Raw genomic sequence first — 127,504 nt, 5'->3', positions numbered from 1 at the left:
ATTGTATATTTTTTTAAGAAGAAAAAAGCCTTACTTGACTCCTTGTAATACTGGACTCAACCCCAGGCTCCCTGAATGTCTGTCAGTGTGTACACCCGGCTGAGGTAGGGTTTTCCGAAGAGTTGTAACCTGGGAGAGTTTTAAAGTCTCTGCTGGTAATGCACTTTTTCTTTAATTTTTATTAAAGTATTTTAGAAATACTAATTAATTTTAATGAACAGATACCCCCAAATTGAAATGATTGGATTTAAATTGTTTTGTTCTTGCTGGGTTATTTATTTTCCTTTCAGCATTAACTGTCATCTCAGGACATGTGTACAGAGGTTGGCTACTTCCTGATTGTGTGGTGAATGCCAGTGCTGACTGGCAGTCACCTGTGAGGAAGACTTGACCAGGGGAATCGGAAGCCTGCTTTTGTTTGGGTTAAAGAAAAGAAAATCTATCAGTAATCAATTTTTTTGTCTTTTCTCAATTTACTCACAAACAAACATGACATGTATGTATTTTGATTTACTTTCTTACCATCAAAGCTGCTTCTTTGCCAACATTCCTTGAAAATACAAGGTTTCGAGAAGATAACTCACTTGAATATTGTGGTTTACAGGTCGATCTCTGTATTTTAATGTTTGAAATACTGTTTTAGGAAGGTGATTTCTAGCCTCATGTATAACCAGGGTTTGGAGGATAGAGAACTGTATTTTTAGAACTCATTCTATATAACATATCTGTTTTGAAATAACTAAATGCAAAATGACATTAGGAAATGTGCTGTATGTGTTTTGTTTTGTTTTAAAATCATGTTTCAGAATCACTAGTTGGGTGGGAAATAAATTTCAGGTATTTTTAGCAGAAAAAAAAAACAAAACTGTAATGCTATTTCTTTTACCTGTGTGAAGTCCAGAGAGTGAGTATCCTCTCACTGTCTCCCTGAGGGCTGACAGTCGGATATGGCCCTTGACAACAAGTCCTGTGTCAGGTACAATCTTGCGGGTGCCGCTTGCTCCTTCAGTACTGTGGAGCCACTTGGTCCCTGGAGCAGGCTCCTGGTTGGTAGAAGAACAGCCAAGCATATCCCTGAAGGCAGGATGCAGCTAATCATGAGTACAGCTGAGGAGGCCGAGGGAACAGGAGAATCTGGCATGGACAGACCGTTCAGAAGGCCCTAGATAAAAGTGGACACATGATGTAAACAGGAGTGCTTCTCACACCCAGCAAGCTCTCCTGGGGCGCTTGTCAGTGCTGGAGTGCTTATATAGCAGCACAAAGAAATCAGGGAGGGGAGAAGCATGCCGTAGGAGGCCAGAGAGGCTCCTCAGAAATTGCTTCCATAGCGAGGTGCCAATGCAGTGGGCCGTGTGCACCAGAAAATGTGTGTTGCTTTGTATACCCTCTACACCATTTTAAAAGAACCTTGAGTTCTGTTCCTCTGAATTCCTAGGAGCACCACGAATTGAACACATCTGTGTAGTCTAGATTTGAGAGAGATTTAGTTCTTCCTGTGGGCCCTCTTTTGAGAAGTGTATTCACTCACTAAGACTCAGGTTCCAACCTAAATGGCACCACACAGATGTATGTAAGTAGCATTTTATAAGGAATTATGTGTCTATAGGCCTACTTGCATAAGGGTTTTCTCCATACCCTATTTCAAAATCCATACTTTGCCCTTCCTCTTAAGCCCCCATCAACAGTGACTCCAGGGCCTGGTGCTGCTGACTCATGACTCTTATGCACAGTGAGATTGGTCCATAGTCCATTCTTTTTTTTGCACTTGGTTTATATTCATGTGATATGGGTAAAATTCATGTAATTGAGAGGAAAGTCTCAAGTGGGCTCTGATTGCAAACACTTGTAATCTCAACACTTGGGAAATGGAGACAGGAAGATCAGAACCTCAAAGTCAGCCTCTCCTACATAGCAAGTTCCAGGTCAGCCTGGCTACTTGAGACTGTCTCAAAACAACAAAACCAAAAACCAAGTAAAATATTTCAAAATAGCTACCCACAAGACCCCAATTTAGTGTCAATCTGTTTTTTTTTGTTTTGTTTTTGTTTTTTTTATCTTATTTTAGTGAAACAACTTGAAATCTGGTTGCACCCTCTTTGCTGTCTAAAAATGAGAGCTATGTAATTCACGGGAAGCTGGATACCTGCACTGCACACCCTGGCAGTGTGACGGTCAGTCGGTCGGTCGGTCGGCCACTGCTGCCTGACTGTCTTCCCACTGCACACCCTGGCAGTGTGACGGTCGGTCGGTCGGTCGGCCACTGCTGCCTCTGCCTGTCTTCCCAGACACCCTCACGGTTAGGCGAACATGTGTTCCACTTCACACCCTACCTGCACAGACACTGTGGTCATTTTTGGTATGGACTAAATGGTATAGATTGGTTAGTGTGTCAGGGGCAATAGGCAGTAATCAAAACATCGTGCTGTTTGATCTTTTCTATGTGTGATGCTTACGGCATGAAGACTTTTGTATTGAATCAAGATTTGTATATTTGACAAGTTCTAAAATGCCATAGTGATTGTTCTTCAGCCGCCACTAAGAAAATTCAAAGTTAAGTTTTTAATTTACAGAAAAGTTCTCTTTTTATCTTCAGAATTGCCTCATGGTCTATTTATACATTGGATGATATTTATTTAATCCAGTTTTGTATTAGAAATGGATAGTTATGCCAAAAGCCATTGTGCTGGCTTTTAAAACAATAAAAATAGTTTTTGTATTATTTTAAAACTCCCGTGTGTTTACTTGTGGCCTGGAGTGAGTGGTGACCATGTGCCCAGTGTGTTCTAGGGGCACGGGGCTGACCAGATTTTCTTCTGGGGCACACTCTGTTCCCCTGTCATGTAAGCAGTGTTTCAAAGTGACTTGGGTGAATGAAAGTGACAGACCCGCCTGTTCACATGAGCTGCGCTATGCAGGACTGGCCCAGCATGTTGATGACTAGCCTTTTAGTGTACTGGCTATTTATTGTCACTTTTCCAGGCTGCATAGAGCCGATAGTTCTTACTCCTGCTTCAGTAACAAGTCAAGAGTGCTGATTTGGGGCCCACTGGACCTCTGCTTTGGGTCAGGCAGCAGCTGAGGGGGCAGATGCAGGATGGGGAGGAGGGATGATGGGAAGCGGCTCTGTACCTATGTGCTATCTCTTGGAAGGTTTTGCCCTGGGGTGCTGTAGGCTTAGGACAGATCTGCTGCTGTGGAGTGCAGCTGTTTCAGGTGCCTTCCCGTGTGTAAGGTTACCCCAAGGCCGCTTGAGACCTCTGTGGAGGGGCATGGAAGGTTCACCTAGGGGCTCACATATGTCTTGCCCAGCCTTGCCGAGTTTCTGCCCTTGGTAAAAGACCTTGAGGTTCGCAAGGCCTCCACAGCTGCTACCAGTTCAGGGAGGAACACACTACTTGCCCTGGCTCTGGGCCACCTTCTGCAGGCTGGGTGGGTTGGGCCCTAGAAGGTAGAGGCAGGGAAAGGCTGTTTTCCTGACTGTGGTGATAGCCCTGGGGATCAAGTAGGGCTCCATGGCCAGGTTTCTCTGTGGGCAGTTTCCTGGCTCACTCTTGCCCTCTGGGAATTGTGGTAGTGGTGTTGATGCTCAAACTGTCCCTTGTCTCAGTCCTAGGGGGTCTCTTGGCTTTCTTGGGCTGGGAAGTAGAGCTGTAGCTGCTGTAAGGATATTGTCTGAATGTAGGCAGGTACTCCAGGGCTTGGGGATACCTCTGGCTCAACCCACAATGAATTTTTCCACACGTGTATCAAGTATCAAGTGTCCCCTAGGAAAGGCTTCAGAATGCAGTGCTTGGCAAGGTCCTTCTGTCAGACACATTGCCCCGTGTCCTTCTGGACTGATGAAGAGAGCTTTCTGCTTATCCTTATAGTCTTTGGATCCTTGGCACCAAAGCTCTACGGAGGGGTGACAGATCTTACACTTCACTCTAGTCCCAGGTACACAATGGCCAGCCATTTCTATATAGCCTTTGTTTCTGAAACTGCTTCAGAAACAGTAGGACAGAGATTCTCCACCCAGAGATCTTGTCCGTGAGCAGCTTCACATCCTTGGATTCCATCAGCCATAGAAGAAACTGAGTTTTAAACGTGGCATCTGCATTGGTCATCTGCAGGCTTTTCTCACCTGTTCCCTAAGCGCTGCGGTGGTGTGGCAGCTGTGCATGTGGCAACCACACACTCAGGTGTGTGGTGTAACAAGTAACCCAGAGGTGAGTTTGGATGCACCAGAGGGCTTGTGATTGTTACATGCAAATATATTGTTCTCTGTAACTGGAATGTTCTCAGATTTGGGTATGTAAGGTGAGTATTTAGGGCTTCAGACAAAGTTCCCAGTTTCCTCCTATCCCGACCGGTGGGTCTGCCTTAGGAAGGTGTCCTCTCTCCCACACTTGCTTACTCTCCTTGGTGTGGCCTGAGCTCATTCCTGCTTTGTTTCACTCAGCTGGCCACAGCTGGCCACAGCTGGCCACAGCTGGCTGCCTTTAGTGATTCGGAGAAATCAAATAAGCCAGATTTCGCCCACAGGAGCTCTTTCTGATAGCTTTTCATTCCGTGAGTACCTTTCTCTCTGGTACAATCCTGTTCCTTCCCAGCCCTGGGCTCAGCCGTTGCTCCTAGAAGATGGGTATTTAGCAATAAGGGCTGACTGGTAGGTATGATCACTATTGTCTAGAAGGCTAGCAGAGATGGGGGAAATTGGTGTGTTTGTGTGTATGTGTGTGCATGCACTTACACATCCGCCTTCCTCTCTGTTTACATCCCCCATTTACCATTTAAATGTAACTATGCTCCGTCCAGGCACCCCTAATTCTAGCCAGCACTACAGAGCTTCCTTATCCTTCTCTCTCCATATCTCCTTCCCTCTGCCACAAAGCAGTATCTGACCAACCTACCACCTACAGTCCCTCTAACTGTCCCCAGTCACCAGCCTGAGTCACCACCCTGGTCCAAGCCCTCCTCCTATGATCATATCTGTCCATCATGGCTCTCTAGAAAAGGCAGGAAAGGATTACCCTTTTAATAACCACATTCACCATTGGATCTTCAGGGACCTACTGCTTTTTACATGGCACACACACCTTTGGTGAGTTATAATTGAAAGTGTCTCCAAGGAGACTGAAAGGTCCATGTCCAACCCTGGTGGAAGGAGCATTGTCCAGTAGGGCGACAGACATCTGTGAGGAAAGAGCTTGTTAGAAAACAAGTGGTAACAGTGTCCGCTATGCGCCTTCCCTCGTCAGCATCTGGCATCAGAAGGCAGAAGGGACCAGCGCTGAGCAAACCTGATGGGAGCTACGTGGAGCTGTGACAGTATTCTGCAGACACTTTAGGTCCTGAACTGTGTTCCAGGAGTTTGTATGATAGTTCACTGTAGGCGGAGTTACTAGTCTCAGTGTGGTTATTTGGGAGCAGCTGCCTGGACACAGAGAAACCGTCTACAGTTTGAAATGGCGGAGAGTCCAGTGGAGAAGAAATAGGAGAGGAGGGTCCCTCCCGGCCTCACTGAGACCTAACGGCACACAAAGCCCTCTGACTTGGCATCTGACCTCTCTTAGGTTCTAAAAGCTGTACTGTGCTTGCGTTGGAGTAAACTGTATAACTGACAAGCCAGGTATCCTCGGCTGCACGTACTGTTTGGTCAATCCTACCTTAATATCACTTTGTTTAGAATTCTAGGAACTGTTTAATGTCTACAATAGAGAACTCCTGATAGCAAGACAAGGCATTGATACTACAGAGTCGGAGTTTAATTATTGTACCTAACCAAGTGTGGAGTTGAGGAGAGTAGGAAATACTTGCATAAAAAAACAAAACAGCGCCCCCTCCCAAACCAAGCACCCATTATGACTGTACTACATTGTCCTTATTCATTCCTTAAAGCAGTAGCTCCTATTGTAACTGTATGCATGAGACAGATAAGGGGCCTGGACTAGGCAGGTGTCAGAACCATTCAAATAATTATTAGGGTCAGTAATGCGTTCTTAAATTTTTTAGATTCAATGTAGTGTGTGTGTATGTGTGTGTGTGTGTGTGTGTGTGTGTGTGTGTGTGTGTGTGTAAGCACACTGTGTGGAAGAGTGCAACTTTCAAGAGGCTACTTTACTCTTCCAGCATGGGGTCTCAGGGATCAAATTAGGTGGTCAGACTTGGCAACAATCACCTTTACCTGCTAAGCCATCTCCCCAGCCCAGTGATGAACTCCTATTGTAAGCATTTCTTCTGATGTTCATTTTCCTATAAGTAAGTAAAGACACTGGGGGATGAGGTAACTTGAATACCTAATTAGTAGCTGTTGGACTCTTCTTTCCTGCCCTTGTACCTTCAAATAATGGGACTGTCAGTTAAATGGCCAACTAGACTATCTTTCTGCTAGCGCCCATCATACAGCACCTTCTGTGGCCACCTGGAGAAAACTACATGCTGCCCGCAGCTAATGGCCTCAACTCCTCAGCTGTGCTGTGTGAAGCAGTTTATACCAGACTTTTGGCTATGACAAGCCCGGATGAACTCTAGATGATGAGAAACTCAGCTCTACCTGTGCTGGAGGAGGAGGACTGCCCTTGGTGGTCTAGCAGAGGAATAGCTTGATTAATACTGTGATTTGTCAAAACAAACCTCAATAGCTGTGATTGGTGCTAAGCTGAACAGCAGTACTAGCTGGTGTTAAGGGCTATGGAATCCTGACTTCCTACACCCACACAAGAGCTGTAACCTTTTCAAGACTAAGGGTCCAGATGCCAGAGGCCTGCAACACTAGAGAGCAGACCAGGTGCTTGCTGGTCTCCTTACCTGTAGCTGCCTGCTGTTACTAAGTGAGGTGGACAAGGCCGAAGCACTGGGCTACGCCTTAAGCAAACAATGAACTGTGACATGCGCCACAAGCATTCTGGCCAGAGGAAACCTGACCCATAAGCTCCAAACTGGAAAATGATGATGTGCAGCCCAGGGCCAGCCATGAAACACCACAGCAGCCAGAAGCAAAAGCCCACCAGCAGCCCCACATATATACCTCAGCCTTTTGTTTAATAAATGAGCTTGCTTGCAACCTCCCGGAGTCTGTGTTGTTGCCTCTGCGTCTCTCACCCACTGCCCCCGGGTATCGGGGCCAGCGAGACCCCAGCTGCAGCGCCAGCAACAACTAAGGACGGGCTTTTTAAGAGCTTCTCTGGCTCACAATTTCTGTTTTTTTTTAATTTATTTATATTTATTTGTGTGTGTGTGTGTGTGTGTGTGTGTGTGTGTGTGTGTGTATACATGCATGAATGTGTGCCACTTTGTGTGGAGGTCAGAGGACAGCTTGCAGGAGTCAGTTCTCTGCTCCCACCGTGTGGGTCCCAGGATTTGAACTCAGATCCTCAGGCTAGGCAGCAAGCACTTTGACCACTGATCTGTCTTGCTAGCCTGTAATTTCCACATGGAAAGAACAAAAGGACGCCGTCCCACTGACTGGCAAGGTTTAGAGACAGAGCTACAAAGGATGTTCTTAGGATGAGGGGAGCGGCCCTGTCCAGAAGGTCTGGGCATCTTTACCCGAGGAGATTTCAAGACATTGCTCTCCACTGTACACTACAGAGAGGGGCCTGGCCAGAAGTTCAGTTCCTTGGCCTTGGGCTTCCGGTTCCCAGAGCTGTGAGGAGGTAACCTCCATTGGTCTCAGTCCCTCCATCTGCACTTCATTTTAGCGTTTCCAGAAGACTGACTCATGCCTAAAATGTGTGTGCTACTTAGTGCTCTCTCTCTCTCTCTCTCTCTCTCTCTGTCTCTCTCTGTCTCTGTCTCTCTCTGTCTGTCTCTCTCTCCCTCTCCCCCACTCTGTCTGTCTGTCTCTCCCCTCTCTGTCTCTTTCTGTCTGTCTCTGTCTCTCTCTCTCTCTCTGTCTCTCTCTCTGTCTCTCTCTCTCTCTCTCTCGGTAAGTCGCTAAGAGGCAGCTTTTTATTCACTGTATTAGTCTGCCTCAGTTGACCTCCGGTTCTGTCTCTTCATAGTCTCCCAATTCCAGTGCATTGCACTTGGCCCATTGTCCGTGCAGTGCAGGGGTCAGTCACAGTGTCCCCTCGGCTGACCTCCAGCCCTGCTGACCTCCATCCTCTGCCTTGAGCCATTTCCTCTGGGCTGGAGCCTCCAAGCTCAGGGCTCTGCAGCCCACTCCTGAGGGTGTGGTATGCTGCCCCCAAGGCACAGGAAGCTCTACCCTCTTGGTCTGCACTGGGTGGACGGTGGCTGTGCACCGACGGGATGCAGTACTGCGTGCAGGTGCACTGTGTTCTACAAGTTCAACTCCATGGCCCCCGTGACTCCGACCACTGTCTTCAGAACCAGCAGTGATGTGCAAAGGAGCTTCTGTGTCTGTGACATGGGTTCCATTGACCCCTCTTGTGGAGCTCAGCCTGGCAATAACTTACCTGTAACAGGGGAAGTGTGAGAACGCAATCCATGGTGTGAGTTCTGCTTTGCTGTGTTTTATTTTAAAATACTGACTTCAATGCGGCACTGCTCTGGTAAACGTGCCATGGTGTGCTTTTGGGTCAACACTTAATGTGTTGCCTGCACATGTGACATTAACACGGTCTTGCCAGCTTAAGCAGCACGGTTTTATTTGTTTGAGAATTTCAAACAATGTATTTTGATCGTGTTCACCCCTCCCTCCATCTCCACACCCCCTTCCGGAAATCTACCCATCCAACTTTGTGTCTTCTTTAACTCAGTCCAATGTGTGCTTTTCGCATATTCTTGGATGTGTGGCCTTTCACTGGAGCACAGCCAACAAACACTCTTAAAGAGAACCAACTCTCCCTTTCCTAGCAGCAATCCTAGACCAGGGATGGAACTTCCTGCCCACTTCCTTTCTCCATGCTGGGAGTTTGTCTGGCTGGCTTGAGTTGACGCAGGTCTTAGGTTTAGACCCATATATTAATGCATCTCTCAAACCTCATCAGAGAAGCTTCCATTTGCAGTAGATAGTGTCTTAATGTGGATTCTCTTGTTATGATAAAACACTATGACAAAAATCAACTTGGGGAAGAAACCTTAGAACTTGTAAGTCCCTCACTGAGGGAAGTCAGGGCAGGAACCTGGAGGCAGGAACTGGAATAGAAGCCAAGGAGAAGTGCTGCTTATTGGCTTGCTCCCCATGGCTTGCTCAGCTTGTCTTATACTGTCAAGGACCATCTGCCCACAGTACAATGGGCTCTCCCCTATCAATCATTAATCAAGAAAGTATCCTACAGACTTGCTTCCAAGTCTGTCTTAGGGAGATATTTGCTCAAGATTCTCCTTTGCCAGATGTGTCTAGGTGTGTGCCAAGTTGACAAAACCCAACCAGCACAGGGTGATTAATACCAAGGCCCACAACTGGCCAAGGTGCAGATTAAGAGGTTGCAGAATGCTCAGCTGTAAATGGGAGATCAGTATCACATCCTTTCCTCCTGAAGTTCAAGGATCCTTGCAGGGGAGGTGGTGGAGAGACTTGAAGAGCCAGAGGTGGCGGGTGAACACAGCAGGGCAGTTGCACCCATGAATCACAGTGGTTGTGGCAGCAACACAATTGTAAATAGTGTAAACATCTTCATGTTTCCAATTCCCTTATTTGGGAATATTTTGTTGTGTCAATGGACAAGGAGGTGAGTAGACATCAGCCTTTTATTTTCTTCTGCTTTTTAAGATTTAAAAATTTTTTTGTGTTGTGTGATATTTTGTTTGTGTTTTGACAAATAAAGCTTGCTTAGAGTCAGAGGGCAGAGCTAGCCACTGGTTAGCCATAGAGGTTTGGAGGACTGTAGAGAGAGGGACAGGAAGTGGTAAGGTGGGGCTGAGGCAGGATCTCAACCCTTTCTGTTGGAGGATCCGGAGAGGTAAGAAGTCTCTAGTAGCTGCTTCTCTGATCTTTCAGGTTATTACCCCCAATATCTGACTCCTGGTTTTTATTGATAAGACTAATTAGGTTCACACTTCAATGTGTATGAGCACTTGCCTGCATGTATGTATGTGTGTGCTTTTTGTATGTGTCTGTTGCCTGTGGAGGACAGAGAGGGTATCAGATTCCCTGACACTGAAGTCACAGACTGTGGTGAACCTCCACGTGGTTGCTAGAAACCAAAGCTAGATCCCCGCAAGAGCAGCAAGTGCTCTTAACCACTGACCAACTTCCAGCCTCTGATGTTCAGGTTTTTGAACAGCATCTCATTCTAGTTTAGAACTCACTATGTAACCTTGGCTGGCCTCAAACTCATTCAATCCTCCTACCTCCACCTTCCAAGTGCCAGGATTATAGACATGAGCCCCTATGCCCAACCTAGACATTTCAAGTCAGCGGACTCTGGTTTTCAGAGCCCAGTGGCCTGAACTCTGAGTGGTACATTCATCATCTCCAAGTTCCCCATACTTGAGTTCTTAGGCTGGACCAACATGTCTCAGAGAAATAGACTGTAATGCTAAGAGCAAGCTTTCCCTCCTACAGCTCACAAATGTGATAGTATTCCATAGCCTGCCTTGGAAAGCTCAGAAATGAGTCAGTAGCTCTCTCAAAAGCATCATGAAATGGGATTTGGGGTAATCCTTCAAAAAAAGAATTCTTGTAACCCAAAGCAACTGCAAGGAAAAAAAACCCACAAAAAAGAAACAAGGGGAGGGAGAGAGAGAAGAGAGGAGGATGGGAGAGATGAATCACTTATTGCTATATCTATCAGGGATAATGAGCATGCCTTGCTCTTCTGCGAGGTGTTTCCTAGGACAACGGCTTTGGAAATGGTCCTCAGAGTGACTGAAAATCCTTTTCCTTGTGTGCCATGGATTACTGTTCCATGTCACCTCTACTCCATCCACTTGGCTTATTAATGCATGGCCTCCTCAACATGGCCCTTGAGGTGTTCCCCTAAGGTCAGTGTGAGGCAACTCTATGCTCCTGACCGAAGGACAATACTATGTCCTGTGATGAGGTTGAGCTCTACAAGGGCTTGTTCCTACAAGCCAGAATGTAAAATGAGACATCTATGCAAAGATCATTGCAAGTTTATTATTTTATTTCAATATTCAAGAACAGTGGGGGCTTCTGTCCAGCCATTCTGCAGTGTGTGCTGTCTGGATGAAGCCATGAGCAAAGACGTTCAGTCACATCGGAGGGTGAGTGCTCCTGTGGGAACGATCTGGAGGGTTTACTTCTGGAATTTTCTTCCCTGCTTTTCTCTTACCCTCACACTATTGAGGCTATGTATTAATTGATGTTATCTTAAACCCACACTATATTCAGAATTAGAACAGATTAACAAGATGCATGTTGGTTGACATCAACCATCACCTTCCTTCCAAGGATGACGGGGCCAGTGTGGGGCTCTTTGGAAGGTCTATAAAAGACATGCTAAATCAAAAGACATTAGTCAGTAGGTTAGAGGGATGGAGAGGTGTCCATGGACATTAGAAGAGTGGGATTCTGAGCTCCTCATCCCTGAAGGGTCGCCCAGGCCAGCCCTGGATCCAGGGTAGCGACTCAGTGACAGGCACACTCCTAAATCAGCTATGAGTGAGTCGTTTCTAGGAGGTAGGGGAAAGTTATTTTTTCACTGAGGTTAGTGTATACCAATGGGCACTGCCATGGCGGGCTGCCACTGGCCATCCCAATGTGAGTGGTGGCCAGAGGGACACCGCGAGGCCACCAGAGAACTCCTGCATTCCCACTTTGAGATGCGCCATATCCTTGGACTCTCCCTGGGCTCTGAGAGGAAATGGGGTTCTTAAAAGCACCTGCTCTGAGGAGCCACTGAGGAGAGATGGTGACATTTGGTGGCCACACATGACATCTCCAGCGTGTTCCCCTAAGTCCCCATTTCCTGTTGGGGCCATTGCCCAGCCCGCTCGCCCCTTTCCTTCCCTCTGCCACGCTCGAAATCAGCTGGTGGGGTGCAGGGAACAGCTGGCCTGGAAGCGTCCCCAAGGTCACCCCACTCTGGACTCTCACAGCTGCCCAGCCTGCGCTCACATACCACAAGCCCCCCGTGTATAAGCCTCTCCATGACTGTCTGATCCTGTTAGGAAAAACAAAGCTCTTTAGGGGGAAGAAAAGAAAGGAAGCCTGGACCACACAGTCCCCTGTGCCACGCTCTCTGGCTCCTTGGCGGTGTGCCTGTCTATCCGCAGTGCCCACGGAAGCTGGAGGGGTGCGCCTCACCGTGAAAAGAAAGTCTGAGGATGGAGTAGGGGTGAGCTTGGAAGGGTTTCCGTGCACTTGGACCTCCGGAGTAGACCAAGGTGCACGGGGAACAAGGCAGGGCCGAGAAGACCCCGAGGAAACTCAATCTTCAAATGAAAAGGGATGGTTTTAACCAGCTGGGGTGCCGCGAGCCTGGCCCCACCACTTGTGTGCGTGGCTCCACGGGATTAGGAGCGGGTCTGCTCTAACTAGCTAATTGGTTCAGGTAGAATTAAAAGTTTGAGGCAGTTATATTAAGAAGCCGAGGGAAGGATTCGGGAAGGCAGAGCAGGCAGGACTTTCAGCGTCTCGCCATGGGAGATCCAGAACGGCTGTCTCTTCCTCCCTGGGAAAAGGAAAAGACAGGAGTTAGACCCGAGCCTGTGTGGCCTGTGGGATGTCGCTTCCCCTCCACAGTGCTGGTTCTGGGACTGTCCAATCACAAGCCGTCCGGCCAGGCCTCTGATGATGTATCTGGGAGTCCTTTTGACTTCTTTTTTGAAACTCAGTCTGCTGAGCACCTGCCTCCAGCAGAGGTCCTCTACCTGATTTCCTTCTTGGACTTGGAGCCGACCCCTGAGTACACGCTTCTTTTGCATGTGAGCCGAAAGTTCAGAGAGGAAGAGCCGTTTGCCCAAGGCCAGCAAGCTGGCAGAGGAGTGAGGGCCAGAGCCAGCAAGGTGGGTACCTTTGCCTCCATGTTCTCTGTTAGGCTTTTTTTGTCTCTTGAACTACTTGGCCTGTCTTTGGTGAGCCTTAGGCCCCGTAATTGACTCATGCGTGCTCACCAGGTAAAGGTTGGCTTGGACTTGTGCCTGGAGACACGGAGTGAGCATTATCTGCTAAAAGCATGGGTACCTTTGTGCCCGTGAGACCCGACATCCTCACGGGAACACTCCAAGAGGCAAAGGCTCCCTTTATGCACCTGGAAATAAGACATGGGTCCCAAAGACAGGGTGACCCACAGCTCTCTCCAGCCAGGTGCTAGCTGCCACACCAAACTGGCAAATCTGAGCCCCTCCCTCAGGGCCAGCTGCTAAGAGTGGGGGAAACGACAAGCAGGAGGCAGGGGCAGCAGTGATGTTAAGAGCCAGGGAACCCTCTGAGGCCGCATCCAGCCCACTCACACAGCCTGTCAGCCCACCACGAGCTGTCTGTGTACTACGTCTTTATTACAACCACACGCACTGGAAATCGTCAAGTTTCCTTGACCTACGTAGAAATTTAAAGCCGTTTACAAAGCTGTTTACAGAGAGACGCCTAGGGAAGCTGTCGAACCCATTTAAGAGATGCGAGTATCACACACTCATGCCGCCAGCACACAAGCGGCAGGCACTCACACCTGAGTGGAGCCGTGGAGACAGTCCCACTTCACGAGTCCCGTCTTTCTGGAATCACCCATGGCCATGCATCTCATCTCAGAGCAGGGCCAGGTTTCCTGAGGAGCCACTGAGCAGGCCAACCCTCCTACACCAGATCGGTTCTGCCACACTCCATGTGTCTAACGCTCCCGGAACCCTGGGTGAAGTGACTAGTTACGTAGAGGATGAATCCGTGCTTCCCAGGGGAGTGTGGTTGCCGAGACAGCTGCTAGCATCTGGAGCAGGAAGCCTAGGGAACTTAGTCCAGGTTAGCTTTGAGGTTATTCGGCACAGGTGACCTCCTGGCTAAGTTCAGAGGTCACTGGAGAAAATCCCTTTCTGTACCCTCTTTTTAACCTTCAGAACCCAGGCAGTGGGTCAAGAAGGCCTTTTGCTTGGGGTAGAATTTATTTTCTTACTAGGATCTGCTCTAGGGACTGGGAAAATGCCTGCACTTAGCCCGACACAGAAAGTGGGTGTCGCTTGCGTTCTGCTCACATCACAGGTGTGATGCTTTCTCCCTGACAAACTTTCCTTAGGCACATGGGTCTCACTGAGCATTACAATGCCTAGTCCACAGGCCTTGGAGTGTATGGGCTCAGATAATCATGCACCTGCTTGATGAGGACTCAGAAGCCCGTGCCTGCCCTCTGTGTAGGCTAACCATGGACACATCCTACCAGTAAATACATGCACTGAACAGCTTGGGAATTACCTCAATGAGCTTGTGTTACAGACCCAAGCAGTCACAAATTGTGAAACCTTGATGTGGTGGTTCTCTTAGGAAACATACACCCTAGATCAGAACCTTTACACATCCCTTCATCTTCTGTGGGTTGACAGATGGTCTGAGAATGTGGGTCGTGTCTCCATTCTTATCAGAGACAAAGACACTAGATCTAAAGTATGAGAATCCATTCCCCCAAATACACGACCTCTTCAGTCACAAAGCATGAGAGGTGGAAGGAGAATGCAAGAGGGCATCCCCAACTCACCACCGGAGGCCAGTCTGTGAGGACGCACAGCTGGTGTGGATGCTGCAGTCCAGCTGTGTGGATGCTGCAGTTCAGCTGTGTGGATGCTGCAGTTCAGCTGTGGGGATGCTGCAGTCCAGCTGTGGGGATGCTGCAGTCCAGCAGTGTGGATGCTGCAGTCCAGCTGTGTGGTTGCTGCAGTCCAGCTATGGGAATGCTGCAGTCCAGCTATGGGGATGCTATAGTTCAGCTGTGGGGATGCTATAGTCCAGCTGTGTGGGTGCTGCAGGCTGGGACTCAGCACAGACTGCTGCTCTGTTCCTAGAACCACCAGTCACCTCTGCCTGGATACTGTTCTACAGGAATATTAATGTTTGACCCAAGAAAGAAGCTGGGTATGGTGGCACCGTGGTAGGCGGCGCCTTGAGGTTTACACCTGCGGCGGGGACTCTGGTTCACAGGCCTCTGTGTTCCCTGTTGTTCATCTTGGTGTCAGAAAAGAAACCAGCTGTGGAGAGCAGAGAATGACTGAGTGTGTTCGCTATCTGCCCCTGTGACATCAGAGCGCAGAGACCAGGTCTCCTCGCTCAGATGGAGTGAGAGAGAATGGTAGCTGTGGATGCCATCCTAAGGAGCAAGGGCACTTCTTAGACAGTGGCTTTTAGTGCCGGGACTGTCAGGAGCCCTGGACTCAGGGATAGTAAATGCCTCAGAGCCTGGTTAGCATGGGAAGCCACCTCCAACAGCTGCTAGGAAAGACACCCTGCTTGTCTCCAGCCTAGAGGCCCTGTGATGTAGACTCACAACTGGGGACTGAGCCATGTCACCAGATCCCCGGACCTTTATAAACCCGGTTTCTCCTGTGTCAGCCAGCCCAGAGACTCTGTAACCCAAGTGTCACTTTCCTCACCTCTGCCGAGGCATGCAACCGTAACCCTGACACCTGAATGCAGGCCTCATCTGCAATCCTGTCCCTGGAATACCCTCAATGAGCACCAGACTCAAGGATCCCCTTCTAGGGGATCCCTCTTTCCAGCTCAGTTGGTCACCTCCTTCTCCCAGAACTCTCTGAAGCCTTCTCCACACCTTCCTCTGCTTTTAGTGCTTCTCCTACATGTATGCTGGCTCTTCTTTTGTAACTTAGCCACGTCTCACATCCCTACTCTAGAGGTACAATACCCGCCACATGCTTCCCAAAGCACCTCAGCCTCTTTCCTCTCCAGAACGTCTTCCCTTGAACCGCCGAGCTCCAGGGCACCTGGATTGGCTTCTCAGATTTGAGAGGTGTTGGCCCTGCCTGCCAAGTCTCTAGGCTTCCTCCTTCTAGGAAGGCAGCCCTGGCCCAGAGTATCCTGGCTGTCCTGACAGTGGTCACCTTGACCACTGGGGATTCAGAGTGCCATACAATTGTTGAGAGAGTAGCTTTCACTAGGGGAAACTTGGGACTTGATTCAGAGTCAAAGCCTGGCCTGGGCACCCACGTTCCTCCAGGATAGACCTCATCCTTGGGGTTCCCTGGAGAGGACACAGGACACCTCTGAGCTCTGGTCTTCACTTCCAGGTGACCTTTTTAGAGTCACACTGTGAGATTTTCTGGGCCAGGCCAGCACTGCTTTATATAATAGCTACTGCTTGGCCTGTGGTGGAACCACACTCCTGCCAGGGCCCTTACCAGCACCTCAGCAGATATGAGGTAAGTGGGCACATCGCCCCCTAGACTGTGGATAAGGAAATCGTGTCTCAGAGAAGTCAGGAGTTGAGGCCATAGACTAACAAACAGTGGCCCGGGCATCTATCACTGGGCTGTATGATTCTGCTACCTATGCAGCTCATAGCGGGCCCTTTCCTGGGTCTTCCTGGGGCCCCTTGAGTGATTCTAGTGAGCCTCCCTAAGGAGTCTCCTATCAGCCATTTCCACATACAGGTGCTACTCATTCCCACCTAGGCCCTTGGCTGGGGACCCAGGTCAGTGGCGCACCAGACTTCCACCTCTAGGGAGAGAAGAGGCAGACTATGGGCTCACAGTGAGGCCCAGGGGATGCCTGTGCTTTGCACAGTGGTCTCCTTTAAAAGGCTCTTGGTTCCACATTCATTCCTAGGAAACCGAGAAGAAGGCAGAGCTATGTTAGCTAAGAACAAGGGAGGGCAAGATGTGGGTGTGGAGGAGGTGACTGAGCCTTTGGCTAAGCTTAGTTGGGGGATTCTGGAATTTGTCTTTCAGTGATACTCTTCCTGACCCTTGGCATCACTCTGAGGTCATGGTTTCGCCTGGAGGAGTGGGGCACAGTGAACCCGGAGCATGGTTCCAGGCCCCCACGTCCCACAGAGGTGCCCAGGTGTTTCCCCATTGGTAGAAATGTTACATTACCAGCTTAAAGATTTTGGAAAGCGTGCCCTGGGCGTCGTAGGCCCCCTTGAATCCCTTGTGAGCCGATTTATAGTCAGAAGCTCTGCCTCCATAGCCAAATCCTGGCTTCTGCCCCTCGGCCCCCTGCAAGAAAAGACCAGAGCTCAGTGTCTGCTCACACCTGCCACCGGGGCCTAACCCAGGAGGACTTGAACCACCAGGTGGCGTCGGTGAGTCATTCAGGAGCCAGAGCAGCACGGAGCTCTGATGGGGAGGGGCTGGAGAAGTGCCTGTCCCCAAGTCCATCAGGGGGTGTCACTGGAGAACAGAGGGCTCAGGCTGGGCCAGGTGGTGCTGTGTGTGCAGAGGCACAAGTGTCCAATTTTACAGGCAGCTGCGGAGCTCTGTCCAGGGCATCTTGGTGAGGAAAAGACAAGCATCTCAAATTCCCATCAAGGGCCTCTGCCCTCATCAGAGGAGGAATCCCATCTCCAGGAAGCCCCCAAAGGTGCTGGAGTCCAGGGGCGAGCAGGGTCACCCTGTACCTGGCCTTCAAGTTCGTGTCTGCTGGTCTTACACAGCTCGGATTCTGCTTACCCGTGCTCTGCTGCCTCTGTGGCCTGGGAGGAATCATCTTTGGACTCTGAGATTTTCCTTTCCTAAAGTAAAAGGCTGGTTTCCCAGTCTCTGGTCCAGGGCAGCCTCTCTATGGTGGCCATGGTTAGACCTAAATTCAGGCTCCTATTTGGTGCCACGGGCTGCTGGCACTGTGCAGGAAACAAGGGGCACCTGGTAGCAGCTCCTCCCACTTTCTAGGTGGCTGACCTTGGGCAGGTGTGGGAGCCTCAGTTTCCCGCATGGTGGGGTTTCTACTGCTTTCATTCACAGGATGGGGCAGAGTCCTAAGTGCCCACCTTTGCACTTGTGTCCTTCTGGAACTGGCCACTAAGGAGGGTAGGCACCCCTTCCTGCCTCCATTGGTCCACAGCCCCCTCACACTGTTGGGATGGCCACCCCCTGTGGGCTGCAGCAACGGACAGTGAGGACTGGAGTAAAGTCCCTCTGGGTCCCAGCACTGGCTTATGCACAAAGAAGGGTGCCTGAGGTAGGTTTGAGTGGTGACCCCAGCATTCTGGGTAAGGTCTTCACCCAGCCCCAGTGTGCGGTCCTGGAGGTTGACCAGAAAGACTCCCCCTGCCTCACAGAATTCTGCCCTTGAGGCAGAATTCAAGACTTTGCATTGGGTTTTGACAAGAGGAAACAGGAAACCAGACGTTGCCGACCTGCTAACTGCTAACAGCTCCAGCATCAGAAGCACCCTACAGCCTCAGCATACTAGCCTCGCTGACTCACAGAAGTGCTTTAGGCAAGAAGGATTTTGAGATGCAACCCAGCTATCCGCCATCTTAGACATGCTGTGGACGGGATCAAGAAGATCCCAGGCTCTTCCAGGTAGGCTGGCTTGAGGCAGGATGGAAACTAGGACCCAGGCCATGTGACCTAGCCTCCCCTATTCCAGCTACTCTCTTTAGTCTGTGTTTGGGACAGATAGTGGTCCCCTAGCTGCCAGGGGTCTGTCCAATGAGGTAAGGGAAGGGTTTTAGTGGATACTTGGGGCCAGCCAGAGACACTCATGTATCCTGGAAGCATCTTGGACACATGGGTTCCTGCACACCACATGGAGGGGTTGTGGCTGTCAGGGAGTGTGGCACCGAACACACAGGCAGCCAAGTGGCAGGAACACAGGCTTCTCTGGGTGAATGCTGGGGCCCTTTGACCCAGAGTATGGCTTTTCTCCCAAACCAAGAGTTTCTGTGACCTGAATTCGGCTAAACTTCCAGACTAATAATGTAGAACTTCCCAGTCACTTTCATCTTGGAAAGCCTCGACATTGTCAGGATACACACAACAGGGATATGAGAGAGCAAGAGGGAGTTTGTGAAATGCCAGACAAGAAGGCCATCCAGAAAACCTGGAAGAACTTTGGACGAAGAGAGACCCAAGGGGACATTGAGAGACCAAAGCTAGAGATTGCAGAGATATTTGCCAAGGCCTCTCCTGTTTGCTAGGGGGTCAAAGAGTCCTCCAGGACCAGGATGAAGTGTCCTCTTCCCACCCCCTCATATCCAGTCTTTGTACAATGCCACGACAACCCAGACTTAGAAAATTAAGACATGTATAGATAGCAGCAGCTAGAGTAAGGATTCTGGGTAAACAGACGTCATTCTTCATATCATCTTGTCTCCTGATGGCTCAGAAAGTCAAAGACAGAAAGAGGCTGTGAGTGGGGTCTAGGTAGACGCCTACCTTACTGTCACCAGTTCTGAAGATTTGCCATGGGAGGAAAAAAATCAGGTCCAATGGGCATTTACATAAAACGTTCCAGCAAACGGTTCATAGTTCAATGTGAGAAAGTGCTGGAATGTTGCAGGAGCTCCGTGGAATCTGCTGTCTTTCAAGCAGTCCTTCCTCTTGTACATCTTCCGCTTCTTATTTTATCTTTGTTTTTTGAGACAGCGCAACTCTGTGGTCTCCCCTACATAGGCTCACTTTGATCTCTTGGCAATCCTCCTGACTCCGCCTATTGAGTACTGGCATCACAGGTGTGTGCCCCGCGCTCGCTCGGCTGTCTGTCTTCTTCCTACTGCTGTTTCTACCCATCCCTTTTTCTTCTCTCTCTCTCTCTCTCTCTCTCTCTCTCTCTCTCTCTCTCTCTCCCCCCCACCTTCACTCATTCTCTGTGTGTTGTTTAGCTGCCACAGATGGCCTCTGTGCCGCACAATTCACAGAGAAACGACCTCTCACCACCCCCTCCCCCTCTGGCTAACAGGCTGGTGTTTATGCATCTATATAGCTCTGAAAATGACAGCTATTTACAAGGAAAAGAGCCATATCTAGTATCTGCTAGCAGCTGGGGTCAATATATTTGGTTAGGATTTATCAGTAAGCATTTTAAATTGGCATAGACATCAGGAGTCGCTAATGTTTAGAAGCCAAGCCATTCAACCAATTAAAACCTTCATTAAAACTTTGCTCTTGTGTCTAAAAAATCTAGAGCCCCCCAAGGAATCTTTCTTGGTGGCTTATTTCCTCAGTGTTAGCACTACTAACACAAAAAACACCAAATCTCCTGGACTGAAGGGCAGGGGGATACTAGAGATAAAACAACAGGGTTCGGCGTCTCTCCTTTAGATCAGCAGTATTGTTTTAAGGGGTGGCCAGCATCGTTCTGTACTTGGTCTGTGGGGACTCGATTTTCCCATCACAGCACTGGAGAGGAACTAGGGATTCTCTCCAGTGTGATGTGGCTCTTCCCTGGGGAGGCACTCAGAACCCTCGTGGGGAGGAGGCATGGGGCTTGCCTGGGGCTCAGCCTGGCAGCCATCCACACGGAAGGGTTTCGTCCCTGCCCTGAAACAGAAAACAGCCTGTCAACTGTGGTTGGCAAGCTGGGCTGGGCAGGAAAGAAAAGGCGAGTGTTAAGCAACAGAAAGAACTTAGAAGTCAGTGGGTTGTGCAGACTGCAGACGGGGAGGAAGCAGAGGAAATTCGGGCATCACCTACCCAGCTAAATCTGCTGAGGGACAGGCCTCTCCCCTGTGAGGAAGAGAAAGAAACAGTGACGAAAGAAACAGTGGCGATGTGGTGACGATCACCCCGGGCCAAGTCCTGGAACCAACAGGAACAACCAAAATGGCGTGCCTCCCCCAGCCGGAGCAGGCTCCCTCAAATGCGCCAGATCCAGGGGTTGGCAGGGCCATCTGCAGTTCCAAAGCCAGGGTGTGACTTCTGGCTCAGGGGACCAGTGCAGGGATGCACTGGTCTTGTTTACACAGCCGGGAGACCCGCCACAGCTGTGTCTCCCTGGGAACCTCTGGGAGCAAGATTGTGGTGGATTCAGAGAGCCCTGAGCCCAGTTCCGTTGAGAACACAGTTTGGATTTCAGGGTAATCATATCAGTTGATTGACAATGATCACAACGTCTATGGCCTTACCTTTCCTTGGGATGGAGGTGGTGTGCGGGGTGTCACCTGGAAGACAGAGAAGTGTGGGCAGTCCCACTCTCTCTCAGAGGGTCCCACCAGTTTATGTCTACAGACATGGGTCCAGTCTATTAGGTACCAGACACTAACACAGGCCTCTATAGTACACCCTTCCTGGGGATGGACATGCTGCACTCACTGATACTCACCTTCAACCTGATGCCTTATTTTAATGTGTCTGTTTTATGTGTGTGGGTTTGTCCATGTGAGTGCAGTTGCCCATGGAGGCCAGAGATGGTATCGGGGCTGGAGTTATAGGCAGTTATGAGCCACCCAACATGGATGATAGGGATTGAACTTAGATCCTTTGTAAGAGCAGTGTACTGGCTAGTTTTATGTCAACTCGACACAAGGTAGAGTCATTTGGGAAAAGGGAATCTTCAATTGAGAAAATTCCTCCATAAGATTTGCCTGTAAGCAAATCTGTAGTGATTTTCTTAATTAATGACTGATGTGAGAAGGTCCAGGTAATTGTGGTTGGTGCCATCCCCGGGGGAGGTGGTCCTGGGGTCCATAAGAAAGCAGGCTGAGCAAGCCAGCAAGAAGCATTCTTTCATGGCGTCTGCTTCAGTTCCTGCCTCCAGGTTCCTTTTCTGACTTCCTTCCATGATGGACGGTGATGTAGAAGTGTAAGTGAAATAAACCCTTTCCTCCTCAAGTTGCCTTTGGCCATGGTGTTTTATCACCGCAATGAGAAATGCAACTCAGGCAGGTAACATGCTCTATTGATTACTGAGCCATCTATCCAGCCCCTCATCATTAGCTTTTCATAAACTTTATTGTGGTGGTTCGAATGAGAATGACCCCCATAGGTTCTTATATGTGAGTGCTTGGCCCCCAGTGGGTGGAACTGTTTGGGAAGGATTAGGAGGTGTGGCCTTGTTGGAGGAGGTGTGTCACTGGGGTGGGTCATTCCCACTTATCACTCTATCTATCTATCTATCTATCTATCTATCTATCTATCTATCTATCTACACAGACATTCTAATGAAATCACATGTTTCCCTTACACCCACAGGGCACCCCATCCATCTACTTAGTGTCTGTTATTTAGCATCAGCATTAATGCAATTTGTTATAATTGATAAACAAATACTGGAGCATTATTGTTATCAGCTGGACACCTGAGGGTTCACCCTATGTGGTGTGCATCCTATGTGTATAGACAAACGTCTTGTGTCCTATTTTACAATGCCACACAGAGCTGGCCTAAAACACCCTGCCTTTCTCTGCTCACCCTTCAATCCTCCTGGGCAATGCCTAATCCCATCCTTAACCCTTCTCAGGGTTACAAAGCCTATATTTTTTACTTAAGCATCAACTAGCTGTCTGGTTCCAGGAAAACTGAGTTCTTATTGGAATACACGCTTTGTTACATGGCAGATGTAGCTAAGAGTGCCCTTTGGGACTTGGAATCCTTGTGACCAAGTTTCTACTGAGGATGGTGTCCCTCAGGCCAGCTACAACCTGAGAAGGATCCCAGGAAGCCACAGGTGAGCTAAGGACTCTCTTGGATCCAGAAACCCTTCCTTTGATGATTTCTTGGTCCCCTTATGCATGGTCACTTACAATGTTCTTGAAGAAGTGGACTACTGGGTTTTCATCTTGGGTCCGGCCATGCTGTGACTTCTGGGGCAGGGAGCCATAGTGGGTAGTTCTTGATGTGTGTGAGTCCTGAAAGAGAGAAGCATACAGCTTAGGATGAAAAGAGCATAGCTGGGTCATGTCTGTCCTCCTGAGGAAAGTGGGTTTCCACTCCGTGAGTCCTGGTGATTGGGAAGCCGCTGGCATGTCACCAGACACCCGAGTTAAGCACAGGGCTTATTGGAGCATGCTTGGTAGCGTAACCACAGCTTGCCAGGTGGATGCTCTCTATTTCTGAAGCCATCACTGACAGAGGTCATCTGTTCATTAGCTTTGGAGTGACAGCATGCATCATAAGCTAAACTCTGCCTCAAGTCACCGGAATTCTGAGTCTGCTGATGTGTGAACATCACTTTCCCATCTTGAGTAAGACGGAAGTAAAGAGTGATCCCTGGTGTGAGTGTCCTTCTGGTCTGAGCATTCATTGTCCACAGAACCCAAAGGTTCTAGGTCAGTGGATACAGCCAGTAAGACACTCTAGCAAGCAAAGAGGCAGTGATGTATCCCAAGTGAGCATGAGCTGGGAGGGGAGGCTGTGATGACTTGGCTTTTGCTGGATGCTGTCCTCCTGGCTGCCACTCAGAATCTGGGCTCAAGCCAGTGGGCATGCACAGTACCACAGGAAGAGTCTGCATCCAAGCAGGCATCCTTGGAAAGAAGTCCGTGAAGAGACTTCACAGCATCACAGTTCTCAGGAAATAACAGGGAGTTCAGCAGGAGCCCTGCATACGTTAACTCGGGTCTGCCTGCCTCTGTTGCTCGCAGCTCATGCTCAGAACCACCACTGTGCCCGGAGGAACCTCACCCAGCCAGCAGCAAGGGGCACAGCAGGAGTGATGTGTGTAGCCTGTCTGCAGAGGTCACAGCTAAGCATCAGAGACGGTAGTCAGGTCACTAGCAGCATCCTGTCTCTCTGTATGTGGCTTGGGGGAGCCCCCTTGAGGAGTTTGCCACTAGAGAGCCAAGAGCCGCTTCTCTGGAGCTTTTGAGGGTGTGGGTGACGGGTGTGGCTCCGTGGGTGATGACTAGAGTTTCACAGGATGCCGTTGGCCAGTTACTCAGCATTTCTCGGAGTCTGCTATGTCGTGATCCTGATTGTGATGAACTAAACAGCTAACACAGTTCCACCTTCTGTGTTGAACACCCTGAGGGCATGGACAAATGTCTACTCCACACCCTTCATTATAGATAGCATCAGACAGAGCGCTTGTTAGTAGTTATACGATCCTAGCTGTGGGTTTCCACACATCAAGGTTTGGTCCCTCCCTGTCACTTTGATCCTGTTCACCCACCCCACCCCCAACACTGACGGACCTTGGACACAGTTTTTGTCCCCCCTTTCCCCTCTTTCTATTGCACAGAGACCAAAGCTCACTGCTTCCTGGGGACCACACACTGAATCTGCTCACTCTTCAAACTGCCCTCCCAGCCCACCTCCACCTGGCACCTTCTGAGTGGCTGCTCTGTCTTCCTCTCCACCCCCATCCTTCCCACCCTGACAGTCAGCTCACACTCTGAAAAACTCTTAAGATCCGTTCTTCTTCACTTCACCCGTGTCCAGCGGCCTGCTGAGGATTCAGAACGCCATTCACTCTTAACTGCTGTGAGGGGCCTGACCTTCCCGGACTTCCACGTGTGTCCTCTGCTACCCCTTATCTGCTGGTTCTTAGCAATGTCACAGCAGTAGACCATCAGCTTAGAGAAGCCTCTGCCTAACGTGGGCACCAGGCGACATTTCTTCTAGGCACATCTTGTCAGCCTGCAACAGTTAAGCACCGCCCCTCACCCAACCTTTATCCAAGTTCTTACTTTATGCTGGTTTTCAAGTCACAGGAAAGATTCTGCCTAAAACCCCTCAGCTTGCAATTGGATTAAACTAGAAGAAATGCTTAAATGCACATTCGTTTTTTGAAGGTGCAGCTTCTCACTCATGTCACAGACCTCATGCTGGAAGCATGGATACACTGAGAGATTTGGAAAAACATTGTGGAAATAAGATGCATATCAGCTCTGAATGCTAAAGAAAGGCTACAGAGTTTCATTACTTGTTTCTATAGTGAATACATTGTTCACTAGTGTGATAGTTTGAATGTAACTGGCCTCCATAAGCTCATAGGGAGTGGTACCACTAGGAGGCATGGCTTTGTTGGAGTAGGTGTGGCCTTGTTGGAGGAAGTATGTTACTGTGGAGGTGGGCTTTGAGGTCTCATATGCTCAAGCCATGCCCAGTGTTTCAGACCACTTCCCATCACCTGTGGATCAAGATGTAGCTCTTTCTGCACTCTCAGCCCCTTCTCCGGCACCATGTCTGCCTGCGTGCCGCCATGTCCCACCATGATGATGATGGACTAAACCTCTGAAACTGTAAGTCACTCAATTAACTATTTTCTTTATAAGAGTTGCTGTGGTCATGGCTTTGCATCTCTTTGCAGGAGCAGAAACCCTAAGTAAGACAGCTAGCCTTTGGGGTGGGACCGTGCTAATCTTCTTTGTATCATTCCAGTTTTAGTGCTGCCAAAGCAAATACACAGACACCAAACTTTTGGGAGAAAAGTAATTTAAATATTTTAAGGAGCTCAAGAGCTTTTGTAGGTTGTAGTGGAACTCTTAGAGCTATGGAATCTGGGGTCAGGACTGTCCATGATAAGTCAGGGAGTGGCCTGTGCAAGCATCCACTATAGGCAACTACTGCATAGCCTGCAGAGATCTCTTTTAATGTAGGACCTAACCACAAAGCGGTCTACATGGGTCATCCACATGGCTAACATACACACTGGCTCAGACACTGACTTGGGCTCTTGGATCTACACTGTTCCATAGATAATTTGAGGTAGCAATGTCACTATATCTGCTCTGCTACATCTGCAGATTTTTTTGAATCAAAAGATATTCAAGCAATCATATGTCTATATAATAGCAGCCAACAGCTAAACACAAACCCAAAATTTAAATGCCACTAGACCAGTGGCAGAAAAGAACCTGACGAAGCAGTTGTAGCATTTGGCCTGAGCTGTATCACAGCAGTAGAATGCTTGCCTAGCACATGTAAGGCCCTGGGATCAGCCTCTGGCATCCCAGAACAACTCACTATAGTGCCATGTAGAAAATCTTTAGGCTAGAAACTAGGAAAGAGACCAAAGAAGAGTTAGAGGAGAGGCACTCTGTATCCATGGATTGGCAGAACCAAATAGTAGAGATGTCACATCTATCTACCTATTTAATGAAATTGCTGGTAGGATTTTGATTAGATACCGACAGACTGATCTGGACCTAAATGGGAATGCAAAAGAATCAAAGGAGCTAAACCGCTGTAAAAATGTAGACGTTACCCAAATCACATGGCTTTATCTTCAAGATTTATTACATAGCTATAGTAATCAAGCAAGGCTTCCAGACATGACACCAAAAGCTGATTCATCAAGAAAATAGGTAAATTAGACCCCATCAAAGCTCAACACTGTTAACACACAAAATACTCTTAGGAGCATGAACAGACAAATGGCAGACTTGGAAAAAACATTTGCAAATCACATGTGAGAAAAAAAGAATTAAACACAAGATATATATATATATATATATATATATATATATATATATATATATATATATATATATATATATATATTTTAAGAAACACTAAACCTTCAAAACTCAGTAGTAAAAGTTAATTGATTAAAAACTAGACAAAACACTTCAACAAACATTTCACCAAAGATGTGTGGAAAACAAATTAGCACACAAACAACAACTGCTCACTATCAACAGCCACCAAGAACATGCAAACAGGAGCCATGAGATGCTACTACTCACCTGTTCAGATAGTTAAGGAAAAATGCAGGCAATACCAAGTGTTGGCTAGTACAGGGAGCAACTGGAACTCCCATGCATTGCCATGGGAGTACAAAATAGCACATCACTGGGAAAAACAACTTAGTGGTTTCTTACAGCATCAACTGTGTATTTATTGGATGGCCCTGCAATCACATTTCATGCTTTGAAGGATGAAACAGAAATGCTATATTTTTGAAAGTGATTTTAAAATGAATATATTGATCACTAATCATTTGAAGGAAGACAATTTAGATCTTAAATAAAGAACTTATATTCACTCAAAGCCTGTCCATGATGGCTTATAGAACTTTTTATTTCCTGCAAACTATAAGCAGCTCAAATGTTCTTCAACAGGAGAATCTACACACTGTGGTACGCTTATTCAGTGGAATGCTAATTAGCAATAAAACAAACAATGTTTTGAAACACATTATAACACCAAGGCATCTCTAAGTCATGCTGAATGACAGAAGCCATTCAAAAAAGATTTTACATACATCGTCTTTTTTAGGTGACGTTCTTGAAAAGCCTGTCCTATGATGGTGGGGACTAGAGCAGGGTTGGCTGTAGTTAGGAGACTAGAGAAATGGGTGTTTTGAGTACACAAGGAAGGGGGACTGTCTTAGGCTGACCTATCTTTGTGGTAGTAGCTACACAAGTTTATACATCTGCTAAAACATATAGAACTCTATACAAAGCAAGTCTGTTTTTGCTATATGTTAGTTTAGAAAATAAAATAAGGCCATTTAACATGAATTATGACTGCACAGCATTCACGGAACCACCATACTGTTCTGTGAGTTTTCCCACCAGAACCTTCGTGGGAAGGCAGCCTGAACCTCGGCTCCCACCCTGGAGCTTTCCTCACACGCTGCTCTTGCTTCATTAGGTAGAATGGACTCCCTTCCACACATGCCACTGCCTCGTGAACCAGGCAGCTCTTTTTAGCTGCCAAATATTGCCATGTTGGATTGTCTGTCCCAGCTTTCCAGAGCTGCTCATGCCTTCGTCTGGGTTTTACTCTTTCATAGGGAAGAAAAAAGTCAAGCCTGTGTGGGTCCCAGGGTGCTAACTGGGGAACTCTCACGGTGGCTCTCTAGAGAGAGGATGAAGGAGGGCAATAGAAAACCCTCCTCCTACCACAGTGTGCAGGAAGAGCTAGCCATGGGAACAGGAGGGCACTTGCCAGGACCCGATGCCAGAACCCCAGGAGTCCTTGGGAAGCTGCTGGGTGGACCAGGCCCCAGCCTCCTCACGTGCAGCATGGGCCTGAAGTGCAGTTGGGAAGAGGGTGGCAATTCTTTGGTGTGACAGTCACACCTTGGGACATACCCCAACTCTAGACCTACCTGGCTTTGTGATGAGTATAGCAAAATCCAAGAGGCCACCTCAGTTGCCATGGTAGCAACATTCTGGGCTGGGGCAAGAGACTACATGGGTCAGACCAGGGCTGCATCTGAGCTCATTTTTTAAAATACGCAGGACACAAGGGTCACATTTTAACCATGTCTGAGGACACAGTTCAGTAGCCACTGCATCCATTACCACCCGGCAGAATCTGTCCTAGTTAAGCCCTGATCTCTCTCCGGCCTCCAGGACCACTACCCTGCTTTCAGACTCCACGAAGATGGGAATATTTTCTCCCAGTCTGTAGCCTGCCTGTTCACACTCCTAACAGTGTTTCATGCAACAGTGCTGAGCTTTGATGGGGTCTGATTTACCTATTTTTTTGATGAACCAGCTTTTAATGTCAGGTCTAGGAAACTCTTGTCTACCCCGGTCAAGAAGATTGTCTCCTATATTTTGTCTAAAATTGTAGAATTTTCTAGTGTCAGTAGAGGTTTATGATTCAGTTTCAGGTGACTTCTGTATAAGGTGAGGGTTGAGTTGATTAACATTTGTTGTTGGCGGTGTTTGGCAAGGGGGTGTCCAATTGTTCCAAGGCTGCCTGTTGAAAAGATCATCATTTTTCTGTTGGGTTGTCTCTCTGTCTCTTTGTCAAAATGCAATTCACCATAGGTAATCCCCCCAGTCCCCTGCCGTGGGACTCACTCCATATTCCGTGTAGGAATATTCCGGATTTTCTGAGTGTCTGCCCAAGGGCCCTGGTGACGGGCAAGGTCCTTGCAATCTGGTGAGCTGGCGTCTTTGAGAGAAGGGGCTTTCGTCTCTTAGTTCATATGGGCTACACATGCAATTATTCTCTGGCAGGTAACTGCGTGGCTGTGCTCACTAAGGCTGAGGGAGGAGTCCACACTGGATGGTTATTATTGTTCCCCAAGACTGCAGCCTCTGTCTATGCCCGGCTTGTCTCCAGCAGCACATCCTCCTTGTCTAGGTTACTAACAGGCATCCTAACAAGGTCAGTTCACCACCAGCAAGAGGGACCACAGGACCAAGGCCAGTGCTGGCTTGGCAAGGACTCACAGAACCTGAGGGGGTTTGGGGGGTCTTGCTACCTGGCTTGCCTGAAGCCCATAGCTGTGTTTGGAGTTGAACATTTGGAACAAGTGAGGGCCTGTCAAACTAGTCTTGTTTTTAAAAATAAAAAAAATCCGTTGTTTGGACAGCGGTGCATACTTACGGGAAGGTGATAAATAAGTGATGTCCCTGCTGTGGGACAGCCCAGGATTTGTGCTGCAAAAGGCTGTAAATGGGATCCCACTACACGCTGTCTTCTCTTTGTCTATTTTTTTTCTTTCAATTCTTTCAATTGTTTTCTGTCAATTCAGCTTTGCATTGCATTAACAAGAAAAGCTGACAACAAACTTTTTGAGGCGACATAAGGCAAAATGGTGATGAATCGCTTCGCTTGGAACTGTGGAAGGGATCCCCGGCCAACCAGGTCATTGATCTCTGGGGCTGCGGGCTTTCTCCATTAGCCTGTTTGTACTGTTTTTGAAAAATTAACGATCTCCCTCAGCTGGAAACGGTGCCCATCACCAGCAGGGGGCGCTCAGACACGCTCTCTGCAGAGGCCGGGAAAGGGATTTTTCAAGTTTTTTCCAGTTTCCTGTAGGTGAAAGCTGGGAACCCTAAGCCTGGGCGTTCTATCAGGGGGTCAGTGGCTCTCAGACTGTCTGCTTGCTCCCCTGAAGAGAAGCTGCTCCTGAAAACATCATGAGACACATCCCTATCGTCTGCAGTTCATTACAGGTCAGGAGTGACCGACTATCAGTGCAGCCATTTCACAAGGGCGTGGGGGCCTAGGGTTTTATGGTCAAGGAAATAAAAAGATTCCAATTCTGACTTCATTGCTGGTCTGACAAGTGTCCCCCAAGCCCCCTTGCCTGGAAGTATGACCAGCGTCCCCCAGGGGCCTGGGGTTACACTTTCTTCCTTCTCCTATCTCCAAACAGATTTGTGTAAGCACCGAAGAACACGCACACCCACACAGGAGATGCTATGTCCCTCACCGACCTGAGTCCAAACCGTCACCCGGCACTACTGCCCTGCTTTGCTTCATTTGCAGGGTGAAACTGAGATGCAAGAGGTCCAAGGACCTTCCTGCCGAGGCCCCTGGGTAGTCCGGGTCCAGTGCTGGAACTAGACAGTGGGTCACGCTACAGGCAGCGGCTACAGGCAGCTGCCGGCTTGTCATACGGCAAAAGGGTAAGAGGCGGGAGCAGAACAGAGTTTCGAGTCACAGCTTTTACTTACTTAGTTCAAAGTTTGCAGATTTATACTGAGTTCTGAAGCTGTGGGCCAGAAAGAAATTGTTTATATCTGGGGATAAGAGCTGAGTTTTGAGGATGGATGGAGTCCACTGGGCCTGGGAAATCAGTTCCTAATTAAGTTGGATTTGCAAATGCGATCTCAGTTAAGGTTAATGACAGGGAGCATTTCCCATGTCATTATCATCACAATGGTTTCATTTCCACGTAATTAAAATGTAGGACCCTGTTAGTTTCTGTCAAAGGAAAAACTAGGCCTCAACACCAGCAGTTAGGAACATTCTGTTCCACCCATGGGAGACAAAATTCAACCAGGTTATCTTCTGATACATGTTCCTTTCTTTCCTTTAAATTTAATTTTAAGCCATGCCCCCCCCCCCCCCACACACACTGGGCAAGGGCTTTGCTACAGAACCTCACAGAAGGTTGCAAGCATCTCAGCCACGTGGTGGCGTCAGGACACCACAGTCCACAGAGTTCTCATTCTCGAGACCCAGAGAGAGGGAGTGAGAAAATTAATCTGCGTTTAACTGTCTTTAATTGACCTCAGAGGCCAGGGCCTCGGAGGCTGCTCTGTGAGGCCTGGGTGGCAGCTCAGGGCCTTGAGAAAGTGTTTTCTCCCATCTGTACTCCCCACGACTGACACCCACAGAGCTTTTCTCTGTCAGGACTGGCCTCTGCTGCCTCTCCTGCCCTAAAGCTTTTGTGTTGGCTCACACTCTCCTCTGTAATGCTGTCTCCAGAGAAAGAAGGCCATAGCTAGCTTCTTTCACGGTCTGATTGTCACTCGTGAGTCAGTGGCAGGGCTCAACAGCCAACCTGTCTGTGATCCATTTAAATGTCCGGGTCATGAAGAAATGAGGGTCATAGGCAACCAACATTCTTGACAAAAGTCTCAGGATGATGATCTGTATAGAGAAGCAGTCTACAGCAGGAGGCCATCTTTCTCCATTTTTGACTCTTCGTACCCTGACTGCCCAGATACTGTGGCTGTTTCAAGACATTTCAGCACGTGTGTCCCTCTCACCCCTGGCTGGCTCCAGTTCTAGCCATGTTCACACTCGTAGAGGAAGCTAGGACACCATTTGTGATCAAACTACTTCTGTGTCTCAGGAGAGAGTGTTTCTCTCTCTCTTTTTCCCCTAGCAAAATTCATGCATTTGAAATTCTGGGGTCTGGGAGTGATGTGCAGACTTCCCTGTTTTGGGGTCTTTGCCGGGCATCAGAACATAGTGTTTCGCGTCACTGACGATTATGATCTTCGATGAAAGAGAACTCTTTTCTTCATGGGAAGCTGGGCAGCATCCACTTGGCTTTTCTCACTTTCTGGGCAGGTGTGGACAGACTTCCTGTGTAGGTGGAAACTTCAGGACGTCCCCTGACTTCACTGTACTGCACTTCCCCTCAAGTCACTGTCCCCTGAGACTCAGCCGTGACCAGAAAGACAGACAGAAAGCCGAGGCACTTCTGGTGTTAACTGGGTGCTCACCAGGCCAGGGATTTCCTGGCTTCAGAGGCCTCCAGCTCTGATGCCTGCTTCCAGACCTCTCCCGGCCAGTGGCTCCCCAGAAGAGGGGTGACAGAGGTGGGCAACGGGCCCTGTGGGAGCCGAGGCTGTCACACTCAGAAGGAAGTCACAGACCTCTTCACCTCTCCTCCTTGAGGAGGTCAGCAGCTTGGTGGCACCTAGCCCCAGCATCCGTTAGTTCCTGAGGCTTTGCCCCTGCTTCCTTCTAAATACAGTGGGAAGCAGAATGGGTCTTAATGCTCACATTTCTTCACTGCTTCCAAGTACCCATTGTTTTTAAGATCCCAATGTGTCCAAACTGTAATATTTAATAAAAATATCAAGCAGAAGTCACACTAGAAGTATAAACCAAATACTGATGATACGGGGCCCTTTTCTTTGGGGACAAGGTCATGCTATGTAGCCCTGGCTGACCTTGAACTTGTGATCTCCCTTCACATCTCTAGTGCTGGGATTGAAGGATGGGCCTGGTTTTGCAGCTTTGGAACTTTGGGTTCATTTGCACAATGTGTGGGCAGCACGCAGGGTTGGGGTCTGGGGAGGTTTCCTTGGAAGGACGAGGGAAACAATGAGGTTTTCCAGCAAGCAAGGCCTTGAGCTCAAAGCAGGTACTGGGTGCTGAACAGACATCCCTGCACTAGAAGGCTGGGCTTTCAGGCAGGTCGCTGGCCTCCTGTCCTGGTCAGCACTCGCTCCAAAGATGACAGTGAGGACCCACTCCCATGGGCAGCCACAAAAAGCCGTCCAAATCTACTCAGAGCCATGTGTGGAGCCACAAGGAGGAAGTCAGATCCGTCAAACACTTGGGGAGCCCCTCTGTGTGGGCAGCACCTGGATCTTCAGGCTACACTTCCTGGGGTGGAGGAAGATCTAAGGAGCCTGGCCCCTGCTGAGGCCCTGCCTCTGCCTCTGGGGCGGCTCCAGAGCCATCTCACATGATTGGAACCTCTCCTGAAGACAGGAGACCAGTGAGCTGGGGATCTTCAAAGCAACACCTATCGTAGGTTCCACTTAACTCACACCCTCAGTGTAACAGCAGAGGAAACTGAGACCCAGAGCAGAAACAAGCTGCCTGGAGGCTGTAGCAGCATAGGGTGGGTGGAGCCTCTGGAGCCTTCGGGTTCAGCATGCCTTCCGGGCTGCTCGCGGTGATCTTGGGTCTTTCTAGGACAGGTTGGGAATGGAGTACACAGAGGTGGGATTGCCCATGTCATACCAGGAAGTCCTCTCTGAGCACACACATCTTTCTCACTTGGTTAGCACCAAATCCCCTCTGGATAGATACCAGGCCTCCCTCTCTGGTCACAACCACTCACAACCGAGCAAGCCTATCTCTGAGGAGGCCATACCCCAGGGACATTCCTCTGCAGGCTGGTAGAATGACACCTAAGCCTCAGGCTTCTGGTTCTCACTTTGTGACAAAGGATTCCAGAATCCCAGAGCTGGTGGGGCTGATGCAGTGTGGGCCCTTTGGGAGACCTCTTGGGCCGTGCACAGTGGTGATGGGTGGATGGTACCCTGCAAGGCTGGCAAGGAGAGGCTAAAAAAGGCTTTCAAATGAAGCAGACACAAAGCACCTGGTGATGTGGACAGAGGAGACGGTCCTTCCTGTTTGCTGCTCCCCCCAGGTTCTTGCTAAGCCACAAGCAGTGAGAGGCTGTCCTCATGGATGGGGTCTCCTTAGCTCCTGCCTAGTTTGTCCATTGTGTTCCTCCTCAGCAGAGCATGCTGCTGCCTGGTGCCAGTCCATGCCAGGCCTGGGCCCAGCAATCCACAATGCAGGAAAGGAGAAGAAGGCTGCCCAGAAGGGACACACAAGACCTGTCTGCATTTCTGGGGAGCTGCTCATCACCCCGAGCTCCACACTTTTCCCTCCTCTAGAATTTTTGCTTTTTGTTCTCAAATGCTCTTCTATTTGTCTCCTTCTGCTCCTCCCCCCCCCCCCCCAAGCTCCAAAGAATAAGCATGGCCAGCCCCAAGGAAATGACTGGGTCTCTTAGGACTGAAGAATGCCTAGTGGGGAGTCTGGTGCTTGAGGAGGCCATTAGCAGTGTTGGGGTTTTTGTTACAGGGTCTGCAGGTGTGTTAGCAGACAGAGAGATGGAGGTGGGAGATGGAACACATAATATAGTGGCATGCACGTGTACCCACTTCACCACAGACAGAGACAGGGAGGTGCCTTGTTAGCATAGTAAGGAGGATGTCCCACGGCTACAAAGCATTCACAGCCACTCAGCACAGACTACCAGCTCAGCAGTGCTCACTGGTGTCTTCTGAGTTTTGAACTTGTAGGGAGAGAGTTCGCAGCCCCTAATGCCTTAAGTTGCTGTCCAACCTGCGGCTTCCGCCTAGTGCCTTTCTCTCCTTGGCAAGCTCATTTCAAGTCACTGAATCCTGAATGGCAAGAGTGTTTCTGAGACCACCAGTGGGGCCGGCCCTGGCTGTGCATCCCCTGTGGCTGATGCTCTATCATCCGCACCCTGTGACCCCTCACCACTTTCATAACAAGACAACCACAGTGCCGGAGGAAGACATCACCCGGGACCATCATCAGGAAGGAAGCCCTGTGGGCTTGCAACTCTGAGAGGAAAACTCCCAGGCTGTCAGGACAGACACTCGCCTCTGTGCTTACCTGACATGGGGACAGACCCAGAACCGTGACTCTGCCTTCCCTGGTGGATCAGGAAGGCCAGGGTAACTTCAGCACACGGGCCCTGGAAGAGTTCTCTGCTGCCTGGTAGAACCCATTAGTCTCTTGCCTTTAGATTTGGCTTATACCTGTTTTTCCTCACGGTAGATAGCACCTAATAACCCCTGTCTGTTTTACTTTGGTCCCAATGTGTGTTCAAGCCAGTTAGTTCAAACCCTGTTTGAATGAAAATGGGAACTCACAGATAACATATGCAAAGAACTTCCCGCTGGGAACCTGTAGCATGTTTTAGTATCCTAAATACGTGTCCACAAGAGACTGGACTCTGTGACCAGGCAAGGATGTCATTTACAGCTGGCCTGAGGTTTGGCCAACCTTTAAAATATATGCACAGAAAATTGAAAGTATATACAGTTGAGATGAAGATGTAGAGACTAGGAGGGCTTGGCTTCTCTCTGCTAAGTAACACTTAAAGGAGAAAAAGCAAATATTCTCTTGAGAGTTCCTGGCTGTGGTCCACTGTGGGAAACCCTGGGGCTCTGGCCAGAATCTCCACTCCACTCAGGGTCTGCTTTCTGGAGCAGAGTGTCTCAAGTCTAGGGGAGGACAGGGTAGATGGTGCCAGCATTGTTCAAGATGATCCAAGTGCCCTATGGCTTGGTTCAGTCATCTAGCCCTGTGTCCCACGTGCCTCTCTTGCCTTTAGGTGAAGCACCTGGCATTGTCACAGGATTCACACCTGTCACACTAGCTGCATGCTAAGTCCTGATACAGTGGAGCCGGACACTTGCCGGGCAAGTGCTGTCATCCCAGACCTTTGCCAGTTTAGGAAAGTCAAGTGGATGCAGGCCCCAGCAGGTCCCTAGGGATCCCAGTGCTGGAAATGCATCCAAGGCCCTGGGCTGGTGTAACCTTGCTTTTCTCTGCTGCCCTTTCAGCCCTGGCCCCTGCCTGGCCGTCCTAGAGGCCATTGGATGTTCCTCATTCTTCACGGCTCTGCGGCAGGGCATGGGACAGTGCCCATCTCAAGCACCTGCTGCTTGCTCCCCAGGGTGCCCACCTCAAGCAGATTCCTGTGTAAGCGTCTACACAGTCCAAAGCCCTTGGGTTATGGACACCCTACCTGCTGCCTGCCTCAATCATGGTGAGCCACAGCTCCAGCTTATGGTTAATACGCGGCAGAATTGTGTGCTCACAGATTCCTAGGCATCCTCCCTCCATAGGTGCTCAATGGAGCGTAGAGAGAGAATGTTCTAGTTGCTAGGTCTCTGAGCAGCAGTTTTCAACTTTTCACCTGCTCTCTTGACAGGTGTCAAGGTGCAGATGGTGGGCGTGTGCTTCTGTGTGACATGGTCACTGACAGACACACGATTTGTGTGGTGACACTCAGCTTGCATGAGTAGCAGCCCTGTCTCTGCCTTCTGCAGCTTTATCCACAGTATGTCACTGTGGCAGTTTCTAGACTGGGAAGTAAGGGCAGATCTCAGCCACGCTATCTGTGGTATACTCGGAGGGACAGATACCAGGGGACCAGACTTCAGAAGGACACTTGTCATTTGAGTTTAACTCAGCTGATATTCGGGGAATGCTGTCTGTCTGATAGGAGCTTGCTTTCAAAGTAGTGACAGAATATAGGCAGGCAATGACCTGGTCCAGGCTGGTCCTTCTAGGCCAGTCCTCTTGGTGGCTCTTCAACCTGTGTGGCATTACAGAAGGCCACACCACAGGTCCACTGTAGTGGGTAGCCATTCCAGCTTTGACCTGGAAGTTCCAACCCCCATCGAGGCTTCGGTAACTGTCACGCCTACAAGGCGGGGCCAAGAGAGGACCCTGAAGACCCGAGATCTGGATGCACCAGCTCTCTTGGTTCCTGGACCCTGGACGCTGGAGGTAGATGGAGCAGAGTTCTCCAGAGAACACCGCCGGACTGCGCCATGCCTTTCCCAGACCCTGTAAACTATCCCTTCACTTGTAAGTTACCCCACAAAATAAACCTCCCTTTAAACTATGTGGAGTGGCCTTAATAATTTCACCAATAGTCCACAGCTTGTTCCCATGGCCTTCTCCATATGGTGAGCTGACAGCTGTACCGTGTCCTGGTTGGTCCTTTGAGATTTTCACACTACAGACTCAAAGACAGACTCTCTACCTCCTACATGGCCTTTTGTTTTGTTTTGAAATTTCTTCCTTGTTGTGTCCCTTCAGGACCTCACAGATGCCCTGAAGACCTCTTGGATCCCTGGGACACAGTGAGCCCCTTCAGGGGCTTCTGTCCTAACCCATGTGTTCTCTCAAAGACTTGCCCGTAGAGCTGGGCGCATTTTCACACACAGGTGACCCCTGGCTGGAGGGACAGTGACCGAAGCTTACCTTGTACAAGTTGCACAGCCCAGGACGGCTGTGGGCCAGAGGGCTCCGGCTCTGCTTTAGCCAGGGTACCTGCCGAGGACAGAGTGGGCCGGGTGAGTCCAGGGTGGGCACTGCCCGCAGAGCCCACAGTCCTCCGAAAATCTCTGGGATCAGCGTAGCCGACCTCCAGAAGGGCAAGAAATCCTTCCTTCCTTCCTTCCTTCCTTCCTTCCTTCCTTCCTTCCTTCCTTCCTTCCTTCCTTCCTTCCTTTTCCTTCTTTTCTTTCTTTTAAAAAGAATTATTTATTTACTTATGTATACAGTGTTCTGCCTGCGTGTATGCCTGCACGCCAGAAGAGGGCACCAGATCTCATTACAGATGGTTGTGAGCCACCATGTGGTTGCTGGGAATTGAACTCAGGACATCTGGAAGAGCAGCTGGTGCTCTTAACCTCTGAGCCATCTCTCCAGCCCAAGAAATGTTTTCTTGTCTGGTGTTGCGAAAGTTCTTGGAAACCTACTATGGAACTGCAATGGAATGGCCTCATTTTGCATTGAATTTTACCTGCAGGCCTTTATTCTCTTCTGGCGAATATGGCGGCATTTGTGCTGGACTTCCAAGTAGGAACCAGCCCACTCTCTCAACTTTTCAAGGCTTCTACAGAGTTCCAGATGACTTCAGGACCTGCAGTGCCCAGGGTCACTCTTGAGGCCACGCGGAGTGACATTTTCTGTCCACATTCTTTATTGGTAAAGCTCAGAGACTCAGTACACAGAAGCACCTTTTCCCTGGCACGAGTTGTATTACTCTCCACCATCCTCCTGTAAATTTTGTGATGTGGAGCTTACTCCTGATTTGGAGTAGTCTAGTTTAGAGTATTAGTTACAAGAGAGTTTGTTGACATCAAGGAAGGTCAAGTGAGTTTCAAAGAACAGAATCAGAGTGCCCAAGTAAACAGCCTGCAGGGGGCATCTCCGTCTTTTTGACTGTTCACAGTAAGGTAATCAGGAGGGAGGGGGTGAAAGAGGGATGATGGGAAATGAGAGAAGTGGAGGGAGAGAGAAGGGGAAGAGGAAGGGAGGGAAGAGTGGGGGAGGATTGCTTATAGTGCTCAGTCAAGAGAGAACATCAATCCAGTAGGTCCCAGACTCTTGCTCTGCTGCAGATGAATGGTCTTATTAATGGTAGGCAGGAAGGTTGTGCAAGAAGGTCAAGAAGGTGACTGTGATGTGACTGGTTGGTCCCTCCGGAAGTACCACTGAAAGTCAATACACCAGGGTTGGAAGAGGAGAGTCTGCGGTGACCTGTGTTCAGTGGCATAGCTCGCGAACAAGAGTCCTCACCCATACAAGAGAGGCTGCTTTTATACCAGCAAGAACTCCTGGTGACTTAAATTCCCTACGTCAGGAGTTGAAAAGAGTGAGAAGCTCCAGTATTCATGTTGGAGGAAACCTCCTTGGGGAAGCCTGTGTAGGCTTTTGTGTGATAAGACTTGGCTGTCCCCAAAGAGTGACCGCTCAACTGAGCAAGGGAGGGTGACTGAGCACACCCAGGCTACACATATGGGCAAAAGGAGAAGGAGAAGTCTCTGTTACTGTCTCCTTTGTGGAACGAGACAGCTTTCTCCATGAAAGTCACTGTGAGCTCCCTCAACCCCTGCAGGTCTGACATCCACGCACAGGGTGGGTAGATGGCTCCCTCAGAGCAAAACTGTGGCCCTCAGAAAGTATGACCTAGTGATGCTTACAGAAGTGTAATCTGTACCCTGACATCACTACTTCTGAACAGGGTTAGACAAAGGGTGACGAGCCTTTTCCTTGCTGTGCGGGTTCACACGGGTTTGAGCTTTGAGTCAGGGTGGGTACAGTCTGACAAGCAGCAAAATGTCTTTGACTGACTATCTGGGAAGCAAGTGCTTCCAAGCCTAAGCTGTACCTGCAGGTTGGAAGAGGTGATGGGTGTGTGTGTGTGTGTGTGTGTGTGTGTGTGTGTGTGTGTGTGTGTGTCAAGGATACCCCTTAGGAAGAATCACAGGCTTTAAGCTCACATGTAGGGGGCTCCCTCAGGACACTTCATTGTCCCTGAACTCCTGCTCTCTGCTTTTTCTATTCATAAACAAACAAACAAACAAACAAACAAACAAACAAACAAACTAGAATGGTTTTAGCCCATTTAAGACTGTGTCAATAGACACAACGGAGAAACACCACCACAAAACAACTTCAAGGTAAAATACTAAAGCCATGGTTTGAGGGGAATGTCCAAGAATTCTTACATACTAAGCCAGTCTCTTGGTGTCTCAGTGACATTCACCATGAGCTCAAAGAGGGATTATTTTTCCCCACAATGATCTAGTCCTTCAGATGTCAAGTTACACTCTCCATCAACCAGTCACAACTGCTTGCCACCATCTAGCTAATCCTTTTCTTTAACTGAAAGGAATACCAACGATTGGGAAATAAATCCCTCAAAGTGGACATGGGTTTAGAAGGAGGTGAGTCACGATCAGTGTCTCTGGGGAGGATATATCACACAGACCACATTCTAATGTCCTCGGAGTCTTTGCTTTTATCTCTCATTCCTCAGCATCAGGTTTATTCAGCATCACCTTCAAGAGGAGCCTGCCTACCTGCAGGAGCCCTGTCCCTTTGAACACATCCTCCCTGGGGAGCCCAGGAGGGCGGTCCTGGTGTGTTCACTCAGAGTGATGGCTAACACTGTCAACCTGACGGGAGCTGGACTCACCAAGGAGACATGCCTCTGGGCTCATAAGGGATTATTGATAAGAAAACCTACCCCAGCATACTATTCATTGGGCCGCACTCTGAACTGAATAAAAAGGAGAACTCCTCCGGCCAGGCAGGGGCAGCCATCTCCCTGTTCCCCTTCTGTGGACACCATGTCACCAGCCACTTCAAGCTCCTGCTGCAGTGGTGTGCCGAACCCTGAGCTGAAACAAGCCCTTCCTTCCCTCAGTTGCTTCTGTCCGGGAATTTGATCACAGCACGGAGGAGATGCTCAGTAACTGCTGGCTTTCCTTCGTCTGTCCCCTTGCGCCCACGCATCCCTTACCACCCACGGAATACCCCGTTAAGCGTTGTAGGCAGGAACCGTGGCTATGGGGGAGGGGGAGAGTTAGACACCACACTGCCATGGTGAGAGACCACACGGTGTCTGTGGGAGAGGCAGAGTACCGAGGACAGTGCCGTGGTCAGAGGGGGCAACAGCTTGAGTGCCCCGACTTACCTGTGGGTGTTTCTCAAGGCCATGGGAATGCCAGGCACACAGTACCATTAATAAGATAAAAATACAAGTTAAAGAGTCCACATGCAATTAGTACACCATCTTTGGTCTGTTCAGATGTTTAATGAGTACATACAAAGGCAGAGATATACATTACGCGGAATCATTTACAGCAAAATCAAATCGGAATACAACCGCCTAAGGGTATCACCATTAAATACAAACACAAGGTACAAACTTTTACAGAGGGTGCAATGCCCATCAAATTCCAGTATGACTGCTGCCCACTTCAGTAGCAGTGGATGGTTGTGACGGCCAAGGCAGCAGAAAGGCAGAATTAGCCACCAGGGACCAATAACTGGCCAAGGTGAGGAATCTCCATAAAGCAATTCATACAAGAAATCTCAAAAGTACGCACTTGGACACAGATGCTGGAGTGTCTATTACAGGCAGACTTTCTCTAAGGAGTCTCTGGAAACTATCACCCGGTGGGCGGCAGTGAGTGGTCTGTCGATCCCTAGTGGCTTATGGGAAAGTTCTCTTTGCTTCCTCCTGGACCCCTAGCGCTTATTAGCAGATGGTGATGACAAACTCTCTCTCTCTCTCTCTCTCTCTCTCTCTCTCTCTCTCTCTCTCTCTCTCTCTCTCTCTCTCTCTCTTTCTGACAGTGGCTCTGCTGGAATCCTGGGAGTATCACATGGGCACTTTCACTGTGCCCTCTATGTGACCTTTCACGTCACCTTTCCACAGGATATCAAGTGCAACGGCAACCTTTGGATGCCGATGTTAACAGTGAAGAGTAAAGAAACTGGAGAATGGAGCTATGTTTAATACAAATCAGAACGCCATAGAAAGCATCAGGAGACAGACCTTCTGGCCAGTTTACAAGGTCCATTGCACCCAGTAGTACTTAGTGGTGGGAACGGCCTTAATCCTGTCCTGTCAAAATCAGAGGCAGAGCAGCCATCTGAAGACTAAACGATGAACTGCCTGCCCTGGCAGGTTAGAAATGTTCAATAAACAGATAATAAAAAATATAGGCAAAGCCACCAATAAACAGATAACAAAAAATATAGGCCAAGCCACCAATAAACAGATAACAAAAAATATAGGCCAAGCCACCAGTAAGGTGGTGTTAGCTTAGACCATCCCTCCCGTTCCGGAAGAATGGAAGAGGAGCTGCTACCTTCTTGTGGCGTGTGTGTGTGTGTGTGTGTGTGTGTGTGTGTGTGTGTGTGTGTGCTATCCGGGTGTGACACTGCATGATCAGCTTAGGTCCTCTGTGAGATGCTTGCTTGGAATAGGAAGGAATCTATGATTTGTGTTCTGAGAAGATGGCGGGCGGGCAGGCGGGCCTGGGGACTGCTCTAGGCCTGGGGGCTGCTGGGCTTGGCAGTAGGTGAAGTAAAGGGGTCAGAGCCCTGAGGTGTCTTTGTTCTTCTCCTCAAAGCCGCCTACCTCCTCATACCTCATGAGGCCTGGACCTCCTAAGGCTGGGAGACCTGTTCCTTAGAGGCCACAGCACAGCCTCCCTCCCTCCCCAGGACAGAAGAGAACGCTCTCTGTAAATGGACCTTTCTCCGCGGATGGCAGAAGAATATGCCTTCTCAGGGCATTCTTCATGGGCTTTCTTTGAATGTCAGCCCGGCAAACACACAAAGGCTGGGTGTTGTCCCCGCATTCTGTGAGCCGGGGGTGGTGGCTCTGCATGGCACGGAGGCACCACGTGCCTGGGGAGGGAGGATGCGGGAGGCAACAGGACCAGATGCCCTTTTGCAGCAGGGGAAGGGAGGGTGTTCGGAGTCTTCCAGATTCTTTCTGGAGACCTGGCTCCTTACAGGCAGGCCATAGCCGCATCTCCAAGTGGCAGGTGGTGGTACCTCTGGTCCTACCTGAGCACCCTGCATGTATGTTAGAGATCTGTCTTAGAATGACGACAAGGATGCCCGCTTCTGTCACAAGTGACAGCCAGCTAGCCTTTGGACTCTTCTTTGCAACTTTCTTAGGGCCCTTGGTAGCATAGGAAAACAAGCCCCCATGTATAAACTTCAAAATACAAACAGAAACAAACAGTCCAGGAGCTGCCTGCCCCTGGTTCTAGGGTGATTGTGATTTATAGCCAGGTACAGAGTGAGCTAAATTTCCATCTCTGACATCAAAGAACCAAGACTCACAATCAACAGGCTTGGACACCATGACCAGGCCTCTGCTGTGTGTGCCTGGGCAGCGACCTTTCAGCAGAGGAAGTTGCATCTGGCCACGCTTGGGACAAGCTGCAGGAGGAAACGGGGGAAGACCAACACAAACAAACTCTGTATGGAAATGCCATAACCCTATTTTTGTATGTGAGCTTTTTAAAAAAAAAAAAAACTAATAAATAATGAGGAAATAAGGATCACATATGCAAACACCTAAGGGACTTTTTTTTTATATGAAGGTTGTTCATTTTAAAAATCCTTCATATTAAAAATGCACAGCAATGGTGCGAAGAATTGACACCTCAAGTTAAAAAAAACCCAATTATTAAAAAATTATATATATGTATTAATCCTGTGAAAATGCTTCCTCTCTCCCAGGGTCCTTAATGATCTAAGAGACATGATTTGCAAATATCGGGACTGCTTCTGAGCTTTGAATTTCTTCTTTGAGAACTTTGAAGAGCATGTGATTTGAAAGCAGCACATGGAGAGACACATCTGTATACTCCGAGTGAGACACAGTGATATTTATGGACATGCTATGGAGTTTCAACTTGAACCCTGACCACAGCTGGTTCCAGAACCCACGCCCTCCAGCTGTTTGGCCTTTCCTGCACAGCCTAAGTACACGTTCTTGTTCCTTCAGCTGCACAGACTGGGTTAAGGGTTCTAGGCTGGCGAGGCTGTGTGCAAGTGAGGGCTTGGTTACACAGGCCTCATGGGACAGTCAGGGGACTCCAGGACTCACGTGCCTTGAGAGGGGCACTTGAAAAGCCACCGTAACGTAAGTTAGCATTAGAAACAAGCCCCAGGATTGAGTATCAGGCTGAGAGACCTGCCCATGAGTAAGAGCAGTGCCTTGTACGGCCCTGAAGGGGCCGGGTGCAGTCAAGACACACGAGTGTTAATGACAAGCAAGTCATGGTGACATCCTCACGGGGACCAAACTGCTGTTGAGACACCAAGGGGCTCTGGTGGCCGCAGAGCAGGGGACCTGCTACCGAGCTCACCTTCAACAGTTCACGGTCACGCTCACTTTCAAAAGTGTGGCTGGAGACCACCGCATTTCAGAAAATCTGCATCACTCCTGGTCCTAGAGCCATGAGGAGGCCTCTGCCCCACACTTCAGTCACAAGCCGCTTGAGTGCTGCAAGGCTTTGTGAACAAACACAACTCACAGGCTGCAAGGGCGCTCAAAAACCAGGGCTTGTTTTGAGTGTTCCCACCCCACCCCTCTCCAAAGTTGCCCAGCCATCCAGCAGAGTCACGCAAATGCCAAACATCTGTAGGGTGACAGCCACCTGCCACTAGTTGCTAGACAAACCTGAACCCCACAGGCTAATGCATCACCCACCCCAGATGTTGCTCTTGGAAACTGGACTACCTGCATCGTTTTAACTTCTGATACATTTTCTTTCTTTCTTTTTTTTTAATCCACAGAACATTGGTTTTTTAAAAGTCATGAAACACAATTTATATTTAAATTAATGGAATCACAAAATAATAAAGCTTTGACTCATGAACATTCATTAATCCCTCCCCCCTCCCCCAACAAAACTACTTAAGACAAAGGGGAAAGTTGCCTGGAGGTGGAGGGGTTTGCTCTGCAGACCTCCTTCACCTCAATCGGACCATTGTTTCACAGCGGCAAGAAATCAGCATCCTTCGGAACCCAGCAGAGAGCAAGCACAAATCAGGATTGAAAACAGAAGCACTGTGCAGGGGCAGAATCAGCCGAAGCCCCAGGCAGAGGGCATATACATACACCTAAGGACCAGTACTCTCAATGCCACATCCAGGGTGCCCCCAAATCCAGGATGCAGAAGGCCCTTGCATCCCTGAGCGACACCCCAATACTGTCCCTTGTGAGGAGGACAACAGGAGCAAAACATGTAGAAACAGGCTAAGTGGTGACCAAGCCCACTCCCCTGGGCCCTCAGCATTGTCCGACCAGGGCCAGGATCTCAGACATAGGGACACGTGCCCAGTTCACTTGCCCACCTCTCCTTCCTTTCTGCGGTTAACCCCACAGATCCTCTACTCCTCGGAGCTCACCTTGCCAGAGCCCCGCTTGGGCGCACCCCTGTCACCGCTAAAGAAGCGCCCGATGGAATCAAGGATGCCCGTGTCTCTGTGCCTTGGGAGGAAGCCATGCCTGGCATGGTCCATGGTACTTGCTGTGGCCAGGTACTTGGATCGCTGTGAGGGTCTCTTCTGTGATGCCATCACATCCAGGCCTTCGGAAGCTGCTGTGGGGTCTTCTTGGATGGTCTGGAGCTCGTCCGACTCTGAGGGCCTGTCTTTGAAGGTGTTGTCCTCCCTTCCTGGGGCATCTCGGGAAAAGAGGCGGACCAAGTGAGGGCGGTTCCCTGGGTCAGCTGGGTGGGCACCCTGCCAGTTATTCTTCGGGTCTGCTGTGTGCTCGGAGTCTGTCACCGCCGTGTCCTCGGCCGAGGTCCCATTGTTCTGGATCGCATCTGCCTCCCCTGTAACAACAATGAGATATGAATGTGGGCCTGTGCGAGGCCTAGGAGGGACAAAGCTGCTTTCTTCCTGGGGTCTTGGGCTAGCTGTCTCCTATAAAACCCAAGATAAGTGCAGGGCCCAAGGAGCTCCGCAGCACCTTGAGTTGCCTCAATGGTAGGGAGCTAACCTGGATTGAGCTTGCTTGGTATAGGAGGCTCAGGGGCCATCTCCATGACCCCATCAAAAGAAACCCCCCTCGTGGGGGGGAATGGCCTGACTACTCATAACAATCATGCCGAAACATCTCCTGAGGAGTTACTCACTGCACCAGAGAGCTCCATGATGCAGGTATCTTGTGTCTACTGTCTAAGAGGCCGTCAATGTATAACCCCAAATGTCGAAGTCATTGTTTGACAAAAGGTGCTTTTAGTGTTCTCAGTGGAGAATAGAACTCCTCACATCTTTCCACAGCTCTAGGGAAGGCAGGGCACTAGAGCACTCCTCTCTCCCAGATTCCACAGGAGGCCTCTGGCCCCGGGAACTGCTTACTCAGGGAAATATGTCCATTCTTCTCCCAAGTTACAGTGTTAGGTTTAAATGACTGTAGCCTAACTTCCTTTCCCAAGTCTAATGCCTGCTTGTATAAATTTGGCCTAGTCACACTGTCCTATAGTAACACCCACCCATCTACTCACCAACCATCCTTTATTGAACCTCCCTCCCATCTATCCATCATCCATCCACCTTATCCAGAGTTCAGAATGTAGAGACCCTCATGACAGTGAAGGTGCCTAGGCCAGGCTGAGGGGACAGGCAGTGCCAAGGACTTGCCAGGTTTCTACTCCAGGGAGGCAGAGAGAAGGAAGAGGCCAAGAGGGATGAAACACCACAGCTGTGGGTGGGACACTGTTTCCCTGAAGGTGTTTTCTAGTAGGTGTGTCAGGGTGTCACGAGCACCAAGTTTCCATGACTCACCAGAACCACACGCAGGACAAGTTCCATTGGCAGCCCTGGTACATCACAGACAGGATGGAACCCAGCCCATCAAGAAGTCGGTGTGACCCCAGGGGGTCACATCCCATCCTACAGCAAGCTCACAGTCACCTATGTGCAATGCCATTTGCTTGGTGGTTTGTCCTTGGGGTATTGGGGAGGTTGTCCCTGAGACTCCCTGTCTGCTGAGGATGGAGATTCCAGATTCCCAGAAAGGAGGGTGTTCATCCCAGCCACACCGTGTGTGCACACAGTCAGCTTTGAAGCACCAACTACCATTCTGAAAGAGGGGATGCTATGCATGAGCACTCCTGAGGTGCCATCTCTCGGTCCACCTCACAGGGCCCAGCTGGCCAGCAGAACATCCAGAGACAGATGGCTTCAGGCCTGCTGAAGGACCAACTCATGACACACAACTTCTGTAATCTGGATAATAGTAAACACACTAGCGAGAAAAAGATCAATAAGGCTTCACACTGAACAGTCTCTGTGAGGGTCTTTGTTTACGTTGAGATGTGATGGCTAATAATTATTATCAAACTTGACAGAATCACCTAGGAGACAACTAGAATCACCTAGGAGACAATTAGAATCACCTAGGAGACAATTAGAATCACCTAGGAGATAACTTGAATCACCCAGGAGACAATTAGAATCATCACCCAGGAGACAATTAGAATCACCCAGGAGACAATTAGAATCACCCAGGAGACAATTAGAATCACCTAGGAGACAATTAGAATCACCCAAGAGACAACTAGAATCACCCAGGAGAAGAGCCTCTGGGCATGTGTAGAAGAGAGCTTCTAGATTAGGTTAATTGCAATGGGAAGACTCACTCTGGATATGGGTGACATCATTCTACCAGTGAGGGGCCTGGAATGAGTACCCAGGAGAAAGCAGCTGAATTTGTCTTTCTCTGCTTCCCATCGACTCACACTCTTACTGCCTACTACGATGGGGTGTGGGGTCGGAATAAGCCTTCTCTTCCTTAAGCTGTCTTGCTCAGGTACTTTGTCATGGCAACAAGAAAACCAACCACTGCAGAAGGCCATCTGGGACATACTGGATTTTTAATGAATTGTGGAAGAGTTGCACATCCTCAGAAAATACTCTCTGCATTCACACTCGTTAAAATCTGGGTGCTGGTACCCAAGGCAAGTCTGTAGAAGGCTCTCCTGGGTGGGCTATCCCTATTTCTCAGGATTCACACTTGTTAAAATCTGGGTGGGTAACAGCCAGTCTTGGGCAAGGGCTCTCCTGGGTGGGCTATCCCATTTGCTCTGAGCAGCTGTTCTCTGGGACCAGCATAGCTGATGACGTATGATTCACACCGGTCACGTATAGACTTGGTGAGGGTTGAACTCATGTGCGCGTGCACACACAAACACACACTCACAGAGGTGGACAGAATGCCATTAGAAGTGCAGTCCAGGCCTTCTGCTTCCCCATTTGTGCTCCGTGTAAAGTGCTCACACAGGGGGAACTCCCATACACTCCTGGAGCTGCTCACTGGGCCAGGGTGACACTGTGCTGGTCTCCTGGTTTCAATGTCCCAGATAATGGAGAAAAAAAAAATGGAACATATCTAAAATGTCTTCCAAACATCAGAAGACTTCTGACTCCAGTGTGGCTGTGTTATGTCTTAGTGTGTTCCTGTCCCAAGGTTTCTAGGGTGAATTGAAATGACCAGGTGTTCTGCAGCTGCCTGAGCTCAGGAAGGCTCCTCTGATCAGACATGGGCTGTGGCCACATAGATGACAGGTCGGTGGGTTCTGGGACAGCTGATAGGAGGTCCGAGGCAGGTAGTGCCCTTGGTTGCATATATTAACAGAAGTTTGCATAAATAAAACACCCATACGTCAAAGACTTCCACACTCATAAAATCACGTGGGTCTAGAAACTGACCCACAAATAGCATGGATTATTGCTGTAAAGGTGCTAACTGGGGCCTTACTCCAGAGCTGAGCCACAAGCTCATCTTGCAGTCTAAACATTTGCTGGTGAAGAAGGGCCAGGAAAACTCTGGGAACCAGGATGGCTGTGGTCTAATCCAGGTCTCCATTGGATGATTCACGTTGTCATGATGGGTGCTGTGGAAACAGGCCGCTCAGTTTAGGGTGACTGAGAAAAGGGCAAGACCAAGTGGGTGGAGATGCCCGCTGGGACCATTCTTCCATCACCACTGGCTGGTCATGAATAACAAGGAGTGTGGTTCTTTCTAACAGTGCTCAAGCTCGGTTGGTCACCGTGCAGTGTTGGAAAGGTACACGCAGCACTCTGGGAGTGCTTTGGAGAGGTGGAGTTTGCAGGGATGCAGCGCTGACTTCCAGGTGGAGGGGGCGGCGGCAGGAGCACCTAGGAGCCTGGTTCTGGAGTTGTGCTATAAATTCTGTAGCTGACAGACGTGAATGCAGATGAGAGGGAAGACAACAGCTATACTGTGAGGCGCTGAACACATTAACAAAACACAAGAGCATCTGAATACTAATATTTTTATAACAGTCGGGCTTTGTGTCCTGGAACACAGTTATTTGTGAGACGCAGAAAGGCCTCAGTGTTCCAGGAGTGGCTCCTCCCTTCCTGAAAGAAGCGTGGTAGGGAGTCTAAACCTGTGGCACACAGCTCTGTGGGTGGGACAAGCCCAGTTCAGCCCGCTCAGGAACATTACTTCGGTCAAATTAAAGCCAGAAGGGCTTTGCATTCAGATTCCATTGACAGAACGGATGTGTGTCATACTTAGTGACATGCCCAGGTCTCGTCTTATCAAAATGGGCATGGAGAGTGTTTCTAAAAACTCTCCAGTCTTCCGGCTATAAGAAACCCTGGAGAGCTTGGGTGGGAAGACAGCCTGGCTTTCAGAGGTGAAGGAGAAAGACACTTCTGAGCAGTCTAGGGGGTGTCAGGGAGTTTTAAGTGGCTTTTAGAGCACAGAAACTCCCAGGGCCCTGACATTTGGGGTGACATTTACTATTTAAAGATCTCTGAGGTCATGTCTCCAGGAGGCTCATCTTCTGCTGATCTGGCCAGCCAAAGGTCACAGTGGCCCATGTTCTGCATGAACTTGGCTTTCTGTCCAACTATCTCCCCCTTCACAGCTTTCTTGTGCCCTTCGATTCTTCCTTCAGAATCTTTTCCGGGTGACTACAGCCAGAGAGCTCCTCCTCCTGTTTCTCCTCCTCTCCCTCTCCCTCCCCTCCTCTTCCTCCTCTCCCTCCTCCTCTCCCTCCTCATCTTCCTCATCTCCCTCCTCCTCCTCTCCCTCTTCCTCCCCTCCTCTTCCTCCTCTCCCTTCTCCTCTTCCTCCTCCTCTCCCTCCTCCTCTTCCTCATCTCCCTCCTCCTCCTCTCCCTCTCCCTCCTCCTCTTCCTCTTCTTCCTTCTCCCCTTTTTTCTTCTCTCCCTGCTCTTTTCTTCCCTCCCTCTTCTCCCTCCCCTCCTCTCCCTTCTTCTCTTCTTCCCTGACCTCCTCTTCTCCATCCCGCCCCACACCCTGGGTTGAGGTTTTGCTGTATTGCTGTTGTTAACTCTGTATCCTTCAGGTTCCTGTCACAGGCGCCCATCACACACTTATTGTTGAGTGATCCACTAGACCGCTAGCTCACGTTGCCTTTCGACCCCACAGTACCCTCCACACAGAGGACAGCCTTGTCTACTTGCTGTTCCTCTTGTTCCCCCGATGGCACCACAGAAGCCACATGTGAGTGCCGGCTCAGAATCCATACAGCAAAGCCCTCTGTGCTGGGCCTCCCCTTCACATCTTCAAAGTGGCCATGCTTGTCTGGCTGCGACTCCTCTTGGTGGTCAGCGAGCACTTCAGGACCTGCCTTTTCCCTTACTCGGCTTCATGCTGTTTCTCTATTTTTATTGTTATTATTCCTACATCCTTTATTGTAATAAAAAAGAAACCATTTTGTGGAGGTGTTCATGTGTGTGGGCATGGGTGTTTGCCTGCCACAGCATGTGTGTGGGCATGGGTGCATGTGTGCCACAGCATGTGTGTAGGCATGGGTGTTTGCCTGCCACAGCATGTGTGTGGGCATGGGTGTTTGCCTGCCACAGCATATGTGTGGGCATGGGTGTTTGCCTGCCACAGCATGTGTGTGGGCATGGGTGTTTGCCTGCCACAGCATGTGTGTGGGCATGGGTATTTGCCTGCCACAGCATGTGTGTGGGCATGGGTGCATGTGTGCTGCAGCATGTGTGTGGGCATGGGTGTTTGCCTGCCACAGCATGTGTGTGGGCATGGGTGCATGTGTGCCACAGCGTGTGTGTGGAGATAATCTTGGGTGTTGGTTCTCACACTCTACCTCTAGACACGGTCTTTTGTTCACTGTTGTCTATACCATGCTAGCTGGCTTCTGGAAATTCTCCTGTCTTCACCTCCATCTCCCTCCCCTGCAGCACTTACATGCTGCTCTAGATTACATGTATGCTACCAGGTCAGGATTTACCAGTGGACTCTGGTTCTGAACTCAAGCCCCCACCAAGCACTTGCTAATGAGCCATCCCCCCAGTAGATCCATCTATCTAGACATGCCAGAGCAGGTCACTTCTGTAACTGTTCAGACCAATCCACAGTTGCTAACTCAGGATTAGAGAAACTATTATTGTGGAATCTGCAACATGGAGAAAGTGTCATTATTTGATAGAGATTTGTTTTTTTTAAACTCATGCTTTAAAGCATGTGGCCTCTTTCATATTTTTGGTCAGCTGACAGGCTAAGATTCCTACTGTACGATGTGCATTAGCAGACAGGCCTGTTTCTAGCTTTCTCTTACATTTTTGTCATCGCAGCATAGCGAGAACAGTGAGAATCTGTACTCCAGCCCCTCCCCCCTCCTGTCCTTCAATGTGGCTGCTTGGTTGCAGCAAAAGGAATTTTGAGACTCCAACATTTTTCTTTATACGCAAGAAACACTTGGGAGATAGAGGTGGTGGTGGGGTACAGGACACTGATGTGGAGGATACAGGACAGTGCTGATGTGAAATAAGCCAGGACAACTTCCTCTGGGATCCTTCTAAAGCTCAATTGTTAGCTCCAATCTGTGGGAATTTTAGCTACAACAGCTGTACAGATAAGCGGATACATCTGGAGACTGCCAGTCTGGCCAGATTGGGAGAGGCTGCCCAGAGCTCTGTAGCCAAGAAGACATGTGGCTCAGAGACTCCCTATTCAGTGACCATGATGGGTGAGTGGGTGTTGGTGGCAAAGAGGCCTGCAGGTGATTTCCTGGCATGCTGACCTGCAGGTTCCCGCCTCTCTGAATATGGATCCAGCTGGCCTGGGCAGCAGGCCTTTCTGTTACACTCTTAAATACTGTCAGCAGGTAAAGAGGGAGGTCTAGGGTCAGGGCAGAGTTAAGCCCCCAATCACTGGCATCCAGCCCTTGATGGAAACCATGATCTATGTGGTTTGGGGCAAGCTGCAGGCTCCCTGCTGCATTTATCCCTGCTTCTATCTAGAGAAGAGGGCAGTGGGGACATCTACAGGGCTCTAACCACTTGGCCTTCTTGAGAGGCAGCCTAGGCCTGCAGAGGAGCTGTGGAATCTGGAAGTGTGGGCCAGGCTGGAGAGGACCTTCCTTGTTTGTGGAATAATTCTGCCACTGGCAGGCTGTGCTCAGGGTCACCTGGGAGGACATAGGAAACAATAAGGCCCATGGTGTGGCCTGTGGACTTGCTATGACAGAAATTCTGCATCTATGAAAGGCATGTGGCTGCCTTCCAGGCTGCCCGAGGCCATGGCTTTAAGCACTTCCACAAACGAATCTTGTCAACCCACCTGTTACACGCCAATGCCTCTTCTGTGTGCCTGGAACATACAGTTTTTATGTACTCTAAATAGCTCACTCAGGGACCCTCCCACATCAAGAAAGGGGTCACAATAACTGGAGAGCCTCAGGCAAGGGCTGGACTAGACTCCTCAGGGCCTACCCACGTACTTGGCTAGTCTCAATCTTGCTGAGTGAGAGTTTCCTGTGCACAATGAAGGCAATAGCCCACCATCCAGCTGCCCTAGTTCAGCCTGTGTAGACATGAGAGATAAAAAGGAACCCCATATTGTAGTTCCAGCTTTGACCTTGAAGCACCACCCCTAGTGAGGCAGCAGGTAACTGCTACATCTGTCTATGACCTTGAAGTACCTGTCCCTGGGGTGTGGCCTCTGGGGATTCTTAAGACCTGGGATGCACATACACTGCTTTCTCTTCGCCTCCTCATGATTTGGATGCTGAGATCTTGGATTGGCAGATCAGTGTGGGACATAGCTCATCTTTCCTGGACCCTACGATAAATCTCCCATGGTAGTGAGTTAACCCCCAAATAAATTCCTTTGCTCATTAAATAGACTCTGTGGATTTATCCCATTATCTGGTGCCCAATGTGGGGTGGAGCTCCGTCCTGCCCCCATGGCTCCACTCTTTCCCGCTACAACCCACTTGGCTGAGTCCAGCCCGCGCCACCACACTGCTCCACAACTCCATTCTTTCCTTCCATGTTCAGTTTCTTCTCCTAACACAGGCTCTAAGCATGCAATAGCTCTGTGATGACAAGCACATCCAGAGCAGTACCCATCCCAGACTGCAGCATCCCAGCTAGCCAGCAGCTGAAGGTGATTCCTGGATCTTGTCAGCATTACAGAACCAGTCCTCAGTATACACAAGCTGAATTCAACTGAACATGAATGCATGGGCCAGAGGTCTGGAATAAGACAGGACTGACCTTGGTTCCAGTACCTTCAGCTGTGATTTCATGCCTTTAAGGCTTGGATACCTTGTGTGCAAAATCATCTGAGCACCTAGGGCTCCCTCATAGTCTTGTTTTTGACAAGTCATTAGAGCATTAAGTCTTAAAACATTTTTAGTCCTGGAGCCAATAAATGCTCTATCCATCTAATAACCCCATCTACCATTTATCCATTCTACCCATATGTTCATTTATCTGCCCATCCAGACATTCCTATCTATCTATCTATCTATCTATCTATCTATCTATCTATCTATCTACCTATCATACATTCACTATCTGCCTCTCATCCATCTATCCACCCACTCCACATACTATTTATCCCATCCATCCATTCATCTATCATCCACTATTCATTTATCCATTATCTATCCTCCCCATTCATCCATTCATTTGCCCACCATCTATCTACACACCTTCCACCTTGGCCTACCATGTGGCCACTTCCTTTTAGGCCTTCATTTTCTTTGCCTCTTCAAGTGTTATTAATTTTCATCCCCAGATCTACCAGAGATGCTGGTTTCTAGTCCCAGAGAAAGACTGAGCCCTGGATTGTGTAGCCCAGGATAGCATCCAGACTTAGATGGCACTACCCCCACCCCCAGCTTCCCGAGGCTCCAAAGGTCCTTTTGTCTTCAGTGTCCTGCTCAAGACCCATCACTGCTATCCCTGTAGCCACTGTCACCATAAATAAAAGTACAGTCCAAGTCCACACGCTTCCTCTACCGCTTTCCATGGTGAACTGAAGAGTCTTCTGTCAGCGTCCATGCACCCCACATCCCCATGACTGTGCATCATTTGGTGTCCTTAAAGCAACAGATCCCATGGAAACCTCTGCTCCCACCTTTCTTGAGACATACAGTGCTCTCCTGAGATGACAGCATCCCCCAGACATCATGCTTATCCACCCATCAACGTGACTTTGGACATAGGGTCTGTGAAGGTGTAATCAAGTCAAGAGGAACCTTTGCTGGATTAGGGAGGACCCCAATCTATTAGAAGTGTCCTTGTGAGAAGAACGAGGCTTATGTACACAGAGGAGACCACCATGAACCTTAGGCGACATCAACTGCAGCCATATGCCTCAAATTCAGGGATGCATGTATTGTTGGCAACACCAGAAGCTGGAGGTGACCAGGATGCAGTCTGTTCCATCTCCAGACTCCTGGAGGGCTATGGCTTGTGGACATGTGAACTTCGGACTTGTAGCTGAGTGCTTTGGGACAGCACATGCCCTTTACTTTTGGCCCCTCCAGCTGAGAGCTCCAGGAAGCCAATGGGTTCCTGAATTACAGTCTCCCAGTTCCCATTCTGAGCCCATGTGGTGGGCTCTCTCCCTGCTGCCTTAGTACCCTTCCCTCTTTGTTACCACTGATCTCAGCAATCTGTCCCACCACTGAAACAGTGATGTCTGTGGTGATAGGGGCCTCACCAGATCTTCTCTGATCCTTGCCATATTGGCAAGCCCACTTGCTCCTCCCTTCTTACTTTTCTCCACTTCCTCCTGTAAAGTCTCTCTGTGGGACGCGAGCCCTTCCTTGCTCAGGCCTCTTCACCTCACAGAAGGCTTCTGGGGACTTGAGCTTGTGCCTCTGCTGCCCCTCACCCCACCGCTGTGTCCCATGCCTCCCATGTCCTTGCTCTGTCATCTTTCCCCACTCCATTTCCTGCACTGCTGGGGCACTGTATGCACTGAAAACTGATCTTCTACAGAAATGGTGCTCTGTGGCTCAGTGGTAGGGGGACAATTCTGCATCTCCAGCCCCCTTAGGGGCTCTGAGGTGCAGAGAACCCTGAGTTGAAGGACACATTTCCCAAGTTTATCTGCCAGGGCACTGTTCTCCCAGGGTGACGGTGAGCCCGGGCAGGTCGTAAGGATCCCCAGCTGTAAGGAATAGTGCCTGTGTTCGACTTCTCTTCCTCAGACTCTGATGCTGTTTGACTTTGCTTACCCTCCTTCTACCTAGTTTTCAGTCCTATGGACATCTGCAAGGCCTGGTATGCAGTCCTGTCCCGTGTTTTGTCTGTTTACACACACATATCACTGCCCTGGATTCTTTAGAATCATGCTCCTCGCTCTTACTGGAGTGTTGTGCACACAGTAGATGCTCAATAAATACTGAGCAAGTAAGCTAATCATTACCCCAAAGTACTATTTCTCTGCCTCATAGTTCAACATGTGCTTCTGTCGTGGACAGAAGCCGACCATTGATGTCTCCATTGGCTATCAGGTCTTGGCTATGAAGGTGAGTACCCTCTCTTCACTGGAACAAGAAACACGCTGTCCACAAAAATCTGCCTTTTGCCTGGTTCTAGGAACAGCAAGCCAGCCACTGGTGGTGACACTAACGCAGCTCACCCCCTCCACCTCCCCAGCCCAGCATTCTAATGCCACAGGAACTGAGTGACCAGGGCTGTCGGAAGAAGGAAGTACTATCGCCTGCATCACTTGGTGGCTCTTGAGTTTATAGACACTCAGAGAAAGAGCCTACTGAGAAAGGCACCACAGCAAAGAGGTCCTAACCCCAGGCTCCAAAGTGAGGCAAGCCAAGATCCGGGGTGTCCCCTGTGAAACTTCCATTGACTCTGGCGTGAGTTATAGGGGTAGACCTAGGTCTACAGTTAGTTTCCAAGAAAGAGCATCTGACCATAAACAAATGGCCAACATACTGAGAAAGAGAGTAGGAGGTAACAGGTGCAATGAGAGCACCACTCGTGAGCACTGATCCGGAATCCCTTCCCAATGCTATGGGCTCCGATGCTTTGTTGTTTTGTTTTCCTCTCCGTGTTGGGCTTGAAACCCAGGGCCTCGTATGCGAGACAAGTGTCCAACTACTGGGCTACATCTCAGCCCTCCTTTCACTTTGTATTTTGAGACAAGGTTTGTTTTTATTATACTTACACACTATATTTCATTCATTTGTTAGGCTGACTTTGAACTCACTCGGCAGCACAGGTAAGCCTTGAACCTACTTCAACCATCTTCCTTCCTCAACCACCGGGGAGCTGGGATTACAGGTGTGTGTGTGCCTCCAGACTCAGCTCTGACAGATTTTGTGCCAGGAAATACCCCCCTCCCCCAAACCATTGTATGGATGGAGAATTTGCTAGAACAAGCTCCTTCCAAGGGTGGAAGCGTGTGTCTTGCAAACAAAGCACCAGCTTTCACTGCAAATGTAGGAAGACAAGAACAACAGGACAGCACCAGCCCCTTCGTCACGAGGCCCCGCCCGCTGGACAGTCACACAGGTCTGCTTATCTTCAGGGCCATGCTCTGCAGGAGTCTGGATGTCTCGGGGTGTGGCCAGGTTTTGAAGCATGGAGGTGGCCGGAGGGGCTGCTTTGACGGCAGGTCCAGCATCACTACCCACTCTGTGAGTTGAGGTCACTCTGTAGGATTTGGGAACTGGCTCTATGGTTCTCTGGGGGTACATGGCAGACATGAGCAGGGACAGGAGCCAGAGGGTCATTTTTAGATTCTGCATTGTCCTGGTGTAACCAGACTTCAGATCTTGTCTTGGAGAAGCCCTTTTATCCTCCATCTCACAGACGCTTGGCCACCGGGAGGACATCCTGGAGTCAGGCAGGTAACAGGTCTCTGAGGGGGTGCCTTGAGTCTGTAGCACATTGGCCATGATGGAGAAGCTCATGACTTTGATATAACATGGCTGCGACAGTAGGTTACTTCCACATATGCTCAGAGTCTCAGGAGGTACAGGGCGATCGACGCTGAAACTCTGGGGACACACTGTGAACGGAGTGCTCCAAAGCTGTTCTTGTGGATAACAGCATCAGTCAGCTCCAAGGCCAATAGTTTAACAACTTGCTACCGCCACTTAGAAGGACCCATCACATCTGCATCTGGTTGGCATGGAAACAGAGAAGGCTCTGTGCCAGAAATCTCAGGCTAATGGAATCAGGAACATTGCCTTAGTGTGAAGGAAAAGAACTGGGTTGTCAAGTGACGGGCTAGGGGCAAGCTCTGAATCAGCATGGCCACGCTGAAAGAGCCTGGCCATGCTGAAAGAGCCTGGCCCAGAAGAACAGGGGAAAGTGCTACAGCAGAGAACTGTAAATCTTCACCCACGCTCTGGGCTGTACCATGTAAGCACGAGGGTGTATCCTGCTCACTGGCAGGCAGGAGGCAGAGCACCAGCCCATCCCCACTGTCAGTCCCGTCATTTTGCTCTCCTCCTCCTTCCTTTACTGGTTCCTGGGAAGTGGTAAAAAGAATCCGGATCGGTGATTATATCTGTTCTGTTCTTCTAGTACCTGCCTGGGGCAAGGCATGGAGCTACGTACTGAAGTGTGTGCACAGCTTTGTATATGTATGTTAATATGTGGATGAACACATGTATACAGATGTGTGTGTGTGTGTGTGTGTGTGTGTGTGTGTGTGTGTGTACATCAAATACTCAGCAAAGAACCTTCCTATCTACTGATTACATGGTGCTTCCGCTGCTAGATTTCTGTGGGTATTTCTGGAGCATAAGAAACTGCATGTCTGAAGTCTTCCCCTTTGCATGTCACACTGAGCAGACCAGTCAGTCAGCAGAGGCTTCCAGTGATAGGTGCACACTGTCCTGTACCACACCTGGCCCTCAGTTGTCTTTGCCAAGCTTGGAAGCCAATGGCGCGTGCCACCTTCTCAAAGGACCAAACAAGAAAAACAGTATTTCGTGACACATAAAAAGCACATGACCAACACAGTTTTTAGCACTCATAAACAAAAGTGTGCTAGACCAGTCAGTCACAACTGTTCAGGGACAGAATTGTCCGCTGGGGTTGCGCTCCAGTGGCACAGCTGAACCAGACCGATGATGGCGATGCCTTCACTGTTCACTGTCTCTAGGCACAGGGCGGTGGCGTTTCTGTCTGTAGGTAATGTGAAACACCACACAGGGTCGGCAGAAGCTGGAGGTCAGCTCGGCCCTGGGATAGGTGTGATGTGTAGGTGTAAGAAGCCCAGGGGAGAAGTCATTAGCACTGCTCACACTCGGTGGCTTTGGGGTGTAGCTTCGCCGGTGGAGGGTCTGCCTGGCATGCATGCAGCCCTTAGTCTGAGTCCAGCACCACATACCCCAGACATGGGGGCACACTCCTGTAACGCGGGCACTTGGAGCTGGAGCCGAGAGGATTGGCAGTTCAAAGTTATTCTCGACTACGTAAGGAGTCCTAGGTTAGACCGAGCTATAGGAGATACTGTTTCAAAAAAAGAAAGACAGACAGACAGACAGACACTTGGTGGCTTGGAAAGTAAGTAAGGCGGTTTTAAAGACATACTTGATTTTAATTTTCTGAGCTAAATTAATGATAATTATTTTCAAATCAGAAGATGAATGTGTGATCATGTCAGGTTGTGCTCTGGGATAGCTCACACTTGATTCCTACCCCCAGGGCCACTGGAGAACCTTAGAAGGGCCCAGGGGAGGAGTGGAGGCGGACTAGCTCCCAAACCTGGGGGCCAGTGGTGAGAGGGTGGGTGTGAGAAGGGAGGGCGCAGGCGGGACCTGACGAAGCTGTTGGACACACAGAGCCATTGGAGGCCTTTTCCCAAAGCCCGTGCTTACGTTTACACCAAAGTCTTTTCTCTAACAGACTCTCAAAGTGAAGTAATGGCCAATAAACATGAAAAATGTTCAACATTCTTAGCCATCAGGGAAATGCAAATCAAAACTGCTTTGCCAGACTAGCCAGCGTCAAGAATACGAACAACACCCAACCCCGATGCTGATGAGGGAGAGAGGACGCTTTGTGCTCTGCTGGTGGAGATGACAACCAGTCTGGTCGCTATGGAAATAGCCCTGGAGGGTCCTTCCACACTGAAAATAGAATTGCCATGAGATCCAGGTCTGGCACTTCTGGGGATGCACACTTGAAGACCATGTATCACAGACAAACTTGTGTTTTCATGCTCCTGCCTCACTATTCCCAGGAGCCAAGTTAGGGGTCAGCCTAGCTGTCCATTGGCAGAGGAATGGCTGAAGAAAATGTGGTATATATACACAATGGAATTTTTTTTTTTTTTTTTTTTTTTTGGTTTTTTGAGACAGGGTTTCTCTGTGTAGCTTTGCGCCTTTCCTGGGACTCACTTGGTAGCCCAGGCTGGCCTCGAACTCACAGAGATCCACCTGGCTCTGCCTCCCGAGTGCTGGGATTAAAGGCGTGCGCCACCACCGCCCGGCCACAATGGAATTTTAGTCATTAAAAAGAATAAAATTATGTTGTTTGTTGGAAAATGGATGTAATTGAAGATTATATTAGTCAAAATAAATCAGACAAGAAAGACAGATACTGAATGATTTTCTCATTTGTAGACTCTCTATACATACATACATTCATACATACATACATACATACATGTTTATACATGTTTATGGATATGTGCATATAATATGAATGACATGAAAGTATAGGGGGGACCAGTGAGAGAGCTAAAGGGGGGGCATGGGGAATGAATACACACAAGGTGAACAGGAAAGAGGAGAGAGAGAGAGAGGAGAGAGGGGAGAAAGGAGGGGGGGAGAGAGAGGAGAGAGGGGTACCTGGCCTTCACTGGATGGTGAGGGAGAAGGGGCAATTGAATCAGCAGGATTGGCACGCCCTACTAACTTTCTACTAATCAGAGGAGAGCTCAACCATCCAGCTTACAGCAGCTGTGCTATTTTGTACATATCTAGGGAGTGATTTTTTTTTAATCATTTGTAAATTGACAGAAATTGAAATGATTTGCACTTTCACGGAATGTGGGCTTGTAACAGACGAAATGGAGGCCTCCGGGACTGGGCACTTCTGAGTTATTTTTACGTCCTTCTGGGGGACAGCAGCAGGTCTGTGTGCGGCACTGACTGTGCCTGGACACCACGGGGACAATGGTGTCAGATGTCCAGCACAGCACAGCCATCGGGCCACAGACAATGCCTGCCTTTCAGAGTGCACGGTCCGCCATCAAGGGAGTGCCCCGTGGTGCCATCTCTGTGCCAGCTGGTGTTAGCCCCTGCTGGGTGTGAAGGATAAAAATAGTCCCTTCAAGTGAGGGAAGAATTGGTGAAAGTTTCGAAAACCTTCGGGCGCTAGGACAGACCCTTTCCAGATTAGAGAGCCAGACAATCAGTGGGACGCATTCTGAGAGAGCAGTTAGAAAAACGGCCTCAGGCAAAGACCGGTGCGGTTCTGGCCTGTGGAACTCCCAGGTACAGACTGTGCTCATGCAAGAAGGGGTGTGTGTGTGTGTGTGTGTGTGTGTGTGTGTGTGTGTGTGTGTGTGGTGTATGTAGTGTGTGTGTATGTGTGTGTGTGTGTGTGTGTGTGTGTGTGTGTGTGTGTGTGTAGGGTGTATGAGCACACCTATATGGGTAGGAACTTTTGCCTGGACATCATTCTGTAAGCACTTCTTATTTTTTGAGATAGGGTCTCCCACTGGACCTGGTGCTCACGAATCCTGCTAGGTTGTCTGGTCAGCAAGCTCCAGGGATCCACCGGTTTGCCCCCTTCAGTGCTGGAGTGACCGGCGTGAGCCACCATGCCTGGCTTTTTCTACAGGTGCTGGAGATGCACGCTCAGGCCCTCTGGAGATGCATGCTCAGGCCCTCTGGAGATGCATGCTCAGGCCCTCTGGAGATGCACGCTCAGGCCCTCTGGAGATGCATGCTCAGGCCCTCTGGAGATGCACGCTCAGGTCCTCATGCTCGAACAGCAGACACTAGCTGGAGATGCACGCTCAGGCCCTCGTGCTCGAACAGCAGACACTAGCTGGAGATGCATGCTCAGGCCCTCTGGAGATGCACGCTCAGGTCCTCTGGAGATGCCCTCTCAGGCCCTCTGGAGATGCATGCTCAGGCCCTCCGAAGATGCACGCTCAGGCCCTCATGCTCCAATGACAGACACTGTACCCACTGAGCATCTCCCTCGTCCTAGGATGCATCCTAATTGTTAGCAGGTTTTCTTTGCTCTTTTGTTAGACATTCTGCAGCATCATTCCCACTTAGCTACCATAGACACCAACATGGAGAAATGGAAACCATCCTCGATCTTCAGCAAATGGAGGTCAACGCATTTTAAATTACTTGTGAAAATTCTGACCACATCACAGTGATCCTTGGAAGGGGCCTTTTTCATCTCGTGTGAGCCTTGAGTAAGTTCAGAGTCACACGGGAAATGAACACAGGGAGAAACTCAAGGCCTCTAGGTTATGAGGAGGAATCCACTCAAGAGCTTTCCACCACTGAGGTCGAACTGGCTGCCACAACTTTCTGTGGTGCTCTCTGGCATTATCAGAACATCTAATGTTGTTCCCAGGGGCCTGGTCCCCGTGGCAGTGGATGTTGTGAGCAGGAGTGTTCATTTCTTGTGCTTGCTCTGCCAAGACCTATACCAAAATAAGATTCTGTCTTTCCTTGGTGGCTTGGCAGCAAGTCCAGGGCCCAGGCTGGGGCTGTGTTGCTCCTTTGTGACCAGCCAGGTCTGTGTTACTATTTCAATACAGGGTTCCCATGGGCCAGCAAATCCCTTCTTACTGATCTCTGGCAGTGTGTGGCAGGCATTAGCTTATTACCAGCTTCTCAGGAGGGCCCAGAACAGACTGGGAACAGCGTGTAGAACAGCCAGGAGCCTGTGTACATCCACGGATTTGAACACAGTCTAATGAATGCTGCTTACCACCTGCACCCAGGCAGGGACATCACACACCGGCTCTGCTTGGCCTCATTAGATCTTGTCCCAGCCCCTCTCCCCGACTAGTTTCCTGACTAACTCCTTCCATGGCCCTGGGCCTTTGCCCACATGTGAGCCTGCAATCCACATGCTCAGTCTGCTGCTCTTCTTTTCTGCATCTTGGCTTGCAATGCTTTTCTCTCCATGACGGGAGCTCCTTCTGCTGCCACCCACCACACCATCTGTGCACCATCCCCACCATCCCTTGAGCCAATGATTTCAGAGACAGTATCATTGTCATTTCTGACTGCTTGAACACCTCGGAGGAAGTCTGTTTCACAAGGGCCTGTGAAGTGGCTGTGCCCACCATTGAGCAGACTGAGAACCCGGCAGTCAGCAAGGAGTATGGCGGCCAGGGACAGCCCAGGGCTCCAGCTTACTCAGGGTCTTGGAAAGTGACTTATGTCACCAGCGCCTCAGGGGCCTGAGAGCTGAAGTAGGACTGAGCGCCCACGCTGTGGCCTCCCTCAGGCTTCCCGCTTGGCCTTTGCCCGGCTCTTCGGACCTTTGCTTGGTTGTGTGGCTGCCTTGATTCCCCATGCAGGGTCCCTGCTCCGAGTTCCTGCCGGGATAGTCACTGACCTGCCTGTGGGGTCATTCTGCACTAGCTCACAGTGATGGCCAAAGACCAGATTCCTAAAACAGTGTCCTGGAGACTTGAACTATCACCCTGGTCCACCCTGACTGCCCGGAGCTCACCTAAGCCAGCACAGTCTGTGTGCAGAAACTGCTCATCTTCTGTGGACCAGGCTGCTCTGTCTGAAGCTGCCATATTTCTCTCCTCAGCATCCATTTGAGCCAAAGCCTGTGCAGGCTTTTGGAGCTACAGAGCCCAACACTGTGGAAGGTGCTCTTAGGACCCCTGTCATGTGGCCCCCCATCATCTCCCCCATCTCCCCACTGCCCACTCCCTGAGGAATATTTCAATTGACAGCTGTGGGATTAGGGCAGGTCAGAACCTTCCTGCTGTGCTGTGGGGCAGCTGGGATGGTGGTGACATTCTTAGCCCCTGAAATTATCAATGTTGTTTCACAGTCTCTGGAACCCAGGTCCTCTCTCACTATGGACCATTCTACCTTTCAGCACAAGGAGAGTTGTGGTGATATTGTGTCCCCCAATATATTGTGCACCCTAATAAACTTATCTGAGGTCAGAGAACAGAACAGCCACTAGATAGACATAGAGGCCAGATAATGGTGGCACTCACACCTTTAATCCTAGCATTCAGGAGGCAGAGATCTGTTTGGATCTCTGTGAGTTCACAGCCACACTGGAAACAGACAGGCATGGTGACACACGCCTTTAATCCCAGGAAGTGATGGCAGGAAGCAGAAAGGTATATAAGGCGTGAGGACCAGGAACTAGGGCCTTGTTAAGCTTTTAGGCTTTTAGCAGCAGTTCAGCTGAGATCCATATGGGTGAGGACTCAGAGGCTTCCAGTCTGCGGAAACAAGATCAGCTGAGGAATTGGCAAGATGAGGTGGCTGTGGCTTGTTCTGTTTCTCTGATCATTGAGCGTTCACCCCAATATCTGGCTCCGAGCTTGTTTTTATTAATAAGACCTTTTAAGATTCGTGCTACAGAGAGGTTTCTAGAGGATGCAGAAGTGCTTGAACTACCACAGGCTACTGACTGAGAAGTCCATACATAAACAGATAAGTGGAATCCCCGGATATTTAGGAGATAGGCGACCTCTGACCTCAGGAAGCACCACAGGGCTCCTTCAGCTGCCTGTCACAGCCTCACACCATTTGAGGAACTTTGGAGAACGGGGTTAACAGCCACCTGATTGCAAAGGACAGATATGCAAGTGAAAGTGGGGATGAATCATCCCTGCCCCTCAGAGCAGAGCACGGCAGGCAAAGCTCACCATCAGACATCTGCCAGAGTCCAGAAAACCTACATGAAACCCTAAAACCAATGCTCATAGGCGCATGACTCATGGCAGCCAGGGTGGAAATGTCCCTGCGCTCATGGGTGTCTAGCTGCACAACAGGAAACTATTCAGCCAAGAAAAAGAACAGAGTACAGATGACCCCCAGGACAGCATGCCGCCTGAAGACTATGGTCACTTAAGACCACACATGCACAGACCATTTACACAGTTGTGCAGACCACACAAATTCTCCAGCACAGAAGGCAGCTTCGTGGCTGCCGTGGCTGAAGCTGGCGTGGGAAGCGGACAGTGACTGTAAAGGTCCAAGCACTCTCGCTGGGGAGACAGAGTGCTCGAAAAATAATAGCAATTAAGTTTCCATTTCACTGTTCTGTGGCTTCAGTTGACCATTTCAGCAAGCAGGAAATAAATCAGAACATAAAAGAGGATGCGTATAAACAGGGTCTGTGGCAACTTGCAGAACCACAGGCGTACTTAATATTTTAAACATGCCAGAGACTGTGTGTGTCCTTCGAACATCTCGTGAGTCATGCACATGCTACACAGTAAAAAGATCAGACCTCTGCATCTTCAGAGGAAAGTTCTGTTCCCAAATTACACCTCATCAACAGCCATTAACCAAAAAGCTAGAAATAGATTAACATTCTGAACTCTGGCCACTGACCAGTCCTGGGAAGGGCCAGGCAGATGGGCAGCTTCAGGGTAATCCAAGGCACTGCTGCTCCCCAGGCCCTTGACAGGTCCCTGATGCGCCTCCAACCTGAAGCCCCGAGAAGCTGCTTGCTTCATGTTTCTGCAGTACCCTGGGGGAGGTCTGAGGGTTACTCAGAGACTTAAAAACAGGAACACTGTTACAGGAAGTGGTTAGATTCACAATCAAGGAGGCAGAGGTGGAAGAAATGGCCATCTGGAAGAAGAGGGAGAGTGTGAGAATCTGGCTAACAGATGGTTCCTGCCTTGTGGACACTACTATCTCTATTTTACTGCTATAAAACGGGAGGCTTGTGGGATCAGCAGTAAAACATTCTGTTCATATTTATTCAGTGGAGCCAGCATCTGAACCCAGGAGAAAGATAACCTCTATGCTGGTAGGGAGGATGACAGCTGTCACAAACGAGCCATTCTAGAAGTATCTGTAGAATGAATATGCTTTATTTCAGAACAATAAAAGGAAGTCTTTTCTCAACATATAATGAAGATGGAGGCTGTGTGAGACAGTTGTGTGAGCAGCTCATAGCTACATTTTCCCCCAGCCTGCATCACTTCACCAGGAAAGCCATTTGTGCTGTGTGTCCACTTGTGTATGCACCTGTGTGTGCATCTGTGTGTCTACCTGTGTGTGCACCTGTGTGTGGACCTGTGTGTGGACCTGTGTGTGCATCTGTGTGTCTACCTGTGTGTGCACCTGTGTATGCCGCTGCATATCCACCTGTGTGTGCACCTGTGTGTGCAGCTGTGTGTACACCTGTGTGTGCACCTTTGTGTCCACTTGTATATGCACCTGTATGTGCACCTGTGTATGCAGCTGTGTGTACACCTGTGTATCCACCTGTGTGTGCAGCTGTGTGTCCACTTGTATATGCACCTGTGTGTGCACTTGTGTGTCCACTTGTATATGCACCTGTGTGTGCACCTGTGTGTACATCCATATGGAAACCAGTGGACAACTGGTCCTCAGCGCTTTCTTCCATTTTTGGAAACAGTCTTTCGCTGGCCTGGAGGTCACCAGGTAGGCTGGTCTTGCCAGCCAGGGAGCCTCAGGGACCCACCTGTCTTTCTCTCCCCAGCACCAGGATTACGAGCACATACCACTGTGCCCAACTGTTCTCAGCACATGTTCTGGGGATGGACCTGAGGTCCCCATCCTCATGAGGCAAGCGCTTTACCAACCGAGCCATCTTCCCAGACCCCAGTTTCAATTTCTCCCCACATTCTGACACAAATAGTTGAAAGGTTCCTGGGGTGGCTTGAGAGAATGATAAGACACGCCTTGGTGGTTTGAAAGGATGCTCTGCCTCTTTGCAGCTGCTCTGCTTGGACTAAAAGGAGAGGAAGGTGCAGCTGTAAGTCTGTCCTTAGGGGTCACGACTGCTAGTCACATGTAATGTACTTCTGCATTCGTCACCGGGGAACTAGTAACCACCCCAAACTCCCTAAGTAAAGTGTGGGGATGCCATGGAAACTAGCACTGTTTAATGTGGGGCTACGTGGAAAGTTCATCAAAGAGCAACAAACCGAACAGTAAATGTTACAGGGTTTTCCTGGGCAACATCCCTCTCACATCCTTGTTCATCTCTTGACTTCAAGAAGTTTCTGGTCTGAATATCCTGACCATCTCCTGGAAACCCCCCCAACTAATGAATACCTGACTCACTGGGACATGGGACAAAGACACCCCTACCCTTACCCCCGGATCTTGCTGCTGAGAAGACAGTTGCAGAAAAAAGAAGCCAGATGCACTGGCACAGGCCTGCCATCTCTGTGCAGGAGGCAGAGGCAGGAGGAACACAGGAGCTTGAGGTGAGTCTGATCTACATAGCTACACTGTGTCTCAACAAAACAAAACAAGAAAGAAAGGAAGGGAAAAGGAGAAAGATTTGGGGGCAGTGAACACTGAAGACTGTCCAGATTCTGAAAGATTGTTATATTGTACATGTGCGCTGCCCTGCCTGGCACACTGAAGCCCAGGGCAGCTATAGCTCCCCTCCCTCTCCCCTGACAAAGGAAGAGCCTCTGATGGTGACCTGACGTCTGCACTACACAGGACAGCTGAGGAAGTGGAGTGTCTAATTTGACCAAGCAGCATCAACTTGGTACCAGATCCACACAGACATCTGTTTATGAGCCAAAGGCTGCTGCTGACTGTTCCAGATGTCCAAGCTTTTGAAAAGGACCTGGGCCTGTGGCCATGAGTGTGGCCAAGTGATTTGAGTTCCCTCACATGTTTCCCTCTGGGTGTCTGTGGTCATGGTCAGGATGCTCACAGCGGATGCACTGGGGCCTCCCACTTTTTTGCAGGCTCTTTGTTGAAGACCATGGGAAGCCCCCTATCTCTAAGTGATCTTGGGTAAATATGTAGAAGCATGCACACATAGGTGTGTGTATATATATGCACACACACTCACAGAGGGGGAGGGAGGGAGGGAGAGAGACTTTGAAAATATGATAGCATCCCTGCATGCCTGCATCCCTTCAACAACTGGGCAGACCCCGCCCCCCCCCCCCCCCCCCCCATTGCTCCAGAGGAAAAGCCAGATGACATCCACTCTGTTGCAGTTTTTCTTTCAGCCACATCCGTAGAATGACAAAATACAGAAGCCCAGGCCACCAACCGATGCCTTGGAAGGCATCTCTTCTTCTCTTAACCACACAGAAAATTTCAAAGTCCTTCTGCCGTTAGCTACTCAGGAATCACCAGAGGGGGTCGCTATGGAGCCTCCCGGCTGCTGCCACTGTTGCGGCTGACCTTCCCAGGGCTGGTTAAAGGCCAGTGTCAGGACAGACAAGTGACCTCCTGGCAGTGAGGTCTCTGAGCCTTGAGTGTGAGTCTCTCGGTGACAGCCAGTGGAGCTGGAGGTGGGAGTGTGTGCCAAATCCTGCCTCACTGGGGTGGGAACTGCACTCTCTTTAGGAACGAGATGACATTGTCCTTAATAGGATTCCTTTGGGGGCAGGAAACCATTATAGATTTATTATATTAATGTCAGTCATCTCAAAGACCCCCAGGAAAGTGCTTGCCACACTTGTTCTAGCAACAAAACAGGTCTGGGAGGAATCCTTGCTAAGATTGCCTACAGTATGTTCAGATCTGAATGAAGATGACAGGAAAAAAGAATGGGACACGAAGGCGTATTCTGTTCATTTCAATGAATTTCAATGAAAAGTTTTTAGCTAGAGGAAAGCTTTAGGGAAGATAAATAAGATTCCCCAAGCTGGGGAGAGAGATGGAGTGCTTTCTTAGTTAAGCTGTACTTAGTTTGTGAGCACCCGTACAGCAGCCATGAATAACAGCGGTCAGGATAGAAGGAGCCAATCATGGTCCATTCTGATTCTAATGACCATAAGTCACAGCAAGTTGCCCTGGCTTCACTTGCTGGCAGAGACACCAGCATCTCCAACCTATCATAGTGAGCTCTGTAGAAATGGCTAATAGTCCGCCTGCCACTGTTGACCTGGCTCAGTTAACATTACATAGTTAACAGGAGGTCACCTGCTGGGATGCCCAACAAACCTCCTTGGCAGATATGCAGATGCGAGAGAGACAGGATGTGCCCTGGGTAGTGTGGCTTAGTGGCTTAGTTGCTAAGTTGCTGGAGCTGTCTCTAGGTCCACATACAGGGCAGGGAGATTGGGAGTGATAATTACCAACAGCGCCAAATATGTGGCATTTAACTGGCAGCAGCAGATAGGTGATTTCGAGGAAATGTGGGAGCTCCAGGGGGGAGTGTGATGGGCTTTGGGGTGAAATCGGACAGAGGGAGTGGGAGGGAAGCGAGGAATGCTCGCTGAATCCCAGGACGGCAAGGCACGTGTTTTCCTTCTTGATACTTATTTCTAACACATGCAAGATGTTGACTTGGAAGTGCCCTTGAGAGAAGCGACTTCCTTAAGGATCCTTCTGGGAAACCAGGGACATCGTGGCTCTCATGCCGGTGGTGGCCCACACACAGGGCATTTGTACGAGGAAGTTAACTGGAAAAGCGTGATCCACGGCTTCACCAAGGAGAAGGACCTTCCTGAGTATGTCAACTCCACAGGAGACCTCAGGTCCTTGAAGAGTAAGGACCTTTCTAGAGGACACTGGAGCCCCCAAGTCCAGTGACAAATTCAGACAAGGGTTTGACAAAACGTGAAACAATTCCTTTACTGGTGAAGACCAAATGGAGGTGCTTTTGAATTGCGATCTGACCTAAGATGCTTAAAATACTCCAAGGGATCATGGTGGGCACACGATGTCTCTGATGGGCCCTCCAGCAGGGAAGACTCTCAGCATTCCTGGGCCTCAGGCAAGGAGGCACACTGCTCCCCAACTGGCCAAAGCCCATCACATCTGCTATTTGTGCCTCGGGAGACTGTACCCCCTTTGTCTCACTGTCTGCTCGCTGTCCTATTGTGGCTCTGCTGACCCTAAGTGACTCTGAGGCATTTCTAAGGTGGGGCTCTCGGGGAGCAGGGCATCGGAGCCTTTTAGGCACAGGCTGTTCTGGGGGGTCAACCTGCACAGCCGTGGGCTCCCTGGAATTGTTACTCAGCGCTCTCCTCCTGCACGGAATGGCTCTGCTAGGCTCACAGCTACCACCCTGTTCTGGAGAATTTCAGCTCCCCATGAGAAGTGCTTTAACAAATGGGAAAGGACAGTGTCCCTGGACAGTTTCACCCACACACTTTGCTGTCCTTCACATGAGTTCCCATCGTAGAGGCAGCTCGGCCTTGGTGGAAGGGGTCCTACACACACACACACACACACACACACACACACACACAGTACACACACACACACACACACACACACACACACACACACACCACCCCTGTATGCACATGCTGCACACATGCACACACCTATATGTACCTGCCAAACACACATACACACTGGTATGCACTCACCACACATACACACACCACACATGTGCACACAACAGCCCAGCCCTAAGAAGTAGAGGATGGGGAATTTGGGGGGACTTCAGAGGTCTGCAGAAGCTGTGCCCAGGAGAGGAGGTGTCTGAGAGAGGAGGTGTCTGTCAGAGGAAAGAGGGGAGACCTGTGTTCCCCCATCACGTTCTCAGTATTGAAAAAGCTGCTCCTAGCTGGGTATAGTGGTGCACGCCTTTAATCTCAGTGCCCGGGAAACAAAGGTGGGCTGATTTCTGTGAGTCTGAGGCCAGTCTGGTCTGCATAGTGAGTTCCAGGACACCCAGGGCTACAGAGGAACTCCATTAAAAAGCCCCCAAACAAAATAAAACAAACAAAAAAACCAAACCAAACTAAAACAATAACAGCAAACTCCAAACCCAAAACCCAATTCAATTAGAAAAAATAAAAAAACAAAACCCCAAAACAGAAAGAAAAAGCTATCCTTAAGACCCACACCCTCTTCTGAGATTTAGTAGTGAACAGACTGACAAACGTCTCCCATGGGCTCACCTATCAGGCAGGGACCAAGCAACAACTAAATAAATTAGAGACAGTGACCACGGGGGTGGGAGACAATGACCCCTCTCTGTGCCCTTCTCCTTCATCGGTGCCTCGTATGGAGGAGGGCTTGCCTGACGCTTCTGGTCAGAAGACCTGGAAGGAAGTGATGAGTGCCACTTCGGTTGGCACACATCCAGCTGGAGTGCCATCCTTCCTGTCTCTTCCCGGACACTCCCTGTTCTGCCCTCCGAGCTGAAACACAAAAGCAGCTGGGGGTTTGAGCCTCTAATATTTTGGAGTTCCTATGACAGGTTGGTGTGGCTCAGCTGTCTCAGTCCATGACAGGTCCTCGAGAAGGGGACACTGAGCAGAGACTTGCAGGGTCCCCTCCTGGAAGCCAGAGAGTGTTAAGGAGGGGGTTAGCCTGCTTGTACAGTGCCCTCTAGGGGTGCGTTCACGCACGTTCAGGCACACTCGGGCCACTTTCTACAGTTGAGCTTCCGTCAAAGCAGGCCTGGCTACTGCTTGGACTGCAGACAGACTTCGGCAGCATCCGCACTGGGCTGGTTTTACAGCCATGCAGAACGCAGGAGCTATAGGGCCACGGAGACTTTTCAAAGAAAAGTCCAGGAGGCCAGACCATGTGTGGCAGGATCAGGATCTCCATGGGGGTCCCCTGAAAGCACGAGCCATAAGTGTGAGGGTAGACCGAGGGACACAATAGAGACCTCAAGATGTTAGAGGTGCCAAGAATGATGGCGCATCTTCTGCGAAAGGGCACACACAGGCCATAAGCCGAGGAGGGGCCAGGTGGGCTGCAAACGGCAAGGACACAGGAGTGGGGGTGCCCACGCCCATTGGTCACGTGTCTGTTGGGCATAGCTCACTTGTCCTATCGTGACTGCCCTTCTAACCTGGGAAACGGAGCTTTGAGGAGGGCACTGAATGGATGCTGGTAGAAGAATGCTGGTCTTTGCCTCATGGGTACCCGAGGCTGTGTTCAGGAGGAAGAGGAGGATGCTCATTCATCATTTGCCCTGCGTGTTACACACAGACCTGCTGGGGTGCTGTCTGTCCTGCTGGGTTTCCATGCTGCTTCACTGGCCTTCCTGGCTGGTTTTCCTAGTGCTTCTTTTTGTAATGGGGCTGGGGTGGGATTTAGCTGAGCTAGTCAAGAGCAGGAGAAATATTATCATCTAAGCGATTAAACTGTGGATGAGCCTGACATCATGAGCCTGAAGTCACTGGATGGTAAAGGTCATGGGAATCTCTTAAAAGATTAAAGTCTGGGTCACAAACTCAAAGGCCTAGAGGGCTGAGCAGGCCACTCTGATAAGATCCTGGAGACCGTGGTCCTGGACACCAGGCAAGTGCAGTTACATCAGAAACCAGCTATTTCCCCAATCTTTGCTGTTTCCAGAGAGGCTGGAATTCTAAACTCTCAAGTGCGACCACATAGGAGAGCAAGTGGTTTTCAAAAGGTACTAATCAGGAGCCCCATAAAAAGTCAGTGGTAAAAAAGATCAGCACACTGAACAAGGGATAGTTCTATCAGATAGTTGGAGTATCCTCTAACCCATCAATTAATTTATATTCCTTAATTATATTTTATGAATTAAGTATATATATATATATATATATGTATACGTGTATGTATGTAAAGAAATAAAATAAATGCAGTAGTATTTGTATTTTAGTGTGTGTGTGTGTGTGTGTGGGGGAAATAAAGAATGAAAATCCTAGATATAGAGTGCACACTTGGGTCCTGGGAAGTTCTGGGCAAGTCCACACCAACACCAAGACTCTACTTATCAGTCAGTTAAAATAGCGCATGCCCCAAACCAAGAGCTCAGCGTAGGGCAGGAGGCTGAAGGCCACACCCCTGCAAGAAGGGAGACCTCACTCCTGCAAATGCAGCTCCATGGGTCCTCACTAAGCAGGCAAATGAAGAAGCTGAGTGAAATAAGACATTGGGGGTGGGGGTGGGGCTGTGCTGGAGAACACCTTGGGACTCCATCTCAGAAATGGAGGTTAAGTGTGGAGGGAGACTTTTCTCCTCCTCATCTCCTGTCCTGTTCTTTCAGCTAGAGCTCTGGATGAAGCACGGTCCCTCTCTTCCCAGCTGTTTTTGCAAGTCTCCTAGCTTCTCTGCATCCTTCCGCTGAGGTGGTCTCTCTACAGCAGAATGCTCATCTGGTACTTCAAAAGCAACAACAACAGCAAAAACCAGCTCTGCTTTTCATGTGTCAACGTGGGTTAAAAATGTCCCCTCCATCGCTCTACTGCTTCCTCTCACCCCTGACCCCTTTGGCCCCACCCTAGAATATTGCAGGCACATTCAAATTGCTCAGAGGGGACTTAATGACGGGTGTGGTGAAAGTAGATGGATCTGAACTCAGATCACGCCGAGACATATCTACAACATTCCAAGCCACATTCACGGCATTCTTCATAAATGACACTTTTACTAGGACATTCTAGGGGCCAGTGACTAATGAGGTACTAGCACCGAAAGTCATTCAGTTCTTCTCTGGCATTCGGATCACTCACAAATGGGCACTTCTTCCTAGTCATGGGTGATGGAGATCAGCAGAAATGCTAACAGACCTGCAACAGCATCGACATGGCTGCCCTCTGGGTCTGTTTGTCAGCAAGGTCTTACTGCCTCAACTTCCTGAGTACTGGGATTACAGGGGTGCTTCAAACATCCAGATTGCCACCTGCTCCCTCGCGGCCCCTCTCAGTGTTGGGATGGAAATGGACACCTCTTTAACAGAAGGAAAATGGAAACGTCCGAGGAGAGTGTAAGCTGACAAGTGAACCAGAGGAAGCCTCTCTGTCCCTAGACAACACTCTCTTGTCCTTTTCCTGGGACTCATCGCCCATCCCTAGTGGGACAGGGGATGAGGGAGCTTCAGCATCTGGGAGCACTGACTACCTATCTCTCGTTTTTCCCAGCATGGGACCTGCATCCCTGTGCCTTGAGACACCCATCCACTCCCTAGCTCAGCAAGGTCCAGTTCTGTCCGTGGGTCAGATACAGTCTGTTGACTGAAGGCAAAGGCTTTGACTGATAGTTATCCCAATAAAGAAGCCATTTGACACGACATTTTGTGGACAATGACCACCATGTAATTGTCATCTCAGGTAAAAATCTAAGCTGGAAAATTCTTAGCATTCATTCAGCACAACTTGGCATCATTTAAAATGTCTGTGTAAAACTCTTTGTAATTATAAGAACTGACATGGCTGTAAGGCACACACCAGTGAGCACAGGGCTCAGGAGGATCAAGCTGGAGGGTTGTAGCGAGTTCTTGGGCAACAGAGGAAGATCTTGTCTTAAAAACCAAGTAAATGAGGCTGGAAAGATAGCCCAGCAGTTAAGAGCACTTGTTGCTCTTGTAGAGGACCCAAGTTTGGTTCCCAGCACTCACATAGTGGCTCACAACTACCCATAACTCCAGTTCCAGGGGATCCTGGGTCCTCCTCTGACCTCCTCAGGCACCAGGCACGCGCACATGGTGCAAATCCACCCATGCAGGCAAACACCCATATGCATAAATTAAATAAAACTAAAAACATTAAACACCTAAATAAACATATATAAATAGGAGCTGATAGCCACCTCCTCCTGCCTGGGCACATGAGGACACTTCACCATTCACAGGGTGGCCTGACCCTGCCTCACATTTGAGGAGTCTAAGAAGCAGATGGGCAAAAAATCATACAGCTCTACCACATCCCGTGTGACACAAGGTGCCACTGCCCGTGCGGGTGGCCAAATCTCACACTTAAAGGGGACACTCTGCCACAGCAGTCACGATGGCCACAGCTGCATCAGAGTCTCCGATAACCCATTGATTCCAGTGTGCCCCCTTACTGTAGGCTGACTCACGCTATGGGAAATGGAGAGACAGGTGCATGTAAACATCTCTGATGAATGTGTTTTCCTTCAACACTGAACACATGCAGGTCCATGTCCATCACCTGAACATCCTTGTAACTTTCAGTAGGATTGGACCTCACCTGTGTGTGTCTCTGACACACGCGTGAAATGATAAGGGCAGTTGTGGAAGGGAGTGTGACCCGGTGATTAAGCTATCCTTGCCCATGTCACCTATCAAGCTTGGGCAGCTGGTGCACATGTCAAGCTGTACCCTTGGCCCCAGTCAGTCTGGGACCAGTCACTCCTACAGAGCAGTGGAGCCCTCTTCTGGTGACTGTTACACATAGCTAGAGTAAATTATGGATGTTGAAACTGCTCATTTCAGGGAGGGCCTGCCCAGTAGCAGCCCTGTTTTGAGAGCTTGGTAGGAAGCGGATGGGGGCATGTGGCCTTTCTTCTCCATGGCCTTCAAATGACAGGATGGTATGTGACATGTGTGTGGGTGTGTCGCTCAACAAAGTTTAAAAACTGGCCGGTTGAAAAATAGCCTGGTTCCTTAAACTGGGGACAACCTAGTTCCCTAGGCTACTGTGCCCTGCAACATTTCCTTCCTCCTGGGTAGCCAGGCAACCAGGCCTGAGGTGTAACCACAATGCTGTCAGAGGAAGAAGACAGGGAGAGAGAGTTAGCATTGTGCCTGCTGACACTCCCTTGAGACTGAAGCAACCTTTCAGTGGTATTTTACCCATTACCATAAAGTCTCAAGGCTTACACACTGCTGCTTAACCAAGGAGTGCCTCTGGCCTGGAAAAGGCCCACAGGAAGTGTGTCTGGATTCAGTTGACTGACTTAGTTTGCAGCTTAGAGCTATCAGGTGTAGAGTGTGTGCCTAGTCAACCCTGCCTGCCAACTTCTCCATGGTGTCCAGTTCATCCCATCCAGGGGCTCTTTCTTAATGGAAATATACCCCACCCCACCACGATGTCCAATATCCTCGGTGTGTGTCCTGCTAGTGAGATAGGTTTCACTATCTTCTACATCCTTTACCTGTTCTTCTGATGTAAAAAATGAAATGTTCTCTGAGAGCATAAAGATGCCCATGGTTCACAAAACATAAGGGCTTGCTTTCCTGTCTACTGGGCAGTTAGAGAAGTGCTTATGAAGTGGAGGGGGCTGGTTTCATTGGGAGCCTCGTCTGCACCACCATCAGTTTATAAAGAATTCTCCTCTAAGGGATGGCTCAATTGGTCACAGTCAATGGATGCTAAGCCTGACAACATGAGCTAGATCCCTGGGGCCCATGTGTTGGAAAAGAGAGTCAACTTCCAAAAGGTTGCCCTCCTCTGACATCTGCCAGGACACACACAACACACACACACCTAACCTACACCACACACCTGACCTACACCACACACACACCTGACCTATACCATACACACACACCTGACCTACACCCTCCCCCCACACATACACACACCTGACCTACACCCCCCCACACACCTGACCTACACCCCCCCCCCCCCACACACGCACCACAATACCACAATGAAAACAAAAGTCCCAAATAGACAAACAAAAAACCCAGCCAAGGTCATCTGTGCTTTCTTTCTCCATCTGTCCTCTTTCATCTTTAGCCTGGAGTTTCCGCAGATGCCAGAGAAAGGCAGCAGGCAAGGTTATCAAGTTCAAGGGTAGAGGCTCAGCCGCTCACCAGGTAGGTCCTCGTCTGCGTCACTCGGGATGGCTGAGGACCCAGGGTACACAAACCCTCCCGGCCTCCTGACTCAGGATTGTGAGAGCCTAGCACATCCAAGGCGGCAGGATCCTCACACGCCCTTGGGCTCTGACTCACGCAGGATCAGAGTGAGCTGTGCGTGCGTGTGTGCGTGCGTGCGTGCGTGCGTGCGTGCGTGCGTGCGTGAGGGTGACTCGGATCCTACTGCAGGCTGCCGTGTGGGAGCCGCCAACAGCCTTCATGCCGCAGGCACTCCTGTCCCAGGTCACTGTGGAGGGACCCGTCACTTCTGCATTGCCATTGGCTCCCACCTTCTAGCCAGGAAACTGTCCCCCAGGCCACCTCACAGCTTCAGGAATCTGCATTCACACAATTCACAGAGGGGACTCACAGAGGCCTTTATAGCATATAGTTCATGTGTTACATACATTTTTTGTGTGTGTATACACACATACACACACACATGATGGTGTGTGTGATTTACTATGATTATAAATAAGCTGAAAAGCAATTAACTAGGACTAGATCCACAGCTCAGTGGTAAAGCACTCACCTAGCATGCATTCAACTCCTGAACTCAATCCCTAGCAAAACTAATACTAAAAATGACACTTGCTTAAAGAGAATGTAAGGCCAGGCATACACACTTTGCGCCCTCTTTGGGACCTCTGATGTGCCTCTGTGTGTACAGATGTGCACTAGTTCTGTGTCCATACTTGGAAAACACAAGTAAAGAAACCCTAAGCATCGTGCAGGCTGATACTGTGTTCTGTACCGTGCCTCGCCCTGAATATTTTAAATTGCGCATCTTGCCATCATGTACCCACACTACATGTCTTCTACTCTTCCCTCTGCCCAGGCCCCAGGAGCTACTAAAAAAATGAACACCCCAGTTCCTAAAGACAGGAATGACCCCAAGAAATTCCTGTGGAAATGGACACAGCTAAAGAAATCGGGAAAGCCCGGCCCCTGCTGGCCTGCACCTGCCACACTTCTACCTCATAGACACGGTTTTCAGTCTTAGGGTCGCATTGTTCCCAGACACTCTTCAAACATGGTGTTTGCTCAAGAAAGACAAAGCACAGAAGGACGGAATGTTGAAGAAACCAAGTTAATCAAAACGAGCAATAACAAAACACCAGGGTAGATGGCACTGCCTGGTGGGGGAAGTGTGAAGAAAGGCCTTTGCATCAGCAAGTGGGGGCCAGCACAGGGAGTATCCCAGCCTGAAACCGAGGCTGCATGGCCGGGGCTATGATCCCTGCAGGGGCCTGGCTGCTGTTGCCTCTGGGACAGTGGGCTCTTAGCACTTGGCTTCTTCTGGGCCACACTCCCCTTCCCCCGTCTCCCAAAGAAGACAGCAGTGTCCCTTGGCACGGGCCAGCTGCTGCGGGAGCCCGCATCGGAGGGAAGTCATGGAAGCAATAACTCAACCACATTCCACACAAATCAGATGAGGGTGTTTGTCCCCTCTGAGAATTAGGAAGAAACAGAAAACCCACATGCAGGGCGATGTGTATTCACGAGGCAACAGGAAGGTAGCATTTCACAGACCACAGTTATTCCCAACATCAGCTGAGTCACCGTCTGCAGCCAGCCCAAGGACAGCAGTGCACAGGCTTTGGCAAGCTTACTTCCTTGTTATGACATTGTGGGGACTTGCTGATGTCCCCACCGGCTGGCAGAGAGAGAGAGAGAGAGAGAGAGAGAGAGAGAGAGAGAGAGAGAGAGAGAGAGAGAGAGAGAGAGAGAGAGACTTAGGGCTATAGAGAGCAAACCTGAACACAAATAAAACGGAATCCCGGGTCACATGGAAGAGGGGTCTGCAGGAGGGCGGTGAGGAGGCCTGTTCTCCACACCACTGCACAGATGTTTAAAAATGAAGATGGAGGTTGGGGAGATAGTCCCATGGGTAAAGGACTTGCTGCACAAATGTGGGGACCTGAGTTTGGATCCCTAGATCCATGTAAAACCACACGCAATAGTGCACACCTGTAATTCTAGTGCCAAGAGAAGGGGATGGAGGCGGGGTCGGCCCTCTGGAAGCTCATAGACAGTTATCCTGGGGCATGCATGCAGTGGTGAACAAGATATCCTGTTTCACATGAGGTGGTGGGGTGAGGCTGTCCCAACCTCCACACATGCCTGGTGTCGCATGCAAGCTCGTAGTCACATGTGGCAACACACAGACACACACACGAAGACAAAACCAAACCAAATCAGAAACAACACCAATAACAAAAAACCCGGAGAGAAGGGTGGGAATCCCCTGGCGAGAATGCGTGGACTCACAGCCCACGCATGAGTCCACGCACGGCAGGGGGCCGTCCCCTCTGTGCCGCTACATACCGAACACGTCACTGTCTTCCGAGGCTGTTTGAGAAAGTTTGCCCAGGCTTCTCTTTTTTTCAGCCTCTCCTCGGGGAAGCTCACCATCCTGGAAAAAGACAACACCCAACACACGCAGTTAGACACATGCAGATACACTTTCGGCAAGAAAACGATCTTCACGCAGTGTCTTCAAATGGACGGTGGGGCTCAGCTCAGGGTCAGACTCAGGTGAGGTAACACAGGGGTAGTGCTCTGCCTAACCGCACACATGTGCTCTGGGTCCCAGGGGATGGTTTCACAAGAGAGGGTGCCAGGGTCAGCCTGGATAGAGTACAGTGGCCAGGCAATTCCTGTCGGCAGATGAGTTGCCTGTGTGGGCACTCTTGGATTTCAAATGGCTTCCAGAGCTTTGAAGTCTAGGTAAGGCTAGTCAGGAGCTTATCAGGACTCTGGGGACAGTACCAAGGCTAACACTCAGAGATGCCTTGTGTTCCTGTGAGGTGGGAAAAGCCCACTGTGGGAGGGTTGGGTTGCCCCTGACGAGGTGGCCTGGTACCCCTGGGGATGACAGGATGAGGTGGGGAGGGTGGTTTCTCTGCCTGCTCTTTGCGATCCTGTTGAAGCTCTTGATACACGCTTATATTAATTAATTATATTAATTGTTCTATTTTATTTTGTGTGTCTGTGTGGGTGTACATGTATGTGTGTGAAGGTCCAGAGGTCACCTTTGGGTGTCCTTTCTCAGGAACCATCTACCTCATTCTTTGAGACAGTGTCTCCCGTTGGCTGGAAGGCTGCCGATTAGGCCAGCAAGCCCTAGGGATCCCCCCACTCCATCTCTCTAGCACTGTGATTACAAGCAGGGGCACCATTACTTGCTTTTTTAAAGAGTTATTTTGAGACAGTGTTTCACTATACAGCCTGGTTAGTCCGGAACTTGTAGGCAGGTCTTGAACTTGTGGCCACCCCTCCCACCTCTGCCTCCCAAGTGCCAGATAATAGAAGTTCGCCTCCACGCTTGGCTTCTGAACGTTTGTGTTTGATTCTAAATGTTTAGTCTGTAGTTTACTCACAAGTTTCTTTACGTATGTGTAATCATCTCATTGGTTAATTTTAATGTGTCATATTCATGCAGCATACCAAATCCAGACCCAGTCCGGTGGTTGTGTAGCACTGAATCCTGCTCCCCTTCCTATCTCCCTGCAGTCCTCAGAAAGTGAATCCCTGGGCTGGCTTGCCCCAGCCTACAGCCACTTCTGGGGCCCTTGTCCATCACGATGATAGCCCTGCTGGGCCGCCCTGGTGACCCTCCTGTGCATTCCCATCTTAGCTGGTGCTGGGCCAACTCTGGGTGACGCCTCACAGCCACAGCACCTATGGGCAGGGAAACTCCTGCACCTGAGAGAACAGATTGCCACCCTTTCCAGACCCAGCATCACCAGGACCCTGTCTGTGTGCTTGTCCACCTGCCCCCAAGGCACAGCTCCTGTGCTCCCAGCTCAGCCCCTCCTGTCCTAAGGGCCTTCAGTCTATGTCAGATGCACAGTCTCTCTCTCTCTCTCTCTCTCTCTCTCTCTCTCTCTCTCTCTCTCTCTCTCTCTCTCTCTCTCGTTCTTTCCTCAAAGGGGTGGGGACCAGGGGGTAGGTAGTGACTGAGATAATAAGCCCTAGGGTCAGATGCTAGGTGTCTACTGACTTGTGTATTAGCCATATTACCTTGAGCATATACTTGACCTCTCTGTGCCTCAGTGTCCTTTTCTATAAAAGAAAGGAGATGCTAGTATTGCTTGGCATGGTGTTCAGAAGTAAGTATTAGCGGAATTCATTTACACAAAGTGCTTAGAATTTGCCTGGTACTAAGAAACTGTTGCTCTAATAAATAGAGGTGGATGTCTCCCGGGCACGCCAGCCCCTGGTGCCTGTTGCTCTGATTAGCTTGGCTCTGTGTTTTTATCTTTTGGTGGGGGTGGGGTAGGGATGAGGATGGCATTGTCTGGCTCCCCTTTCTTAGTCTTCTGTTCCCTTGCTCCAGCATTGCTCAGTGAGGGTGAGCTGCATCTTCGAGGCCAGAGAGCAAGTCCAAGAACTGCTTCCACCTCCAAAAGGTGCCCCAACTAGTCACCCATGCACCCTATCTTTAGGATGAATGGGGTGCTGTCTAGAGAAGCAAACTGGACTGTAGAAGCAGAGGTGGGGCTCCAGGGTCCTTGGCTGTGTCTGAGTGACTGCTGGGAAATCACCTGATATTTCCTGTCCCTAGAACTCCCCGACCCCACCCACACGAGGACTCTTGGTAGGTAGTGGGAACCGAGTTTGATGCACGCAATGAAGATGGGCTCGACTGATGTGTGAACCTAAAGTCAGGTTCAGACCTGCAGTGCTCCACTGGTGGTGACAGGGATGTGCATGTGCTCTGGGTGGGTGGTGATACAGGGGCAGGGTGGCAGGATGCTGACATCCCACAGCAGCCAGGTGGTTCATCTCTGGAGGACCCAGCTGCAGCATCTGTCTGACTGGCCATGGATGAGATGGGTGAGAGCCATGGCCAAGGCTGTGGATGCTCACAGTCTGTGTTACCGAGGGTAAGGCACACCTGCAAGCCTCCCCACGGCCACTATCCCACAAGCTGATGTTGTCTATGCGGTTAACCTACATACCAGCTGCCAACGTTCACACGCGACTGTTGGGGCCGGCACTAACAGGCACACGAAGCTTCCTACCGGATAGTCACATCCATTACACTTCCTGCTTCACTTGGTAACGAGTTTTACCTCTTTTTTGTTTTTCAACAAACTTTATTCCTAGGGTCTTCGGCATCTGTCACCTTCCCCAAATTCGCTCCAACTCTGTTAACGGCTACATTTCTCTCCCTTTTGTGCATTCCACGTCCCTTAAAATATATGTCTCTGTTCTAACTTCCGGTGTCTGGGTGATGCTGCATGGAAATCAGGCCTTTCACAGAGGTAGGAAAGTTAAGGGATCACGGTGGTCTAGTGTGGCCTGACCTGGCGATTGGCATCCTTGTCACAGGGGAAGCACATGCAGGAGAAACGGTGATGACACAGACACAAGCCAGGACACTTGAAAGACAACGGGGCCACCTGGAGCCAGGGAAGGCAGGGAGACACCCCTCTGGCCTCTCGGAACAGCCAGCAGGTGCCCAACCCTTTGGTAAGATCAAAGTCTGGTGCATGAGTTTCTGATTTTGTGACTGCTGTTGAAGCCACAAGAAGCTAACCCATCCTCACAGCCGGCCTCAGACAAATGCTAGCACTCAGCCAGAGATGGCGGAGAAAGGAGAAGTGAGTTTGGGTGCTAAGGAATTTCTAGACTCCTAACATATCACGAGCCCTTAAGCAGTCTCATTTTCTCTGTGAGAAAAACATGAAAGAGAAACTTCAATGACCTTTGACCTTCCAGTGTCAGGCAGCAGCTTCCCATGGGCTCTAAGGGGGCCTTGAGTGAGGTCTGGGAGTGCTCTAAGCCTCATGCCCATCCTCTACTTCGTCCTTCCCAGAACCTGCTGTCCACTGTGCGTCTTCATGAGACCCCAGACTAGGAACAAAGGAGAAGGAGCTGGAGCCGGCAAACACAGCGGAGGATCCTGGTGTGACTCAGGACCAGTCACCCCGTCACATGCTCCTTGGTAATCAGTGTCCAGACACGTGGGTGATACACCCACCACAGAGGAGCGTCACTTGCTATCCAAAGGCATCTAGGTGGTATAGCCACTAGCATACCATGTGGGTGCACACATAGGCACCCACACCTGCGTACGTACACTCATGCATACGCTCACCAACAGCGTGTCTAGGGATATTCACTCACCAGTAGCAGGTTGTTCTCCTTGCATTTTTGGAGGATTAATGGCTTGGTGGTGACAAATTTTGGGGGAATGGTCAGATGACATGTTTCTACATCCTGTATAAAGTTCTGGAAGGTAGCTGAAGAGGCTCTGGGAGGGGAGGATGCTACAGTGTTCTGACTCAGACTGGAGAACACTCACTCAGGGGAGCAGTGATGTCAAGACATGTCACAGAGCAGCGCACTGAAGAACCGGTTGTGTGTTGAACTCTGAGCCACGGCCAACACAGACTCGCCGACTTAGAAAACACACGCAAGAACGGATTTTGAGAGTTTTGAATCCCTTAGAACCCAATGGGTCAATAAGGATCAAGCTCTGGACAGAAGTGAAGCTCTCACCTGCCATCTAGGATGCCAAGACTTTGGCTACCCTGAGGCATCTATGTCTAATACCTAAGCCCCAAAGCAGCAGCTGGTATTCGGGGCAGGGGTGTTCACTTAGGGACCCTGGAGGCTGGACAGGGACCACATAGCTGCAGCCAGCAGGGCAGACAAGCCTAGCTGTGTGTGTGTTCTGACAATGTCACTTCATGTAGAAACAAACGTCAGGGGGCTGGAGATGGGGCTCAGTCGGTAGAGTGCTTGCCTGGCATACATGAAGCCCTGAGTTCGATCCCCTGTAGTACACAAACAGGGTGTGGTGGTGCACACATGTAATCTCAGACTGAGGAGGTACAGGCAGGAGGGCCCAAGATTCAAGGTTGTCCTTGGCTACGTACACAGTGAGTTCAGGGCCACATGAGATCCTGTCTGCAAACAAACAATGTCAAAACAAACACGAGTGCCTGAAAATGTTTTTTTTCAGGGAATCAGGGGAGAATAAACATTAAACTATATGAAGACTATTCATCAGAGCTTATGAGATTTGTACCCTTCCTTCTCTACATCTGGGATGAAGAGGATGAGGGGCAGGGGGCTGGTCTTCTCATAAGTCTCCATAAGCAGTGACCCATCTACTAGCCCTGGGGTAAAGAGGGTGTGGGCCTCTTCTTTTCAGAACAGTGACAAAGCTTCCCCCTCTGGTCCTTTTTGTCCAGTGGGTTCTGGCTGGCAGATCGTCTTATCCCCCTTCCAGCGGTCACTGGGTGCCTTGGCTGGAGCCATAGCCCACAAGCACACACTCATCTCAGACCTCTTGGCTCCTGGCCTCGCCTGTGGCTGAGAGCTGGGGACTCTTGACATGTGCTCAGTCATAGGGCTGTGGAATCCGGACTGTGCCAGGGCACCCCTACCGTGGCCTTCCCAGAGAGGCAACCCTGTGAGTCGACAGGTGAGTCAGAGACCTGCATCGCTGAAACCGGCAGAGCTCCAGATTCGGAACCCCATGCCTGAGAGGGTGCACACTCCCCAGCCCTGGAGGAAGCCGGCCATTCCTGACTTCAAGGCTCAGTTTTGGGGAGGGGGGCCGAAGAGAGGTCCCAAAGTGACCAGGCAAGCCAACACAGGGTCTCCCAGACAAATGGCAAAGGCCTAGGGCTGCTTGGCTGAGAACAGATGTCCGCAAAGAGCTGCCACCCTGGGGCGCCGAGGTGGAAGGGCAGCTGAGCCGCTGTGGGTAAGCCTATGACAATGCCTGGAAGTGAGGTATCAGTCATCATGGCAGAGTGGGGCAGGGCGGCCCGAGGCCACATTCATACCCACTGTGGTGGACATAATTTCGTGTCCACTATGGGGAACATAGTTTAGTGTCCACTGTCAGCACCTGGGATCAGAGACAAGGAAGCTGAACCACCCCCCCTTCCAGAACACACTGAAGTCCTGGGGAGCGAGTCTCTTTCTTGTCTCTGCCTTCCTCCTCCACACAGTCCAAATTCCCACTCAGGTCTCCCTGGGGACACCTCTGGGCCTCGGCTGCTCTAGATTCCATGAGGAAGTAGCTCCTTGAGCCCCATATGACGCAGAACCCTCCCACAGCCTATGTGTGCAGCCCATGCATGCCTGCTGAGGTATTATGGGATGGAAAGACTCCATACACTTTAAAATTTAAATCTGATGACAAATTGATATCATTAAAGTACTGAAGTATCAGCGCAAGAAAAAGTCCTGTGCATGCTAGTCAAAAGCTCTAAAAAAAAGCAAGGTTGAATTTATTGTTCCGACTCCCTCTCTTCTTTCTCTCTCGAATAGAGGGCTGGCCTCAAATGCCCTATACAGGTGAGGATGACCTGGAACTCTCCATGCTCCTACCTCCATAAAATGCCAGGATTACAAGCTTGTGCCACCACACCAGGCTTTACTTTCTCTAAAGCAGATTCTGTTCTTATTCTGGCTCTCCACTGAGTTAAGATAAATAACAAAGGTACCAGCTAAGGGCGAGCAAGTGGGCTCACACAGCAGGAATTTGATTCCCGGATCCCAGGATCGAAGGAGAGACCTGGATCCTGAAAATTGCTCTCCTACTTCTACTTCTGAGTCATGGCGTGCGCGCGCGCGCGCGTGTGTGTGTGTGTGTGTGTGTGTGTGTGTGTGTGTGTGTGCGCGTGTGTGTCCAATAATAAAGATAAATAAATAAATAATGTTTAAAAAAGACACTGAGCTAACATCAACAGCTTGGCCAGGGGGTAGGCCCCTCCCCATCAGGGCCAAAGTTGAGGATAGAGGAGGTCATCCTCACGTATGGTCCTCCCTGGGCCAGGGTTCCCACATCAGGCACAGGTGACATTTTGGGGATGGAGAGGCCCAGCAGCTGCTTCTGTCCTATGCCCTCCCCCTGGCATCTCAAGTCACAATAAGGGGCGAATACTTCTCAGGGGTGAACCCACCTCTGGCAAGGAGCTCGGTCTAGAAAAAGAAGACTAGACAATGAAACTATGTTCATTTTCTAATGTACTCGGGGGTCGTTAGTTTTCTTGAAGTGACCAAAATTCTACTCTTGAAAGAGTCTGAGAGCAGAGTCAGATGACAACATCAGAGCCGGGCTGGGGGTGAGAGGGGACTTTAGTTACTAAAACAAAGGCCACCTGGTGAGGGTCTTAATCTGAAAGACAAGAGCAGAGTTAGATGATCTTGGGTAGGTGGGACTCTATGGAAACTCAAAATAAAATAAAATAAATAATGGGCAAGATGAAAGACCGAGGAAGAACAAACAGGCTGCGGACTGTGGGCACAACTGTGGTCCTAGTGATGGAAGTGGAGTCAAGACGATCCTGGGGCTCGCTGGTCTGTCAGCCTGGCCTACCCGGTGAGGGTGAGTTCCAGGCGAGTCAGAGACTCTATCCCAAAAAATAAGTGGGCCTGAGTTTGTCCCCGGACCTTCACATGTACGTGCACCCAAGTGCACATGCAACCACTCATGTGTACACACACACACACACACACACACACACACACACACACACACACAGAGAGAGAGAGAGAGAGAGAGAGAGAGAGAGAGAGAGAGAGAGAGAGAGAGAGAGAGAGAGAGAGAAAGACATTGTATGTAGTGGGGGAGAATATTTGAAAATCTCTTATCTAATGCAGATCAAACATCTAGATTGTAACAAACTCCCACAAATCAACAACACAAAGAAGTCTAATGTAAAAAGGTGGTGGAGGACATTTTCTCAAAGAAGGTAATGTGTCTGGCCAGTAGACTATGAAAAGATGCCCAATACCATTATCCCTGCGGGATTCACATCAAAGCCACAGTGAGACTCTGTCTTACACACCAGGTTGGCTGTGGTTGTGTGATGAAACTGTACTCCCAGACCCAGCTGGTAGACATGTCAGATGGGACCTCAGACCCAGCTGTGTGTGGGGGTATGATAGGATCCTCATACCCAGCTGTGGGAGGGTATGATAGGACCCTCATACCCAGGTGTTGGGGGGTATGATGGGACCCTCATACCCAGCTGTGGGAGGTATGATGGGACCTCAGACCCAGCTGTGGGAGGTATGATGGGACCTCAGACCCAGCTGTTGGGGGGGTATGATGGGACCTCAGACCCAGCTGTGGGGGGTATGATGGGACCTCAGACCCATCTTGTATGCATGTCAGATGGTGCAGCTGCTGTGGAAAAGGTTTTACAGTTTCTCAAAAAGTTGAACACAGGTGAACAATAAATTAGCAACTGTATTCCTAGGTGCATTCTTGACAGAAATGAAACATGAGTCTATCTAAACACGTAAATATCCACAGAAGCATTATCTATAATAACTTGAAGGAGGAAGCATCCCATATACCCAGTAACCTATAAGCAGGTAATTAAAACGTAAGATATCTCAACAATGGAACTGTAGTCAAGAGAGAGGGATGGGGGATTGCATGGACCAAATCTTCAAAACGTAATGCTTTGGGAAAGAAGCCACACACAAAAGGCCACCCAGATACTTCCGTCCTTGTGATCTACTATAATGAGGAATATAGAGACAGAGGACCAGTGGCTTCTGAGGGATGGGGTGGTGTGACAGTTGAGGGACAGATGTGGTTTGTGAGAGTCAGTGTTCCAAAATGGGATGCTGTGGTGGCAGCACACACACCCTGAAACTGCACTGAACATTTTCAGTCTGTAGGTGTACGAACTACATCTTAGTAAAGATGCTAAACACACATGCACATGCACGTGTGCGCACACACACCCACACCCACACCCACACCCACACCCACACACCCATAGGGCTGGGCTACAGCTCAGTGGTGAGCATTTGTCTAGCATTAGAGGACCCAGATTCCACCCCCAGCACTGAAAAGGAAAAAGAAAAGACTAGAGGAAAAATGGCCAACGCTGGTAAAAGGTGTGTTTGCAGGTTTGTGCCAAGTGAGAGCTTTAGCGTACTGTGTACCGTGCAGAGCGCTCTGGCTTCATGCAGTTCTAAAGTCACTTTCCTGGGGAAACACCTTGTCTGGGTCCTGCGACGTCTTTCCTTAAAGCATAGCGATCGGGAGATCACATTGGGGTGTGGTTAAAAGTGCAGAGGTCCTTAAATAATGAATGCAAAGGAATGTGCTGGGGATTTTGTTTAAGCACCCAGAAGTCACAGCGGGATAAACATTACTCAGTGTGGCTCTGAAACTGCTTATTGAGGTCTGTTACGCAACTGGACGGACAGGCTTCTATTTTAGGAGTACAGATACCTGGCTGTTTATTACTGGATGCTACGGCTGCCTCAGCTGGCCAAGTGCGTGGGAAGGATGGTCCCTTCGGGAGGGGAGGAGAGAGGGGGATGGATCGGCTCAGCCTGGTGCTGTCAACTGCAATGTGATGCTGCTCAGTGAATTTCATGACATGAGCTTTAAAGGAACTCATCACTAAGCGATTTAAGTCAGTCTCAGAAAGACAGACACCATATGCTTTCTCTCTCTTTGTGGGTTCTAGATTTTATGCAGAGACACAGAATCATACAGACGACATGAAACAGAAGCAAGACTGTCTAGGGCATTAAGCAGATGAACAGAAATGGGGGTGTGAGATACCAGAGGACAGGGGTATGGCAGGGATTTGCTCTAAGTACTTTATATATTTGCACAAAAATGCCTTATGTAACCCAGAATGGTAATTAAAAAAATAACTCGTGGAAGGATATTTATTCAGTTAAAAAGTAGTCCACATTTTAGGACTAGGATAAAGTGATCGAAACCCCCAATCTCTTTCTGAAGGCAAATGCTTTAGTTTTGTGCAATACAAAACTGTCTTGGCTCCCTTCCTTTACAATAGCCCTCTACGCTTCTGAGTGGTCTCTAATTTAAAGGCTTTAAGTCAAGGCCCATCTTTGAGGTACAGGCCATCTCTGCTTACAACAATAACACCAATATATCAAGAGTGCAGATGTCTTTCTGAATATACATTGATCTCCAATATGTGGGATCTCCCAGCGTCCCCTCCCACTTGCAAGGTAGGCAAGCTTGTGTGGGTAAACCCAGTATACTCAACAGGCCATCATTGCCAGGTATCCATGGTTATTGCCTATTGCCTCCTCACTGATTTTGAACTTCCAAATCCTTGGAAAGGTGTGTAGGCAAAAGCAGGTTTGAACGTATCAGTGAAGCAAGAATAAGGACAGAGAGAGACACACACACACACACACACACACACACACACACACACACACAGAGAGAGAGAGAGAGAGAGAGAGAGAGAGAGAGAGAGAGAGAGAGAGAGAGAGAGAGAGAGAGAGACTGACTCCCCGGACTTTGTCACTGCAGCTGCACTCTGCTCATTTGCCTCAAAGAACCACACCCGGGTTGTGAAATGGACTTTCCATTTTGTCTTGGCAGCAGCTCATCCTTCAAAGCTGTCTCTGTGGTCCTGTGGCCTCAGGGTGAGTTGTGGGAATGGCAAGCTGACTAGCTTGCTGGGAGGGCAGGGGAAATACACCGGGCTGGCGCCGATGTCCACACAATCCACGGCAGAGCAAATCACTTGAGCTTTGGAAAGGAATGGACTATGGGTCGAGAATTTCCTGCGCACAGCAAGGAGCTGCCAATCACCAAGATCTACTGAGGCCAGCTCCTCACTCACGGGCCATCTGAGCATGGTGTTCTTTGCAAACAGAGGAAGCTGTCTGTCCCCTAGATGTCTCTTGGTTCACAGGGGGTAATAAAAAAAATCAAACCACAATGCGGTTAGCAGAAGATCCAAGTTGTAAAGGCCTTATGGAAAATCTTCTAGAGCTTTCTACTCATCCACACAGGTCACATGAAAACCCAGGATTCATGCACACAGGTTTTCCTGAGCTAGTCATGAAGTGAGACTTTCAGGCACTGAGCGAATCGTGGCTTTAAAAACACCAGTCAGTCTCCTCCATTTGGTTTAACCCTAGGCACTGCATGCTCAGGAGCAAAACAGGAAACTCTGGTTTTCTTGTAAAAAAAACCAAAACAAACAAACAAACAAAAAACCAGGCTGGGCTGTCCCTGCTCAGGGTGGTGAGGTGTGGTGGATTCCAGCATTGAATCAGAAAGAGTCCGCTTATAGAGGAGCTTATCAAAAGCGTCTCCAAACTCTATATCATATTTCCTCTTAAAATATCCCAAATAACCTACTTTTAAAAAGCCAAAATCAACCTCCAATTGTTTTAATTTATGTTATTTGAAAAGCTTAAATGTAAATGCTACCTCAATCACTATGGCCTTTTGTTAATTAAAAAAAAACAACAACAAAAAACGGAGTCATGGTTGCTGCAGGTCAGTGGGAAGGGCATGTAACACTCAGGGGCTAAAAGTGCAATGCAGAACCATGACACTGAGCCTTCTCCAAGGCCAGGAGGAAGCGGTGATGAACTCCACACCTTTCTATACCACTGAGTGTGTGGGAGGGTCTCACATCTGGGGATGAACCCAGAGTGAAGCTGCTGAATTCCATGTGCTGGATGCCACTACTCAGTGAGGCAAGAGGGCCCCCGGCACGGGCCAAAAGCCCAGGCAGTAACAATAAGCTTTTGGGACCAGAGCCCCACTCCAGGACGAGGGAGAGGGAGCTCAGAGGTGGGACAGCACTGTTCTCCCTCCTCATGGGGATTGCCAGAGAGGAAAAGTCAGTTCAGCACTTCGTAGTATTGCTTAGCCTCCCACCCCCATCCACCTGTATGGTTTTCCTGTCACGTGCCCTACTACAGTTATGAGCTGGTACAGGGTGAATAATCTACGTGGCAAGGATCCTAAATCACCACAGGCTCTCTGCACGGCTGGAGCCTGCCTTGTTTATTTACTAAGGTGTGTTTGGTTGCTTAGGGCTTATGGAGTCTAATTACGAGACATTAAAAAATGAGGACTCTGTTCCAAGCACCAGAGGCAGAAGCACAAAACTAAACTTTCTCCATAATTACCCAGTGGATACATTTTGGAAGTATGATCCTTAGATTAATACAGGCATCAAATTACAATAGGGAGGTGTTTGAACCGTCCAGATGCAGAACGGCGAAGTGAGTCTAAGAAGCTGTCCCTGCAGCGGATGGCAGAGGTTCAGGGCTGGCATCTGTGAGGAAGAGTCCTGCCAGGCCACATCTGTACACGATTATATCCTCATACACACACACACACACACACACACACACACACACACACACACACACACACATGCAAGCATGCACACACACATACACACACACTGCAACACAGCACACACACATACACATAGCATACACGCACACAGCACTCACGCTTGCATACATATGCATGTGCATATACATACAGCACACATATATATATATCATACATCACAAATACACACATATACATACAGTACAGAGATACACATGCACAGGCAGACACATGCTCGACATACATAGACATTCACACCATCATATATATATATATATATACACATACATATACATATACATACAATATACATACATACACAACGCATGCCATCTCTCACTCACTCCTCCATCACATGTACATATTTATAAACAAGAGATGATGCTTTCACAAGTGTATTCTGTCGTATTAAAATTCTTGCTCCTGAGACTGGAGAGAGAATGGCTCAGGGGTTGAGACTGCATACTTCTCTTAGAGAGGACCAAAGTTCAGTTCCCAGCACCCACATCAGGTGGCTCATAACTGCCTGTAATTCCAGCTCCAGGGGATCCAAGACCTTTACCCTCTGTGGCACCTGTACTCATGTGTACACGTACATGTGCATGTGCACACACATGTATACACACTCTCGAAACAATAAAAAATCATCTTTAAAAAGCCCCTCTTGTTTCCAAATGTAAAGCTTCACAAATCAGGTTGCTGAGGAGAGACAAGGGCTTCTGAAGGACACGCTCTGCCCTTTCAGAGTCTGAAGTAAGCCTGTCCTGACAGATACAGTGACCAGTGGCATTCCTGGACTTTCCTGGCGTGGGATAGTAATGGTGGCCCAGTGAGGTCCACAAGCAAGGGGACAGGTGAGCAGGACAGTTGCATGGAAACAGGTTGTATTCAGTCACATCCCTCTCATCCTGTGACATCTGAAGCAGGCAGTGAATGTTTCCATGGTCAGCAGGCCAAGCCCTGCCCTCCTGAACTGGCATGGTGGCACTTTTGGGGAAGTCACCAGGACTGCGAATGAACGTCTGCTCTACCTTGTCACCTTCCTGCTGTTAGTCAAGTGTTGTTGAACCCAAGTTTGAATAAAAAAAAAATTACGTAAGTCCCTCATGAACGTAACTACCCTGCTTCAGAAGGCATTGTTCATCCTGCTCTGGGTGGGGCATCCCATCTCTGTTGACAATTGTATCTTTGACATCTATTCCTGCCTCTTATCAGGGCTCCTGCAGGTGAGCATAGGGGACCCTCAGGGCTTTGGGTTCTGGATTCTTGGAGGATACCAGCCCCTTTCCTTTGTACCCCAAGGTTCCCAGTGTCCAAATCTGGGATGGCACAGAGGAGGCTGGAGCATACCTTGCTGTTCATGCTTTATGCTGCTTGCATGGCTGTGGCATTCACATTTAACAGCCAGCACTAAACAGACCGTTTGTATTTAACAACTGTTGTGTCCTGAAAATTTTGTGACAGATGCTTACAGTGACACAGTTTCTAATAAAAACAAACTATAAAGTCAACTAGCCAGCCAACTAACACAAACCAACCCAAAACCAACCAATTGACTAACTAATAAGTCAAACTAACCAATTAACCAAAACCAGTCAGCTAATTAACCAAATAACCAACCAATGAACAAAACCAATCAACAAACTAACCAAAACCAGCCACTTAATCAACCATAATCAACCATGTAGCCAATCAACCAACCAACCAACCAACCAAGCTAAACAACCAAACAACCAACTAAACAACCAGTCAAACAAAACCAACTAGCTTATCAACTAAACCAAAAGAACCAGCCAGCCAACCAAAATCCTACAATGTGGGTGAAAAAACAGATATTATCTCCTCTGGGCTCTGAGTGGCCTAGGGTTTTCTCTACCCTCAACCCTCTAATGTCCCTGGCCCAGGCTGGAGTCCAGAGCTCTTCTGGACATTGATGTCACCCCAAGACTCACAGACCTGGCTCTACTGAGCATTGAGTGCACAGGGTGGACTCAGAGAGAAAGTGTGTATAGGGCAGAGGTCCCTAACGGCCAGCTGGAGACAGTGGCTGCAGCTGGGTGCAGAATCTGAGTGGAGTAAAGCCTGGGGCCGTTTACAGACCACAGGATTGGCGTTCGGCTTTAGCTCCACTGTGCTCCAGGCAGGTTCATAACCAGCGGCATCATTCTCAACAGGGGTGCGGAGGCCTTAGACATGCTTGCTAATTACACAGCATGTTGTTAATAATTACATTGCCTTTGGTGAGACCTGTGGCCAACCTTGGGTTACAAAGGCGTCTGTGTTCCCTAGTTCTCAGATAAGCGGAACATCTGCCGTGGACCTGAACGCCGGAGTCAACCCGTGGTGGTTCTTTGAACATGGAGCTGTGAGAAAAGCCTTTTGCTCTGAATTCACCCCAGAGAAAAAACATTTGTGACTCAACACACCTAGGAACTTTTCCACCGAGAATCTTCTGGGAGTCACCCTAGTCCATGCCTACCAGTGCCTTAAGAGCTCAATTAGACATTCTGCGATAATTGGAGAACTGCCTGAGTTCCCAAAACACAGTGTCTATGTGACTTGCCTAAAAGATGGAAATTACACACGGATGGACCTAACCCTGTCCACACACCCCACTCGCACACTGCAGTCAAATCCGAAGGGTAAAATTCCCCAGTGGATTCAGTGTCCACCAGTGCAGCCTTCTCAGCACGCTGTGGGTGTGCGTCTGGAAGGGGTGGGAATGACTTGGCCCTTCCTGCTCCTCTTCTGTGATTTGGGTATGGAAGAGTGAAGCCTGAAGCAAGAAAAAAACCAGCATGGCCTGGCAGTTCTGGAGTGTCAGGCTTCTGTTCACTTTCCCAGCATCCTCTGGGCACTGAGGATGGAAGGTCCCTGCCCTTGTCACACTGTCTTTGGGTGTCACTCATTGCCACCTGCCTGTGTGTGGCATGGCACAGCATCTCCTGGAACACTCCAGACAGCTTGGCGAAGTTAGTGTTTGGGCAGCCACTCAGCAAGCCATGCCTGGACACCAGCAGGACTGATGAGCATGGCTGTTCTTCCTGGACTGAACTTCTGTGAGGAGGAGAGAAGACTTTCTGGCGCAGTGGTGAGCCAAGCTGGTTTGAATCTAGCCACTTTGCATTCCTGAGGCAGGTGTGAGGGAAGGAGCAGAACTCACTGGGAAGCTATAGATCCGACAACACACACAACACACTCCCCGGGTGATGCACACTGCATGGTGTGAAGCTCCACGGAGAGAGGCCTTGAGGAGAAGCCAGCACACCCCTCACAGCTGTGGTGCCGGCGTTCTCATGGAAACAGATTTTCCCTGTCAGAGTGAAAGATGCTGTTTTCATCCCAGTGGAAAGCTTTGTGTGGCTTCGACAGCTCTGCCTATATTTGCAAACAAGTGTCTCATTTCTCAGAATGTCACTTTAATATCAGTCTCAATGAGAGAGAGTGGGGTTGGAACAATAATTAAGTATGCAAATTATTTGCCAAAGATGGGGTTATCCCAGGGGAAGGACCAAAGCCCTCTTTGTCCAAAAGCCAATGTTAGAGAATTCTAATGCCCCCCAAAAGTTCCAGAGCAGTCTTTCCTGTAGGTGGGAGGCCACAGAAAAAGCTGGGAGAGGACCTGGAGGACTCTGAAGGCCAGAACTTTCCAGAGACTTCCCGTCACCCATGGAGCAAAGTTGGTGAACTCCGTTGAGGTGGACAGATACTCTGAGCTCTGCTGGCAGCTCCCCGAGGGCTATGGTCAGTGCGGTCACATGTCAGGCTCCTCTCTTGAAGGCAGAGGTGCCCTAAGGGACTCCTGCTGTCCTGCATGGCCCACAGCCTCCTCCTCCCACCCTCCTTCATCTCTAGACTCTCGAGCGATGAATCTGCTCTCTGCACTGCACAGGGTGGCAACTCTTCTCTGTAGGATGCTCATCTGGGCAACGTTGTAAGAAACAACGGTACCTATGTCTCTGTGCCCCTCAGAGAAGTAGCTGATCTTTGGGATGCCACTCAGGCTGTTTTCTCAGCAGCAAAGTCACCCTCACCCCCGTGTGCTGAGGAATAGTGGCTCACCCTAGCACTCTGAAAAAAAAAATGGAGATTCCGGGGGCTATAAAGAAGCTGGCTTCCCTCTCAATAACAGCAATCCTTAAAATGGACACATGTTCCCAGCAGCCTCTGAGACAAGTATCACAATAACCAAATAGAGCCTGGATCTTTAAGAACACAGGTTCTCCCTGTCTACGAAGCTGGCATACAGTTGACTCACAGAACCCATGGCCTCCAGCATTCTGAAGGTTTGTGGGAAAGGATGCTATCGTGAGTAGCAAAGCCTCTTCTTTCTTTTGACGATATTTTAACATGCTTGGACCTATTCTCAGATCTGCAAAGGTGCCACATCTCTTCTCTAAGGTCTGAGGTCCTTTCAGGCTTGCTCTGATGTCCCGTTCTGCAGCACCAGTCTAGTTTGCTTCCTGTTGATGTGATAAAACATTCCGACCATGATGCAAGTTCATATTGACTTCCAGGTGACCATCCATCATTGACAGAAGTCAGGGAAGGAACTCAAGAAGAAACTGAAGCAGAAGCCATGGAGGAATGCTACTTACTGGATTGCTCACCAGTTCGTGCTCAACTAGCTTTCTTATACAGTGCAGGATCGCCTGCCTAGGGAAAGTGCTGCCCACAGTGGGCTGGGTCCTCCCACATCCATCATTAGTCAAGATGATCTCTCACAAACATGACCACACCCTATCTGATCAAGGCAATTCCTCAACTGAGGTTCTCTGTCCCATGTGATTTTATGGTCTGTCAACTTGACCCTAACAGTTATCCAGCACCACGGCCCTTTTGCATTCCCATTCTGCCTCCGAATGCAGTGAATGTCAAAATCTCACTGGACCTCCTTAGGCAGTGAGGCGTTTTGAGGATGGAGCAGGTATACTTTGTGTCCCTGCTCTGCTGTTCAGAGTATAACTTCCTTCATGGTCCTGAGGTGGGCTGTAGCCCAAGGCCATTTAAGCAGCTGGTGGCATGTACTGGGATTCTCATCAGAGTCCAGCAGTGTTGAGCATACACTGGGTGTTTAAAAAGACACTCATGGATGCACGAGAGAATGTATGAATGAACTAATCCAATCTACCCCTCTCCCCAAGTAGATATCTGGACTTTGAAGGAGTGTAGCCACTTAGGAATTACAAGCTCCATGTCAGGTCAGAGGATGTAAGGAAGATAAAACTTAGGAACCTGTCCTGCCGGTTAGGCCAGTTCTTGAGGTATCTTGAATGGTAGCGCCTGTACTGTGATAGGGTCTTTCTGGAGAGAGACAGAATGATACATTGGGCTGTGCTGTGGTATCTGTCCAACAGGAGGTAGTGATAACTTCTCAGATCCTGAAGCCAAGTGCCAAGCTAGGCCTAGAGAGTTCTCTTCCCTAATCGCCCATCTGCCCAGTCCTTACCAGTACTTATCAAATAGTACTCAAATTCAGTTGAGAACTGAATTGTCTACCCCAAAATATATCCACAGAAATATTAACCCCCAGCACCTCAGAAAATAACTGTTTAAAGATGGGCCTGTCAAAGAGGAAACCCAGTTAAGCCTTAGCTCTCAGCTTGGGCCCTGCTCCAACATGAGAAGGGGAAGTGTAGCCTTACAGGGAGGGGACCATGGGAGACACATGGAGAAGGTGGAGCTTACAAGGCCTGGCAGGACACCCACCCTGTGGATTGCTGGACCCCAGACATCTGCCCTGTGACCCATGAGAAAGAAAATGATCAGGGGTTAGCCTTCTCTAATAACCATGACAGCTGAGCCAGGACATCCTTGGCAGGAGGCTGCTTTTAGCTCCTGAGACCAGTCCACCCCCCACCAGAAGCTTTCAGGAGTGTGGTTCCCCCAACTGCTTCCTGAGTGGATCCCCTAGACGACCCAGGGCGGTTGGAGTAATCTCCTTCCCTGGTTTTCCAAATTGCTATAGCATAGATGGAAACTGGGCATAGAATGGACAGATTGGCAAAAATTTGGCAAATGAATGAGGAACAGTTGTTTATGACTGAAGACTCAGAAGACGGGGACTTCCTCATTTCTGGAAGCAGGAATGGCACTTGGAGGAAGTGACACCCAGTCTGTGAGACTGCATCATGACTCAGGAGCCCAGTCCCCAGCCTCCCTATCTAGTGGCCTCTGTTCCCCAATGGGACTCCACAACTGTCCTCTCCAGCTGGATGGCAGGACCTGGGTTCCCTTGCAGAGCCTCAGCTAGGGCATTGCCAGTATCACAGCGTGGCACATTTGACCTCCCCTAACTTCCTAGAGGTCTTTCTCAGCAGTTCCCCATGACCAACGATGCCTGGAGTGTCTAAGAAAAGGGGCTCTGTGTAACCAGAGTACTAAACAGGGGTGTATCTGCCAGACGCCTGAGGGCTCACTGTCCTGGGGTGTTCAAGCCTTGGAGACACAGGGAATCCTCATAGTGGAGACCCCAGGGAGTCTCTACTGTTGTGTGGCCAGTCAGAGACAGATTGACATGACCGTTGACATCTGGCTGTGTGGCTGAACGTATAAGGAGGGGCAGGGAAGAGCTGTTGGGTTGCCCCTGTATCTCAGTGTGGGAGGAGGGAAATTCTTCAAGGGACCGAGGGGCCTGGAGCGCCCTGGGCCAGTCCCAGTTCATGGCTCCAGATCAGAGGGTGGATGATGAATGGGGACGAGTTCTCCCTGCAGAGCCCTCCCGACACTGGAGCACAGCTCAGGGTCTGGAAGAAGAGGGCCTCTTCCTCGGACTCTGAAGAGCAACAAAAAGCCTCAGCTGTCTTCCTTTGACAGGCTGAGGCACAGTCAAAGCATCCCTGTTGTTTTACAGTGTCAGACAGCAGGAAGGAGACAGAGTCTTCCTGGAGCTGGGGTTTCAAATCGGTCATTCTGAGAGGGCAGCTATCCCAGGCTGTGGCAGCCCGGCGCTGTGTGAGCAGCGATCTCTCCACTTTCGATTTCGGCGAGAGAGTAGATTCTCATCAAGCCAGCTTGGCCAAAGTGTGCTCCTCACACCCGCCAGTGTCCAACATCACAGACAGTCACAGCCACAGAACCTGTCAGCAGGATTGAACTGCGTTATAGTCACGAGTCACCTTGACTCGACTCGTGATTGGCTAGCCATTTACATATTTATAAAGCAGTAGTGGAGAAGCTAGAGAACCCTGTTTCGAACTCTCAGGTGAAGTACTAGCATGGGAAGCACAGACCTTCTCACTCCTTTTCTGGGGGTGACCTCAGAAAGTCCTGCGTGATTGACAACTTGGCTGATGTGGAAATGGAATTGGAACTGGAGTCAGACAGAGAGGCCTTACTGTTTACTGTTACTAAAGAAAAGCTACTCAGGCTACAGGAAAGGGGCAGTGGGCGTCTGAAAAGCGCTTCTGTGTGAGGGCCACACCATATTTTGTCCCAAGTGGTAGGGCACATTGTTTTATGTCGGACATAAAACAATGATTCATTGAAAAAGATTTTGATTGATGAAAAAGAATTTGAGCAGTTTTTCTCCTGCTATGAATTAGGTGGGGGTGGGGGGAGGGGCTCAGAAAACTGAGGCAGATGGACATTTGTGGCAGTTTTGATGAGAACGTCCCCCAAGGCACAGGTGTTTGCATACTTGGTCTCCACTGGTGGTGTTGTTTGGGGAGGTTTAGGAGGTGAGGCCTTGCTGGAGGGTGGCACTGGCAGTGGACTTTGAGTGCTTAAAGGATCCATGCCATTTCCAGTTCATTCTCTGCTTCATGCTTTGGTTCAAGATGTGAGCTCCCGGCACCCAGTTCCTGCTGACATGCCTGCTGCTGGCAGCCACACTTCCCCACCATGGTGGACTCTCAACCCTCTGGAACTGTAAGCCAAATAAACCCTTCCTTCTGTAAGTTGCCTTGACCACGAGGTCTTATCAGAACAATAAAAAAATAACTAAGAGCATATTTCCTCGGAACCAGAAGGATTCTTCAGTGATGAAGAATGAACAGAAATTTAGGCAATAGTATTCTGAGGCCACTTAGGGTCCACGTTACGATATCGAGTGGGGGGAGGCATTCAGAAAGTACCAGTGACGTCACTGGTCAATCACTAGGAAAGTCCGTGGTGAAGGGAACCTCACCAGGGAGAGGAAGTTGGTGCGCCTAACTCTGCCTGGCTGGAGGGAGGGGATGGTTTCTATTTTTTTTTCCTGTCTTGCTTATCTGTGCTTTCCAAACGTCCTGTGACAAGCTGTAGAAGGCGTGGGGAAGGGACAGAAAAGAACTGAAAACCACCAGTGCCCACCAGCCTGTGGCTGGGATGCTGTCGGCTGGTATGCCATGGACAGTGTGAGCTTCTGAAGGCAGAGGGGACAACCCCAGTTCTGGGGAAAACCTGGGTCATAAGTGTGGGATATGTGGTACAATCAGAAGCCATGCCTCACAGCTGAGCATCTGCGTGTGGGCTGCTGGGAGACTCAGAGGCGTACAGCTAGGGTAGAGCAAGACCCTGGGAGGGAACTGGGAGAGGCGTTGCTGATTCCACGGGGAAAGGCCCTGGATCTACCCACATTTCTGACAGCTGGACTCAGAAGGCAGATGTCTGAATTAGTACCAGGCCGAGGAAACAGCCCAACAACTTCTTCTTTAACCACACCTGAGACGCAGGTCTAGCTTCTGAACCCAACATCAGGGCCTTCCTCTACAGAACGGGCAGGCGCTGTATGTACACTACCACAGAGAATGAAGGTTCGTCACCGATCACGAACGGGTCTCAATGTTCATGATGTCAACATACAGGTTCAGGAGATAGCGGAATGTGGGAATACCACTGACAAATAAGGAATGTTGGATGACAAGGACATTTATTCAAGAAAGCCAGCACCCTACAATCTCTGTTCTGCGAGCATCTGAGCCTAGGGAGCGCCCAATGGCTCACAGGCGGAGCCTTCTCCTCTTTCCCATCTCCCTCCCACCTTGGGTATGACTGCACCCCTTTCCTCCTTCATTTTCTTTCCAGGCCATGATGCACCCACTGACAGGCAAGCCTCCTGAATGAATAAATAACAACATACATAACAAAGCAAAGAGCAAGCCTCATGCAGCCATTCAGGAACTGTTCTTGTGAAAACCCACTTTATCTTTGGCTGGACTAAAGCCAGACAGGACAGGAGGGTCGGCCTCAGCCGAGTCTTACCTTACTGGCTTTTTCTGCAGTTAGCTCTCGCTTTCCAGAATGGTTTCCCATAGTGACTCAGTGGTATCCCCAAGAACTAGAAGAAAAGAGCAGGTGTCAGCTGGGAAGTTAACACTTCTGGATTTTTCATATTGTTATTTGACCAGAGAAAAATCCCACGATCCACAGCAGTCACTCAGAATTCAAGAAACACACCAGAGTTGTCAACAAACGCTGTTCTTGGGATCTCATGGAAAGATCTAGAAAACAAAACGACACCAATGGTCCAGTTCTGCCCAGTGACCAACATTTGAGTATGAGATCATCTGTTATGATGTCTGCCCACTCAAGAAACCCTGCTGAGCATTCAAACACAAATGCACATACCCAGAGCTCCAACTCATATTTGAGTGGAATGGGAGCAGGGATGGGGATGGGGAGGTAGATGGACGGGTTGGGGAGATGAGCTGAGATGTCAGAAAACTCTCTGCATAATTTTTCAAATGGAAATGGAAATGCTTCCTCCTGGAGAGCCGGGATGATCGTGGATGGCGGGGCCAGAGCGAGGCTATTTCTTGTAAGTATCCAAAGAATGTGCAGAATTTGGAGGAAAGATAAAGTTGGATGAAGACAAGCACGTCCTCCTCATTGTCATTTTCTAACCTTTCTAACGCAGCAAACATATACTTCTTTTCCAAAGGATGCACAGAGCTGAAGAGTTTGGTCAGACCCATTCCCAACAAAACAACTTCCAGCCATGGGTAATCCCTAAGCAGAGTGCCACGTGTCCAATCTGTGACCCGATTCTTCCAGGAAATCCATTAAGGGTCATTTAAAGATATGAGTGCTCAAGTGCCCGCTCCCCTCAAACCCAGGCAAGGTGACGAAAGGCTCAAAGTGACGCTGACTTTCAAAGCTGGAATGAGACATTACACAGCACAGCCGGAGGGCACGGCACACTTTGCTCTTTAAAACTCTTTTCACGGGAGTGAGGTGCCCCGCACCCGACTTCCCATCTCCCCCACACCTGGAGTGCTTCAGTAACTAAAGAAGACTAAACCGTGAGTGGTAGCCCACAGACGTAATCTCAGCACTTGGGATGTGGAGGCAGACCATCAGCAGTTCCAGGCCAGCCTCGTCTATATAGCTATTTCAAAGCCAGGCTGGGTTTGCACTAGCTGGATAATCATATGGGTCATATGAACCCCTTTCGCAATTGTACAAAAACAAAAAAAGAAAATCAAGAACCCCAAAAAACAAACAACAACAACAAAGGAATGAAGAGGAAAGGGAGAGGAAGGGGAAGAGGAGAGGAAGAAGAAAGGAAGCCGGAAAAGAGAAAAGCTGACACTGATGTCATCACAGACTGGGGACAGGTATCTCCTCAGCGTCCCACAGCCCGGATTAATGCTGAGACGGAGTCACTGGGCTGGAGTTCAGTGTCTGACCTTCGCGGAGGGAGAGATAACAGGGCAGGTTCCCAAGCTCAGCAGCTTTCACTTGGTTAAGCAGTCAGGCACTCCCCAGTACTTTAATCCTTGTAAAAACACAAGCAACCTGGTGTAGATTGTCTGGCTCCCTGACTGGGTTTCAGGGGACTGTAACTAAAACATGGCTGTTCTGTCTCTGCTCCTCACCTGTATTACCGATCTCTGTGGGTCCCTTGGAACGTACACTCTAATTTATGGAATAAAGCATTGCTCAACTGTACAACTAAACACAGCACCAAGAACTCACGCTACTATTATGTCTCCAGGGCAGCAATCACCTCTGGGCACCGGCCCCACAGGTGTGGTGGGAACAGCCAGGTGTAAAAGAGAAGCCACTCCTGCTTTCTGCTATGGGGCAGGAAAGAGTGCAGATCAGTGGTTCTCAATCTGTGGGTCATGACCCTTGGGAGGGGTCACATATCAGATATCATGCATATCAGACATTTACACTACGATTCGTAACAGTAGCAAAATTGCAGGTATGAAGTAGCAACAAAATAATTTTATGGTTGGGGGTCACCACAACACAAGGAACTGTATTAAAGGGTTGCAGCATTAGGAAGGTTGAAAACCACGGGCGTCCATGGAAGTTAGCAGCTCCAGATGGCTCTAAGCGGGCTTTTAGAGGGTTCACTTGAGGCCACTTGAGTGGAGGTGACCACTGTGCTGGTGAAATGGAAGACATGGCCATGATTAGCAACTCGGAAGAATCAGGTGACTTCTGTATTTGGTGTGTGTGTGGTCTTTAAAATGCAAGGCTGCCCTGGCAGGTAATTTCAGCATTCAAGTCTAGTCTATCAATACGCTTGATTTAAACTGGAAAAACTATCTGAAGCAGTCCTCTCAGTGGGAAATGGAGGTCTGAGGGTTGGGGGCACTTGAAATGGATAAAGAGGAAGAATAGGAAAGAACGAATCTTCCATTTCCTGGGGTCTGACCTAAGCATGCATGCTATTTGTCCACTGTCGACCTTAAGTCTAGGAATACATGTTGTCATTCTGAACTTTGACCTCTAATTCCGAGCAATTAAAAAAAAAGTAACGCCAAAACATATAATAAATAGAATAACAGTGCCACAGCCATGTCTGGATCTACTTTCCTACTTAGGAACTAGGATGGGTCTATTCAGAGCGAAACGGCATCCTTCCCTAGCACTGCCAAGCTCTGCTCTGCCCAGACCCGGCACAGAGAAGCTTACGTGACTGTCTGCCTAACCCATGTGACCATCCAGCCGGCCTCATCTTAAACCATCCTGGGAACTTCCTCACCTGGTCTCTGTCTACCAGCTCTCCCCATTTTCTCACTCCATCACCCCCACCACTGGGGTCGGCTAAACCTAACTGTGACGCTTCCTTTTTCCAAAAGCAAGCCTCTGAGATTTGTCCCAAACTGGAACTGTGTGGCCACCTACATATTCTGGAGCAAGGAGAACTGCTTTGGCACAGGCCCTTCAAGCTCAGCTGTTGTCCCACCAAACCAACACTCCATCTTAGTGAGATTCCACCTGATGCCCGGGATGATGATGGGACCAGTATTTCCAGATCCCAAGGCTGCCAGACAGAAACACCACCGATATACCAAAATCACAAAACAGGCTTTTAAATAAACTTAGTTGTTGCTAGGAGTGGTGGCGTACTTGGGAGACTGAGGAAGACCTAAGAGCCTGAGGCCAGCCTAGGCTATACGGTAAGTTCCAGGATAGCCAGGGTTACATTGTAAGAGCCTGTCTTTAAAACAATAACAACAGCAGTAACAAATCTGGTTAACTTAGACTAGCCTTCCATGGGTAACATATGAAATGGTAGAAGAAAGGTAAGTGACATAAAGTGTGACATAAAGACCACAGGTGTCTGATGGCCTCCTGCGGCTGGGCCTCCAGGGTTGTGTCCTCACTTAGAGTGTGGTAATATGAAGCCTGTAGGTCCTTTGTTTTCTGGTCCTAGATGACAGACGGCCTTGTTAAATCCCATGACTGCCTTTAGGCCCTGCTTAGTTATTAAAGGCTGCAGTGTGCGCTCCTCATGACTGGGAACTTGAACCAACAGCTGCCGCCACAGTGCTGTTGGGAAGAGCCGACCACGTTTGCAGTCAGCCTTAGGTTAGGTTCAGTTTTGCAGTGAATGTAACTGTTGGAGCCGGAGAAAAAATGGTGGAAGCATAGACTGCTGGAAGCCTGATGGATGCTCAGGCTGCCCTCGGATAGCTAAGGACATTCTCCATACAGTAGAGGACGGCGATGGAGGGGACATCCAGAGGCCATGGAGACTGTGACGTTCTTCTACACAGGTCAGCTTTGCAGCCTCAGGACTTGGGGCCATCTTGGATAGTGCTTACACTAAGATTGTCTCCTGTGCCAAGGGGAGGCTGAAACAAAGCCTTGGGGACATCAGTTACCCCTGTGTGGTAGGAGACAGCCCAGTCTCAACCGTGGTTTCTCTTTCTAATTATGTGTTCCCCAAACAGCTACATATCTGAACTTACCCAGGAGGAGCAAGCAGGAGGGGAGTCACTGGCCAGTCCACAGGAGGCGTTAATGACTCATTCACCTGGCTCCTCAGTATTTTTTCACCTGTATTTTGCAAGGGGCTCGGACTTTCTGAAGGACAAACAAGACAAGTGAGATCCTGTCTTGACTGAGCCTTCAGGTGGGTGTCCTTGGGTGAGGCTCCACTCTTTGGAGCCTCAGTTTCCTATGTAGTTGAAGTGATCCAAGCTCCCGTCCTGCCCTGGAAAACCTGGGAGCTGTAGGGACGATTAGGCTAGAGTTAGGGTAAGAATGTATGAGGGGGAGATTGTTCCTGTCTGTCCCCGGTGCTCAGGCCTAGCCTCCTGGGTAGAATGGTGACTCGCTGAGGGGCCCCTATCTCCTTTTTACTTCTGGCATATTGCTGAGTGCCTCCTCCATGCAAACTGCCATGGCCAGAGGAAGGGCAAAGGGCAGAAATGCTGCTTCACTGAGAAGCCCTGACATTACACAATGCCATCAGGCGAGAGGCAAACCCCACTGCCACAGCAAAGGAAATGGGGGAGGCCCACTGAGTGCTGTGGATGGGGAGGAGAGGAAAGAAAGATGGGAAGACCAACTGCCTAACTTCCAAGGGACCTTTGGGTATTAGATGTGAGTAAGGCTGTTTCTGAGATAACTCTGAGCGCAACTGATCAACCAGCCTGCCTCCATTTGGAGTTTGAAACCTACCTTATAGTAGAGACAAACTAGGTTCATTCCTGTTTATGATTAAATCTGTTTCTCAAGGATTGGGCTGTGCCCCACCTGTAACCTTAACTACAAACGGTTCTGTACTGCTGATTCCAGGAAATGGGAACAGTGACTTTGTTTCAAAAGATCATTATGACCACCTTGCTATGACCACCTTGCTATGATTACCTTGCTATGACTATCTTGCTATGACCTCCTTATTATAACCACCTTGCTATGACCACCTTGCAAGCGCGTCTTTGTTTCAGGTGTTCGTAATGATCAATGTGTTATGCTTATATTCAGCTTCTGTAACCCCGTCCATCGACCTGCCAAATTCCTTATTTGGAAGCCTCCTATCTCTGAGCTATAAAAACCCTTATCTAACCCATGTCCAATGCTGATCCCTTGAACCCCTCCTTCACATGGGGGGCAGCCTGTGTACATGAATAAAAAGGCTTGCTTTAATTAATTGCTTGCTTTAATTAATTTGGTCACAATTTGGGTCAGTGGTTTTTCTCCTCACACCCGTGGGACTAACACAGGCATACTGGCGGAGGGAACTCTATGATAACCTCACTGACACAGACTTGTTATAAGAGACGACCTCATTGGGATCAGTTCTAGACAGGTGGTCAGCAGACTGGCCATCCACACTATCTTGTCTTTCCTCCAATGTAAGGAGTGGACATTGTTGCTGTCCAGATATCAAATACACAATGGCCAGGAGCTCATCGTGTGTACGGTACAGTGTCCACTGCATGTCAGGGCTGGTTAAGATTCTGTAGAGCACACTTGTACATGCTGCAGGGGATAGGTGTCCTGTGCGTTGCTGGACACAAACAGCTGTATTATTTCACAGATTTCAAGTCTTTTTAACCTCTTTTTAAAAATGACATGCTGTTGATTGCACAACATGTTTTTCTTCTTTCTTTCTGAGTCCATGTTCAAGAAAGCAGTCCAAAAATAGGTGTTTCCATGGTGCTATTGGGATTATTTTTGCCACGATATGCTTTATCCTTCATATTTCTGTAAACCTTTGAAATTGGGAAATCTTGCAGCACTAGCCCTGCCAGCTCTGTTCCCAGGGCTGAGGAAGTCACACTCAGGAGAGCAAGTGTGCGGACAGCTTTCTAGTCAGGCTCCACACTTGAAGCGCCTTTTGAGAGTTTCGCATATCACTGCTGATGGCAGAGTTGGAAGGGTGTCTCACTGAAGGTGGAGGCCAGTCTGAGTTTGAGCGGGCCTCATTCATCACATCATTTCATTTCACTTAAGCTAAATTCCCGAAGAATCCTGTCTTTCTTCCTGTAGATAATCCCTGTAGATAAAGGGTCAACCAATCATGACTCATGCATCTGAAATGTCTAAATCTTCCAGGCTCAAGTCTTCGCTTGGCTTGCCTTCCACACTTTCTCACTGCTGTGGCCCAGCTGAGAAGTTGCAAGGGAGACCTCTGGCCTAAAATACTTTCAGTCTGTCTCCACAGAAAGGAGTTTCCCCATCTGTGATGCACTCTTAGGTTTTCCCAGGAAGCTAGCTGCTTTTGTGGATGTTTTTAAAGAACAGAACCTGGGGCCATCCGGATAGCTCAGTGGGTAAAAGGCACTGGCCACCAAGCTGGGGGATCTGAATTCCATCCCTGGGATCCACGTTGTGGAAGAAGAAAACCAGTTCCTCATAGCTGCTCTCTGATTCTCCAGTGTGCACATGCATGCACACATAACACATACATATACACACGATAAATAAACAAAAAATAAATACCTATCATCTCTTGGTATGCATGCATGGAAGAGACCTTCTCCCAGCCCCTACCCTTTTCTTGCTATTTGAGACAAAGAACCTGTGGTTATCTGCCAACAGAGCAGCCCAAGTGGAGACCATTTCCCTTGCAGTTGCATGTGGCCATGTCCAGGCAAGGGACTTTCTGCTTTTTACCAAGTCCTGTTCTGTGTTTCAGCTAGTCACCAAATAAGCAAAACTTCTGTGTCTACAGACTATAACATGCACAGGATGCTCCCTCACAAAGCTTGCTAATTGAGATGGATTTTATTAAAACCCTCTCACATTTCCTTAACTGTGACTGAGAAACTGAGTCAACATTAGCAAAAGCTTAAAGTCTCTCCACAGGGGTTCCTTTCCCTGCCTTTTCAAGTTCCTTCTCTCCTTTCAAGTCCTTGAAGCTTTGTTTTCAACAGTGTGTGCACATTATCACTAGTCACTGGCGCTTTGTAGATGAAGGTATCTGTACTGCCCAGGAGCTCTGCTTTGTATCCCTGGACCACATGTTCCTAGAGACTGTTCTGCTGGGCACGGAAGGAATCCATGCTTGATGAGAGGACTAATGTGTGGATCCTCTGCATTAAAAGTGCCCAGTGCCGATAGTGGAACTGTGGCACGCTCCTGTGATACTGTGGTATTTCGGAGGTGACTGATACCCAATCTAGAAGAATTCCATTAAATAAAGGCTACGGTAGACTGCATGGGTCAGAAGGCTTCTCTGGAGGAAATCCTGGGTAGAGTTTAGTTGGAAAGAGAGACCAATGTCCCAGAAATAGGAAGATCTGACTAAAGGAAATATAAATGGGGAGAGGGAACATTTTGGAAGGCCAGCATCATGTCCCTTTGCAGGAAGGCTGGATGCAGAACAAGAAGTTTCCTCCCAGAGTCTGCAGCCACAAGTCTCCCTCCCCTGTGTGATCAGGCTAAGCAGGTCCATGCTCTGGAGACTCCTATCTCCTCCGCAGAACCCCCAGAACCATAGACCGACCTTGTGCCTGGACTAATGGGGGCAGCTTCTCAGCTGATACCTCTCTTGGCATGCCTGTCCTCCTGCAGATAAAGTAAGCCCCGCCCAGAATGTGGACACAGATAGCCACACATGGAGGGTGCAAGTGGCCCTGTTTTAAAGAAAAACAGGGAGGAAACCTAACAGAGCAGGGGACACACATACAATAAAAGGTCTCAAAGGGAACAAATGCTGAGTGGCTGGGCTTGTTCCTTGGTGTCTGTGTCCTCTCTGAGTCTGTCCCGCTCTGTCTTTGTCTCTTTCTTTCTCTGTGTCTCATCCCTTTCCTCTTCTCCACTTTCTTTATTGGCACTTATGAAATCATTGCTCTACCATCAACATTCTTGTAACACCCTGTGCTTAGAACATAGTAAAGAGCTAACAGCATCACCAAAATGACAGCTAAACACCACTGTATGCATGCGTGCACACAAAGATATACACAAACACGGGACACATTCACAGACACACATATACATAGACATACATTCATACATACGTGTACACACAGATATACACTCATATATACACATACAGACTCACACATACAGACATATAGTCACACATATACTATACTGATACATACATAGACACATATAGATACACACACACACACACACACACACACACACACACACACACAACCAAAAGATTGGCTAATTCACAGTTGCAGGAGGGGGAACTTCAAAAGGTAAACCTACTTTAACCAGGGGAGCAACAGTTGGCTGTCTCCCCCATCCGGTCCTGTACATACACTCACACACACACACATACACACACACACACAAACACACACACACACACACACACACACTGCACCTCAGGCTATGTGAAGGTCAGAAACCTGCACCAATTAAGGGCTAAGTGGCTCTGTGTTCTGTCCCAGCACTTCCCTTTATTTAGGCTCCCTAGAGAGAGGAGGTTGGGAAGAGTTGCTCTTCTCTCCCTGCCTCTTCCTCTTTACCAACCCTGGCTCTGGCTCTTCGGACTGGATACTGCTTCCACCAGGTAGCAGCAGACAGGCCAGGTCCCATCCTTGCTTCTTTGGCTGGTTTTAGCTTTCTCCTACCATTCTGTACATTCTTTCTCTCTCTCTCTCTCTCTCTCTCTCTCTCTCTCTCTCTCTCTCTCTCTCTCTCTCTCTCTCTCTCCCCTTCTCTCTCTCTTTCACTCTCTCTCTCTCTTGCTCTCTGCACACACATGGAGCCAAGGTGCTTCCTATGTGGCTCCCTCCCATCCTTGGCCAACCCCCTCCCACCTGAGAGTTGTCTCAGCGATGGCCTCTCTTCCACATTCCAGACCCAGGGACTTCTGCTTTGGAGTGTCAGGGTCTCGACGCCTCCATCTGCTCATTGCTAGCCTGTCTTTGAGATTTGTTAGGTTTAAATATATCGACAGCACAGAACACTGTCTGAACATCATCAAAATTCACTTTAGAGGGAGGTTCCAGAACTGTAGAAAAGCGGAAGCTCTTGGGAATAGGATTTTATTTCATTCCTTGAGTTTACCACTTCAGAGTATCAGCTGACTCTGGTGAGCCGTCACCAGAGTGAAGCAGCAGGCTTCTGGTCCTGAGGCTGCTGGCTTGCTCTCAGAATATCCTCCATACAGCAGATCCCTCCTGCTCAGGCTGTGTCAGCTCGAGGGCTATTCATGTAAATGTGCAAGTGTTTGTGCATGTTCATGCATCTGTGTGTGTAGGTCAGAGGTCGACTTCAGACATCATTCTGCAGGCACTATCTGCCTTGTTTATGGAGACTGGTTCTCTCACTGGGACCTGGGGCCCACTGATTAGGCTAGTCTGACTCTTCAGTGAGCCCGAGGGATGTGCCTGTCTCCACCTCCTCAGTGCTGGGATTACACGTGCACACCATCATGCCGTGAGTTCTGGAGATGGAATTCAGGTCTTCAGGATTGTATGGCAAACACTTCACTTCCTGAGCCACCTCCACAGACTCCAGCTTGAGATTTCTGTACTTATCTATTCACAGTCTGCGATTAGAAAGGATGCTCAGCTTTGGCAGCTTTTATGGGAACATATGGAGCTCTCCAGGAGAAAATAACAGGGCCACCAGGAAGCTGCTAGGTCTGTAAGACCAGACAAGCCGGGACAGCACGCCCCTGGGGGCCTGCTTATCTGAACTTGGAAGGGCGACTCACTCGGGTATCCGAAGTTTGCTCCCTTCCTCTTTGGCCTCTCTGGTGGTTCTGAAGTCATGTCTCTCTGAACTGGTCATGAGGAAGAGCTGTCCTTCCCTGCCAGCTTCCGTGAGGCTGGTTCACAGGTATGCTTTGCATCCCAGGCATGTGCCGCACAGCTGCCCCACCCGGGTTGGGAAGGGACTGGAGAGGAAGCACCCGAGGCTCTAGGAGCAGACATGCCAGGACAGCACCCTCTGGTCCCACCTTCCCTGACTTGCTCTGGGGACTTGGCGCTTGTTTCTTCTTATCTGTAGAGGCCTAGATGGCACACTCCACTTCCTGGTGGTGCCCTGGAGGGCTGGTAATGTTTGCAGGTACAGGGACACAGGACGCCGGCTTGAGCTCTCCCCTCCATGTCAGCCACAACTTTATCTTCAGGCACCTCTCTCCCCAAATGGTGGGTAGTCACACCATTGCTATGACCACGGGCACACGTCCAGCGTGACTGAGGCACAGCACGGCAATTACATAAGCCACACACACCCTGGGCATGGTGAACCAGTGACAACCAATAGAACTGTGTTTGTCTGTGGTCTCAGCCCTCCTCTAGCCTAGCCTCCTCAACATCAGCACCAAGGCGCTCGCATGCTTTATGGAGGGAGTCATATGCTGGCCCACACACTGGTCACAGTTTGCAGGTGACCTCAGGGGAGCTGTAATCCGAGTCACGATGAACACAAACTTGCCTTTTCTGAAACAAGACAACTGCATCCCGGAGTTGTTGATCTCAATCTCCCGATTTTAATCAGAGGAAGGAATGTCGCACCGTGACGTCACCAGAGTCTCATGGGAGACCTGGCCTGGAGCCCATCTCCTAATGGGTGCCACATCTTTACAAGTACATGTGGCGTTTTACTGAGTGACTTCCCTCCAGAACTCTCTGGAAGTTTCCAGAGCCTGTCAGATCATAATCAGGGAAAAGAATGCAACAAGAAACCAGCCAACCCCACTGTGACCTTGGAGAAGAAATGGCTTAGCCTGTCTCCTAAGAGTCACAAAGGCAGGCAACTTACTTGTGAACTCGTCCTCCTAAGACATGATGGGATGATAAAGAATGCTGTGAGTGGGCTGGGGGGCGGGGCAGCTCAGGGGGTGAAGGGCTGACTGCATGGCAAGCATGAGGGGCTGAGTTTGGAGCCCCAGAACCCACTAAGAAAGCTGGGTGTGATGCCGCAGACCTATAATCCCAGTGCTGGGAAGGCGAAGAAGAGAGTGTTCACCGGTTCAGCTGAGTCAGTGAGCTTCATGCTCCCTGAGGGACTCGGTCTCCAAGCATGAGGCGGACAGAGATTGGGGAAGGCACTCAATGATGGGCTCTGGCCTCTGCACACGTACACACACAGACACGTATGCATGCATGCATACATACATAGACAAAGAATGCAGCAAGTGACAGAGGCATTGAAAGGAAAGGAAGGGACAGTAAGATAGGAAGCAGAGAACTCTGGGTGGACCTCACCTTGGCCTCACTTACCATGCGCTAGGCTGGCTGAACTCCCAGAAAGGCACTTTCTTATGCAACCTACTTTTTGGCATGGAAACGTGTGATGTTTAGAGACACTGAGTGGCAGATGTCCACCTATCAGTCGCAGGCAGAGCTGGGCAGAAGTGTTGAGTTGGGTCCCCTCTCCTGACTCCTGTGCAGCGTGCTGCCTTTGGAGTTGTTGTTCATGTTCACAGACTGACCAGATGACTTGGTGTTACAAAGAAAGGGGTCTGGCTGGGCTGGAGTCTTGGACGGACAGAGGAAAGATGCTCTGACAAACTGAGGGGCTGCTTCTCCTGCATTTCACCCCAACTCTGTAACATGCTTCTCTTCACATGAAAATTCACCACAAGATGTCAACAGAGAGGGAGACATTTTATTTTTTAAAAATTGATTTTATGCATATGAGTGTTTGCTTACGTGTATGTTTGTGTACCGTGTGTGTGCCTGGTGCCATGAATCTGAGCTTCTTGAGTGTTTTCTGTGTGCCACGTGAGGTTTAAACAATGTCTTTGGGCCTAAGAAAGTGAAGATATTTTGGAACGCTGGACAGGATACCGGAAGACTGAAGTTTTATGATCTTGCTGCTCTAATGGAATCAGGATAATAAAGAAATGCTTTTCATGGCAACAGAAGTGGTCTGAGAGATGCAAGCATTGTGGCGGGGTGAACTATCAGTCCTGTGCCTTTCCTAAACGGCAATCATGTGTTTCTCCAAATTTTATAAATCTACAGACGCTCTTTGATCCCAGTTGTAGACTCCAAGTGAGAGGTGTGTGTGTGTGTGTGTGTGTGTGTGTGTGTGTGTGTGTTCTAAAGACAACAGAATCCACTTAAAGGGGTATGTGATGGAGCAGGAGGAAATGGTCTAGAAATAAAGGCCTGTTCTACATGTCCTCGTCCCTGGTAGGCACCTGGTCTCTCTGAGTGTGGTCCAATTTTCTTCCCAGAACATGGGGACTGGGTTTGGGAGGCTCAGCTAGGAAGTGCCTACACAGTGCTCTGATTTCTGTAGGGAGAGGTGTGAACTTGTTGAGAATGCTCAGGGACAGGGGTATCTTTAGAAACACAGTGTTTCCTGAGGAGGTGTCAGCAAAGCCGTCTGCATGGAGTCAGCTGCTAACACTGAATTCACGAGGCTGGAGGCCAAGTGCAAGGTGAGAGACAACAACATTCAGTGTCACAGTGTCCACCAAGTGATCGGTGATAGAGACAGCAGTGGAAGTCGAGAGGTGAGGGGAGTTCCGACATACACACACACACACACACACACACACACACACACACACACTCACATACACACATTCAATATACACACTCACACACATACACACTCACACACACATACACACTCACACACATATACACACTCTCACACACATATACACACTCACACACATATACACACACTCAGTACACACACTCACACACATATACACACTCACACACATATACACATGCACATATACACACTCACACACACTCACTCACACACTCACACATACACTCATGTAAGCATGATACAGGGCACTAGAAGAGAGAGAGAAACAACATGTGCTTGCTTGCCCCTGTCACTACGAGGATGGCCTGCCACCTTATCAGGTTGCCCTGAGCAATGGCTATCTCAGAATGGAGAGCAGAGGAGACCCGGGAACAGAGGAAGCAGCTCTGTGCTCACTCCACTCAACCTTGAGTCTTCTGAGAGACCCAGTGAGTGCTCCCAGTGAGTGCTCCAGGCCCGGTTCTGCCACCACAGGTCCCTGCAAACACTCAAATGTCTCTCAGCCAGATCCTGGGTGCCACTCTGTGACAACACCCAGGGCCTTTATATGCTCCTCACTTCATTGGGAGGATGACAAGGTGGGTCCTAGTTTTTTTCACGGAGGGCAGTGATAGCACATAGTAGGTGCTCAGTCCAGGGAATGAAAAGACGGGGAAATGGAGCTCTAAAGCCATTTTCTCTTACCCCAGACCAGGAACATGCACATGCACACGCAAACACACACACACACAGAGTGGGGTGGGGGGGTGGGGGGGTGGGGGTAGTGTCTACATGTTTTGTGGGTCTTAGGCTATTCCTTTGGTTGTGATGTTAGGTCTAAACAATGTGTAGGTAAGAGGAGTTGGGTGTGAAGACCAGAGTCTAGGTACTGTGAGGACCAGGGGTTTGGTTCTGTGAGGACCAGGTCTGGGTACTGTGAGGACCAGGGTCTGGGTACTGTGAGGACCAGGTCTGGGTACTGTGAGGACCAGGGGTTTGGTACTGTGAGGACCAGGTCTGGGTACTGTGAGGACCAGGGTCTGGGTACTGTGAGGACCAGGATCTGGGTACTGTGAGGACCAGGGTCTGGGTACTGTGAGGACCAGGTCTGGGTACTGTGAGGACCAGGGTCTTGGTACTGTGAGGACCAGGTCTGGGTACTGTGAGGACCAGGATCTGGGTACTGTGAGGACCAGGATCTGGGTACTGTGAGGATCAGGGTCTTGGTACTGTGAGGATCAGGGTCTTGGTACTGTGAGGACCAGGATCTGGGTACTGTGAGGATCAGGGTCTTGGTACTGTGAGGACCAGGGTCTTGGTACTGTGAGGACCAGGGTCTGGGTACTGTGAGGACCAGGATCTGGGTACTGTGAGGATCAGGGTCTTGGTACTGTGAGGATCAGGGTCTTGGTACTGTGAGGACCAGGGTCTGGGTACTGTGAGGACCAGGGTCTGGGTACTGTGAGGATCAGGGGTTTGGTACTGTGAGGACCAGGGTCTGGGTACTGTGAGGACCAGGCCTGGGTACTGTGACAACCAGGGGCAAGTGGTTTATAAGGACAGGGGCAGCTGTGATCCATGCAACCTCACACAGCAGGGAGAGCAGGAGCTGAGGGCTGGAGACCCATCCGTGGCAGGGACCTCTGTTGAAGCAGGTGCACCTCAGCGCACACCCTGTTCCTAGGGGAGCTCCCTCAGGAAACAAGACTTGTTGCAGAGGTGCCAGTACAAAGGAGATGTGTTCCAGGTGTCTTCAAGACAGACAAACTTGCCTTCCCTCACATTGGGCTGACCACCTTAAATGCCAGAACCCAGTGAGGTGGAGGAAGAGGAGGTGGGGAGGAGCAGGAGGCTGGCACCTCAGATGTGCTAACTGCTGGCCACTGTCGGGATTAGGCTTAGACCCCTACATGCAGGGTTGCATGGAGATCCCCGTCTCCATAGATGTGACCATGCCTTCTGAAAAGGATCACTTGTGATTTAAAATGCCTGCACTCTGCAAAGTCACGATCCTAGCGTCTCAGTCAACGTATGTTAATTCACTCACAGCCCTGGGGGAAGGACCATCCATGAATGAATTACTTTTTCCTTCCTGGTGTAGGGAGCACACTCCCCTGAGACTTCAGCCAGGCTTTGCTAAAGCAGAAGCATACAAAACTGGGTCAGTCCACAGAGCATCTGGAGCAGCCGTGACCAGTGACAGCAGGAAGACACGTGACCACTTTCCTAAGGGGGCAGGCTGTGATGTGGGGCAAGGTGCAGGGACCTCAGGGGGTCTTGTTTTTATTTCTTCCCTGAAGCCTACTGACTCTGCTGGTCTACGGCTCATTTTCCATCCATTCTCTGTCCGCCTTCATATTCTGAGTCTCTGGATCTGCCTCGTACAGGCAGCCATCCGTCCCGATGATTCAGTGTGCAGTCTGTGTATAGGATGGTGGGAACTCACACCTGCACAGTTGGTCTGTTTTTCACCCTCAGTAAGTTCTACAAGCTATCTGCCACCTTATCATAGAGTAAGTTGTAGTTGGAAGATTTCCCGTGTCCTGGCCTACCAGCAGTCGGGACAAATCTCTCCCACTCGCGTCCCCCAAGTAAACACACAGAGGCTTATATTAATTATAACTGCATGGCCATGGCTCAGGCTTTTGCTAGCTAGCTTTATATCTTAAATTAGCCCATGACTATTAATCTATGTATCACCACATGTTCTGTGGCTTTACCTGCATCCCCTTACATGTTGCTCCTTGGGCTGCTTGTTGGCGTCTCCTGACTCTGCCCTTCGTCTTCCCAGAATTCTCCTAGTTGCTTGCCCCACCTATACTTTCTGCCTGGCTACTGGCCAATCAGTGTTTTATTAAATCAATTTACAAGAGTATTATCCCACAGCATTTCTTCTTTTCTGTCTAATCAAAAAGGAAGGTTTTAACTTTAACATAGTAAAATTACATATAATAGAATCCCGCTGTCCTGGAGGCCTGGGTATACTGTGTGAGCTACAGCTTGAGGGATTTTCAGTTTTCACTGGGTGGGTTTGGAGGTAACCCCACGTGAGTAAAGGAGCTCGGTGTTAGGAAATGGGATAATCACCTAATGCCTTGCATTAGCAGTGTCCAGATGACTTTAGAGGCAGTGCCTGGGAAGAAACTCCCCAGAGAAGTTGGGCAGACGCCAGGGCTCGGAGGGCAGATCTCCATGCTTCAGGGCTTCTCCCCACATATAGACACCCAGTACTAAGTTAGTTCAATGGAAAGAGGTCAGATATAAACCTCTGAATGTGGAATGCAGGTTACATCTTGCAAACTCTACCTGTGTGGGGAGGACCATTCAATGAAGTCCTGGAGACTGGGGCTCAGTGAGGTACACAGTGTATGTATGTACATATGTATGTATGTTATGTATATATGTATGTATGTATCTATCTATCATTTTCTCTTTATGTTACCTATCTATCAATCATCTATTTCTACCTACCTATCAATCTCTCTGTTCTGCTGTGTATGTATGTATATGTGTGTGTATGTATGTATCTATCTGTCTCTTATCCATCTCCTGTCATCAATCTATTCTATCTTTGTTTTCCTCTTCCTTCTTTTCTTTTTACCTACCTTCCTATGACTCTTTCTATAACTATCCATCCTTCTCTCCATCTATGTATCTATCATCTGTCGTCTGTCTGTATCTACCTATCATCTGTCTATCCACCTAATCCAATTACTTGCTATCAGGCCTTACACTGATCTCTGCATCCCTGTCTTCTACCTCCCCTTCTATAATGACTCCCAACAAGCAGTTGGAAGTCAACAGGGCTGGCTTTCAGCGTCTGCTTTAAATCTTTCTCTCTGCAGTGATAAGTCTGGACACATGAAGACAATAATGTGATTAAGAACCATCATTTCCCCTTATCAAACATGACAATACAGTACAGTGACATATGGTGCGGCCTGTTTCTGAATATGGTGTGTATTCTTGCTATTTCTACTACAACAACTTCGGTTAGTGTTCACACCACACTCCAGGATACTCCAAGGCTATTACGTCACCAGACATCTGAAGGAACTGAAATGAAAATAGCCAACACGTGTTGCCTGCCCCCGAAAACATGCACCCCCACTCACCCCCCACAAACGCATGCATGCACACCCCCTCTTTCCTCTCCCACACCCATGCACACCTCCTGCACACTGTGCTGTCCCCACCCACCACACACGTGCACATGTACACACACACAGAAATGCAAATGTGCACAAAAGAGAAGCCTAGTGGTAACACAAGCCTGTAACACCAGCATTTGAAAGTTGGAGGCAGGAGAATCAGGAGGTCAAGATCATCCTCGCCTCTGTAATGGGTTTGAGGCCAGCCTGGGCTACATGAGAGCCAATCTCACTCATACACACGTACACACGTATACACACACACACACACACACACACACATCATCATCATCACCACCACCACCACCACCACCACCACCACCACCACCACCACCACCACCACCACAAAAACCCCAAGACAACAACAACAACAGAAAGGACGTCTAGCTTCTAAAATATGTGAAAATCATTTTTGTTTGTTTCCCTACGCTACTGGCTTTGTTAATGATTGATTTAATTTGACTGGTCTTTTAAGACAACACTTTAAACAGAACAAGCCATTCCCTAACCTTCATCTGGTTCTAGAGGCAGAGAGCAGGTTTAGATGCCTGGTTTCTGCACAGTGACGGCTTTGGCTGGCCATCCACTGTGGGATGAGATCGGCTGTAGCAAAGCCCACTTGCTTATGGAGCAGACACCAGGACACTGTTGTGGTCGGTGTTACAGTGAATAAACATATTGACTACCCCAGAATGGAAGCACGGAATGGAGTGCTTGTATCCTTTATAACAAACAGGTGTGTATGTGGTAGACAGCCACAGTTCCCGCTTCCTTTTGGGGGACAGTGTCTCACGTATCCCAGGCGGGCCTTGAAGTTGCCATATAGCAGAATATGACCTGGAACTTGTGATTCTCCTGCCTCCTTCTGCCTAGTGCTGGGATACAGACCTGCGGCACTGTACAGTATATGTGGTCACGGGGGAGAGAACCTCGTGTGTGTAAGGTGAGCACTGTCCCAAATGAGCTGCATTCCCACCATTGAGAACCACCATTTTAGTGCTGCCTAGAAACAGGGAAAGGATGCCACCACATCTGGGCTAGGGATGAACCAGGAGTCCCCGCGGGAGTTGTGAGGGTGTCCACACAGAGACTCTGGGAGAACGTGAGAGCTGCTGGGAGAGCAGAGGTTCACAGAACTGGAGAGCAAATGGAGTGGAGCAGAAGACGCCTACAGTCTATCATCAGTGAATGTTTGCTAAGAGCTGGGCCTGTGGCTTAGGACCACCACAGGTTTCCAGGCACCTGAGCAGCCAGGCAGGAGTCTCTTCTGCCATGCACAGTCCCTCTGCTTCAGAAACTCTGACTGAACATATTGCAGGGCACTTAGCAAACACTTTGCCTTAGGAAACTTACTTATGTGCTTTTAAAATCCCTAAGAAAATCATAGTCACTTGAAGACTCCATCTACTTTCTCTTGATGCAGCCGGAGACACAGCCAGGTATCTCATGCCGAGAAGCTAGCTGAATTTCCATAAAGGAACTGGGTCCTTGCTGTACGGGAGAAACCCACAGCACAGCTCTATAGTTTCTAGCTAGCAAGTTTACTTAGGTCTCAGGCGTATGTAGAATCAAAGGATGTGACGATGCTCCATGAGTTACAGCAGCACATGGGTAGAAAGGAAATATGACTAAGTATGGAGAATTAGAAATAAATGGCTAAAATGCAAATACATTGTTAACATAAAACTTTGTCAACAACTCCTTGAGTTCTTTCTACAAAGACTCAGCTTGATAGGAATATGCACAGGGTGTCTTGATGACAATGACACATGTGTCTGTGTGTATTTGCAAATGCATTCAGATGAGTTGAGTAGAGCTAGATGTGTGGGTCATCACTGCATTTCCTTCTTTTAGTTAGACCTGAAGTCCAGAGGCTGCATTCCTGGCTCAGTCTCCAGGACTGTGCAAGGGTGTGCCAGGGACAAGGCTGAGGATGATGCATTCAATAAGAATTTTCAGTGAAAGGTTGCAGATGGTTACAGACAATCCAAGGACAGAAACACAAGCCAGCAGGTTGATCCCTTCCTCTTGAGACGACAGGGCTGGATGACCAGAGCAAGGCCTTTCCTGGAGTTGAGAAAGACAATAGCACCCCTGATAGGAAGGTAAGCTGACCCAGGCCTTGTGAGTGTGTGTGTGTGTGTGTGTGTGTGTGTGTGTGTGTGTGTGTGTGTTGACTTCTTGAACTTCAGGTTTCCAGTTCAGAGCACAGGTGGAAGACAAATCCCATGGGAATCTCTCCTGTTCTCTCTGTCAATACTGAAGATCAACCTGAAAGTGGGCTACATGATCCAAGCTATTTGCAGGCTTCATCCCTCCCAGTTTTGAGAGGATGACTATCACTTGGCACTTCCAAAGGTGGGCTACGCACTTGAGGGGCTGCTATGCAGTGTGATTGAGAGCATCGAGAAACCCCACCCGACTTAGGCCAGGAGGATGTGCATAGCTGAGGGGCAGACACTTTACTGTTTATACAAATGATAAATCGAAGGAAACAGAATGCTCCATTCTCAGGTCAGGATTAAAGCAAGTTTCTGCAAATCTTATTCAACAGAGCACTAAAGGGTCTAGTCAAAGCAATAAGACAAGAGAAATAAACAACACAAAAATTCTCCTGGTGTTTGTTTGCCTTTTTTTCCTTTCTTTTTTTTTTTTTTTTTTGAGACAAAATTTCATGGTGTAGCCTTGGCTAGACTAGCCTAGGACTTGATTATGTAGAAGAGGCTGGCCTATAACTCAGAGAGATCCATCTGTCTCTGTCTCCTGAGTGGGGCTCTGTGTGTGTGGAGAAGTCATTCTAAAATTTATTTGGAGAACCTGAGAATCTGAAATATCCAGCATGAGATTACTTTTTTAGTACTCACTTTATTTTGTATGTATGAGTGCTTTTCCTGCATGTCTTTATGTGCACTGTGTGTGTGTGTGTGTGTGTGTGTGTGTGTGTGTGTGTGTGTGTGTGTTGCCCACGGAGATCAGAGGTATCACGTGGGCCAGTGTCTCAGCCCTCTCTCCATCAACATGTTTTTATAAAGAAGGAGAAAAGGGAGGAAAAGGAGGTGATGGAGCAAGAAGAGAAAGAGAAAGAGGAGGAATAGAAGGAGGAGACAGAGACAGGGAGGAGGACCTGAAAGAACTGTCTCTGCCAGACTCAAACTCACATATCGAGACACTGACGGAGCCACAGCCACACTGCTCTGTGGGACAGAGCAGAGAGAGTCCAGAGTAAACCCTCAAAAGACACGTGGAAATGATTTTTTGACAGCGGCAAAAGCAATTTAATGAACTACATTCCCAATAGGCTTTCATCAAACCCAAAAAGTACTATAACAAAAAGCCTCAGTCTAAACTTTGTACTTTATATAAAAGTTACTAAAAATGGGTCACAGGCTGAAGTGTGAAATGAAAAACTAAAACTGGTCAACGAAACCAAAAAGAAAAACAAAACAGCAGAAGGAATCTTCAGAATTTTAGACTAGGGGAAGAATTCTCAGTTTTTCTTTTTCTTTTGTCCTTTGTTTGTTTTTTGGAGACAGGGTCCACTATGTAGCTCTGACTGGCCTGGAATTCACTTTGTAGACCAGGTTGACCTTGATCCGCTTGCTTCTGAATCCCAAGTGCTGGGATTAAAGGCATACAATACCATGCCCTGCTAGATGAAGAATTCTTAAGACTCTACACCAAAACCAAAAAACAAAACCAAAAACCAAAACCCAACCAAACAACCAAACAAACAAGTAAGCAAAATACCCAAACCCACGATCCTTTAGAGGGAAAATGAACACCCTGAAATGCACCAAAATAATAATTAAAACCAGCTTTTTATCTGAACGATACCACGAGAAGATGAAAACATGGGCTAAACTGTCAGGAAGGAGCCAAAAGATGTAGGTCCAGAGAGCAGAAGAACGGGAAAAAGTAAATGTTAATAAAAACAACTGACCCAGTTCAAAACTGAAAGAAACAAGTAACCTTTTGGCTGGGGAGGACTTGTGGGTGGCAAATGTGTATACTCAATCTTTTACACCATCAAAACCACCGTGAACTATCCCCATGCATATGTCAGAGCAGTAAACCAAAACCCAAACCAATGACAGTCCTGAAAGTGTGTGCCATCTGGGTCTCTCAGGCAGTGCTGGGTGGAATGTGGAGTGTCACAGCACCCTCGGAATGAGATGCCAATTCCTTATAAAATTAAACAGGTGCTCAGCATGAGCAGCAGCTGCACTCTTGGGTGTTTGTCCTGGAGATATGAAAACCATGTTCACACAAGTGACGGTGGATGTTCCTGGCAGCTTTGTGTAATAACTCCATCCTGAAAGGGCCCAAGCGCTCTTTCGAGGAGGCTGGGAGAGGCAAGGCCACAGCAGCACCACAGAATACACCATGGTGTGTGCACTCAGCCACTTGTGTGATGGCAGAACTGGGGGAAAAGGCTGTGCATGGGAGGTGCCACATCTGATGCATTTGTACAGAGACGACAGCAACCGAGAGACCAAGGACCAGAATGCTGGTGGCCTGCACCCAGGGAGGGGAATGGGGGAAGTTGGCTACAGCTGTGAAGAGTAGCATGAGGCATGGCAATAAGGCTCATCCTTGATCGTGTTAGCAGTCAGGTGATTCTACATGGTGACATCATAGAGAGCTAGACAGACAGACACAAAGCACACAGACACACAGACACAGACATAGGCATTACACTCCCAGAGACCCACACAGACATAAACTTAAGGACACAGCTAAATGCACAGAGACAGGCATAGGGATGTTGGCATGGAAACTGGTCAAGTATGCAATCTGAGCAAGGTTAATGGATGGTATCACAGTTCGGTTCCGGGTTACAGTGCTGTGCTGTAGTTTGGAAGATGTTTGTGGGGGACTAGGTGAAGGGCGCATGTGTGAGTGAGCTCTGTGCTACTATTTTTCTTCTTCTCTTCTTCCTTCCTTTCTTTACTCTTCCCCCTCCCTCCTTCTCTCACCCCCTCCCTCCCTCCCTCCCTTCCTCTCTTCTCCTTCCCCTTTTCCTGACAGAGTCTTACTGTATATGTAGCCCAGGTTGGCCACACACTCACCATCTCCTAAGTGCTGGAATCACACCTACATATTCCAGCCCCAATTCTCTACATGATATTTTATAGTTGCAATAATCCCCAAACAGAAACTTATCTCCAAACAGAAAATTTTAGCAGATTGTTTCAGTGAACATCCCTGGTCAGAGGCATCATCCCAGAGGTTCCCCTGAACGTTCGGGTAGGGGTTAGGGCTGGTGTTGGGGGTTAAGGTTGGGTTTGGGGATAGGGTTAGGGATCTATTATGAATGTCCTTCAGGTAAAATCTTTGTTTCTTGCTAATGGAGTTCTCCTTTCTCCCCCTCTTCCTTCATCCTTGGCACAGTCAGGATTTGAGAATTCTTGCTAGCAGAAGGAATGTCAAACAGTATCTTATCACCGCTTTAGTTCTTTTTTCACTGATCAGCTGTGGGTTAAAATTCTTTTAATATCTTACAAGCCCGTTTGGGGTTCATCTCCTAGACAGTGTTCAGGTTCAGTCGCACATTGAACTCCACATGTCCCAGACGCCGAGCTGACGCCATTCTTCCCACATCCTTTTTTTTTTTTAGACAGGGTTTCATGTCTCATGTTGTTCAGCTGGCCTGAAACTCTCTATGTGGCGAAGGCTGACCTTGAAGTTTTGACCTTCCTGCTTTCATCTCCCAAATTGGGGTGAGGGTAGGGGTGAAAGGCATGTACCAGATGCCAGATTTCATGTGATGCTGGAGATTGAACCCAGGGCCTTGTATATGTTAAGCAAGTGCTCATCCAACTGAGCTACATCCCAGCCATCCACTCCCCCACCCCCTCTCTCTCTTCCTGTCCCTAGAGCTTCTCAGTATTGCTTACAAAGCCCAGAACACAAGAACTTTCAGAATCACAGCACTACATCTTTACACCCCCTGAGTGGGAGACTCTTGGTGGCTTCAGGATATGCAACTTGTTCTCAGGAGCCAGCATAAGGGGTCAGAGAAGAAAGCCCTGTGCTCAGCAGCCCAGGATGCCTCTGAGAGTCTAGCTACCTCCTTGCCAGCCTGTTGTAAGTGGGTCAGGCTCCCACCTCTGTTGGAGCTGCTGCCTCCAAACAGATCAAGTCAGATGGCTAACTTGGTTTTTCTGACTAAAGTCTGCCTACCACAGATTTCAACAAAGAGTTAAGGCCTTCCTGGGAGAATGTTCTAGCAGTTCTTCATTTCTGCTCGGGAGGCACAGGGCTGCTGATGTGTTGCCTCTTCCTTGCAGCATAGGACCTCCCAGACTCCTTTAGTGTGCTCTGGGGGACTGGTAAGAGCCTCTCTCTGCAGAGTGGTGGCTTTTAATGTGATGCTGGGTCACAGGGGCACTCTCTTTTCTTCTTCATCAACAGCGAAGGAAGCTAAGGAAGGGATATCAGCTAAGATGGGTGTCTCTATGGTCAGGTTACCTGGGGGGTGGAAAACGGATGTTTTCATGGACATGGTCACTCACTAGTGAGGAACTTAACATTTTATTTTTGGTCATATGTTTATCTGGGTGGGGGGTATGTGCATGTTGTAAGTGCTGGTGTCCTCAGAGTTCAGAAGATAGTGTTGGATTCCCAGGAGTTGGAGTTACAAGCAGTTGTGAGCCAATTGATGTGGGAGCTGGGAACTGAGCTAGGGCCCTCTACAAGGACAGTAGAGCGTCTTGAACCACGGAGCCATTCCCCAGCCCCTCGTGGTGGACAGTTAAGAAGAATGTGCCCTGAGAGGCAACTAATAGGGTGATGATGGAGAATGAAGCTCTCCCAGGGCAGTCAAGACTTAAATGCAGTCATTAACAGTTTTCAGTGGGGAGCCTGTGTTTGGTGAGTGCTCAGCCAACCCACCTGCTACAGGAAAGGCATGGGCAGCTGCTGACACTGGAAGGAATTGGAGAGGGGCTGGTGAGATGACTCAGTGGGGAAAAGCGCTTGTCACCAGGGCTGATGACCTGAGTTTGATCCCTGGAACCCACATGGGGGAAGGCAAGAGCCGACCCCTGACTGCCTGCCGCACATGCTCACCCACATAGACACATAAATAAATAAATAAAATCTAAACATTAAAAAACGTAACAGACCCGAAGAGGAAACCAAGAGTTGGCAAACAAAATAAGCTTTGGCACTCCAAAATCCAGGCTAAATTGGAACATCCTGGAAAGATGGGGCTGTGTTCTTTTTCCGTGTTCACACATCTTTTTTTTAATCCCACACACCATTTCCAACCAAGAACCAACACTCCATATCTAGACAGGCATTAAAAGTGGATTTGAACACACTTTTTTTTTTTTTTATCTCAAGTTGATAAAAGTAGGCATTTCAGAACAATTAAATCCTTAGGAGTTGCACCTCACACTCATGATTATTTTAAACCGTATTTTCTCTCTCAAGTTTCTGTTTATTCCACTGAGAATCTAAGGGTGTCTACACAAGCCGGGCTGTTGTTCACCTGCGCCATTGGCTGAGCACATACTACAGGTCTCTGGTTATCGGTCACTCTGGCCTGGAATCCCCTCTTCCCATCCTCTAAAACAGGTGCCCACCCCTACCCCAGCGGTAGGTGCCTGCAGGGTAAGCTCTATTTGGGAGAGCCATGGGTAGTGAGTGAGTGGGTGGTCCTTTGAGCTTGTCTATGGACCGACCCTCCAAAGCCACGGGTCTTAAATGAGACCTCCCTAAGATTTCCTTCCTCTGAAAAAGTCGTTCCAGTTGCGTGTCCCGTGTCTAGCGCAGGCAGAAGCGATGCCTGCCTGACATCTGTCTCCCATCCCTACAGGTTCTCAGCTCCAGCACCAAGGCTTTCCTCAACTCACAGATCCACTTGTGTGCGGTAGGGATCAGCAGCTAGCTGTCCTGCTGGCAAGCGGCGGGCGAGGAGTCAGAAGCACAAATGCTTGTCCAAGCCTCGCTCCACCTTCCAAATCAGGGGACTAGAGTAGCACTCCAAAATCCCAAGCAGGGTACGCACATCCCCTAAAAACCAGAGTGTACAACACACTAAAGCAGAGCACGAGGATTAACCCCCACCCCGGGGCGGGGGGGGGGGGAGGGGTACCGGGACCTGGCGCTTCAGCAGGACCAAGTTACCGCGGGAAGACCTGGCCAGGCTGGACACAGCGCCAGCGCCAGCAGGTGGCTGCACGTGGGCAGGGTGGGTGAGGGTCTGCGTGCAGCGCCCAAAGAGCCTAGGAGCCTGAGACAGGCCCCGAGAAGGCGGAAGCCTGGTCAAGTGCCTGTCGCCGCCCTCTGCTCAAAGAGAAACTGCTGCTCCTTGTGGGGAAGGGCAGGGCAGGGACCGCACGAGGGGCAGCAGGTGTGCGGTTAGCAGGCACTGCGGGCTTCGATGGACCCCTGGTGCGCTCGGAGCCCATCAGAACCCCTCTCCTCACGCTGAAGGCGGTCTCTCTAGACCGAGGTCACCTCCCACCCCTAAACTCCTCCCCCCACCATTTCTAGGCCGCTCGAGTTTCAGCGACCCCGGGGTCCCGAGGCCTGGCTGGTGACCAGTCTGGGATATCCCTCGGGCTTCCAATCCCCACCGCTGTGGACCTGAGTCTACACCCGCGTCCACCACTTCCCAAGGAAGATCGGGGCTGGCGACGTGGTATCGGTCGGAGAGGTCGCCTAGTTGCCACCTGCGGGGCCACCTGCTCCGCTGGTCAGGTGTGACCCAGGAGCTCCTGGCCTGGGAGAGGGACCAAAGTTCTGCTGCTGGCACCGAGAGCACCCTCTCTTTCGCCTTTCTGGGAGTCAGGCTCGGTGCTGGGGTCTCCCGCTCTTAGGGGCGCCGAGACAAAGGCTCCAGGGCCGCCCCGCGCGTCCCTGATCACGATCACTTACCGGTGCTGGCTGCGGCTCGGAGGTCAAGGGGCACCGGGGAGCCCGACAGGAGGGACCCGACGCTGGGCTCCGGGTCGCTGGGCCGCGGGTACTGCGTTTCGGGGTCGCGAGACTCGGGCCGCCTGGGCCGGAGGCTCGTCCTCGCTGGCGCGCAGCGGCGGTGACTGACAGCGGCTGCTCCGGGGACGGGCGCGCACCCCGCTCCAGCCCCGCCTCCCTCTGCCTGCCAGCAGGTAAACGCGCGCCACTGAGAGGGCGGGGGACACGCGGGGACCCAGGGGCAGGGCAGTCCTCGGAGCGGCAGGGCGGGGCTTTGCTCGTCACCGCCCTACACTCCGCACCGCCTGCCATCTCTGAGCTTTGCAGAGCGGGAGCTCTCAAGAGAGGTCTAGACGGCATCGCCCGCCCTGCACCACGAGTTACCTTCATGCACCTGTCCCGGATGAGGAGCTCAGCCGGACCTGAAGTGGATGTCTGTGTTCTAGGCCTGAACCTGGGGCTGAGACCACAGGTGCTGGCTGGAGGACCCAGGACGCCCTAGTGAGTCCAGCAAGGAAACTTCCCCTTTCTGCCACTCAGGAACCCGCTGGGCTTACTTGAACACGGGTTCCTGCTGTCACATGAATCTTTTGACTCCATCAGCCTGGCTCTGAGTATGTGGGAGGAAGCAGTGGATGGGGACCACACTGAGTAAGTCTCTGGTTCTTTGTGAGATAAACCCTGCTAGGGAATCAATCAGATAACCTAGGGACACACACCATGCATGCCAAGAACAGAGAAGAGGAAGTCTCAGAGCTGGCTCCTAGGGAGTTTCACATCCTCCTGGAAGGTGGAGGATTTAGTGACTATGTCCAAATGCCAGTCTTGCTAAAACAAATATTTTCACAGCAGTCTAGAGACACCTAACTGGTCCTTACCTAAGAGCTTATGGCGCACATGGGGGTGCAGGTGGGTGGTGAGGATGTAGGTCCTGGGATTTGGAGTTAAGGATAGAAAAGCAGGGAAAGGTCCTGGTCCAACCGAAGATGAAGTGACTTTAAGCCTATTTGAAGCAAGAGGGCCACCCAGGACAGGGATGTCCAGTGCTCACAGAGAATGTTGGAACTTTGAGTCCCATTCCAGACATCAGAACTCAATGTCAGCAGCCAGAAGACAGATGTGTCCCGGAGTCCCTGCCCTGAGGTGTCAGTGAATCTGGGAGCTGCCTAGCCACAGTGGGGACAACAGTCTCATGCCCTCCAATATTGGTGAAATTATTAAGGCCACTCCACGTAGTTAAAAGGAGATTTATTTAATGGCGTAACTTACAAATTAAGGGATAGGTAGGTCGCGGGGTCTGGGGAAGGTGTATCACAGTCCAGCAGTGTTCTCTGGAGCTCTGCTTGGTCCACCTGCACCTTTCAGGGTCTCGGAACCGAGAGAGCACTCGCCCATTCAGATCTCGGGTCCCCAGGTGCCTCCCTTGGCCCTGCCTTGTAGGCGTGACAGTTGCCGAAGTCTCAATGGGGGTTGGAACTTCCAGATCAAAGCTGGAATGGCTACCCACTACACTCCAAAGCTTCTGTTGATTCCCAGGGACATTAGGCTTCCTTCCCTATGGCAGGCATGGCTGATCCTGTTAGACCCTGTGAAAAGGACTTGTGAGATGTTGCCTGCATTGTTTGTGGGGATACAACGCTTGTGTAGACAGGTGTTGTAGAATATTACTTTAACTGGGCAAAGATGTGTTACATTTGTTTATGCTGCGTTTGTTTAACTATGTGAAGCTGTGTTGCTTTGCCTGCCTAAGGCACCTGATTGGTCTAATAAAAAGCTGAACAGCCAATAGTTAGTAGAGGGATAGGTGGGGCTGGCAGGCAGAGAGAAGAAGTAGTAGGAGGAAGAATCTAGGCTCAAGAGAGGAGAAAATGAGGGAGAAAAAGAGGGACAGCCAGAGCCATCCACTCAGGCAGCTGCCAGCCAGCCAGACCCAGAGTAGGACATACAACATGAAAGGAAGGTAAAAAGCCCTGAGGCAAAATGTAGATAAAGAGAAACAGATTAAATTAAGTTCTAAGAGCTAGTGGGACAAGCATAAGATAAGACCAAGCATTCATAATTAATAATAAGTCTCCATGTCATGATTTGGGAGCTGGTTAGTGGCCCAAAAGCAAGCCTGCTACAGATAGGCAGCTAGACCCTCAAACTGCATGAAGACTTTTCAAGAAAGATTTGAGTGTGGAGTAGGCTGTTTAATTAGGCCTGTAGTAGGACAGTCCCATAGGGTCAAGGAAATTGGCTCAAACCAGTTACCAAGGCATGCACATAACATACTTTCTTATGAGCCAATCTGGAGTCTGCCTGAGGGCCTAGCAACAGGCGCCGTCCAGAATTCCTGATTGTGCCCAGCCAATGAGGGATGACCATGCAGTGCCACCAGATTGGGACACAGCTTGGGTTCTGGGAGCCTTCCCCATTACTGAATAAACGAGTCTACTTTTTGCCTTCAACTGACTCCTGATGTCTGTGCCATCGACACTGTGCTTTCTCACTCCCTCCCCTGAGGGAGCTGCTAGGATCCAGCAACAAAGGCCATTGGTCAATATTTGAAGGGCATGTTTAGCAGCTTCCTCTCTTGCTGGCCATGGAAAGGACAAAAGATCCAGGGAGCAGGGGACATGAAGCAAATCTCACTATGGAGTCAACTCTTAGCCAAAGACTACAGCCCTTAGCAAGATGGCTGAGATTCAGGGCTTTGGGTGAGACGGAAAGTCACCTCTTGAGAAAGTCACCTCTTGACAAATAGTCACAATGCCTTGTTGTCTTTGGCATTTTTAAGAAGCCATGGTGTAGTTGCCTCCTTCTCTCACTAAACCTCAGGCCACCAGAGGGTAGAGTGCACAGTCCTGTCAGCATCTCACACCTCAGTGGGCAGCAAAGGCTTCTGTGTGCAACCTGCACTTAGCACATGCTTGCTGAGTCAGACTCCAATGCACCAAGGTAAATTAAGATGCAAATTAGGACCGGGGAGAGTTTGTTGGGTTAGAGTTTGCTGTGCAAGTGTGAGGGCCTGGGTTTGAGGCCTCCCTACTCACGTGAAAGCTAGGTGTGACCACAGGGGCTAGTAATCCCCGCAGAGCAGAAGGAGGAGACAGGTGGGTCTTCAGAGTTCTCTGGCCAGCCAGCTTAGTCAGAACATCGAGTTTCTGGTTCAGTGAGAGACCCAGTCTCAAGGAAGTAAGTGGAGGGCGATGGAGGAAGACATCTGATGTCCTCTTCAGGCCTCCATGTGCACATGTCAATATGTGCACAGAAATGTACACACCACACATGGACATAGAAGCCTGATCTAACCATTTCTCAGGATGCTGGTGTTGTGAATTTCTGTTTTTCTTTTCAGAATTACATTTATAATTCTGTTTCGATTATGAAATGGCGAGACTTCATTCTCACCTCTGGTCTGTGATTTGCAGTTTGCCTGAGGTCTTCATGAAGCAGAGAATGGACTTGGGCCTGGGCAATTGTCTCATCTACTGGTCTAGGGAACAACTGAGTATGATCGGCCATCCTCACAGACTGTGAGAACATTAGGGGAGTGACTGGCAGGAAGTTCAGCCTAAGAAAAACCTGCTGTGAACAAGGAGAGCACTTAGGGCTGTAGACCCAAGCTACATGCTTACCAGAACCTCTGTTGCTGTGCTTCTTGTAAAATTAGGACAGGGGCATCTGGCTGAGAGAAAATAGTTTCTACCATCGATTTGTTATTATTTTATAAACTTTCACAAAGTGTAAACCACATAATATTTTCACTTAACTATAGCTTCACATTTTTGTTGATAAGATAAGAATTGTCTAGTTACCTATGGGGCTTGAAGGCTCTCCAGGACCTATAGGAATCTATGGACTCATCTATGTGTTTATGCTTCCCACAGGTACTGTGCTAAGGTTGGTAAGTATTAGTCCATTTTTTCCCCTGGATTTTCCAGTGTGATGGTGGTTTTCAGGATGCCTCTGTAATCCCCTGGGCCTCTTCGTACTCACAAGTGGTCACTTTAAGTTGAAGTTGGTGTGGTAATTTGTTTCCCCAACACCATCTCCAGTCTCCCTCTGTCTTCTTCCTGTGTGACTTTGGCACTCATGCTGTGTGT

The 127,504-nt window shown here is 49.4% G+C and overlaps 1 protein-coding gene and 1 long non-coding RNA gene across 3 annotated transcripts; one reads left to right on the top strand and one right to left on the bottom strand.

Annotated features, from left to right (window-relative positions):
* Window positions 1–11,000: 11,000 nt before the first annotated feature.
* Mbp (myelin basic protein) lies at window positions 11,001–123,474 on the bottom strand. 2 transcript variants are annotated; one of them, XM_059246773.1, is made up of 9 exons: window positions 123,378–123,474; window positions 97,936–98,011; window positions 76,947–77,034; window positions 44,083–44,513; window positions 36,607–36,675; window positions 22,479–22,583; window positions 20,862–20,897; window positions 16,888–17,010; window positions 11,001–12,530 (listed from the first exon to the last, which is right to left on the bottom strand). In XM_059246773.1, the coding sequence occupies exons 2-9, from the start codon at window positions 97,984–97,986 to the stop codon at window positions 12,486–12,488; spliced, it is 948 nt and encodes a 315-aa protein (XP_059102756.1). In that variant the 5' UTR covers window positions 97,987–98,011; window positions 123,378–123,474; the 3' UTR covers window positions 11,001–12,485. The 2 variants fall into 2 exon arrangements, with proteins under 2 accessions (XP_059102756.1, XP_059102755.1); XM_059246772.1 differs by lacking the exons at window positions 11,001–12,530; window positions 16,888–17,010; window positions 36,607–36,675 and having other exon boundaries at window positions 20,778–20,897.
* Window positions 77,248–81,641, top strand: LOC131896185 (uncharacterized). The gene is made up of 3 exons (XR_009375375.1): window positions 77,248–77,348; window positions 79,959–80,230; window positions 80,446–81,641. It is a non-coding gene; the product is annotated as an uncharacterized LOC131896185 (long non-coding RNA).
* Window positions 123,475–127,504: the final 4,030 nt, after the last annotated feature.

The sequence above is a fragment of the Peromyscus eremicus genome, chromosome 19, assembly GCF_949786415.1.
Source record: "Peromyscus eremicus chromosome 19, PerEre_H2_v1, whole genome shotgun sequence".
NCBI lineage: Eukaryota > Metazoa > Chordata > Mammalia > Rodentia > Cricetidae > Peromyscus > Peromyscus eremicus.
Note: the sequence above shows the minus strand (reverse complement) of the source record. Positions and strands in the feature narration are given on the sequence as shown.

Excerpts from the sequence above, each read along its gene's own strand:
- Mbp (XM_059246773.1), bottom strand. The coding sequence starts at position 97,986 with ATGGGAAACCATTCTGGAAAGCGAGAGCTAACTGCAGAAAAAGCCAGT. Across the intron at positions 44,514-76,946 it reads GGAAGACAGTGACGTGTTCG|GGGAGGCAGATGCGATCCAG; the intron begins GTATGTAGCGGC and ends TTGTTGTTACAG. Across the intron at positions 12,531-16,887 it reads TTTCCAAAATCTTTAAGCTG|GGAGGAAGAGACAGCCGTTC; the intron begins GTAATGTAACAT and ends TCCTTTTCCCAG.